Source organism: Rhopalosiphum maidis, chromosome 2 (assembly GCF_003676215.2).
Source record: "Rhopalosiphum maidis isolate BTI-1 chromosome 2, ASM367621v3, whole genome shotgun sequence".
Classification (NCBI taxonomy): Eukaryota; Metazoa; Arthropoda; class Insecta; order Hemiptera; family Aphididae; genus Rhopalosiphum; species Rhopalosiphum maidis.
The window spans coordinates 38,727,929-38,843,231 of record NC_040878.1 but is presented as its reverse complement, the minus strand read 5'-3'; the positions used below and the strand labels follow the sequence as shown (position 1 = coordinate 38,843,231).

The 115,303-nt window shown below is 26.5% G+C and overlaps 6 protein-coding genes across 15 annotated transcripts; 2 read left to right on the top strand and 4 right to left on the bottom strand.

Moving 5' to 3' along the window:
- Positions 1–34,028: 34,028 nt before the first annotated feature.
- LOC113554352 (dynamin) lies at positions 34,029–51,493 on the bottom strand. 9 transcript variants are annotated; one of them, XM_026958160.1, is made up of 19 exons: positions 50,861–51,493; positions 48,130–48,203; positions 47,436–47,585; positions 46,848–47,051; positions 45,392–45,584; positions 45,205–45,325; positions 45,058–45,146; positions 44,792–44,991; positions 44,581–44,726; positions 44,343–44,500; positions 44,102–44,267; positions 43,909–44,031; positions 43,565–43,684; positions 43,452–43,463; positions 43,173–43,379; positions 41,421–41,599; positions 41,140–41,355; positions 39,311–39,459; positions 36,858–38,902 (listed from the first exon to the last, which is right to left on the bottom strand). In XM_026958160.1, the coding sequence occupies exons 1-18, from the start codon at positions 51,022–51,024 to the stop codon at positions 39,348–39,350; spliced, it is 2,634 nt and encodes an 877-aa protein (XP_026813961.1). In that variant the 5' UTR covers positions 51,025–51,493; the 3' UTR covers positions 36,858–38,902; positions 39,311–39,347. The 9 variants fall into 9 exon arrangements, with proteins under 9 accessions (XP_026813956.1, XP_026813959.1, XP_026813961.1 ...); XM_026958155.1 differs by lacking the exons at positions 36,858–38,902; positions 46,848–47,051 and adding exons at positions 34,029–34,754; positions 46,329–46,532 and having other exon boundaries at positions 44,102–44,500; positions 50,861–51,024; XM_026958162.1 differs by lacking the exon at positions 43,452–43,463 and having other exon boundaries at positions 50,861–51,024.
- A 19,470-nt stretch (positions 51,494–70,963) lies between these two features.
- On the bottom strand, positions 70,964–75,565 carry LOC113552023 (serine/threonine-protein phosphatase 6 catalytic subunit). Its single transcript, XM_026954677.1, has 7 exons — positions 75,309–75,565; positions 75,153–75,248; positions 74,881–75,088; positions 72,889–72,968; positions 72,710–72,815; positions 72,457–72,618; positions 70,964–71,518 (listed from the first exon to the last, which is right to left on the bottom strand). Exons 1-7 carry the CDS (start codon positions 75,375–75,377, stop codon positions 71,328–71,330), a joined length of 912 nt encoding a protein of 303 aa, XP_026810478.1. The 5' UTR covers positions 75,378–75,565; the 3' UTR covers positions 70,964–71,327.
- A 2,972-nt stretch (positions 75,566–78,537) lies between these two features.
- LOC113554608 lies at positions 78,538–83,788 on the bottom strand (the record flags this gene model as incomplete). The annotated part of the gene is made up of 4 exons (XM_026958524.1): positions 83,574–83,788; positions 83,127–83,264; positions 81,865–82,193; positions 78,538–78,756 (listed from the first exon to the last, which is right to left on the bottom strand). Coding segments are annotated over exons 2-4 (675 nt in total), but the record flags the coding sequence as incomplete, so codon positions are not given.
- Positions 83,789–90,837: 7,049 nt separating this feature from the next.
- LOC113552115 (protein sel-1 homolog 1) lies at positions 90,838–94,444 on the bottom strand. Of its 2 annotated transcripts, XM_026954821.1 has the most exons (13): positions 94,052–94,444; positions 93,744–93,975; positions 93,443–93,680; positions 93,155–93,378; positions 92,896–93,091; positions 92,667–92,821; positions 92,469–92,594; positions 92,177–92,405; positions 91,969–92,117; positions 91,723–91,888; positions 91,358–91,608; positions 91,167–91,289; positions 90,942–91,091 (listed from the first exon to the last, which is right to left on the bottom strand). In XM_026954821.1, exons 2-13 carry the CDS (start codon positions 93,951–93,953, stop codon positions 90,942–90,944), a joined length of 2,217 nt encoding a protein of 738 aa, XP_026810622.1. In that variant the 5' UTR covers positions 93,954–93,975; positions 94,052–94,444. The 2 variants fall into 2 exon arrangements, with proteins under 2 accessions (XP_026810623.1, XP_026810622.1); XM_026954822.1 differs by lacking the exon at positions 94,052–94,444 and having other exon boundaries at positions 90,838–91,091; positions 93,744–93,953.
- Positions 94,445–98,485: 4,041 nt separating this feature from the next.
- On the top strand, positions 98,486–103,667 carry LOC113554718. Its single transcript, XM_026958680.1, has 3 exons — positions 98,486–98,731; positions 100,760–100,845; positions 103,592–103,667. Exons 1-3 carry the CDS (start codon positions 98,551–98,553, stop codon positions 103,625–103,627), a joined length of 303 nt encoding a protein of 100 aa, XP_026814481.1. The 5' UTR covers positions 98,486–98,550; the 3' UTR covers positions 103,628–103,667.
- A 3,681-nt stretch (positions 103,668–107,348) lies between these two features.
- LOC113551732 (nucleolin 2-like) lies at positions 107,349–111,140 on the top strand. The gene is made up of 5 exons (XM_026954159.1): positions 107,349–107,698; positions 109,476–109,565; positions 109,678–109,807; positions 109,909–110,111; positions 110,183–111,140. The coding sequence occupies exons 1-5, from the start codon at positions 107,657–107,659 to the stop codon at positions 110,252–110,254; spliced, it is 537 nt and encodes a 178-aa protein (XP_026809960.1). The 5' UTR covers positions 107,349–107,656; the 3' UTR covers positions 110,255–111,140.
- Positions 111,141–115,303: the final 4,163 nt, after the last annotated feature.

The following is a 115,303-nucleotide window of genomic DNA, read 5'->3' as shown; positions in this document are numbered from 1 at the left end:
AGTTCAGGCGTTTATATATAAAGTTAAAAATTAAATAGGTACTGTCTTAAAAATGTAGTATATTTTGTAACATTAAATTAATTATTTTCATAAATAAATTGACACAAAATATCTAATATTTTATAAGGTATAGGGAGAATTTTTTATACTATAGACAAAAGGTTAACATTTTAAAATTATAAATTATAATTATAATTTATAATAGATTGTAATTTAATGAATATATAATAATGGATATATAATATTTTTCATAAGTTAATTTGTAGTAAATTTTTGTATATATTAATTAATATTTAATGATATTAGTTTTTATTAAATAATATAAAAGTATATTAAATAACTTATAAATTTGAATTGTTTTTACAAGATTTAAATATTGATGATAGACATTTAAATAAGGCACATTACTATTATACTTATCTATAATGTTTCAGTCATACAGGTTTTTAACTTCTAAAAATATAACATTGAAAACAGTATCACAATAGGTATATAGACTAAATCGTTCAAAAATAATCGCAACGTGATATTTAAAATGTTAATATTTATAGCTTAAGAAGTTAATATTATACAATTTTCAACGGTATATTTAATCAATGTAAAATATATATAAAAGTACAAAACTTTCAATATTGCAATGTCAAATGTTGTTTGATTTTTATATCCAATTAAAGTGAATATAATTTAGACAGTCAAACTTTTATAAAATAATTTGTGAGTCTACTAATAATTATTACATTAAATTTAAAGAAAATGTTTCAAAACCTAAAAAGACCAGTAGAAACCTTAGTATTAAAAATATTGTATGAATATAACATGTTATTCGTCGTATTTGATATGAAAACGTTAAATGGAAAACATTATAACAAAAAATGTCAGACAGCCATTTAATGTGTTTCATGACTGCTGGAGACTAAAATTAATATTGTCAACTTCTGCGGGATATATATCTATTTTCGTATATTGCACGACGATATGCAACATTAAAGAAAATAGTTGTCGGGGCATTTCTTGGAGTTTTATTCTAAGCTAATTTAAAAAATATATATTTAACTAAATTTTTTTGAACTAATGGATTTTTATTTATTCAATTTAATTAGGTAGATGTTATTTGCATTGTATATTTTTATCATACTAGATACCTATTTAAGCATTTAGTTTTTAGTCTTTAGTTTAATAGGTCATATTATAGGTAGATCAATTTTTAAAGATATAATTTACAGTTCAGTCAAAAAAAAATATATTTTTATAATTACCATGCATTACACACCGAAAACAAATAATTTAATTCAAACTTTTGTATCAATCTTGAATCTACTAGTACAGTTCTAGAAGGTTGATTTTAATAATAAATATGAAGTTTTGAAGTTATAAAATATAATAATAACTAGTATAATATAGTAGTATCATACTAATAGCATAAAAGACTATCTTTGTATCAAATTTTAGAACACATTTACGAGTAGATTTGATACGCAATATACAAATAATATAATATTAAAATTCAACGAGTTCCATTTTGATATACAATTTCATTATTAAGTATGACATAAAAACTTTTATTTATGCTGTAATAATACTTTTAAACATTTCACTAAATATAATTCTAAATTTAAAAGTACCGATTCATCATAAACAAAACATTTTTGTTTTCTGATAAATATTTAAATTAAAAAATATTGGTTTTCCCGTCAAGCACACATTTTTTTTAAACCTAACCTATGCAGCTAGTTTGATCACTAAAAAAAGTAATAATAAATCAGTTTTAAATGGATATTATAATTTACGTTAAATGAATGATTTAAAAATAGAATACTTAGAGACTTTGCTGATTCTTATAAAAGGGTGTCTACAATTTCACATTTAATCCTATACCTCTCCAATGAGCAATGAGACATGCACTTTAATTAGAGTCCTTGCGGCCTTGTAAATTCCTTAAGCATTGCATACAGATTACAGAGTGAGATACGAGTATTTAAGCTTTTATATAAGGAAATAGATATTATTTTTATTATCAAATTCAATGACCAGCGTTCAGTCATTATCTACTATTTGATGTTGGTAATTTTTATTTTAACTACACTAATATGACTTATTTTTATTTGTTGTAACATATAATATTATTTTATAATATATAGCACTGAAACTAATGCTATAATTTTAAACTATGGAATGGAATAAATATGGACCTACTTAAATTTAATTCACAATTTATATAAAAATACTTCATGACTTTAAAAAAAATCATAATATATGAGTGTGGCTCTAAAAGTTTTAAGTCAAACTGATCCGCCCCATTTCACCATCAATATGACATATCAAAAATTAAAATATATGCATTAAGCATAGTGCTTAAATAGAAACCATAGAAGAGAGTCAACAATGTATATAAATATTACCTAGCTCATTAGACTACTTCGATCTTATACAACGGAATACTTGTGATAGAAGCCATATAACCGTACCTATTAAATTTTAAAATATTTATATAAATTTACAGTCTAACTGTCTAAGCTCGTCTAGAAATTTTTAAACACGGAATTTATCAAATAAATTTAGTATAACCCATAAATGTACTAAAATATATTTTACATTTCCGCTCCAAAAATAAGGTAATTATTGACGTATTTTTTTTTTAATTATTGATAAATATTTTATTTTATATGTAGAAATTGCATATTATAAAATATGACAACTGATAAAATTGTCTCTAGTTAAAATCTTACCCAATTATTTATTTAATTAATAAATTTAATTTGTTTTAATTCTTAGAAATCTTAAACGTGTGAAATATATAAAAAGACAAAAAAAGCTCGAAGTGAATGTTTGCGCTAGTGTGCGATTGAAGTGGGCACATATAATCGCAGCATAAATAGTATTTCTAATTAGCTCATGAATCAAAAAACAGATTTTATATATTGTACATAGATACAAATAAATCTCCGTGGTGACTGCGGGACTTGGACGATTGCCGTACAGCGTACGCCGCCGGAGAGGTGTCGCGGTCAATTATATTATAATCAAAATTTAATTGAACGTTATTAATAGTGGATTCCGATAAAAATCATTGAAGGCGGCATTTGGCTAAATTGTTGTTATTAGTGGGGCTGAAGGGAGTGTTAATATAAGAGAGCGCGTCCGACCGGCGTACCTGGGCGGCCGCCAGATTATCGTTCCGTGTAAACGCGTACATATTTGTTCGTAATTAATTCGATTGTCTTGTTTCCGTACCGTTATTATACAGATCATAAATTGTCATACATTATTGGAGAGATGACCATATTCATCAGTCAATTTTTGTGTGTTTCCATTTAATTGTACAGTACCTATCGGTTAAAAAATATAATATGATGTTTTCATTTTTAAATACTTATCGTTAATAATATTTAAACGTCTGAAACAAAATATTTATTTTTAAATGTGAATATAAATAATCCAATATAGTATATCAATATATCATATGAATATATGATAGTTAAATTTTTTGATAAGTAAAACATATACTCGTAATACAAATTAAAGAGTAACTCGTGATATTATCTTCATTGTATATATTTCATATGACATCTTCATAATAATATGTATATTGTATATATATATTTACCAAAATAAGTAAAATGCTAACAAAAATTTATAATTTTAGTTTGACGTATTATGTTTTTCGATCAGCGAATATTTAGAAAGTAAAATTAAAAATGTATAGTTTGCTGATTAAAAAAAGAATAATCACCATGAAAATGATTAACGATAAAATATGTTATGTCATAATAATATGTGGGTATGTAAAATCATATAAAAACAATTTTATTTATTTTAAAAAAGAACAAATAATTTTAAAAAAAGTATAAGATAGAAAACGAGTAACATTACACGTTCAAAAGGTTTGAAATTCATATATTATATGGAATAGGGCCGATAGGGGTACTTATAATAGGTACGGGGACAGCACCAGCTGTTGTCGCTGCTGCGCGACTATCTAATTTTATTCGTCGCCTCGATTAAATAATTTTCCTCCTCTCACTTATCCTCTCTCGCTCTCACTCTCTCTTTAGCATTATTTTGTTCACTGTGCTGTCTAGTTGTAGATCGTATCGGAATGATGACAATCGGAACGCGGTGCCAAAACGGTTTGCAGTTTGAGCGGTAAGCGAAAAATAATAATATATTGCCAAGCACCTCCTAATATCCTGCACATCATCGTCCATAATAATATTATTATTATTAATATTATTATAAAGTACCTCTTAGGAAGAAAACGATAATATTATGATCGGGATAAACATTAAACTTCCCTGCAGGTTGCTGCAGTACTTTGGTTGACAAGATTTACAAAACACGCTGCCGGTTAGTAGAAAATATTTATGATAAATTAAAATCGTCATTAGTATCACAATTAAGCTTTAAAAATATATAAATACATTAATATACTTGGGATATTTATGAGAGTTTATTTGTAAATGTATATCAATGATGATTGATGACATATTTACGACACAGAGCATATTACTTAAAAAACGCATTTGATAAAAGTCAATACAAGTACAATACAAAATTAAATTTATTATTACATAATAATTTAATTTAGTGTACCTCATCTTGCATCGAGTAGGTCACTGTATAATGGATGTGTTAAATTTGAATTCCGATTGAACACAACGTGTCAGCTTCTACATATTTCTAAGAATATTTACAATTTAACCATGTTACTATCAGTAGTATGGTATGTTATTATTTTGGCTAACACATCAAATTTATCACATCATTTTTAATTATAATTTGTTTTACTATTAAATTGTGTACCAAACGGTAGAAAAAAGTTAAAGGTATAAATAACTTAAATTTAATCAATATATTTTGAAAATCATAATGTGTATCGGTACAGAAATTTATAATTTAAATAATATTTAAATGTTTAAAATGTCTACAGTTATTCATTTTTTTTTTTTTTTACAACAAAATAACAAATACCATGTGCGAAGAATTGAATGTTTTATTTGTAAATATCATATATCATCATAGTTAGTAATACCAGTACATTTTATTGCTTCACTCAGAATTGCGTCTAGTAATTTTTTAGATGTTTACGTCACATTATGTGAGTAATATTTTTTGATAAGATTTATGCTAACTTTTTCTTTACCAAGAATATCTTATAGATTAATATATTACAAATACAAATTAATATAAACTGCAAAATAAAATTAAAAAAAAAAATTTTAATTGTTTTTCAGACGTACCACAGTTACACTTTAATCAGTTTAATCAAATCACGAATCGACCTCTCAAAGATCTACTCTCTACGTCCCTTACTACTAAACTACTTCACTGCGGCCCGACCCTTCCTCTTCAATCACGCGGGCCGTAAAATGTATTTTCACAAAATATCCACCACACGAGTATTTTGACGTATCCGGGTTTATATTTACGGTTGTGTTTATTCGACTGCCACTGAGTTCTGAACCCGCACAGAAATTCGTTGTAAAAATAGCTGTACTAACTTTCGGGACAAAATAATTTATCGCTCAGAACTGGCCCGTTGTTGATCAATTATACTTTGTTATGATTTTATTGTACATATTACGACCTTTTCAAGTTAGGTTAAGACTATAGTTAATAAAAATACCTCACTACTTAAAAAACTACAATAATTTGTTGAAAATAATGGCTTATGTATTTTATAATAAAAAATAATGTAATTTAAAAATAATATCTATGTAATAAGAGTCAAAACTATTCCAACCCTTGTAAAATCACTTTGCCCAGATCCCACATTCATCGAAAATTTACTGGACTGTCAAGACTTCTTCAATCTGTATACATATTTACAATCTAATCTAAACAAACTATTTAATACAAATAAACATCAACCTAAAGGCTAATATGTATTAATTATAAATATCACTAATTTTAAAACAAGTAATAAAAATTAAAAAGTAACAGACGCAATATCCATAGCTGATGTGATTACTTAAAAAAAAAAGAACAATATGAATTGAAAATTTAAAAAAATACAAATTATTCTATTTAAGTAAATTATGATGTATCTTTACTGGGTATTTTTACCGATTATCGATTTTGTATTGATAATTGCGACCTGCGGGTATAATTTGATCTATTCAAGACTATCAACATTTATTCATCAATTTTTTAATGATAAATAGTTAGTTAAATTTACAAGTATATTAATAAGTCTATGTATAATTTAAATATAAAATGTTATTTAATAAAAGATTTTATCTATCTTTTAAAGGTTTTAAAATTAAATACCTTCATGGCCAGAGTGAATAATGCAAAAATGCAATATTATAAGGGAAATCTAACTGAATAAGAAAACGTAACTTCATGTTAAGACTTGAAGAAAGGAGCCGCATCTGAGTTTCTTGCTTTCATTATGTGTAATTTTTAAATTGGCATGAAAACAATTATTACATAAAATTCGTAATAATATTTATAATCTAAATATAACATATAAAACTCCTAAATTTACTGCATAATTAATTATGATATATAATAATGTTAATAATATTGACTACTGACAAATGTTTTTAAAAATGTTACATCCTTCGTATTCTAGGTCAATCGATCAATACATACATGGTAAACATAATGCCCTGCGATTGCCAAAGTAATCTTAAATTTTCAAATAACTTTACCAAAATATTACGCTGAAATTAGCAGTACTAAAATACTAAACTAGAATGCATAATTAGACTTTTATCAATTAGTGTTCATGAAAACATGGGTTGGTAACACATTAAACCTATGTTGAATTGTTTTTAATGTTTTTTTTTTCCGATGGATTGTTCAAAACAATGAATCTTTTAAAACGTGTAGTACGGCCTTCTGAAGATAAAATGAATATTAAATAACTAAAAAGTAATTAATGATTGGTCGTACAAAGTATTTGATTTAACATCGTATATTGTAATACACTAATACCATATTAGAACTAATTCTTATTTTTCTGCGAGTGACTAAAACTGAAAATAAATAGGTACCTATGTACCTTAATGAAATTGTATATGGTGTAGAGGTAGACTGTAGATATCATAAAATCTCTTGTTAAATCGGTCCGTTGAATAACAAATTGTGTGTAAGCTATACATGAAATCGAATTTTAAACAAAATATTTTTGCGATATATTTTAAATATAGATAGCTGTGCCCTTGAATGCTACTACCTCACCATATTTAACGTAAATTGTTAAATGTCATTAAAAATTAAGTAGTGAAAAGTGTAAATAAATACATTAGAAACATATTGAAAAACACGCAAGTAATTTAATACTATTGGTAGGTATACTAATAACTTGTGGGTAAATGTGAATAGATTTACTAGATTTAACCCACAATTTACGCAAAAATAACTGTTTTCACACATGAAAATATAAAAAATATGTTTTTTGTTCAGGAAAAATTAAATCGTATGTAAAATCGATGTTACAAAATAGATTCAGTTTTCCAGCCACATTATAAATATATATAAATAAAAAGAGAATAAAATTAATGATAAGATATTAAAATATTATCATATTGATATTGATATTATATTTTAAAAGTAGTTGCTGCTAACTACAGACATAAATAGTTATAAAATATTAAATGCGCTTTCTATAGAATACAAATAAATAAAATATATTTAATAGTAGCCTATTTACTATAGATTATTTTTAATTTATTTACTAGGACTCTAACTCCCATAACTCCATAACATTAAAATCTTAATTACGTCTGTGCTACTTAATACTTACAGATACACAAGAATGATAGTTAATTGTTTTCATAAAATAAAATATTTTAAAATTTGGTTATTGTACATATTAAAATATTTCCAAATCTAAATGTATACTAATTGTATCATAATCGTATTTATGTACACTATGTGCATGCGTAACATTAAGTAATTTAAATTTAATTAAACGCATCGTGTACGCTTAATTTAATACCACAATGAGATATATAAAATAATAATTACAATTATAATAAAAAAACATTTATAATTTGTATTATTTTAAATTAAAAACCATAGACCTGTAAAATAATTTAACTACATACGTCAACACTTCACTGTCGTTAGCCAATCGTTTTAAAACTACATGATTCATTATCGTTAACAATCGCATAATGTATTTTGTATTATGTCAATAAATAATAATTTCAAATTCTATTTATATAATATTAATATGATAATGTGATATAATATAGTTTATGGAATATAATCGTAATGGGAATTTTGTTGACAGACAAAAAATATAATACATTTTAAAATAGTGTTTTTCATTTAGGCTCCAGTGTTGTTTCGTGTAGTACGTGTACTTATAGAGCTTTTTGTCATCCTGTAATTTATAAGGTAGAAAATTTTCTGAGTCTGTGATAAATAGCAAATAATAATAATAATAATAATATAAAATAATTCTGCAGCTAAAAATTATAATTTATATAAAGTTGTATAATATGAATATAAAATATTATATAAATGTGCCGAATTAATTTAATTTCGTTATAGTTCGTTTCCTTTCAAATTACCTTCAGTACAGAGTACACTTTCGGTTAAATAAAAACTATTTTTATATACAATACATTATGTATAGTTTGTATGAGTTATAGTAACTATATGATGAAATCCATGAATTACGAAGAAGGAAAAAATGTATACTTAATACTTAGTATGAAATGTTGGTGTGACTAATTGTTTGTGTTTTAATAATTTTACTTTCATATCGTTTATCCATTAATATGTGGTATTGAGTTTAATTTAGTTCAATATCCCGTTTATTTTATTGCTACCTATCTATATCTAGTAATAATGTCGTATGATTCAAAAGTACATTAATATGAAGTACAATAAAATAAAGTTATGAAATCACATCGAATAACGATTAATACGTTATAGGTAATATATTCTATCGTAATATTGTTTTACTCGACTTACAATCAATTTTAGTGTAATTGTGACCAACAGCGAAAAAAATAAAAAATATAATCATCAAAAAATAAAGAAATAAAAACTAATAAAAAAAAAAAAAAAAAAATAGAGACCAATAAAAGATAAAATTACTTCGTAAATTATAAATGTGACTCCACGGCGATTTAAACCGCAGAGTATTTTTCATACTTAAATATTTGATTCGACTATAAAATTTAGGATAAATACTAATAAGTAGTAACGTATACAATCTATATAATTATATCCGATAATGGTTATAAAGCTCATTCATAAATAAATAAATAATACTTATAAGACAGTCAAGATAGCAAAATTGTCAAAAAAATCTTGAAATTTTAATTTCGTTTTAATTAGGTTTAATAACTAGCACGCAGACGTCATCATAATATCTAAAAAATAAAAAAAAAATTACGTTAAAAAAACGTACAGAAGACTTTTTGAATTAAGAACCATTTAAATTATTTCAAAAGGTACTTACAAATACTATGCTATTACAGCTATTTTTTGTTTTTATGAAAAATAAATTTATCTAGGTACACACTTTTTACAGAAAAATCCTTTATGAATACGGCTGATAAATTTAACCTAAGAAATAAAATCATATCTACTACAAAGAATTTAAAATAAGAAGATGTCTCGTACCTCTGGGAATCTAATACAAGAGAAACCTTGCAATATGTATTTTATATACGTTTTATGATATATTGTGTATTATTGATCACCTTGATAAGCAAAGTACTTAACTTTTAGAAAACATAGATGTTGAGTTTATAATTCGATAAATCATATAGTGGACCGTCAAAAATCAATTAATGGGACTAACCTGGCGATAATACAACTAAAAAATGTTGTCTTGAAATATCATTAATACCAGTAACGCAAATATTGGAATATTTTGGAGGTTTTAACAAAGTTTATAACAACCTTTCCAATAATATTTTTTAAATTTAAGTTACAAATATTTGAGAAATTCAATATATTATATAATATCATCTAATATTTAATCAATTATTAATTGTACGGCTTTTTTTATTATTTGAATATTTTGTGTGAGTTATGAGCCTTATTATTAAAAATGTTTCTATTAGTAATACAATAGATTGAATTTATTTTAACCAAAAAAAAAACTCATGTATATAATAAGGATAATAATAATACAATTTTAGTCTAATAGTCGTGTATATTGGATAGTAAATATATATATGATATTGCAGCATAACGAAGAGTATCAAGTTTCTACAATTCATATTATTTGAATTCTAATAAAATAAATAATATCATTATTATTAATTTAAATCGACAATTTCATATAAATGTGAATATAATGGCATGAGGCAATTTAAATTGTATTGTCTAGCGAAAAAATGTATGCGGCAGCGGCATTATAACTATACTATAAAACATAATAGTTATTATGAATATTAGTTACGTTTTATTCAAGAAAAATTAGAAAATAAAAACTTATTCAAATGAAAATTTTTTACTGTACAGCTATACTAAAATTGTAACTGCATCATTGATTATTATTTTATTTTTCAATTTCATTGCGTTAATTAAGAGTTAAATTATATCTTTACTGAAACTCAACATTTTACAAAATTAAAATATTTTTTTTTAATTTTTATACCTGTAAATAAATAAACTATATGATACGAATTATAAATACCTATTTTAATTTCTTTCTTTCTTTCGGGTAGATATATTAAAAAATTTCAAAAAAATAAAATATTTTAACAATCATTATTATTACATGTACACTTTATATAGCGCTCGGTAGACTTTAATGCGTTTTTCGTGTTACTGTTTAAAATGTTGAATTTTTTCATCTACTTTATTTTATTCGTGACTTATTAAATTATTATTATTATTGGTTATATACTTTATATTTTTATATAATACCCATAAAAGAGCATTATATCAAACGAACACTATGTACTCGTATTTTTACTCAACAAATTTCAAATTCTAAGAATACCCTATTAAAATGCAAACAAAGAAACAAAACCTCGACGATGCTATTTACAGATTACAATAATATTACTGATCCGAAACTGCACGTATCGTTTTTAAAAGGAGTTCCTTGTAAAATACTTTGTTTATTTTCTTTAAAATGAATGACTCAGACTTAATAGTCAACAAACAACAATATTATAATTATATAGAGAAGACCGTTCTATATTAGTCTATAAAAATCAATGGTTCAATTAAAGATAACACGGCGTGTTATATAGGCAAATTAGGTAACAGATGTATGGAACTAATTGAAGAATTACTGATGTAAGAATTATTATTATTGGTGGTTATACAACGTAGTAGTGCGCGTCTTCAATTTTCTAACTGGTAATAGACACATTATTTTAAATTTTTAGAATAAGCATATTCTCTTAATAATAATAATAATTTTATTTTTCTTGCAAACAACAAAAAACAAAAGAAATAACAAATTAATACAAGCTGCAAACTCCCCTATAAGCGTAATGCTTGTGGTGGAGATTAAGAAGTTGAGTTCAGTATAATATAGATTATAGAGTATACTTAATTAAAATAAAAATAAAATACATTATATTATATTATAACTAAGAAAAAAGACATCATAAATATTTTTTTTTAAATAGAGAATAGTACAAAATATAAATACATAAATAGGATTATAGTGACTGAAATTTATAAAAATCTATTTTTTTTAAAAATGATTTAAACATATAAAAATTAAAAAAGTAATAAATATTAATTTTATATAATCTACAGATTTGAATAGTAACTGATATACAACATTTGAGACCAATATGATTTTTAAAATGTTGCACAGGTATATTAACATAATTCGATTAATTACATTTATTATTAAATAATATATTAATACACGTTATAAAGCATATACCTACCTTTAATAGTAAAATATAATAGTATGGACAACAATGATAACAATAAATATTATGTTGATTGATTTATCAAATAAATGCGATAGATAAACTGTTTAGTTTATATGTTTATATTAAAAATAAATCAATTGATAAAATATACGAATAATTCATGTTATTATAAAAACTAATAATAATAATAATAATTGTTTCATTTTGAAAAATAGATAGACATAACTTATATTACACTTTTATAAATATTAACAAATTTCGGCATTGTCACAATAACAGAGAACGTGTTTTGACTAAGCAATTGCCAATTACAATACATTTATAGTTCTATATTATAGTCATGTGGGGAAATAAGCCTATAATAATATTATCCACAATCGTCAAATGGTAGGTATAAGTTGTAATATTCGTGATGAAATGAAATTTTCCAACAAGAAAAACTATGAACTAAGTATCTATAAACAGAGGTTTTGAGAATGTGCTCATATTCTCATATGGCATAATAATAATTATCATTATCAGCATACAGTTACTAGTTACTACACAGATTCTTTTAAGCAAAGAAGATAAATCAAGTTAAGATGTTTATCATTTTAAAGATAGAAAAAACTCTGCAATACATAAGGTGTCGAGTATGTCACTATTATGGGGGTATGAAATTTGAATTCAATGATGTATTGTACATGAACAATTCTGAGCAGAGGCGGTCTGTCATTAATTATTCTACTAAGTACATATCGTGATATATTTTTTGATATATTATTTAGTTATTAAAGTAATTTATTTTACTTTTAGTATTACAATAGGTAGATATAATTTTTCCAAAAATATTGCATTTAGTGTATTATTATTATTTAATTAATATAAATTTAATAACATTCTTTTGTAAATACTACTATGAAACAGTAAAATTAAATAAAAAACTCATAGCAGGGTCGTATTTAGAGCAGAGCAAGAGGACATGGGCCAAGAGCGCAAATTTTAATACTACTTATGTAATAATTCGTTCTCTTAATATTTGAGAAATGTATATTTATTTTAATAACTTGCTACAGTAGATTAATCTTGCTATATTTTTATTGTATAAAAATGATTTATATTAAGTTTGTTGGAGTACAAAATAGGCTCATAATATAAATAGATAATAATATCTTAAAATAAATCAAAAATTTCATTCTGTTTAATAAAATGTAGAATAATATAATATAGGTACGTAAAATATTTAAGTTTCCACGAATAATATTTTTAAATTATGACCAAATAATTAACTTTTTCTCTTTCATTCAAAATAAGTTTTTGTCCAAAAAAACTACAAAATATAGTTTGCAATTTTTTGTGATTTGAACGAATTTCGTAAAAATTGTAACTTCAAGTGCATATAAAAAAAATTGTGCAAATGTATTTTGTTAATATTTGTATTCTAAAATAAGAATAATTTTTGTGGAATCTTGTATTAAAAATATGTTTTTAAATTTTAGGGGTATCAAAGCATTGAAAAAGTAACATTATATCTTATTTTGATGTAGTATAAATACAAAACATTATTGACTATTTATTATTATTTATTGTAAATTGTATACTGCAGTAATTGACTATTATGCAATATTAAAATATAATAATATTTTATAAATGTGCACGCCTAACACGATTTTTTCCCACAAGCCACTTCTGATTTTTTGTTGGATTTTTCAAAGTAAATTTTTTGAATATTTTAAAACAAGCACTTGAGTTTTTCGGAACTCTGGGCCACTGATTTAAACCATTTTCGCTCAGGATCGTTTTTCGTGTACAATAATGTATTATTGAATTCAAATTTTACAGACCTATAATAAGGACCTACTCAACACCTAATGTACAGTAGAGTGGTACTCGTTTACGTACATTTTTTTTTGTTTTTCATGAATATAAAAAATTTTCGATTTGACCTAATTTGACAAAATAGATTACATTTTCTATCCAAAATCGCCCTCGAAGTTGAAAATCGAATTTTTTTATGGGCAATTTATCGTATACATATGCACATTGTATTTATTATATAATAATAATAAAATTGTTATGTTTAGTGTTTACGTAAAATGTAGATATATAACACAAATATCATTTCATAATATTATGAAAATTGTTCATTAATGAATTATACGTCGGTATACAAATAATAATTTTAAACATTGTAATATTATTTCTCCTTCGGAATATAAAAAAAAAAGTAAAAAAAACCTTAAAAAATTATAACAATGAAAAATAATAAATAAATATATATATATTGTTTTTAAATACTATGTCATGTTGTTATGACTTCAAATAATTTTAAAATTGCATTAAATATTCATTAAAAATGTGCAGTTTAGTAATTAACAAATTTTCATGCATACTTTACCTTCCTAGTTAGTTGAACATATATTTACATAAAGTATATAAGTACCTATAGCTAATGTGTTGGTTATAAAATAGCAAAAAAATTCTCGTTATTATAATTTATACAGGATAAATGTAAAAAATGTAGAATCGCCGACTAAAATAAATGGATAAACTACTGCAATGTTTACAAATATAATTAATTTTAAATTTAAATAAAGTCTAATTCTCTTGTGGTCTTGGTTGAATATCGAGATCCAGACAACGTAGAGTCTATCTATATATTATAATATACTTAATGCACTAATGGCTATTCAACGATATGTTTATGTCTTTTTTCCTTCAACAATTCATTAAAGTTTTCTCCAAATAATAAAAAAAATATTCATTTTACAGGACGTAGGTGTATAAACCATAAACAATGTTTTGAGTAAACATCAATTGAATATTTAATACAAAGTTATACGAGTATAGTGTACATAAATAATGTGCCAGTACCAAAAGCTCCAACATGTAGATACTTTCCGTCTTAAGAGTTTATAAAATGTGTTTATTAATTAAAATGTCGATTAAGTGGCTATAAACAAACGTAAACTTTTAAATGTTTATAAGATCATAATTATTGTAAATTTTGAAAAAACAATCCGGTTAAGTCACTCTACTGTATAGTAGGTGTTGAGCATGTTCCGAACATTATTGTGTAGGTCACAGTAATGTATGTGTTAAATTTGAACTCTATGGTAAATGATTGCACACGCTAAACAATTCTGAATGGAGACGAATAGTCTCTTTATTTTTAAGAGTATTTTATTATATGGGTTATATCTATCGTCATTGTATATGCGGTTTTCTAATAATTACGATATATGATACGAGAATATATAAATTTAAAAAAAAAACAAGAAAAAACGTATTTCTTTATTTTTAACTCACAATTTTCACAATTTTAAATTATTTAAGCACGCAGTTGTACCTTGTACCATACAGTATATACAGTTAGTATAATTTCTATTTTAGTCAATGGAGTACAATATATAATATATGCTGCAGCTGCAAATAGTTATTTTAAAATATTTTATTACCTTTAATTTAGTAGTATAATAAGAATTATATTTTAGTAAAACAAGTTATTAATATAAGCCATTGAGCCAGGCCATGAATCGAGACCGCAAAATTATTATTGTAATATAAAACATCCCATCATATGTCTCTTCCACCAGGGTATCGGTATAAAGGAATGTATTTTACTGACGTTTTAGACGTGTACAAATGTTGTTTAATTTTAATAAAAGGTTTTCCGGGTTTACGTGTGTATTCATTTTTGTATATTTTTTCCTGATTAGTTACAATATCTTATATATATATATTTATTTAAAGCCGATCTGAAACAATTAATTACTGGACTCTAGGAATTAAAGAAAATAGTAAGTAATATTGTTATCGACTATTAGAAACCTAACTAAACTTAACACCATATGTAGATTTCAAGTAAATTAATTTACTTATTAGTATAATTATTATATTTAGGATATAACTTTATGTTATAATAATAATAATAATTTTTTTATTACATTGACAAAATTATATTACATTTATGGTTTTTATAATAATTTAGAATTTAAGCAGACAAATGTTCTAAGTTTTTTAAGGTACCAAAATTAAAAGAATTTATTTTTTTTTAGTTTGGCAGTATTGGTTGCAATAATTATATGATCTAACTATCTAAGTATCCCCAGAATGTATTTAAATGGTCTATTCATGTTGAATAGGGGCGCCAATGGTGGTATTATGGTCCCTTTTTATTTGGTTACCTCAAGCATTTAAAATGTCAAATACTTGTGTTTATTTAGAAACGTCACTCCAATTAAGTAATTCTTAGAAGAATTTAACATTTTAAAAAGATTTTAACTATAAGGTTATTGTAATAATTATCATAGAAAACTAGAAATTAAATTACCTTTATGACACAATCATAATTTAATAAATTACATAACATGAATATATGACAGATCTGAGTGACAATATGACATAAATGAAGATATTTAATGGAAATAAAAAATTGTGTTAGGTTAGGTTGGATTATGTTTAACAATTTTATAATGCAGTTTTAACTACGTATTATAATAAATAATGCTATACCCACTCATATTTGTGATATAATATAATATTTTATTTTGTTTTTTACTCCATTTGAATCAAACATTTCCAGGATAAGGACAAGTGTGGAATTTTGGCCTGAAGCTCTACAATTGCATATCATAAATTACTATAATTTGGCTCCTACAATTTACATTTTTAGTCAATTTTTGCAATATTGCCAACACTTTCTCTCTTTTAATAACATTCTTTCATCTCCTATTTAACACAGGGTGTCTTTTTTAACGTTTCATACTAGTAACTACAATTCAAATAATATTCGTTATTTTTTTTTTATACTTCGATTTAGAACTAAACAGCTGAGTATTTATTTAATATCAAACTTGTTGTTTAATAATTAATATTAGTTGATGTCTGATGACTGATGAAACAGAAAAATAATACATAGGTTTTGTCTATTTTTAGATTATTCTTTAAGAGTAGTGACTAATTATTACCTAAACTAAATACTTGTACAGCGTTTCCCATCATAAAAATACTTTTTTTGAGAACTTGAATAATACGTTGACGTTTGAAAATCTAAAGTGAAGGTGCTATTTAATAAATAAATAAACGAGTATATATATTTCGTTTTTTATCTTATTTAAACAAAAGAAAAATACGTTTTCAATGTCGTTATCTGAGATAAATAATTAAATAACTACCTAGATAAATTTATTTTGATACAATTTAATGGTATTAATGTAATATATCTATATTATAAATTTATAAATATTAATTATTTACTCAATCTTAAAATATTCAATTTTTACTTTGATATTAATAAAGGTTAAATTAAGTTAGGTTAGTTTTAGGTTATGATATATCATAACAACAAAAAATTGCAAATCCGTGATCGACACACTTCTTGCACACCTTTCGCGCTACCACAGTGAATATAATACAATACTAATTTAAACAATGCTATAAACAATATATTGAACTGTATAATATACTTACATGAATAAAATGATTTTTTATTTTTAAATGCTATTTAGGCTATTAATAAACGAGTTGTATGTTGTGAAATAAATTATAATAGTATTTTCAAGATTTTTGCTCATAATTACTTTTTGAGTTACACTTGAAAAACAGTAAAAATAAAAATAACTGTTTTGTAAGTTATTAAAAATTAACTTTTTTAAATCCTAATAAATTAATATTTTTATTAGAAATAGTAAGATATTTAATTTATATTGTTTTAGTTAATACATTAAATAATACACAAGTACACATCATGTCCAATTTTAAATCCTTATGATATATCAATATATATTATGTAACATATCTGGTACACTATTATAACGCTTAGTTTAATAGGTAATTAAAATAAAATAAATGCCAATCTATTTCTAGTTAAAAAGTTACTGTCTACTTATTTTTATTTAGGTATTTAAATAATGTATCTTTTATCTTTATCTAAAAATTTTAAAATTTATCTTTTTATAAAACTATTCATAACTGATGAAATACGATTTTAAGTTTTCATGAAATATAAAATGAAATTTACGAACATTACTTTAAAAGTATCATCCTGTATACGATAATATGATAGTACAATGCATATAGCTATATTGTATATACATATATTATTAATGCGAATATATTTCAAAAGCAGTCTTTTTTTATATGTAAAATAATTTCTAATTTTCAACTAAAACACTTTTAATCGTGTTGGTGGTAACGATGTGATGAAAAATAGCAGACATTATAACACCTATCATTACCCACAATTTAAATTTAAATTTGAATTTGGCTTGAAAATCGTGTTGGTTAAACGATTATTATATGTACTAGGTATCCCCATGGCCCATGCATTGCGTCACCCCCCACAAAATACAACCGTATTAAATTTGGTTGCCTAATGGCTAATGCTAACATACACCTATGGATGAATAATACTTTTGTTTTTCTGATCACAATATTCTCTTAAAAATCTTATAAAAATAAAAGTATTCCGTGATTTTTAAAAGGTTGAGAAACACTGTTTTGTGGATTGGGGCCATTGGGAATCTGCAGTAATTTTCCCATTATAATATTTAATAACTAGTCACTACACCAAATGTTAACGGCTCAGAATCATTTTCTGCTTTGGAATTCGATTGAAATATTTTAAAGTTGTTATCACTTAATTAACTTTTGGTCCGTCACTCCAGCACCCCAAGTTGTGAATTTTTACACCAACATTTCACAAGATTATGTGATCATTATATAACGAAATTTTACCAAAAAAAACTTTTTTTTGCAACTTATAAGGAAGTTCAGAATTCCAAACTTTAATTCCGGGTACTGGCGTGACGTCACCTCCAGCACCTCAGTACCCTTCAAAATAATTTTTTTCACTTGATATTTAAGTGAATGTAATCCAAAATTCGAAATTCCCAACTTAACTCAAATCCCATGGATACTATTTTTTTTTTATTAATCAATATCCTTATAAATATTAGATAAAGAATATATCAACCTACTCATTTAACCTTAATCTTGTGATGGAGTATAGAGATAACATTTGTACTGTGAATTTTACAGAAAAAAATGAATTTATCAAATTATACTATATATTTACATTACATATAGATTGACAGTACAGAGAAGTGAGAACTATAAGTAGGTGTATTCGAAATATATACATCACGATATTGAATGATTCTGTTATTCACAACTTTTAATTATTTTAATTAATAGTATATAAAACTCTCAATGAACAAAATAAAACTAACATCAATAATGCAATTTTGAGATTCCATTTCAAGTTACTTAGTAAGCTTTGGTTATTTATTGTGAGACTTGGTAAAATATTTAATAGAATACCATAATGAATAGTATAAAAAGCCATAGCTAGGTCTGTGGTAACAGCGATGATTGCTTTCAAACTATTATCCAATTGAATAATATAAAATTGCAAAATTAGTTAACTTAAAACAAAAATTAAAGTAGTAAAATTATTACTTCCCAAAAACTAAACAAAGTTGAATTTTGTGAATTTAAAATTATATATATATATATATATATAACCATAAATATATTGTATACACATAACATATTATAAATATCAATTCTACCTAAATTTAAGAAAAAAACTTTTACGTAAAAACTATCAAAATTCATAAACTAATATTAATATTGAAAAATATATTTTACACATTATGTAATATTATACACACGTACGAATATATAATATATCACGTCTATCACGATTTACGATGTTAATATCACTTTAAATGATTCTTATTTGATTAAAGTCAAAACAGGTATATGGAATATTGGGTTACATTTGGTTACAAAATTCGAATCAATCGAATAATTTTGAATTATACCTGTTTACACGCAAGACGTCACTATGATGACCAAACTGACTTAAAACTGTTTTAACAGGATTTGAGTTAAGTCAGGAGTCTTGAATTTTGGATTACAATTACTTAAAAAATGGTTACAAAATTATGGAAAATATCAAGTGAAAAAAATCATTTTGAAGGGTACCAAGGAGCTGGGGGGTAACGTCGTGACAGCACTCGGAATTAAAGTTTGGAATTCTAAACATCCTCGTAAGTTGCAAAAAAAGTTTTTGTGATAAAATTTCGTTATATAATGATTACATAATCTTGTAACTTTAGTGTAAAAATATACAACTTGGGGTGCTGGAGAGATGTACCTATTAACTTTTATATACTATGATTAATATGCTTGTATTATTCATTTGATATGATCATATTTTTATAAAAAACCGTTGTGTAATAAGTAATAATTAGTAAAAAAAAACTAATAAAATTAAAACTAATTAACTTCCCATAGATAAAAAAAATTATTGCTCAAATACTAATTATTATTCGAATATATTATGATGTATGTATTAAAATAAGTGAAAATTATGTTAAAAATGCAAAAAATAGTAACTTGGTTTAGAGATTGACGATTATAGGTTAAGTTAAAAATCATAATATTACATTTATCCGTATTATAACTTTGTTTTTTAACAGTTAGCATGTTCGGTGTAACCCATAGTTCTATTTTAATAAATAAAAATTAATATAATATAGGTATTTATATAGATTATGGAAATGCTATTTTTTTTTCAAGGCTTGTGAAAAATCGATGGTCAAAGACCATAGTAGATACGTATAATATACTCTGACTAAAAGTTAGTCCTCTGATATGTCATATTATGTAATACCTATAGAAATATAATAAAGTTATAAAAATGGTTTTCAAATAAATTTTGAGAATATCTTTGTTTTAGTTCGTGTTATTTACCATTTATACTATTTTAATGAAATCAGTACTTTAAACTGGTCCGTTCAGACTTCAGAGTTATAGAATATACTAGTCATAACTCTCCAAGGCATAAAAAAACATTAGTCCTGCGTTATGAAACCTCAGTCAAAATAAATATATCAAATAATAACATCAATAATATTTGATACTCGTAAGTCGTAATAGTTTATGAGTTAACACAAATTATGAGTGGAAACGTTCAAGCAATTGTGTACATCAGGTAGGCGTACGCCATTACAATATACGATCCTTATCGTGTGCAGCCTATATAGGTGATACAATATTATTACAATTTACAATCGTTATTCATCATCATTGTCTTCAACGACGATCACCTCAGTGATAGTTTGATGAAGATAATAATAACGTACTAATATAATAATATATTAAATAATATGATATTATAATTACGCCCAAACACCCATAGTTTTATAGGTACCTATAGGTACCTACATACATCACATGACGTGCCTTCTAATAATATTATTTCGTATATAGGTCTGACCCATTGACATTTTCACGATTGAGCGTCGGTGGACGGTTGTATTATATTATACACGCATTACCCGGTAACGCGATCATAGTTGACACGGTTTTTCGCGCCCGTTTATTTTTAAACGCCCGCGTTATTGGCAACGACCGGTACGCTGACAATTATATAGTGCGCCACGCTCGGCATATATGCGATATTACGATATATATGATGTAGTGCGATGCATTATGCCATAATACATGTTATAATACATAATTTTCATTATGTACAGGTTACAGGTGTATGTTAGATTATAAGTCACTTGTCGGTGAGTATTAAAAGTATTTTACCGGTAAAATTAATATGAACACGTAGTCTCTCCGAGTTTAAAAAAAAACGATCTATTTGGTCAAAGTGGATAGGGACACAATATACATCACAAACCGTGTTGAACAAGTAAGTTTTGATTTACAGTAATGCACAATTTTTAGATAAAAATCAAAAATATATTAATATTTTTTTTTAAATTACACGGTTTAGACAATTCAAACTATTCAAAATATTGAATTTTCAATTTTTGGTTTTCCTTTTTACCCCACCCACCTCTATCAATAAGCTTACTCGTACTTCGAAAGTTATACTTAAATACTACATATTACATATTAGATAATTGTTTAACTCCTTTAGTATAATCTTATAGACTATAATAATTACCAATTAGTATAATGTGAGATCAAACAATTTATAAGCTGAAGACAGCGGAACAAAATGCTAAAAATGCTTTTCAAATTTCTTAGATTATAATTTTTGAATAATTGATTTTTTGTGAAAAATCATATTAAAATATATACGTAAGTATAGTGATTTGTTACTTAGATTCCTATAAGTTCTAAGGGTTCTAACTTCTAAGATTATATGCGATAATTACTATGAACAGGCACGTACGCGAACAATGTGGCGACCCGTGACACACTGGCAAATATTACAATCGAAATATCGACTCGGAATAATGAGAAAAAAATCCCAAAATATCTATTATTTATAAATATATTACACATGGTGGGGAAAAAAAGTGTACCGTCAACCTTGACAAAAACCGTGTCATCGTTACATTATTATTAAAATTGGCTTAAATAGTACGCCCACTGTAACCAATAAACACAAAAATTGGGATAACCAAAGTTTTTGAATGCATATAAATTTGTGCATGGATTATTTTTTATGGCCGATTCACTCCTAAGCTCAACTGTATCTTTCATACCACGAGAACGCCCACGATTTATGACGTTAATGTGATAAAATATACCAGTGCTTTATTATGTTGTTCTAGATTTCAATCTTGCACCTATTACTTCAGTGCGATAACCTATCTGTATGTTATTATCTGCAAATCACGGTTTTGGTAGACGATTAAAACCTGTAAAAATAAGACTGTCCTTAAACTGTTTAAACAACGATTATTAATAACTACTAATAAATACATGTGAAATGCTATAAATTTAGTGTTGAAAATCTACTCAGCTACTACTAACGCCGTCGTTCTATAATATATGGTAGATATTCTATAATAATATGTGTACTCGCCAAGCAATATATTATATAATATTATTCAGACAACAATATTTAGAAAAAATACGGTTTATGGCTGTATCCTATCGTGTGCCTGAGATTTAGGCCGCCGCCGTCAACGCAAAGATCTATTGTTAGCTTCCGCGACGAGAGCCAAGAATGCGGCGGTGGAACGTTTCGATTGCCTTCCGGGCGGACACCATGGATGCAGGACGGCGCGGGGGCGCGTACGAGGACTTTTGCGTACGGCCCCACAAAATCTTCGACCCGATTTTTTGCACGTCCCACGATCATTAATGCCTACCCATTAGCTGTTTCATGGTTTCATCTACAATTCAAGGCTATTTGGCCTTTAAAAAATAATAAAAACAACTTCCCTAAAAACGCAAACATAAATATTCGACCTTTTTGCAGCAGCTAGTTATTGATTATTTAATTATCGTGTATTCGTATCGACAGTATATGCATAAAATATATTGTCACGATCACGTCATCTTATTTCTAAATTTAAGTTTCCTGTGCTCTTATCATATAGATTTCCACTGCTATAGTAAAGTGCAGTAAACTACTGTGTCCATCGACATTTTTTTTTGTCTCCGTATTAATTTATAGTCCATGCTTACCTTGTATTACTTTAGTCTTACTGTAGATCTATTAAAGGTGTTTGATTCGTATTTCTATTGTGGATAGCTGGATAGGTGTTATATATGTATTGCTTTAACTTTTAATTTTAATTTTAAAACCGCGCGAACCGATCGCTGTATCACATAAATAAAACAAACAACACAATTATAGTTTTCTTAAAATAAAAACTGATTTTTTTTTTTTGGCTCGCAGCTGCAGGTATTTCGAGTTTGCCACAGTCATCATCGCTGTCTGCGATACGCCACGTCGTATAATAATATATTATACACCCGTGGTTACTTGTTGTACCTATAAGGTAATGCACGAAAATTACAGGGACGAATTTTTTTCAAAATCCTCATAATGAAAACCCCCAAAATTCTATATTTTATTAGATTTTTTAATTTACTTATGTCACATAGATGGTCAGTATAAAATTTCCCTCTGTCCTAACAAAAATAATAAATAAATGTTTTTGTTAAAAACGCTTTTATTGTTATCATGACCACTGTCACATTTTCATAACACTCAATGTAGTAGCCATTAGATAATTATAAATATAATAAAACAGTTAATTTACATTTAATTTTATTAGAACCCAAGAGTTATTTTGGTACTATTACCAAAATAAATAATAATATAATATGTATATAAGTATTCAGCGGTATGTTTAGGGTGGAGGGTAGGTTAGGGGGCTAGCCCTCCCCACAAGTTTTGTCTAGTTATGTGCATTACTAAAGTATCACAAAATATTATTGACGAATGACAAAATATTTTAAAGTTGTTTTGAAAATTGAATAATGTAGGTATTGTTTTCTTTAGAACATGCTAAATGGGATGGCCATGTTATCAATCAATCGAAATAATCGAATATAAGTTATCAAGTATAGGACGAATTGACAGTACGATTAAGATGTCTTCCTTTTATATTGTGAGATTGAGGTTTTTAAATTTAGTTTTTTTTTTAATACATCTATAACAGTAGGTATACAAGTATACAAAATTAATTAAGCTGTTTTGAGATATTACACAATAAAATTAAAGGCTAAATTAGTTTCAAATTATTTATGCTTTATTCCTGTCATAGTTGTAACCAAATATTTAAGTAGCAACTCTAAGATCTTTTACAAGAAAATTACCACTTATAAGATATATTATAATCAAGTATGAATTTGTGATAAAACTATGAGATAATATTTGTGAAGAAAAAGTATTGCCAGGAATTAGGACACCAATCCCTCTCCTCATCAAAAAAGCTTAAAATATGTCACTTTAAGTTGTAAGCATTGCGCTCATATATAGTTAGGCTACTTAGGGTGACTAAAAAAAGAGGGGGTCAACTTTATATTTATATTATTTATTATAGGTATAATTATAATTTATAAATATTTGTATGATATAATATAAGTAATATAAATTTATTATTATTTACTATTATTTAACATATCAATGTTAATCATATAATGATATAAACATATACATAATCACTTATACCTATAAACTACAAGAAACCTTTAAATATATTAATGATATGAAGTCATATCGTCATACTATTAACTTACCTTAATTCATAATCCATGGCTTGTACTCCTAAGAAAACGGATAACATGTTTCGTCGGATCGGAAATAATGAAGTACGCTAACATTCAAGAGTCAATTCGCTAGGATTTCGACGCACTGCACTGCCGGTAACAACCGCAATTTTCTGTTGACTGATCGATGACATCTAAAAATGTGACGGTTACCCGATTAGGTTAGGTATACCAAATACTAATGACTAATGTACGTAGACCACAATCTTCAAATTTATACCACGGTCGAAATAATCGCCGGCGTCTATATAATAGTGTAGGTATACTGTGTATACAGTTTCGTATGCAGTTTTTTTCATAAATAAATCCTGGCACCTATATCATTCACCAACAATAATCTACCACGAGTAGAGGTGAACTCAATTTGTTGACACGATACGACAAACGATATAGCTGTGAAGTGTGAATCCGGTTTTAGGGGAAATTCGATGGCGGACAACGTTAAAAACGGACAAACGTTTGCAAAAATAGTGATCGTCATATTATATGATCCAGCGTTTTATCTGTTTAGTTCCAATAACTATAACCGTGGTCGAGCATGTTATACTTTCACCACCATAAAATTTTCCATTGAAGCCGGATTCACACTACACGACTACACCGTGTCGTGTCGTGTCGTGAAATGTTGCCATTCTCTGATTGGTCCAACCATGGGGTATGATGTGGTTAATACTACTATTTTTACGGTTTCAACTACGGTTACCACGAGGTATCCTCGTATACCGCGAAGTTGAATTTATCCAACTTTTCAATGTATGGTTACTGATTTTAATAGTGATAATAAATTATCACATATTATTATATTAAAAAAAAAATTAGACCAGGTTTTGATAGCAAATGAAGACAGAATTCATTCGTAGTATATAGTGGTAGTCCATGACACGGCGTAAGTCTTTATTACCTGTCCTAATCTCTACCTAAAGTTTAGGCTCTATATTGGTTATGCATCAGTCAAAAAAACCGATTTTATTTATAAATATATACCTACGGAACAGAACATGACTTGGTGTAATTAAAATCAGGGTTACCGAATTAACTATCAACTACAATTATATTATGTAGTTACAATTAGAAGGAAAAATCTTTGCACAATTTTGATAAATATGTACATCGTACACAGTATGAAAGTAATATTAATGAAATACTATTCAAGTATACATCAATACGTAACATTGATTTAGTACTACATTATATATTTTGAATTCGTACAATGTCATCGTTATGTATCATGTCTGATTTTATATTTTATTTTATAAGCAAGATTTGCCTTAAAACTTCGTCTTCAAAAGACTTCAACATTGAAACCAATAACATTCTACGTTGAGAACATTTTTTCTGTTGAATAGCATCTCTAAAATAATACACAGCCAATAATTTATTGGATAATATCCTATGAAATATGTACAGAGTATCCTTACTAATTATTATACCAAAACTTTAAAGCAAATTTTGGACTGTGAGTAATTTGAGTAACTATTGAAATGTGGATGTATTCAAAACAAGACATTTTTATTTGTAAGTTTTTTTTAAATATCATCAGTTTTCACTACGGTGTACCTACCTAATAATTTTTGTTTTGTATTCAATAATGTATATATACATTATACATATTTATAGTGAAAACTCCCCTAACCGACATCTCCTAATAGAAGACATTTTTTAAGGAACAGGGGCATTTTCACTAATTTTCAATGAAAAACCTCCGAATGATAACGAAAATCAATTTTTATCACACCAAATTAATTTAAATTTATATAAGTATGCATTCCCTTATTTTGTATTATTTTTTATATTTATTTAAGTATGTACCGATTGTTAAAATATTAAAATTATTATATCATTAAAATATAAAATAATATTATAACTAAATTGATCCTAGCTAATTTTTTTACTTTTACTGAGTGTTCGCTATTCAGAAATTTCATTGTATATTAATTAATGACTTTTTAATAATCTATTCATGGATTTATTACTATTATTACGAGTATATAATATTATGCAGTATATTATGGTTTTTTCAATTGTTTAACAATGATTTAAATAATTTAATAATATTATACAAATATATTAATTATTTATTTTGATTTTATTATTATTATATATTATGTCGAATGGAAAAAACGCATTAAAGTAAACGTCAACGCGATGTTGTTTCATGCTCGTGTATTCCATGCTTTTGTACGTTTGAGAGTATACAATTTTATAAATCATATATTTTAGATCACTCGCCCAAAAAAATAGAAAAAAAAACTTAGATAAATATAAATTTATTCTATCAGAAAAACCTGTGGCATATACAGAGTGCACTGCACACCATTGCCGAAGGGATATTATCGTTTTCACCACTTCGATCTGGAATTGGCAGTATTTACAATGATTTATGATATTTTATATACGAAAAATCCTTAACAATATATGCGAGTATCAATTGAAATATTATATTAATGATAACGATATTATAATAGTATAATAAATCATATGTTAATACTGCAATTTCCTTATCTCGCTATAGTAAAAAAATTTGCATCACCGCTAAGTACTCCACTACTCCATAGTTTGTGCTACAAAAAATATGCCGTTCTATGCATTATATAATTAATTTACATGATATTTAATTAAGATTACCTATGTCCTATAAGGTTATAAAATAAGACAAGATACCTACGTATAATAAATATTTTAATAATAATAAATTTGATTTTTTATTGGACTTCTTTGTTCTATAATGAATAGGGTTAGAGTTCCAACTTATTAGTCCCTTTCACTTAATTAACATTCAACACTTATAAATTATAATATAATAATGAAAATTGTCTATATCTACTGTCAAATATTTTGATATTATTATTTTTTCAATGACCATATCATATTTTTGTTTAATATTTATCAAATAAAGTTTTTTTTTACGTCTATAAATACTCAAATGCTCTGCAATAAAAATTACCACTAACCGAAATATAATATAGATGTTTGAGCGGCGACAACACTAACACCGTTCTCGTGGCTCATGGCGTTGATAAACAAAATTACTTACACCAAAATATTTTAGTTTTTTCGTTCCACACGCAAATTTTTTATGATCTCCAACTTCTTTGCACACATAAACGTCATGAATCGTCAGTATTTCACACCGTGGAAAGACCGCGGTTTCTGTCTATGCTTTTAATATAAAAAATTCAAATTTTTAAAATATATAAATCATCTGATTTATTTATCTAATTCATTTATATCTACTTTCAGACACGTAGCATCAAAGAAATACTATTTTATTGTCTATAGTTAGCAGTAGCGCTGAGCTTATTTAAAATCGTGCAGGTAACGAGTGATATACCATAAACAACAATATTAAATAATCCGAGAATTTTAGATAATTTTTAACTAGATTTCTAGTAAATCTTCTTTATTTTAGCCATCAGCATGATTTAAACTTTTTAAGTGTTGTTGTTAGGAAGATCTATATCATGATTAAGAATCGCAGTAATTGACTATTATGAAAATCAGTGAAATGTAAATTTCGTTTATTGAACAAAAATAATAATTGTTAATTTTCACCACAACTACCGGCATATAATTAAAAATGTCATTTGTTGTCAATTGATTTTACTCAAAAACATATATATAAGCTATACATTTTTATCAAAACATGCATGAATTGAAACGTATTTCTCCAGTTAAGATTTAGGACTCTCTCGCTCAAACGTTTTACTTTTATTTCTATATGATGATAATAATACTGATGAATTATCATAGTAAAGTATGGATCTATTTTTCAATTCATCGAAACTACATTTAACCTTGTCACAGTAAGATCGGACTAACATTTAAAGGAGCACGAGGTCTAGGATATGCGGTTGGGTTTCATAATTTCGTGGTTTTTTCTTCAGAAAAAATGCATTTAAAAAACAATATTTTACCTAATTAAAAAAAATGTACTTGATACTCCTTATTAAAATATATTATTGCATGTTTTTAATAATGATTTTTCTCTCAAAAACATAATAATAATACATAGTGACGAAATTATTGGCCGGGCGACTGAATCATAATTATAAGAACTAAATATATAGATAAAATTAGAACAGATTTATAGAGCATTTTATAAATAATTCAAACAACATAATATACGACCCAGTCTTGACTCTGTATAATTATGTTAACTATGATTTCCACGATTTATAATAACAACAACGATATATTTATTCATTAAATTATACTTTTTTATAACCTACCTCACTGAACTTAGTCCTTAGCTAATCAGCTTTCGGTTAAACAATTCATTATCAGTTAAGTATCAATACACTATTATTTTTTTAAATTTTTATAGTTTATAAAGATGTGTTGAAAATTTAAAACTTAAAGTTAGTTTTAATTTTAGATTCTGAGCGTTAATAGATATGGTTTTAAAATGAATTGTTTTTTTGTCTAAAGACACTTGTTTTTTCTTCTATTATAACTAATAGAAGAAAAAATGTTTCAATCATCAACTTTTCAAATGATTTTATAGCAAATATTTTGATCTAGTTGGTACTTTGGGGTATCAAATAAAGTGTTAGGCAGGAGTGGGACCATTCTCAGTACTCTCTAAAAAATAGGGGAATACTAACATAAAATTATAGGAAAAAGAATATTTATGTAAAAAGTACAATATTCCTCATAAGTTATTTGTAGAGTAATTAAAACATATATCAATGGAACAATTAATAATATATTATTGAGAGTTGAGACTATACTCGTCAAAAATACGAAAATGAGTTAATTATTTTATTGTTAAAAAATGAATTAGACCTATAAGTATTTTAGATTATATTTGAGTTATTATTTATTCGAACATCTACACCATTCTATGATACATCGGTATTGACTTAAATATAACTATATAGTATATTAAGTTAATATTAGTCTGTAATACACTATGAAATATAATAATATTATAATTGTTTTATTATATAAGCGGTTGTGTTTGGTAATAAATATTCAACGATTTCAATTTACTATTACAAATTACAATTTATTATTTATAAAAAAATAAATTATAAATATTCTATTTATTCTTAGAAATGTAGGTGATCGACAATTTCCGTTATAAATCTTTTTTCGCAGGTAGGGTACTGGGTACACAATGATTAAATTGTATTGAATCAAATTCAACATATTCATTACAGTGACCTCAATGACGAACTATACTCTACATTATTACTATACAGTAGAGCTTGAACGACTTCCTCAGTTTTTTTTTTAATTATTAAGTTAATTAATTTGTTTCTCATATATTTAAAAAAATAACTTTTATAACCTATATGATATACCAAGTTTGAGTTAATTATATGCATAAGTATAATAAGTAAGTTAAATCTTAATGAAATTAAATCATTCCAAAATATTTGTATTCGTTTAGATAGATATACTTTTATTTATTTAAAAACTAATTAAATCCATAATAACGTCTGAGACTTAATATCGGAAACTCTGGAAACGTACAATCATTATTATTTTAATTATAATTTATATTCATTATTAGTAGTTAGTGTTTATCATAAAATCTGAGTTAAATATGCATGTCTCATATAGTCATATGTACTATAAATAAAATAAAAACTCATTTTTCTATGGATGTAAGATATATAAATAAGGGATTTAGTACCTATAGGTAAAGGTACAATATTAAAATATGATAAAACAAATAGATATATAAATATAATACATAACTAAGTGTAAAATATAATAACATTTATAACACGGCTGTATACATTAAAAATATAATTGATCGGTTTAACTTTAGATTACCTACCTCTATTTGAGAAGAGTTATTCAGAGTCAATCGTCTTCCAGCTTCCAAACGCTAAAAAACAATCTTGTGGGCTGTGACTCATATACAACTCCGAACTAAGAAAAATATTAAAATTCATCTTTTATGCAATGTATCTTTGTTTTACTAAAAAAGAAATTTTTGAATGTTATTTTTTAACCAAGGTAATGCTACATTTGTTATCCATTAATTTATATTAAGTTAAAAAATATTATTTATTAATTAATTGGTAACTTTCAACTTAACTTTTTTTTATGTATTCCCTCAACGATTTCTGTATAAATAAATAATTTATTAGTAGTAAGTAATGTAGTTTGTTTGATGTTCTTAGATACCTAGTTATAATGATGATAATTTATCGAGTACCTAATACTGTAATGTTTTAAAACTATTTGATGTTAAATTATTTCCAAAAATCGAATATTAAGTCCTTATAATGATTAGTTTATAAGTCCCCTATATAAAAATTATAAAAGCTATCATGAGAAAAATAAAGCAAAGAGGCTAATTTAACAAACAAACGCCGTTGTCGGCGGACAGCGTGCAATTTTTGTATTACGTTTCTGTCTAAATTTAAACGCGATTTTGGCCACAAAAACGGATATCTCGTTTGGTTCACCACACACAAATGAGTGCATATTGTTACGCATCTTTTTTGTCGAAATATATCTTGTCCATCATCTAAAATATATTATATCCAGTTCTTGAATTGTAGTATTGATAGTGGGATAGAGGAAGGGGCATACTGTAGAGAAGGAAACTCCTTAACTATTTTTATATTTTAAGAGCACTTTTATTAATTATTTTCATAACAACAGGGTATAAAAAATGGTACCTAAATACGTTCTTTTTACAAACTAAAAAAATTATATTATATTATATTTTATACATAGGTACAATACATTATTTTGGAAAATTGTATTGAATAGGTATATGATATTCAAAATCAACTTTTTAAATTATACAATTAATTATTATTAAGATACTGTAAAAAGTTGTGAGAATATGATTTCATTTTAATTTAAACATAGTATAAGCTAATGCCTAATATATACTTAACTAATGTTTATTATTTTTTAAATGTGGACTTTTTTCCTACAAGTAAATTAAATCAATAATTTCTACAGACGTTAATTTTTTTTTTTCTAGTCTATTTCTGGGTTGAATAAATGATCACTAAACATTTAATGAATTAATAATGGTTTCTTAAACATGATTTAGTGGTCCGTGATTGGCCTATTCAATTATATTAAACGATTATAATATTTTCTTATTAATTAGATATGTATTGCTGTTCTACAAAAAAAAAACTACGTATTATTTATAAATATGTAAAATATATGAAATACTTTCAATTTCGTGTCCTTTGTTAGTATTATTTTAAAACTTTAATTATAAATAAAATATAAATATAGGTAATTACTAATTAGGTCTGATAGTATGAGTATAAAAATAAAGTTATATTACAATTACATTTTTTTGTTAATTTTTAGTTACCTATTACTTATTGCTACATGTTATTGTTTGGTCTCATTTTCTGGAACATTTAAAATTTTTTTTGAAACAACAATATACCGACTGGTTTACCTATATTTTTTTATTTATTTAATTAAAATATATAGATTTTTCTTACGCATCTTATAATATATTGGCAATTTTGGCCGAATATATTAGGTACCTAGGTATATATTATTACATAAGTACTAACCAGATACTTTTCACTTTTTTAAACTATTTTACAAATTGTTATTTTTATTCAATCGTAAGAAGTACATTATTGGTTAGTTATGTTTACATAATACATTCAAACTTAAAAGTAGGTAGGTACCTAACAAAAATATTTGATTGAACAGGTTAACCTATCTCTATCTATTATTGCTCTTATGTTTTGGCGTATTGCGCTATGATCTATATATTAATTATTTTATTGGTAAATAATAAAATAAATTATCTGATTTTAATTCATTTATAGCTAGATTTAAAATTAATTATTAGGTACCTCTGAGTGTAGCAAGGAAGGAAGGAAGGTAGAGTATAGTACAAATTGTAGGACAATTGTTATCATGTTAACCGTGTCTGTACGCGCAATAAACAAATAAACCTTATTTTTTTCAAGCAACTGATTAATTAACATTTTTTTATCAAAATAGTTGACGCGAGGTTGCTAGAATTATTTTAATGTTCCTGTTAAATGGGGGGCGTAAATAAAATTGACTTTTATCTTCTATAAAAAAAAAAAATATTATTTTAATATGACAAAATAAAGGCATCCTGCGGTGATAAAAGCACATGACATTAAATAATAATAAATAAATCAATTCGATGATGGAACCAAAGTTGAATCTTATTACTCTACGACTTGGAATACTTGGACTTAAGGACAATTTTTCGCATTCAGTGTAAAAAAAAATATTACTGCCATGTCGCGCGTCAGTAGCGTTTAACCATAGGTAGATAGGTACACGCATCTAAAATATATTATTATAACATCTCGGTCAAGACGTTATTATTTCAATTACTTTTTTTTATCATCTGAGGGTCATCGTTTTAGGACCAGCGTGCCGCACAAACGCACGTTTAATAATAACTCGACGCCAAACTATACTTAAAAACATCACGGACTAATCAAGTGTATAACCACTGTTACTTAGTGACCGCACAACAATGTATAGGTATGCATTTAGTATTTTAATCAAATTTTATAAACGTATAATAAATTGTTATGCGAATCGATAGGTTTGATAATACTGCGTTAATTTATCCAATCAGCTTAGTATTTAAGATTCAAAATACTGAGTTATAAAAATATTTGTATGGTTGAACGCAGTATAGAAGTTTAAATCTATTGCTATGACAGTATGTCGTGGTACCCTATATAGTAGTACTAGTATAGTGAATAGTGATATTATTAAAATTATAAAATTCTATAGTTAATCCAACCCAGCATTGTTTGAGACAAATTAAATACTCGTCGACTTCTTGAACACAGGTGCAAACGGCACAAATTTTCAACAAATATTTGGGTTGTTTTGACTAATTAAAAAACATGGACTTATAAAACTATTTTTTTTTTCTGTATAATAGTTACAATTATTTAATTTGTCATGAGCAACACCCTACAGAATTAACTAGTTGATAATATATTATAATATAAAATATTATATATACCTACTCGTTTACAACAGTTTCATTTTTGGTCAATTTTTAAGTAAATCAGTAAGTAAACATTGTATATGATAATATGCATCGATAACCAACTGTGCTTGGATGGCGAATGGGCAGAGCTCGAGGAATTCGGGGATTGAGTACAAAAAATAAAAAATAAATAATAATAAAAAAAACATTTATAACATAAATAAGTATATAACGGTAAAAAATGTTGACATACATAATATAATAATAAAAATGGTTCTTTACAGTATATATATTTAATATCAATATTAAAAGCAAAATATAAAAAGTATAAACTCTTCACGCACGTATATTATATAATAATGTATTAATGTTATATGTACACATATTTGTGTGTACGACACGACCGTCCCGAGTAGGTATATGAAAACCGTAGGTTAATAGCGCGTCTGTGTGTGTATACAGGTAAATAAATTGTAAAACCACACAAACGTCGTCGTCGTCAGATAATAAACATAAATATGTCATATGTGAGCATAATAATTATAATATAATAACATATAGGAGATTGTACAATATACGTAGGAACCGGAAATGGGAAATACGATTTCGTTCGTTATTGCCTTTTTTCTTTTTCACGACATATACATCACAATATAATCAATATATCATTGGTACAATATAATACGATATAACGCAGTCGCATCCTGCCTTCTCCGAGAAATAATAAAATTATATTATTATTGGAGGTGGTGTAGGGAGAAAATGAACAGGATATAAAAACAAAATAATAATAATAATAATAATAGTAATAATGATAATAATAATCAATATAGTTGTACACGTTGGTAACTCAACGACGAAAAGCCGAGGGGGGACGCAAATCGATGTACGAACAATAATTATTACATTATTAATTCCGTTGAAAGTGCAGTCGATTTTGCATACGCGGAGCGGCTACTAAATTAACAGGTCGCCTAAAAACAAAAATAATAATAAAGATAAATTGCATAAGACAAAACAAAACAATACGTGATTCAAAAACAAAAAAAATTAACAGAAATACGTTTAAGAGGTGGGAAACGGGAATAACAGCTAGTCGCGTACCTACGCTGAGTTTTACATTAGGCATCAGATATACCATCTAAGCAGCCATTTAAAAGTAGTGCTGTTGGTCATGATCACTGTAGAGCTCGGATTTCAATGTATTTACAGTTTTTTTTTTTTGTTTATTGCCTGAAAACGATGCTTTCCAAGCTAAAAATATGTTTCAAGTACTTACAATCTTTATACTATTCTTACGAATTATTTTTAGAAAATTTTTACTGTTATTATTATTATGTTTTATGACATTTAATTAACATTTTTTCCAGGTACCTAAATAATGATCGAGCAAAAAAAAAAAAAATGACATGTATTAAATATAAAATTGAATATTTTTTAGGCTGTTAACAGTATACCACATGGTTAATAATTTTAAAATAATACAAGTCTCAGATTTATCTTAATGATTGTATCGTAATACGACCTCCGGTCGATTACATACATGTAAGTATACATACGTCGATTTTATTAATTTATTAATTCAGAGCCAACTCATTTTTTTTATAGCTATATAAAATATTTGCTAAATAACAAATAATTATATTGCATTATCAAAAATTAAATTATTTGAATTGAATTCTTAGTTTTTATGTCATATAAATACATTTTTGATACATTAAAATCCATGATTTGCAATACTGTGGAGCCCCCCTGGTGGTCGGGATTGTCTCTCACTAAGAATCAAGAGACTAATTCCAATCTAATACGATACGCTCCACGACCATTAACTTGCTGATTCAACAACAGCGAGCACCACCACGCCGGCATCTTTAAGCAACAAATTTAGTTTTATTTTTATACAAGCAACATTTTAAAAATTCACTAATATTTTTAGTGCCAAAGTATATTTGATCTTATATGTACAAAATCTAATCAAAAAGCATAGAGACTACTGATAGTATTATTAGTTACTGCTTTGTAAATTATACTGTTGTTTATTGTATATAATTAGAAATAACCGAGGAATTTCCGAAAATTTCCAAAGGACTATTCGCTAGAGACACATTGTATGTCTGAATGGGTTCAAAAGTAACCAGCTACTTCAAAGAATATTAAACATAAATAACTGAATATAATAAATACATATTTTTTTAACAGTCGCTACTTATTGATTAGATCACGTAGGTACCTAAACCCAACACTTACGCCATCATTTGAGACTATGCGCAGTGCGATGCGCGACCCGAGGCGAATGCGATTATATTATACCCATTTATGTAGCGTGCAAAAAGCAAATAATGGTGTTAATATTAGAATAATAATAATTATTATTACTATTGTTATTGTAACGATGAGTAATAAACACGTCGTATGGGATGTTAGTAAGAAAGATGAAATGGAAAGAACAATGCAAATACCTCAAAATAAGATATATTAAGCACGATAGAGCTAAGATGAAATATTTCAAAAGCATGACCTTTGATAATGCGCAAAGAACTTCTTATTACACTATTTTTAACATTTTTTTTTAACGAATCAAAACAAAATTGTTTTCAATTGCATCTTAAATGTACCCCCTCCCCCTACCACTTTTTGAGTTAAAATTTAAATTTTATTATTTTTAAAGTAAAAAACATAGTTTACTAGTATCTTAAAAATGAGTTTTTAAAAAATAAGCGTAGTATTAGGTCTTTTATACATAAGAAAAATTCCAATCAAATTTAAGGTTATGCTTTCGAAATATTTAGTTATCTTTATCATTGAATACACTGTACAAAGGCACAGGCCATAGGTTACTGCGGTGAGTATAGGCCGAGAAGGTCCACTCCCAAAAATTGCAACAAGTCTTTTTGTATTTTTTTATCAGTTATTTTTAATAACAATATTGTATAATTAATTCAATTGTTTTTTAAAATAATATTGTTATATTCACAATAATTGGTGAATAAAAAAGCATTTTTTTTGTTTTCTGTGCTTGATTAATACATTTCACTACAATTTTTTTTTATATATAATATTGTATAATGCGCATAACATACAATTTTCTTTTTTTTTCGTTTATTGCTACAATCTGACAAGTTCGTCTAAGGTACATCATTTTTTTTTTTGCAAGTGTCTTGTACATATAATATTCAGAGATAACAATATTATTAATTTAAATTTAAATCGATGGTAAAGTAAATGGTTAATATTTAATGAGCGTTATTATTATTACATAATATTAAAGCCAATCATTTTGAGTTGGAACTAAAACACATTGTCATTCACTGTAATGTAATGCAATACCCAAAAACCACTTCGTTATTGCTATTAATGATATAATTAGGTACATTAAATACAATGGCGTTAAGTTAAATCACCATATCGATAACATAAGTCAAAATTTCTAAATATCAATGGTCTGCAACTAGTGAATTTTGAGTGAAATATTTAATTATGTATACGTTATAGGATTAAAAAAATTTTATTTTATTTTATTATTAAATGTTAGACCTATTGCCAGTAAATAAGGTACAAAACGATCTCAGCCGTCAAATTTTGGTTAGGTTTCGAAGTTGAGTTACTCGCAAGGTATCAGTACAGTACGATAAATTAATAACTCACGTCGAATTCGCAGTGTGACAGAAAATTGTGAATTTGACCTATAGTTCAATCACAATTGTTCAGTCTTGTTATGGTGTGAGAAATTTTAAAGAATTTATTTTAACAGCGTTTATTGAAAGACCGTATTAAAAAAAAATTATTATGGTGGTAAAATTATACAGAGAATAGGGAGTTTCCCTGAGGTATGAACATTATGTTATGTAAGCTACAAAATTGCATAAAAGCTGAAGTGAACGACTGTGGTTTTAGCTCAAACTCACAAAAATCGCTTATGATTATTTTAATATTCAAAAGCAATCAAATTACTAGAAACACAAAAAAACTATTTATGTCGTATTTCATCAAAAAAGTAATTGACTTAACAATACAATTATATCAGAATATATAACCTAAAAATGCCTATTCTGTAACATACACTTAATGATTATCTTATTATATAAAAGTTTCAAAGTCTTTTTTTTTGTCTAATACAATTGAAAAGACTTAACAATTTTTTTCAATAACGATGACATAAAATATGTTCAATATAAGTTTGTTTTAATTGTTTATTTTAAACAACATCCAATTATTGCTCTTTATAATACAATATACTAATATATTATAAATTAGTCACACTATGGATTTAGTGGTGCAAAGCCAAATATTGCAAATTAAGTAGGATATACTTAAGTTAGTTATATTAATTAGTAATATTCTCTCTTTATTTTAACTGAAAATATTTAGAAAAATTTAAGATAATTAATTTGCCACGTCTAAAAGTAATTTATCAACAAATAAATGTATAATATATCATTTCATTGAATAAAATTGTTTTTCACTATGTTCATTTCCATTCGTTATAACTTATTATAATTACACTAGTCTCTGTATTTAACATCAGGAACTCTGGTAACTAAATAATTAACAATATATTAATTAATTTTAAATAGCTTCATTTTTGTATACTGACAATAAAAATATAACCTTTTCGACTTTATAAAAATAAATGTCGCTCAATAATTAAAATAACTGATTACATAATACATATTACATACTTAAAATGTGATTGTTTATAGGGATTCATGTTAGAAAAAAAAACAACAGAAAACCCCTAATTGCGCTTAAAATTAAATAGATAAATTTAATAATGGAATGATAATAAATTATAATAATAACAATAACAGGACCTCTTTGTCTTAAAAATTATAAATAAATAACGAGGCCTTTGGTAATAATATTATTATCTTATATACATAACAAAAGAAAAAAAATCGAGTTTATGCGTAAACATTCAATTACTAAGAATCACATTTCATACGTACATCATATCTAGACTATATTTTAAACATTTTAAATGAATTAGCCTAAGAGGGATGGATATTAAAATCTATAGTAAATTTTTTTTAATTTTTAAATAAAAAAAGTTATGTCTTGTTTTTTGGGCATTCCCTGCTTCTTAAATAGAAGATAAATCAAGTTTAGACATTTTCTCCGCGTGCTGAAATTAAAGAACCAAAATAATCTTGGTATACATTTACTTTGTTTTTGAATTTCAGTTATTAAAATTACCAATAATATTATGTTTTTCACTTGTCTTCAAAAATAAATTGAGTAAACAAATGTCAGAAATTTATAATGCTTAAAAATATAGACTGAATATAATTTTAAACTATTTATTTTGTTCATAGTAAATATTAAGATAAGTAAATTTTATTTATAATAAAGTGATACTTAAACTAATCAGATCAAACAGATATAATAAAAAAGACAAAGAATCATTAATATTTTTGTTGTCTTTAGCTTGTAAGCTTTTGATATACCTTTCAATAAGCATTGCAAGACAAATGAAATACATATAACAAAAAATACACAACATTTAACATGAATACATTTTGTATAAACTCACCATGCCATGTATATATCTAGTAAGTGAAATATACAGCTTATTTGAAACGGTTGGCAAAAGCATTGGTAAGCTCATTGACAGCTACTTGTGCCACAGCTTGGCCGACAGCTTGCTGTACACGTTGCGGTATTTGCGGCATTGATCCTCGCCTATTATCGCCAATACCATCATAATAATATGAATATATAACTCGCGCATAGCCATTATTTTATAATACAGACATTTCTAATATAAGTTAAGATAATTATTTTTTATAAGATATAATAAAATGTTTGAATAAATATCAACAATCTATTTGTACCATAAACCCATTGGTATAACATTAATAAATTAGCATAAAACTGACACCAATATTATTACCAGCAAAAGCATTTGTTTCGATAAATTTTCATTATAATAAAATATATGTATGTATGTATATATATTATAAATAATTTTAACTGAATTATAAGTGTTGAATAATATGCTGATTGCTGAATTTAGTAACATTAATATAAGTGCGTTTAACTACGTCTAGTAAAAATAAAATGTTGTTGTTATTAGTTGGTTTATCTATAATATTTTATTATCCAGTTTTATACAGAGTCAAGAAAAATTTGAATTTCATACATTAAAAATGCAATTTAAATTTTATTAAAGATATATTCATATTATTATTTTATTTTTTATTTTCAAATTACAATATTCTAATGTTTTTTCAAATTATTATATTGAAAAGTTAATCATTTATTATTTAATTTTATCATATTTCAATTTTGGAAACATAATTGATTTTGATTTTTATACATTTTTAAATTGAAGCAAATTAATAACATTATTGACATAATAAAAATAGAGCAGTTATACTTTTTGATCTAAGGAAACTAGCTAAAAATTCTTTAATTTTTTCTTGACTATGTTACTAGAAAACATAATATAATGATAAGCTTATACACTAAATAATTTCTAACCAGATATCACTTCTTAAATTATTTTAATTATAATAAATTAATAACAATGTACATGGTCTAACATTTTTTTAATTATGAGCTAAAAAAATAAAATAGTAGACAATATACCTTAAAATAGTCGAATAATATTTTATATATGTAATCCACAATCACTACCAACGATAATTATTAAAGGGCGACTGTGTAAGTATTCCTAATATAGGAAATTATTATAAATTATAAAAATTAATACTTAAAAACTTACAAACTGTGAATTATTTAACAAATATTAGGTAACATTCCTAAGTAAATAACATCTAATTACCTAATTATACTGATGTGCTAACCTAGACAATGAGATTAACCAACATAACGAATACAAAACAAATATATATATATATATAAGTAAATAATTTTTGTAACAAAAAAATAATAAAAAATACTATTATAAATCAGTAATCACTCAAATTAAAAGAAATAAACAATGGACCAAATTTAGCTTACTCTGGCTTCAATTTAATGTGTATAGGTTAGTTGGTTATAAATATAGTGATTATTATTAATGTAGTTGCTGATTTAATCGGCCACTGAAGACATGCTCGACAATACATATTAACGGCGTCTGAAATGTAAAAAAAACCACACCGTCGCCGTTGCTGCCTTTTACACTAAATGTTAGTGACTCAAACTAACTACATGTTAGTGAGTACTATCATTAAGTACATAGCTAACTAGCTAATAATTGTTAGTAAAGCTAGTAGTTAGCTACGCACTAAATAATTACTAATTTTAATAAATGTATAATTAACAGAGCTATTTTATAATAGATTCAAGTTATGGGAGCTTCTATGAACTGTAATGATAAATGTTTAAAGCAATGAAATTCCCAAATTGACTTACGAAGGAATTAAAGGAGGAGGAAGTCCCTGGCCACCAGGCCTACCAGGTGGAGCAGGAGGTTGTCGTCCCTGCTCAGGCCCAGGTCTATTAGGTATTGCTGGAGCTGGTCTTCCCGAAGCTGGAGGTGGAGGAGGTGCTCTTGATGCAGCATTTGCAGGTGTTGGGTTAGAAGGTACACCTCTACGTCCAGCACCACCGGGACTTGGTGGAGACAACCTTAATAGTTAAATAAAAATTATAGTAAGAATTGTCACGTGCAAAAATAATATTTAAAAATCTACCTTGGGTTATCAAGACTAGATGCAAGCCAATCATTCTTGACTGGTGGTGGAACGGGTGTGGTAACAGTAGCCATTGAAACATCACCAATAATTCTCAATGCTTCTTTACATGCTTGATACATGCGCATCATTTCTTCACGTTTTACGGCTTCTTCTGCACTTTCTTCCATCATTTGAGACTAAAATACAAAATTAACATTCAGATTTATAGCCCTAAAATACCTTAATTATTAATTATAAATAATAAATATCTATAACTATTTATAACTATTTATAAATATAAATTTAGGAACTATTGAAAAAAATATTATAATTTTTAAGCAATTTTAATGACCTAAATAACTAAGAATTACATAAAAGTAAATATTTTTTAATTAAGTAGTTTGCAACTATAGAAAACAACTCACTCACATGTATTACGCATCATACAAATGCATAACAGAGCAAATTTGTGTTCAGTAGAATTCATTTGGAATTTTAAGCTAAGTAAATTGACCAATTATCAAACTTTAAGGAATGAATATAATATATACTATGCGTGGGTTTTTACATTTTTATTTTTCAGCTAATTATAAAATTTGTAAAATATTTTATATTTTTTAATTGTTATATTATATATGCTCAAATTTTAAATAAAACCTAACTTACAGACACAGGCAATGTTCTTATCTTTAAGTTAGATAATGATCAATTTACTCTACTACTACTACTAGCACTGGTCTTACTAAACATAATTCTGTAATGTAATATGTTTGTAAGATAGAGAAAAAAATTGTAGAAATGGTTCTTTTCATATTAATGATTGTCGTCAAATAACATATTCATGTTACCATCTTTGTTCTCAATCTAGTTTCCTTCCTAAGAATATTACAGACAACATACATAAAAAGTGGGAAAATAGATAACTACTCTGCTATACAGTAGGAGTCAAATGTAACTTATCATTGAATAGCTCAACATTTTATCATTTGTATTTGGTGAATATTCCAATTACCTACAATTATTCATTTTTGAGTTACGTTGAGAAATCAGTTTTTGTCAAAAACTGGTTTTGCATAAAAATGTCTATTTTTTTTATTTTTTCCAATAATAGTACCAACAACATTTAAAGGTACAATTTTATTTAAGAAACAACAGAAACCACCCTCGAAATTAAAATTTTTGAAAAATAAACAATATTTTTCTACTAAAAATTGTGTTCATATAAAAAAAGATATACATGCCATTGAACAATACACTAAATTCTCCCTTCAGAAACTAAAATAATTATTAGTACATGATTAACATTATTAATTACAAAATTTTTATCAATCAAATTAGATATATAATTTCTTACCTAAAATAATAACTATCAAAAAATTAAGTTTCTCAGATTTTAAAAACAACTTTATATTAAAAAGAACCAAATTTACATAAAACAATTTGTTTAATTAACAATTATAAATATATTTATGTATGTATGTTTTGGAACATTATAATGTTATACAACTAAATGTGAAAAAAAATCAAGCAACTGATTGAGGGTTAAACCGATACATTGTGCTATTTAGTAATTAAATGTTTTTGAAATAGTTATATGTCTGCATTTTTATTGTTCTAAAATATTGAAAATTTGAAATAACACAAAATAAGCTTTTATTTAGTCTTGGACACTGCTCAGTCACATTATCTAACAACAACTATACTATATAATATGCTATTTTTATATTTAATAGTTATAATATTCAAGAATATGCATTATACATAAATTACCTGATCACCAGATGCATATAGATGAGCTAATAGTTCTCCATTTATAAAATCTTTTGAGTTGTTTATGATCAAATGCATAATAATTTTAGGGACTAGATCACGACAAGATTTTGTAACAATTTTCATATATGAATCAACTAAATTTCTTATAGTCTCCACTTGTCTTTCCAAAACTGGATCCATAGATGTAGTTGATTCTGTACTGCTCTATAGAAGTAAAACGTTAAGTTGGTAAATATTTTATGAAATATTAATGAGAAATTAAAATGTGACACTAACCTCACGACCATCCTGATCGAAAGGCAAAAGAAAAATAATAAAAAAATAATTAATTATTAAAAAAAACTTAAAATGTACATATGATTATCAAATGTCAATTAACTAAAATTTACCTCATCACTGTTAGATACATCTGATGACTTTTCTGGATAAACACCTGCACGTAAAAATGATGCCTTCCAAGAATCTACATCATCTTGTGTTTCACAACTCAATTCAAGCTGTTTGTAGTCCTAAAAATATATATTTATGTAATTAAAAAAATGTTAAAACCAAATCTCCACTGATTTTTTGAAAAGAGTTAAATATAATATATGAATGTTAGTGTTTTTGATAAAACCATAATTATAATATATAATAAATTAAGTTAAACATAACTATGATATGAATTTTCAATTAAATTAAAAACCAGTGGAGAGTAGGCTTAATATTACACATAATTCAATTCAAAATTCACCTTGTAAACATTACGGCCTTCTGGATTAAATAGCGCAAATGTATGGCGACGTGACATAAAACCTTGTTCAACGTCTTTGATTTTCAATCCATCTAATGGTAACATATATTTCTTTTCTCTTTCCTTTAAAAGTAACATTTATATATTTTTATAAAATATCTAACTATAAATGTTATTAATTGATTGTAAATACCTCTTCATCTTTGAACCATGAGATGTTTTCAGACATTAAAACAAACCAATAATCCCTAGATCCTCCTTTCATAATGCCCAAATTATGTATACACATCCATCCTTTACGTATTACCTGATTGCCAAGCTTATGAGTTTTGTTAGAGTTATCAGATGACTGTTGTGCACTACAATACAATATTATAATACATAATAAATTAATAATTTTCATTATGGTTAAAATACAGTCAATTGTTACATACTTTGCGAATCCAATAAAATCTTCATGGTTTGTATTCATATAGGCTAGTTCACATTCAACCAATAAGATTAACTGTTCTTTACACATTTGTTCACGATTACGAATATATGATGTAATTATACGTTCTGTTTCTTCTCGTAAACGTGGATACCTGGACATCTTTAAAAACAAAAAATATAAATTTCTTAAAATAATTTTACACGAATCAAAAATGTATATAATATAATTAATGTTCATACCTTATCTGTACAAATTCTAACTACGTTAGATAATTCATTAACAACGAGATCAGTACATTTCAGTGATGGTTCTTTCAATCTAGCAATTTGTTTTTTCACAATAGCTTCAAATGCCATATCAGGTGTAAATAAGCCCACTCTTATACCTATAAAAATAAATGTACAAATTTATTTTTGAATGTTAAAAATTGTCTCTTAATGTATTACACACCATGAATGTTTCTGATGGCAAATGCTATTTCTCTCCTTAGTTCTTTTTCATCAATTTCCATTTTCACAATTTCAAATGGGAAACGTTCGTGGAACAAACGATTAATTTTAGCACCTCCAGATAGTTCATTGGTATTTATCTGAGCAGAACCAGAACCTTCAATTGTGCGTTCAAAATCAGATTGAAGTTGTTGAATCATTCTAAATTCATAGAAAATAATAATTTATAGTATATGATTAAATACTAAATGATTCTAAATGTCTTACTGTAACATTGCTTTGGTTTTAATGGCGGGATCATCTGGCCTAAAATATTTAAACTGTTCCACATCTTTTTCTAATGTAAGTAATTGTTTCTAAAAGTAACCATATAATAAATGAACATGAGCTTTATAAAAATAAAATAAAACTTACTTGTAATTTATCCCTAAGCCCTGGCAATGTATCTCTAATATGATTTGTGAGCTGTTGATTCAAAACTCTTTGCAAATAAGGTGTGCCAAGTCTGTCAGCCATGTGTCTATAAGCTGGGTGCCTAAACATCAAAATTATAATTTATTTAGATTATAATTTTAATCTGAATAAAAAATATTCAACTTACCCCAAAAAAAATTTTCTTTCTGCGCTCAAAGCAGCTTTTATATCTTTACGACCATCGATATCTTTCTGACTTCTGTTTACTACACCAATGTAACCACGTCTAAGAGGCAAAAGCTTATTCTCCAATATGTCTCTAGCATCAGTTCCTTCATCCATCAGATCCAATTTTGTTATGACACCAATAGTTCGCATACCTAAGGAAATAATATATGTCTTAATTATAAATAATACACAAATATAGCAGCAATGTGGAAATGTGCATAAAACTAATTTTAATAACATATTTAATTTAAAATTTAAAATATATATATACACAACATTTGATAATTAAACATGAACATGCTTCATTAAAATTAAAATAGGTAAATGGTTGCAATGGTTTGAAAATCATAGTGAATGTAAATTATTTATTGTTAACAAAAAATTAAAAATATGCATAAATCTAAGGTAAAAATAAAAAAAAATAGGATTTATTATTTTATACATAACATGCAGTTGCACTACCATACATGATACATTTCTAAATAATCACATATATAAGCATGTGATAATTTATAAAATCAATAAATATTTTAAAAATTGACATAGTGAATCTAACAGTGAATATTAATTCTTATTCCAATGTTAAAACAACTTAAAATTAAAATCATTTATTATTTTAAAACCATTAAGTATCAAAATAAAGTGTACAACCTGATAGAGAGTACAATACATATCAAAAACTCATCACAACAATATAGGAATAAAATGAAACAAATTTGATTGCTTTTATAATAATATTTTAAACGGGCTCATTTGATTTTTCTATGCCGTTCATAATTTTTCTTATAAATAATCAATTTACATTGATTATGTTGATATTGATATGGTAGGTACTGATTATTTAAGTTTATTAAAACATAATAAATAGGTAGACGAAAAAGCTTATCATTTCTTACCTTCAGGGTCCACTTCTTTAGAAATTTTTAATGCATCACTGTTGGCCAAATCCTGGTTAGCTGGCGTTACAGCCAAAATCAGGCAATTATCTCGTTTAACAAAAGTGAATAACATTGATCTTATTTGATGCTCTATGTCGGGAGGTTGGTCCCCAACAGGTACTTTTGTCATACCAGGCAAATCAACAAGGGTCAGGTTCAACACTAGAAAATAATACTAGCAAAACTACACAACAGCCACGAAAACCAATAATGCTGAAAATTGTAAAACTTGTTCCCTAGCCCTATACCTTGATTTTTAACCAATCATAAATAGCTATCTGTATATACTGTTTTAGTCTTCAGTTAGGAGTAAATCATTAGATCGGAAAACATTTCTCTTTAAGGTTTAAAGAAACAAAAAAAAAATTTAAGCAATGTACAAAGAACATTCTAAAGAAAACTAAAAAACGACAAAATTGCTAATAGCATGACTTGGTGCAATATTTTCGAGCAGACTACTGGCCGATTAACGTTTACCGTCTGGGTCAACTTGTTTTGCAATTTGTAAGGCATCTGAAGTAGCCAAATCGGCATTAGCTGGAGAAACAGCCAGTATAAGACAAGTTTCTTTTGTGATAAATTGGAACAGCATGTCTTTGATTTGTTGTTCAATGTCAGCTGGTTGATCACCCACTGGCACTTTTGTCAAACCAGGCAAGTCGATCATAGTGATGTTTAAAACTGTTTACAGACGTTATAAATAACAACCATAATAAAATGGAATGACTTTTAAACAAAATATTTAAATTAGTTTCAAAATTACTGAATAGAATTAACGGTTTTTAAATCATAATCAAAAAAATTAAATAATACTATTGTCTACTGGGTATCTTTTTTTTAAACACCAAATAATATAAAATCATTATATAAAGCATTGAGAAATTAAATAAATTTTATGAAATATTTAATCCATTGAAATTAAAGGTATAAATTTAAGGTCTATTTATTTATATATTTTTTATTTTTATATTACATAACAAAAAACAAAATATAATTTTTGTTAATTAATTAATTGAAAAACTTTTAATGATACAATAAGTAGGGTATTATATATTCTGTACTTACCATTAGGAGAATATACCCTCAAATTTATTGGTATGTTTGAAATTCCTTTATTAGATCCAGTCATGCGATCGGTTTCATTTTCTATTTCACGTCTAATTTCATCAAAATCTGCAAACTTTTTTCCTTTGCAATGAAGAAATTCTCCATATTCTATAAAAAGTAAAATTAAATTATAAAAATGAATAACCATAAGCACCCAATTAATAAGTACTTAGATTAAATTTTGGTTTTTATTTACTTGGTTTAATTACATTTTATAATAAAAATTGAATATCAGTTTAATTATGTTATATTTTTAGATTATTTAACAAATAAAAATAAATTTTCAAGCTATAATAAAGGTTAGAAATGAATATAATTGTTTTTATTAATGATGTCGAAAAATAAATGATTTTAATAAGTGGGATGCAATAAAAGTTAAATGGTACTTAAAAAGGTCATAATTTATTAAAAATGTATATGTTAAATAGACTCAAAGTTAAGATTGGTATTGACCTTAGGTACAAGTTTTCAAATTTGTTTTAATAAAAAAATATCTTTTCAATAGGTATATGATACTTATTGATAGCAAGAGAGGGTTATCTGATTGGTTTGACTAATATTAAAAAAGGAAAATTATTGCTTAAAACTTTGAATTCAATTATGCAGAATAAATCTTTACGATATTAAACATATAATATATAATATAACTTACCCAATGTACTATTAATCAATTGAAGAATAAGAGGACGACGAGTTACAATTCCAGAACCTCTTGGAAGAAAATCCCTAAAATTAAATAAGTATGTTTTAAATAAAATTGTATGTCAATGTAAATAATTTTCAAAAAATAAGAATAATCATTGTAATACTATGTATGTTAACATCTTGTACAAAAATAGTTATTAATAACCATTCAGTATATACCTAATTAAATAAGTAAATATACCCAGGATGGCAAAACTATGATATGCATATTGTATCTAATGATTTTTATTTTGTTATAGAATATATTTGATTATTGTGAATAGCGAAGAGCAGCTAACCATGATAAACGATATTATAAATAAAACTACGTTCGCGTTAGATTGGTCATACAAATTTTAGAAATGATTCTTAAAATATATTTTCTTGAAAAATGTTTGTTAATGGATCAATTAAACCTAAGAATGTAGTACCGAAATGTGTATCTTTGTCTTACTAACAAACAACATATCAAATTTAACATTCAGAAAAATCAGTTTTACTCTGCTCTATTTAATATTAGAATGAATTTACTTTCAGTAAATACAAGGGTAAAAACATATGAAATTTAAAATAGGTAACAGTAAAAAAAAACTATTGATCAAATTTTGGTTAAAAAATATTTGAAGCCATAGTTGTAATTGATGTCCACTAAGGCACATCAATTTTAAATATCTAACTAAGTTGGCTCTGAAGAATAATATGTAAAATAAGTTGTATTGATATCTAATTAAAATAATATTGTTTACATTATTTTATTTTTTATCAATACTCATAACTTTATGTATGTAGCTAATTTTTAAAATAATTTAACTAGATGCCTATATGCTTATTAGAAAGCGAATTGTTGAAATTAATTTTAAGTTACACATGAGTAAATATGGAACACCATATTAATTTATAAAATAAAAGAAAACCATTGAGCAAAATTTCTAGTTGTGAATCAGATCTATTACTAGATTTCACTTTAGTAAATAGGTAAAGTAGGTGGGGATGAATGAAATATACTTAAGTGATCACACATAGGTACAATAAGAAACCAACCTAAAAAATAATATAGGTACCTACCTACCATAATATTTAATGTATTTAGAAGTATAAAACATTGAATCCAATGGTTATTAAATTAAACATTTATTTTATAAAAAAAAATTTTACAACTAGGTAATGTCTTTAATTAAAAATTAAACATTTTAGAAAATAGGTGTAACCCAATTTAATGAAGTAACACATATCTATGAAAATTTTATGATAACTACTTTTGTTAATATTATTTAAAAATTAAAATCAACAAAAATCCATTTTAAAGTAAATCAACCATTATTCATAATATGCATTTTTATCTACCTAATCAATAAAATATATTTATGAAAATTGTTTTAATACATTTTCTATAAGTAGATGTGTTTATTGATGATTGAATGTATTTGACAGTGAATTTGATGTTATTTTTCAAACATAGCAGTTTTTTGTTAAAAATGATTAGTAAAAAATGTACATGTGTTTATCATCATGTCTCTTATAATCAATATCATTTTGTTGTTTTAAACCATTAACTGTTTAATTGTGTATTTGTACAAGAAAAAAAAATAGCATCTAAACTTTTAACTGCTTTATAATAAAACTATGTCATCTAAGTCTATATACCTTGAAAGTAGAAATTGATTAGAGTTATTACTGTTATTCAAGAGTTTAATAATTCTAATTAAAATCTCTTCAAATTCATTGTTTTATATAATAATTACAGATTAAGTTAAATTAATTGTCAATTATATAATTAAATGTACCTACTTAAATCAATGATTACAGAACACTATTATTCTGGTAATAGTAGGTACTCTAAAGGTTACGAACAAAATGAATAGATACAAAATTTTCATCTGTTTAGATTAGAAATGATCAATAATTACCTACAGTTATAGGCATTTTATTGTTATAGCCGTGGAATCTAGAGAAGTTTAAAATATATATGTTGCAATTAACAATGTTAAACATCAACTGATTAACTATCAATATGTAAAAGAATTCATACCCAACTGCCATAATATAATGTTCGTAAGTCATAACCATACACTGTAAAATGTACTTGATTTGAATATTAAATCAATAAGCACATGCTTATTTCATTTTACTAGGTATGCTACATTTGTATAACTAGCAGTTTTTATAAATTCAATTTTACTCTGTAATTCATCCAAATGATGAAATCACAATAGATAAGTAGGTCCTCATCATATGGCTATCAAATATGTTTATCCAACAAAGCTCATTTAATTTTAATGGACAAATAATCAGAAAAAAACCTATACATAGCTACAAAATTTAAGATAAATAGTGCAAATGATAATGTTGGAAATATTCTGCATGTACAATAAGAGTAAATATGAAACTGACATCGGCTATAGGTTCCATCATTTTAAACAGGGACGTTTGATATCGCTTGAAATAAAATGAGAAAACTGGTTTCGATTATTGTGCCACAGTAATGAGAAAATATTGGGCCATCATCGAACAAATGTGAAGGCATTCAATGTGAAACAAAATTATATCTATCAACAATTTTTTTTTTTACTTATTATTTAAGAAGATAATATTTCACACTGAACATGTTTGTGCATGAATTAGAATAATAGCGTTCTGGCGGTCGGGTATGGGTAAGTCGCGCATCGGCGAACCCAAGAAAAATATGTGTTTTGTTTTACCTTCCCACAAAGTTTTCCAGCACAGAACTTTTACCAGCGCTCTGACCACCGACCACCGCGATCTGGGGTAGGTCAAGCTGCATGTGCACGCCCAGCTGGGTGAACGCATCTTGGAGCTTGTTCACGATGGGTATCAACTGTTCCATACCCATATTGCCGGCCATCGTGGACAGCAGCGAAGAGCTAGTGCGAAAGAATGTGTCTCACCGAAGACGACAACGGTCCAACGTCGGATAAACGACGACGGACTATATAATTACACCTGCGACGATATCGCGGCGGTGACGACACACGCACAACACACAGTCACGTCTCACACCGTCCGCTGGACAATAAACGTCACCACTGGCAGCAGCAGAGGCAAAACATACGGACGGAAGCGATCGTTCGTACGGATACGGATGATTGTGCGTGTGCGCGCGCGCACCAGCATGTGTGTGAGTGAACTGCTGTGTATGTGTGCGTGCGGCGGCAAGTGGCAACGATTTGCAGTCAAACGTTCCGGCTCTTTCAGATTCCGACGAATGACACCGACCGGGTACGAGCGGTACAGAGCGCCACTGCCGGTCGACGAGTCGCTGTTCGGCGTCCGAGCGCGCCCGAATTCAAACGAACCTCATTGCGGTCCAAACGTTCCGAAATCCGAAACACTTCAAGCAGTTCAAGCACTCGAACAACCCTATCGATGACGATTATGCGTGGGTCCAGAACCTTGTGGTCGTCGGCCGTGGCGTGTACGGCCGGGTTGCGATTTGCAATACGAATAGCCTGATTTTCACCCGGCAAAATACCCTAGACTTGTATAGACAGTGTCCCCGAAAGTAAAACGTTTCGAAACGGGAAAAGAAACGCCGCCGAATCCGTTGGGTTTAGATATCGAAAACGGTCCTGCGCGGCGGCGGCCGTCGCCGAACAGCGGTCGTCACACCGGTGCGCGTTTGAACGGGTGGACGTGCGCGCCACGCCCCGCCGCCAGCCTACCAGCCGCGGTTCGACTCGTTGCCGCCGCGCCGACGAGGAGGAAAAAAAGCCCTCGCGTCGGGGACGCCACCGCACTAAGTTATACTTTACGCACGACGACGTCGACCCTTTATCGATTCCCTTTTCACTATTCCGCATTTCCGCGCGTGGTGCGTGCTATATACATGTCTTAATATCGGCAACGAAGAAAATTCTTGCCCCGCAATCGTTACATTATGATTATTATTTATTATGATAAATTAATAATAATTATTATTGTTGTTATTATTATTGTATCGCACTGCATTTATGTACGAGCGGTCAGACTATACGTGATTATAATGATATATCATGTAGATTTTTTATACGTCAAACGCCCACTAAATATAATACGAAATAGTCGGGATATCATATTATTATTTAATGTGTATACAAAATGTCGAATCTTCTCGCTTATCGAAAAATATGATTGATATATTGTAATATTGTATTTAACGAAGTCATATAATAAATTAATTAATATGAACGCAGACGCTACATGTGTGCGTCATATCGTTTTACCATATTATTATTGTTAAATCGTCATGAGCGTGCGGGTGGAGTATATTATACATTATTATAATTTATAATATTATTACGAGTTATTTGTTCAACGCCGCCAATAAAAAAATTAATACGCACGTAGACGTGTAAAAATATTTTATGTATGGATTTATTTAATATCTATGTGCGTGTGTATACCGTAGTTTTATCACTGTGGCCTGTGCCGTATAAATGTATAATGTACCCAATACCTACGCAGACCGACAGATTTGCACAACTGCACAAGTGTCCCCGCGGGGAGTGGTGCCTACTGACTATTCTATGCTAATACTAACGACCGACATAATATATATATATATATATATAATATAATGATATGATACTATATTTACGTGTGCGGTACACTTACAGAACTGTGCATGCATTACTGTTATAATATCGTCGTGTTCGGCAAGAAAAAGAAAAGCCGAATTTCATGAAATAATTGGTCGTTTAGATGTTTAATATTATAGTCTATAAATGTTTTTAGCACTAGGGAGGTATGTGGTCTATATTATACTGTCAGAGGTACGAACTGGATTTTACTCTGTATACTAACCCCTCTTCCACATCCTACAATCTTTGTTTTCGTGACAGCTAAAACGTAAAAAAAAATTAACCGTAGTCCTTCTTCTCGGGAAAAACTTAACACGGTGTAGCGGAAAAAAATTGGCTACATAAACATCCGTAACGAAATGAATTAATAATCGCCGTTATAATATAATATATAAACATATAGTCATATAGACTATAGTCCATATAATATAGGAGACGATTTTCATCGTATTCATTACCTATATCGCATCACAATCATAGACGTATTGAAGAGGGGAGCTTAAGCTTCCAGTGTAAATATTAGCCATTATTGAACAATGAATTAATTAATCATGTATGCTAAATAACAACAAATAACCATCACAACTCTTTATCTTGTAATGTTCTCATACAAATCGATGATTACACCACCACTTTTTTCGAATATTAAAAACGTGCGATAACTGCTAATAATCGTAAAAAGTAAAAACGATGACACCTCGATTTGTATGAGAATTTTTCAAAAAATACTATATTTAGGGTGTTTATTTTTTATTTAAAATAATATTCTAAAAATAATATGAATAAACCCAGATTTTGAAGAGAGAAAAGAACTTTCAAAAATCTTCATTGGGTCATCACAGTAGGTAAGTACGCATAGATATATTAGTGACCTCGTCCATTTCAGAAACACCATGTACCTATATACGGTCAGCTATGACTCAAGACAGTTTTTCATCCTTGGCAATACTAAATATTGAACGTGATAATTGAAATAATATTGATCTAAATAATATTTTAAATACATAATATATACTCCAAACAATAATAGACTATGGAATTATAGTCAGGAAAAATAAATGTCTTATTATCATCTAGATCAGCGGTTCTCAAACTTTTTTTTTCACGTACCACTTAGGTATATTATCAATCAGTCGCATACCACTAATGACTAAATATAGAATGATCCAAATTCCAAATTGTACAGTTAAATACATTAATACATTAATTTTAAATAATAAGGCAGTAAAATACTACAACTATAGTATAATTATTTTTTATTTATTAGTTTTTTTTTAAAATAAGATATGAATTAAATAATTGAATGGATTTATTATCCAAAAACGGCCCTCCGCGTACCACCATGTAGTCTTTCGCGTACCACTAGTGGTAGGTGTACTATCATAGTTTGAGAACTGCTGATCTAGATTATGTTATTATTTTTTTTTATTATTATTATTAATTGTTGTTATAAATTAATTTCATTAATTTACAATTGCATTATCAATAATTAGTTTAATTTTTAGTAGCTCTAGGAATGATATGAATATCTTTAACATTGATTGGGTTAGAGCCTATCACGAAATGGTTCGTTGAAATGTATAGTGATTAGTGGAGCTCCAGCTCTTCAATATTTTTCGATGTCCTATAAACAACACTAAGTCTAATTGGTGTAAAGTTTTATTTGAACATAGATTAAAGACAAATTTTTATGTAATCCAATGGCACCCAAACTATACTTTTTTAGAGTAGAAAAGTTTAAATTTACATCTACCTGCAGTAATAGGTATTTACCAACCTGTATATCCACGATATTCCGTTATGATGATCCTCGGTCAAATGCCATTATATTATATATATATATATATATATATATGTTGGGAGAGATTTTAGCTAAATACTATTTTTATCTTATCGATTATGGTTAAGTAAAACATAGCGTGTGTGTTGCTAAACTTCTTAGGTAGTCACCCATCTGGGAACTAGCAACTATCCGCTAGCTTAACACCAACGTCGTTATATTATAAATTACACTCGTGTAAACCTATCATTCAATGGAGGTTACCATGAAAAATATGTCTAGGAGAGGAAAAGCATTTTATACAACAAATAATATTTAGATGGGAGGTATCAATCAGTTTTTTCAACCACTACATTACTACAATATTTTGAGTGTGGAAGTGAGATGACAGTTTTGTATGACAACTTTATAAACGCGTGCGCGAACACCTCTGTTGTCCAAGTCCAGTGAAAAGAGTTTTATACGTAAATCCATTGGTATTATGTATGATTTGCAACTCTTCACAATAAAAAAAAATAAATTCATAATTATTATTTTTATTTTAATAATTGACTTATTAATCTATTTTGTATATGACAATTTTTTGATAACCCTAATTCTATCAAAAATATCCAGCTATGAGCCATTATAAAGTGTATTCTTTGATAGCTGGTGACTAGTTTATGAGTTTTGGTCCATAGTTTTCAATTAATATTCTTAATTCTTTACATTTGTATTAGTATAATGTTCTCTGTATTCATAATTTTGTTATCTTAATAGTTAATAAATGTATTGAATAATGCAATATCTAAAATATATATAGTTACCTTAGTACCTATCAGAGTTTAATTTTTATACTAGATCAATAAATCAAATTTACTGTACAGAAAGGCCGATTTAAGAAACCATAGTATAAATCATAGTATCATCTACCTAAAAAAGCACACATAACTACATATTAAATGATAAGCGCTTCTATGACCTGCAGTGTTCAGTGTGTACTGTACTACTGTCAACTGTCCACGACAAACCGTTGACTTAATATCAGCGATCCGCAATTGTCCGGCGAGTTTACTAAGTGTTCCTTCGGAGTTCGGATAACCACAATCCGACGAATAACAGTAGAGGCCATCCAATGAATAATTATCAAATGTTCCAACTGTGAATTCTCGAAGATCTCAGAGAACACTTTGATAAATATCATCGGAACTCAACCAATTGATTTCCGAGCTGACTGACTGACCAATATATACCCAAGTATAATAAATATGACCACTATACAGTACTTCTTTTGAAAATTGTCTTTTTTAAGACAGATTAATGATTATCTAAAAGTATCAAAATTTGAAGCCTAAAATAGTTTTTTTTTAATTTTTAGGCTAATTAATTTATCAGTTTATAAATTCCACCCGAATAACTTATTGATGTCTTTCACCCAAGCGATCAACGAGATTAAAACAACTACTTATTTGATCGGGCATTTCTAATATTTTTTATACTAAAGCCTTGTCTGTATTCTATATCCACTTACTCGTAATTCATCACTTTTATATAATATTAATGTCACACGATCTCGCTAACTACTGCATGGTAGACGGGTAACGAGATCAGTCATACACGCCAGTTGTCTATTTAAGTATTGTCAGCCGGATCGACTCCACTTATGGGACCACTGACTTAACTTATCTGTTACAAGAAATATCAAGAACATTTTAAAAATTATTTTAATTTTTAATGGTCTATGAAAATTGCTACAAAAATCTAAAATTGTATTTTTTGCATTTTATAAAAATTGATCAGCCCCCGAATAAATCTTGGATGCATCATTGTACAAAATACAAGCTTTTCATAGAATTATTTCGTTACAAAATATACCGGAAGAACATTACAATTAGAATATTAGATATTATTTAATCATATATTGTCCAGATTTTTTTATGAAATATACGATACAAATCGTATTAATACGGCAATACCTACCACGATACCTACATAATTATATAGCCATGTATAGGTATCTATATTAGTATTATATACATTATGTACTCTAATAAGTAATAGTCTATTACTTATTTTAGAAAAATATGAACATGCATTATATGCAAAATCCGGTCTTTAGTAATAAGGTAACAGATAAAAAAAACGTTTAATATATCACATAATATTATGCACATAATATAGTCATTTTATTTACGGCTTGAATCAAAACCAAAAATGAATAGTTTTAAAAAAATAATTTTTATAATTTTTGTTTTTAAGATCATTATGTAAATTTACGTCCAATTTATGAACTTTTTTTTAGTAATTAATATTAATACCTAACTACGACTATTTTTTTATTAGTCCTCCCTAAACAAAAAATTAATGGAAATATACCGGATTGTTTAATAGAATAATGAATAGGTATATTATAATAGTTGTCGCCAAAAATAAAAATATGACCATAATATTATATATATATATATATTAACTGTTTGTGTATATTTGATAAATTGTATAGGAGGTACCTATTTCATTTGTTGTGTAAATCCTAAGTAGGATCGTGAATTATAATAGAAGTGCTTGTAACTATAAAGACGCCATGATTTTATTATGTATATTGCAATATAATATAATAAATAAGCAAAATGTATTACTATTATAGTATTATATAAGTACCTATAGGTTAAATATGTACTGAGATAGTGAGATACTCATCCCTAAAATGACCCACCTGTACAAGTTATTAGTTTATTATAGTTATAACTTGTTGAATCCATATATATGTATTATAATTTATAACTATAAGGCAAATAAGTATTTTAAATTTTTAACAAGCATTTATTTATTGTTTTAAAGTTATTGACGTATTATAAGTTATAAGTAGGATACATAAAATGATTAATGTATTAGGTCTATTAGTTATTACCAATACGACGATATCTATTTGCACATGACAAAAAATTCGTTTGTCAGACAATTGTGGAGTCGCGACGAATGCAATGCCATTATTATTGTCTGGTACAAATGTACAATAGTCAATAGTAGGTACATCGTATACATTCTATACATATAGGAAAAACATAATATGCACATAACTAAAATCATATGTTGAAGTAAAATAAACAATTTTTACATTTTAGTTGGGTAACTTATGGTAAATGCATATTCAAATTTATCTATTCTTACAAATAAGAATTATTAGAATGTATATTGTATATTTTATAAGTTATAAAATATTCGAAAAATGCTTTTAAAGTAAAAAAGTGCTGAGAAAAAAAAAATGATGAAATCTTCTGATGATAGTTCTGAGCGGGCATTCGGAATCTATTTAGGTATTGTTCAAATAATCGACGATTTTATTAAAATTACAAGTCATATTTTTACTAAATAATTAAGAAAAATGGCGTTAAATCTCAACTTTCAAGGGAAATCATTAAGTAATTTTAATAATTTATTTAAAATATATTTATGGATAATTAGTTGATTGTTTTTAAAGCTTAAAGCTTGGATTGAATAAATATTTTGATATTAAGATATTGCTTATTTTTTCTCACTACAGATAGCACTACAGCAGTATTTCATATATTTTTTATTTTTGGTCTTCGTCAGGTAATAATAATGAAACTAGGTAATTTCAAACACACGATTAGGTGAATTGAATGTTTTTGTCAATTTATTATCCGTTCTTGGAGAAAAATACGTAGTATAGAGTCTAAATTTAGTTTTGAGTACTTTAATAGGTCTCGTTGTAGTTTCAATTTTGATACTTCCATATTAAACATTCTGCGAGACAAGGAGCAATAGACAATGTCCACAATGGTACATTTTATAGAGTATTGATGAACTTGGGAGTTTGAACCGTACCTACGTGCGAAACACGCGTGGTAGATAATGGAGAATGAAGAAACTTACGTGTACGGACTTATAAACAGATAACAGATAAATTCGGACTGTAAGTAAAAAATTGTTTGTATAAATATTTTAAAATAATTCAAAAATAAATTTAAAAATATTATATTATCTGCGCATAATTAAGTGCTTTTTCATTAATTATAATTGTTGTTGTATTTCTATGTATTATAATTATTTTTACCATAGATATTTATAGTATAAATGCGTGTATAAATAGGTACCATGTACTTACCACTAACTTTTATCCAACTTCAAAAATCTATGGGAAAGGGTTCTTGACACCCGCAGGTAAATGCATTTTAGCAAAAATATTGATCAACATATAAAAACGATAAAAAAATGTAAAAACTTTATAGTGGTATTAAAAAATGAATAAAAAGCGTTTTAAAAAGTAAAACAAATTTTAATGGTTACAAATGTATGTTTATATTTATTAACTATTTCAAATAACAAATAAAATTATCAAATATAATTAAGTAAACAAATAACTAAATCTTCATACGTAAATTAGGGATGGCATGCTTTTAAAAGTATTAAAAATGCATAATAGTACAAACCTAACTAACTATATCTAAGAGTATTTATAGTATAAACGTTTTGTTTTTAACTTTTTAAGCTTGTATGTATATATACTATAATATAACTTTATATGATTTTATTTGACTCGAAAGAAAAATGTATAATTTCTTTCATATAGGCTATCTTGTAGTACTGCTTGCTAAATCAAGGAAGTTAGTCGCATTTCATTGAAAACAATTGTGGACGTACAGTACAACTCAACATTACACAACTCTATCACTGCAGCAAATGCTTCATGCTATTTTATATGGCATGAGTTAATTATTTCTAAAAGAGGTGGTCATGAAATATGATGATATATAAGTACTTACATTTACTATCACTTGCCAATTACCATTGTCCATTTATCAATTTATCAAAAAAAGTATCACATTATCACATTGTATATAGAAACTGCTGTGCCGGACAGAATGAAAATGGTATTAATAGCTATTTGTATATTATGCATAATTCAGTAAAAATAATAGAGAGCTTAATGTATGATTCCAAGACATTTGAAGACAAGGGCCCCATTTGGGGGGCGCAACTAGGATATACTTTGGCTCCTCTATTTTTTTTCTAGTCTTATTGGCCTGGATTAAAATTTACGATGCGCCGACGGCGCACGGGCGATGACCTATGGCCCTATGAGTAAAAATTAAAATATATTATTTATTGTTATGAATACTATATATAATGCGTAGGTTCGTGTGTATAAAATATAAATATATAATACAATATTATTATGTATGTAAATACGTAATAAATAATAATGCATAATATTTATTATTTTTAGATTCTTATTAGATTATAACATGAACTAAACGTCTATGATCATTGATCAAAGCTATATTCAACTTTCCAGATAATGTTTTTTTCGTTAGTCGGTATAAATGCAGTATAACAAATTGTAGTATAAATATAGGTTTATCGTATATGTAAATATATAATAGGTACGTATCGGCGTATGTGGGTATTTCATTATACAATTATGCTTGTATTGCTTGTAAATTGTAATTCAGAATAATTCTATATTTCTAACATTTCTATGATGTCGTTACAGACTACCAACAGTTACACTTAATATAATATTATATCTTCAATGGGTGACAAACGATTAAGTGATTCAATGGTCATAGCAATAGAAAAAGAAGAAAATAACAAAACAGCTTTAGACGAAGCAGTAAATAGATTTTCTAAAATAAAAACTAGAAGGTATAAGCTAGAATAACATAATTAATTTAAAAAAACGACTAACGAATGTATTTTATATGGAATATTGTATTATTATTTATTATAAAATGTTAATAAATAAATATAATTTATTAATTTTATTTGGAATAAATTGCATTGATTAAATGTAAGTACCTATACTAAATATTTTTGGATCTATACCAAAGGCAAATAAATTATTAATGAATAATTTGAATTCATTAAAATATACCCTTCAAGAGTTACAAGCGACTTACACACAAACCATATCTGTATTGACTGTATCTACTATTTCGAAAAAGTGACCTGACGAAAAAAAAAATTGACCTGCTTAAATTTTGACACCCCTATTATAAAACTAAAATGGCGCCACCGTTTGAAGATAGGATACGATCCCGAGATCCGATCATGTTAGAATCGAATTAACTCGTAAGCCCAATAATAAGCTCATATAATTGGTTCAACTTATTCTTTTTAGGCAAAGTTCAATTTTCTGTAGGTATTTAAAACTAATCAAAATATACTTTTTGTTACAATAATTTATTCAACAAAAAATGAAATATAAATGTTAAATGTTTATAACTTAATCAACAATCACTTGTGGTTATGATTGTTATGAGTTATTAAATTTCAAATTTTTATTTCAATATAACCTATATATTCGTCATTTCGTCAATAATAGTTATGATGATAATTAATATAAAAACATATGATGTTGAATTGTCATAAAATAAATTGACCATGAACTAATAATTAGTTATAACAATAATTAACATTTAAACTATTGAAAAAATTAGACTATTAAGTATTATTGGAATATAATTTACAAATATTTAAATATTTATTCAAATCACAAGTCCAATAATGCTGCATATATACTTAGGACATAGGTATTATAGTGAGTAGTGACTAGTGACTACTGATTAAACTAACTATAGTAGTATAGTCTTAATAATTGTTATTGTACTAAAACCAACAAGTACTATTGTGTATTGAAAACTTCGCCATTGCTGTATTAAGTTTAATATATTATAAACACTAAATAAAATTTAAATAAATAATGTAGATTCTAAGCGGGTTAATGTATTGAATTTACAACGATGGATGATTTAATTTTGTATGTATTACACTCATAACCTTTTGGATCAATAAAAATGCTTTAGTTTCATTAATATAAAAATTACAAATTACAATATTTATGGTACATGCATATTGCATAAAGACATATTTATTTTTTATATCAATGTTAAAAATTAGATTTTTGAAATATTATACTCACACCTTATGTGTTTTACTCTTTTTTTATTTCACTTAACTCAATAAATTTTGTAATCTACATAAAAACAACGTAGAGCTTTTGAGCTTGCATTTAAAATTAAATTTGTTGTAGTTAATGCAACAAAACTAATTTTAAATATAATATTTTTAACAACTCTATATACATATAAGTATTCTATTTTTTATCTGATCGTTTTTATTTTTTATTTTTATTTTATTCTTACGTAGACACTTAATTTTAATAACAAACAGAGACCAGATTTAAAAAAAAAACACTTTTTTGTTTAATCTAAAATGCTTTAAATATTTTTAAAAAATAAATGACCTTATCTAATAGATTAACATCAAAAAACATAACACGAAATATACTTTGTGATGTAGGCCGATAAACTGTCTACACTCAGAATCGTTTTTTGAATGCAATAATATATACTGCATTTAATTTTAACACATTAATTACAGAGACTCACTCAATTGTGCAGCAGAGTAGTACCTACTTACCCATTTCTTTGATTCTGAATAGTAGGTGATGAAAGTATTGATTTTACAATGACATGCAATTATTTTTCTGTCTAGTCGTCACTTATTGGAGCAGTAAAAATTCTTCAATTTTCAACTTTGGTGATTTTTTCTGGTAGTAAATTGAACCTAATTGGTACTTTGAAGGAAGGGCCTTAAAACTTTCCATTACTTTCCTTAATAATCGAGAAAAACAAAACGCCGAATTTTTTACGCTAAACCAGTTTTAGACAAAATTGATTGATTTATTTTACTATAAATAATTCAAAAATGAAGTACAGTAGAAATTTAAAATTTTCTTTAAATTTGTATACTATAACTTATTAGTCATGAGCAAATCTCAATTTTTTTTTATTAATGTCAATAAAAAATTATTCATTGGTACAAAATTGTTAAAAATTTAATACAAGGTCTTACATAAGTTGTAAGTAACTATATAAAATTATTAAAATTACAAAATCACAATTTTTTTTTTTTACGTATTTAATGTTCAAATTTTTACAAAATTAGTTAAAATCACAAGAAATATAAAAAAATATTTTGTAGTAAAAATTTTAAAAAACCTTTAATTTTCAGAACTAAGATTTTAAAATGCAATATAATGTTTCTTTTACGTATTACATACTCAATTTAAAAAATCTGAAAACAAACGCAATTATTTTTATATATATTTGAAGTAATTCAAATTTGTACAAAATCACATACCTACTAAACGATAAATAACAATATTGATTATTATATTTTAATTTAAAAACATTCGTGGCCTTAAAACTTTTACGTATTTATTTATAAATTTTACAATATGCAATGCCATTTTCGAAGTATGTTAATTAGTTTGAACCTTTTCACACTATATTATGTTTACATTGTTACAAAACTTAGTATTTACAATAAATTATTATTAACTCAAAATTTAATAAAACTAATAAAATATGATATTAAACTATAAATATTAATTATTATCATAATCTCCAAATAATAATAATATAATAAATGCAATGTTTTCGGAAAACGGGAAAAAGTTATACCAATCAACCGTGATACTAAAAATAAAATAAATTACTTTAATAGCTATATAAAAAAAAAACATATCATGAAATGTACTTAGTGATATAAGCTGACAGACCATCCCACTTAGAATCGTTTTTCGTATACAATATGATGTATCATTGAATAAAAATTTAACACACTTACGGACTTACGTGTTACGTAGTTATATACCCGACACCCATTACGGTGATTCATATCCAATCGACACCTATGTACAACAGACCGGTACTCACTTTCCAATATTTTTATATTTAGTTATACATAGGTGTATAGTATATTATAAATTATAATAATAATAAAAATGAAAAAATGCATAGCAAAATTGGGCTACAACATTAACTTTTAGTTTCGTACTACTAGAAGAAGTTTAAAATGTGGATCGCAGTTATTCCAGATCATATTTAGTTTCAGTTGTTCAATATACCTGGAGTACCTAACTTACAGTTTTATCTAGTACATAGTCAAGAATTTCTAAGGGAGGGTTGCTATAGAAAATAATTGGAATAAAATAAATATAATATACTTGTCAATTTATATATATATATATATATATATGTAATAGGTACAATATATTTTTCAACATTTTATTATAGATACACCTGTTAAATTTAAGTAATAAAATATTATATTCCCATTTAGAAACGTTTTAATTCATATAAATAAATACTCGTAGTCCGGTGTTCTGGACTTATTCGGTAGTAGATAAATATAATTTTAACTTATTAAGTATTATAGTATTTATTAAATAAAAATTGTATAAAAGAAATAATATTTATATTTATATAATTTGGTTAATTACTGATTTATTGACTCCTTGGGTTCTTCTATAGCCTATAGGTGTAGAAATAATAAGGATATAGCCGATATAGGTATTTTACTTAAAATATTTTGTAAATTATAGTCATAAATCATAGTACAAACTGTAGCTTTGATAAAATAGTTGCTTATAGCTTATTATCTCCTTGACATAATAACTAATATTTTTTTACCTGTGATGAGTTATTTTTTAATTTTATGTATGAAACATTTATTATTTACGTTACATATTAGGTATTTGCACCAGAAACAATCATTTAAATGACTGACACATTTATAATATATTCAATATTAATTATTATTGTATACGTATAATTAAAATACCCGTGCTATATAGTACCTATTTTTTTATACTTATTAGCACATATTATGTAAAAAATTATTATTTTTTGTTCAAATATCCAATTTTATCAAACAGTGAACTTAAAATTTCTATAAAAACAACCATTCTTTCATAGTTTCAAAACATTTAAATTATTGTTATTCACAAATAACTTATTATGAATCCACTCGGAATGAATTAAAAAAAACTTATAGTATAAGTTAAAACAATATGTAAACAGCCGCTAATTAGAATATTTTTTTAAGGAAGATGATTCATCATTTTTGAATAATCAAAGAAATTTACAATAAATTAAGTAGTAGCGCGATTAACAACAAACTGAACAATCTTCAGTCTTGTGAATAAAATGTAAACCATTAACGGCATTAACTATAATTCAATGTTTTCAGTGATCGAAGTTCATTTTAACACGATAAATAAAATTATATAGACATATATTAGGTACTCCTATAATGCATTTTAGTAAAAATTATATATATATCATATAATGACATATTGTAATCATAATTTGCAGAAATAGTATGATAAGTTGGACAGAAACATTTAAGCACAGGTTCTAAGTGAAAACATTTGTGAAGTTCCATGTATATTGCACCACAATTCAAAAAAACTATGTTTTGCTGCACATACGTAGAAAATTATTTTTTAAAAATTTAAAATTTTGAAAAATAAAAGAAATATTTAGTCCTTATATGTATTACAACAAAAATCCAAATGAAATTCAGGTCATGCATTTGAAATAATTTATGTCACCTTTATCGTCGAACACCGTGTATCGTATTTACTATTTAGGTACAATTGCATATAGAGGACGGAAAATACCAGTAAAATCCATAGTCGACAATTATAAGTTCAAATAGCAGTTGTTTAAGCTTAACAATGACGTAGTTGATTACACATATTTATTTTCATTTTTGTAAACATATCTGTTTCAGTGCTTATTTAAAAAAATTTTTATGGAAAAACTAGGGCATTCTATCATTTCCATTGAATATAAATCAATGATCATCCATATTAAAACAGTCAACTATAATAAGTGTAACCTAACTCACATGCGTTATCTCCATTCAGCAAACAGCAAACGCGTGTCATAAGTAGTAAATTGAACATTCTGAATAATCCATTTAACTCTGTTATGTTTTATATTAGAGCAGTTAGTACCAGATCTAAGTCTCCGAGGACCGAAGTGCAACAATTAATAATCGAGTCTCATTAAAAAAATAAAATTGCAATTTATAACTTATTCTAACTCCTTAATGATATATTTTTTGGTGTTTAATAACATTAAAAAAAGTTAAGATGGATTAAAAAAATGAGGTACCTCAGAGGTGCTAAACAATTATCGGATATTAATGGAGAGAATTTGAGTTCCAGCTTGATGTTATTCGTGTAAACATGGAAAGTCATAATGGACTCACACCTATTATATGCGATTAAATACATTTTAAACATTATTCTTAAATTAAATATATCATATATTATGTTATTTACTATTATCATATACATTACCTACTCTAAACCTAAAAACTAAAAGCATATAAACATTCGATATCGGATGAATTATTTTAAATAGGTAACCATATATATATATATATTTAAGGTTTTCTATACGGACCTCTCCCGTTTATCGTATCACGAAAATAAATACTTAATAGGAATACGAAGTTAAATCTTAAAAGTAGCATTCCATTTCACGAATTATGGTACTTACATGGGCATAACTAGGATTTAATAGTTAGAGTCCTAGAAAACCAAAGTTAAAAATAACTTGCAGGCTATCTGTCAACTGAGGCTAAATATTAAAACCTTATATAGGGGGGCTAAATACAAATATAGAGTGGAAAATCTCCCCTAGACCCCCCTAGTTACGCCGATGGGTGCTTAATAATAATATGTGTATATTACCTATTTACGTATTTTAATAGTGATTGGTGAGCTATTGATCTATTTATCTTTTCTAATCTTCTCAAGTTATATTTACAATAACTATCATATAGTAATACTATATGATGAGCTAATTAATAATAATAAAACATATTAGTAGGTATTTTTACTATTTTATAAAATATTTTTTTTGCATACACATAAAATATATTATTATTGTGTGTGTTAGCAGTGCTTATAACTAGCTTTAGGTAGGCATCTTAATTCGTTGGTCACCCATTAATTAAAAATAATTAGACGTGTGAACCTAGCTGTTTATATAAGTATAGCAAACAAATATCGGATTACATAATATTGTTCGTACTAATTGTATCTGTACATATTGTCATGGGCGTTATTACTGTTTTCTAAAGGAAAAAGAGAAGAAATGTGTATGTATTTTCTTAGCCGTTGATTATACTTTATACTTATTAATTATAAATAAAATTACTTGTACGTAATATAAATAAATTATAGATTAAAATGTAATTGTTTTGACTTAAGGTAATGATTTATTTAACATTTCGGAAAAGTATGAGTAATTACATTAACTATTTGTATTTATTGCGTTATATTTGTATGCATCACAAATTATATAGACGATGTTTGCTATTTGATTTCTGGGAGTCTAAATATTACGTTACCTCTTACTAGTTTTACCTGTAAACACGCCAATGTATTAATCTACAAGAAAAATTAAACTTATATTATAGTTTACGTATTGTATTTTTTGTTGAACAAAGAATAATAACCCAAAATAGTTTGATGAGAATTAAAAAAAAAAATACCTTTAGGTAACCGTCGTATTGTTATTGTTACCTAACTGAAACTAATTTGTAATTCACATGACCTGAAGTAAGTAATAGCATAGGTATTAGGTATATAATACTATAAATAGCAATGTGGAGTCTTAGATGTTTAAATCCAATTAAGGAATAGTACTAGATTGTACTAATGATGCGAAACTGACCAACAAAATGTATGTAAAGATAAACTGTAGACTGAAAGGTAAATTATGTAAGCAATAATATTATTATAACGTTTCACAGTATCACTTTAATAATTAAATATCAACGGGGGCCCGGAGCCTCAAATAATATCGGGGCCCGGGGCTGCATCCCCCTAGCCCCTCCACTAAGTTCAGCTCTGGGCTCTTAACTATAAATGAGTAAAAAGATACCATATAGAACAGAAATAGCCGTTCAACCGTTGCGATTAAATAAAATTAAAATTGTTTAAAAAGTAAACAATATTATAGTAGCAAAAAGAATAAACGAAAAATCGAGTGAAAAACACAAATGACCCAGTTTAAATAATATTCGACCTTGAAGAATTGAAACCCTGTTTAATCAATAAACTGCGAGGTGGTTGATGGTTAGGTGTGGTGGTGAACTGATGCTTGCGCACCCATCGTTTACTCTCGGCCTGACCCACTTATCTCGCCATAATATCACTTATCGGCTACCTACTGGGCCATTTTTCCGAATGCAGTTCAAAAAAAAAAATCATTTACTCATTCAAGTGAATAAATATCCAAAAACTGAGGAAGTTGCTAAGAAACAATGCAGCTGTATTTCCTGTGTCAAAATTTAGTAGATTTCAACTGTATATATATATATATATATATACAGATGAGATACCTCATCATTGAGCAGATCATTGTAATTATAATGACTAACTAATGAGTTTAATTCGAATTCAGTCATAAAACAATGAATATGAAAAATGATTATACCTAAACAGAGTTCGTGTGTCAATCTCATTAAAATATTTTAAAATATTATACCTGTCATTATACGTCTATACCAACATAATTGTTAATAAACTTATAAAAGTCAATAACGCACATGGCATATCGTAGAACAGTGTGAATAGATGCGTAGTATAAACTATTTTGAAAACTTTATAACGTCTAGAAAATAATAATAATAATAGGTATATTACATTTTATGAAAATTGGAAGACCCTACAGACTACGCAGTTAACTATTTATTTTTAAATTAACAGATTTGTAAAAAACTGGTTGAGTAATATTTCCGTTTTTTCATAACATGGTTTCCATTTATTTATCCTTATCAACCTGATCATATTGAAAAGTACTTTTGCAATTATTTAATACCAACTAGATTCTATTACGAACCATCATAATTCAATCTCAAAGTTGAAGATTGATACAATTATAAATTTTACTACACTAAACAGTAATGACAAACATAGATAAACTCCATCGCGCATTGTAAATCCAAATGATTACGTTCAAAACTTAAAATTAAAACAATTAAAATAATTTCTAATTATTTTTTTCATAATATTACATGATAGAATGTATAGAATGATCCATAAGTACCTAAACCTTCTTCATTCTTTAATAATACATTTTTTATTCATAATCTGGTTTTGAGAATTTTTAATTTTACTATAAACCATAATTTTGATAACTTATAATTATCATACTTTTTATTAATGATGTTATACACTCTTAGAGTCTTAGTAACTAATAAGGCAAGGAGAAACTTCAAAATTTCAAATTCATTATCTTTTTTTTTTTGTAAATTGTTAAACAATTTTTTTTTGAATATCTAGTATCTAAGTTATTTAATTAAAGTACCAAAGATAAGTTATAAAATGTCGATACATTAATATAAATTGATATAATTTTAAATTTATCTTTTTAACTTAGTATTATGGATTATTTTCCTAAGTGACTAAGTACCTACATTAAGATTTTAAGTTTAAGAATATTGATGTTTAAATGTTTACTAAAATGAATTAAAATGTTTCACTTAAGAGGAAGATACACTTGTATATTGTGTTGGCCCAGTCTCACAAAATATATAAAACATAGTAAAAAAAGTGGGAAAGAACTGAGACGGCTACAGTCATGACTCATGAACAACATTTTTACCACATAAAAAAAGAGAACATTGACTGTAAAAAAACGTTTTTATCGATATCGGAAATACAAAAAAAATTGTTCAATTTTCAAAAACTCAAAAATAATAGATTTGAAACAACAAGAACTTATTTCGCATAAATGAAATCAAAAAAATAAAAATTCACAGATTATGTTTTCAACTATCTACATTGTATATTAATTATCAATTTGGAGTCTACTTTGGAAACTATCACTATAGCCTTAGTGATTTTATCTATCTATCCTAAACAGATTTTAATATGTTTGAATTTTAAGGCGGAGATAGCATAATACGGGTCGCGGGTGTAACTGTGTAACATCCACTAGCGGATTTGCGGCCCCTAAACAAGTGATTTTATGGTTCGGTTGGACGCATAATCTAATACAAATTTTTAAAACAGATATAGATTTTTAAGAACTTGGTATAATGGTATAGATCGGAGCAGGGTCAGATTGAGGGGAGGACTGAGTGGGCTGCAACCCAGGGGCCCCTACAATTTTATGATATTTAAATTAGGATGCAGAAAAAATATTTTATTTATATTTACACATACATAATTAAATAATATTGAACTTTATTTGGACATTTAAAAATTTTTATTTTACTAACTAATAATAGATATATAAAATAATAAATAATAAGGAAGTAAAAGATTGTTTTCCTAATGTTGAAATAGTTTTTCGAATTTATTTTGATTTTATGATTACAAACAGCTGTAGTGAAAGATAGTGATTCTCTATCTCTAATTTAAAACACATAAAAAATAGATTACATACTTCTATGGGCGGAGACAGGCTCAATCAACTAGCGATATGAAGCTCTAAGTTTGATATTTTAAGAAAACTTGATTTTCAAAACGTTATTGATAAGTTTGTAAAAATAAAATTAAGAAAAGTACCAGGCATTTAATTTTAATTACTTAACATTATTATTTTTATTATTTTTTATTTAATTACTTACACTAATATTGTGAATTATGATAATATTACTTATACTAGTTATACTCGATTTGATTGTTTTTATAATTATTTATTGTTAAATAAATAGTTAATTGGTACTACTACTAAATATGATAATAAATGTTATTTAATAAGTAAAAAAATTTAATTCCATTGTTTTTGTATAAGGAGCCCCCACAATGCATTCCGCCCAGGGGCCACCACATACCTAAATCCTCCCCTGGATCAAAATACATTCTTCATTTTTGTTGTTAATAATGTAAAAACGGTACAAATATTTGAAAAATTACAATTTTCTATGTACAAATTAATAAATAATACTTAATACATTGAATATGTTATAGAGAATTCAAATATTTTTTCAAAATTAAAATTGTAGTATTTATAGAAAGGGAATGGGTTATATTGTTGGTACCGTTAATTTTCTTTTATTCTGACAATCTGACGTGATATTAATATAATTTTATAAAAACGGAGAGAAAAACAATTAAAATAAAATTCTTTGACAATCAACCTATCATTTTTTGGAGTCAAGGAACTAAAACTGACTATTGTATTAAAAATCTGTTACAGATTATAATAAACCCTTAGCCTAATAATGAAAGACTATCTAAACTTAAAAATATAGTCAATTGCTATTTAGTGTTATATTTACTGAACAGGCCTCATCAATTCATTTAAGTAGTATGTAATTTGTCTTAACCTGATTTTATTAATCATATTTAAGTTTAAATCAATAAATTAATGTAGTATTTAAATATTAACTATAATCAATGTTATAAATACTAATAGAAATGAGATTAATTTTAGCTAAGAAATCAAAATTTCCATTTTTTTTTTTTAATTTGAAAATAATTTAATTTTGAAGTAATTTAAACAGTACAATAAATGGTTACAAATTATTTATTTTCAAAACATTAATAATAATCTTTAAACTATTAAAGGATGTAATATATTAAAATCTTAATTTCACAAATATATATTATATAAATTATACATATATTTTTTAATATCACCATAACATTATTTTATAATACCAATACACCAGGAATTGTGCTTTAAATGAGTATATCATGCAGCAAACTAGTGAGTAGTACTCATAATTCTAAAAAAATAATATGGAGTAAATAAGTTGGATAGGTATAAGGCAATAATTTTTGTGATAATTAAAATCAATGAAACACAATATTTTAAAAATAATTAATTTTAATGAGTTTTTGGAAAATAATTTTCTATAGGTATAGACAATTTGGCAAATAATGTTTGCTGATTTTTCAATAAAAATAAATTATACATAAACAATAAATTTTCAATTTTTAAAGAAATTTTATTTTAAAATTTGTATCCTTATTAGCTTTACTTATCACAAAAAGTAAGGGGTTGCAGCCTTATCTGGAATAACTCGTTGTTCATCAGGAACGGCATTAAACAATATTGGCTTGCGGTCATGAACAGTAGAAAATTCCATTATTGATGCAACATTACCACATCGATAACAGTAGTTAGGTGCTGACCATACAGTTACAAGTTTATCATTAAACATGTATTTAAATCCTGCAAAATAATGTTATTAAATACATTAAAATATATTTAATTAAACAAAATAAATAAATACAGTAGTGATATTAATAATTATAATGGTAGTCAAAATTGTATTAAATACATTTTTATATTACTCTGTTTAGTTTAATTTAAATTTTATAAAAATTGTAAACTGAAGTATACATTTTTCTTTGGGAGTAATATCCCCCAGTCACTCCCCTAAATTAAATACTGAGGTGTAAAATTAATATATAAAGTGTACATAAGAATAATTCTTTTATTAACATGAAATAAATAAAATATTGTAGTCATATAAAATTATAATATGTATTATAGATATTAGATTTTAATTAATAAAATAATAATTATTCACATTATACAATATTTATACTAAATTAGTTAGGTTAAGTTAATTTAGGTAACATTAGATTTGGAAAAAATATAGCAGTTATATATTGTAATAATATATCATATATCCTTATATATGATGGGAGTGAAATGACTAATATTTACTAGTACTACTTTATAGTGTAAATTATAAAATATGCATTCCTCATATTATAAATTTGTAAATAATATTAAATATTATTTTATATCATATAATATTGCAGTGGATATTTTATGTTATTCGTAAATTTGATGAAAAGAGTGCTAAGTGGTTAAAAAATATAACACCTTTCAGAATAGTTATTGAAATAGAATTTAAATATATCTTGTACATTATTTATGACTACAATGTCTGTTTACTTTGTACACTTGTGATAGTAATATTTAATATTATATAGTTATAATATTAGTTATACTAGTATACTAAACAAAATACACATAATCAACTCACAGAAGGTTTACTATTGTAATTAAACAGGAGAAGATATCCATTTTAGTCCAATACTAATATTCTGATATTCACTATAAATAAAATATGTGTTTAATTTATAAAAACTTAATACCTTCATTAACCAATTGATGTGCTCTACAAATCAGTTCTAATTGATTTTTTTCCATGAATTCTTCGGTCACTTTAGATCCAAATAACCAGCCTGCTCCACGTGGGCTAATTGTCCATTTTTCAATGTCTTCTGGATCAGACCACACTAAATCACAAAATGCACCTAAATAAAAAAACAGCAAATTTATAAAAATTATAAAAATTAAATTAAAAATGTATTATACATTTCCAATAATATATCATGTTTGGTTTACCTTTATAGGGAATTTCTTGATTGCGTTCAATTACTCTGATTTGATCTAATGTTGAAATATCTGGAGATAAACCACCATGTACGCAAAATACTTCTTCATCTATTAACTATCAAAATCACAAATTTAAGAAAAATTTAAAACTTGAAAGGGTTTAATTGTTTTGTAAAAATAAATCATACCGCTGCAACTGATAATAAATCAAAAACTTTACAACATTCTTTCCATACATTCGCATTTCCATACTTGTTCATACATTCATCTGAAAATTAAAATAATATTTGCCATTAGTTTTTATTTTTTAATAATTATTTTCTATATTAATAAACTTAACTATTTTAAAGTAAGATTTTTTATTTAAAATTATAATAGATTCTGGATTAATTATATATTATTATTAAACATGATTATTTTACTAATTGTATGTCTTTAACGCATATAAGAACTCAACCTAGAACTAGAACCAAAGTCCTTAGGTACATATTATGTATTCTCCCTATTATAAATAACCACCTTATCTGAAGCCAAGATGCAAATTCATAAAATACATTTAATTTGATACTCAGAAAAACTGAACACAATGCAAAAAATAAGTTTAACCATGGTAGCTTCTAAGTTAATCATAATCTATCAAGAAAATGTAGTGTAACACATATAGCTAGCATTGAGGAATAGAGATTTGCAACAGAGTACATGTATTGGCTTGTGTGTAACTACATACTCTCGGAAAACAGAGTATATAATATGGCCATTATGGGATTAAGTAAACGGAATCAGTGATGCGACTGTACCATACAGAACTTTGAAAATTCGGTGCCCCTGCTTACATCTAATTAATACATAAATAAATACCATATTTAATCTGCATATATTTTATTTGCAGTTATAACTTATAACATATAATAACATTAACTCAATATGTTAAAAATTATATTAAATTATAAATTAAAAAATATATAATGTATAGCAAAACAATTTTATTCATTGTGCTTGAACAGTTATAACATAACAAATCATGTATATTATAACAACTTAACTGTATAAATATAATATTAGCTAATATTCAGTCTCAAAACAAGTTCAGAAATACCTACATATTTTAAATAAACTTATAACAACACATTTACATAAATATGAAAATAATTATTTTATACTAAAATTAGAAGTATTAAAATCCATTTTATTATAGATTTGGTTTATTATGTATATGCATAATATATTTCCAAAATGTTCATTATTAGGGCTCGGATTTCAAAAAATATGATTCTTTTTTTATATGAAATAGAAATTTAATTTTTATACATAAATTTGTTTCATGTCATTCTGATTTCAAATAAGACAATTAATTTTTTTGCTTTTTTCAGCTTTTGTTATGTAAATACTTTTTATTGCTTTTTGCAATTATTCCAGTTGTGACATTTTAACATGTTTGTTGTGCTATAATAATAAAAAAATTAATTTAATTAACAATAAATGTAAAAAATATAATATAGACTAGTTGTTTAGAGAAATATAAAAAAAATTTTTTTAAATAAAAATGTACAGCAATCTTCAGTGAGAAATGTCTAGAATTAACCAAGACCTATAATAACCAAATGGGGATGCATCAAAGCAATACAGTATTATTGCAAATATTTTAATGAATTAAAAAGTGTAATTGAAGATTTTAAAGAAGAAACTCAATATGTTTAAGTAGTAAAAGAACTATTTCAAAATGTATCTTCAATAAAATCTTGTGTATATGATATATTTCAACAATTTAATATTATACTACATTATAATGTATAATTTTAGGTGAAACGTTGACAAAATGAATAAATATTGTCTAAGAAGCAGAAAAGAAGTTGAATGAAACTGCTAGCTAATGATTATATTGCAACTGCAATTTCAGGTAAATTAAATTGTGTTTTTTCAAAAATCATTAAAAATCTGGCTAAATATTTGGCCATTAATTCTTTTTTTATTTAAATTAATTTTTCAATGTTTGTTTATAATTTTTTTATCTAGTTTAAGTTAATTTTTAGTCATGTTTTTAAGTTTATTTTAAAAATAAATATGCTTTTTTGTTATTTATTGTGCTTTAAAATACAAGCCCTATTAATAAAAAAAAATGTAAAAACATGATGATAATAAGATAATAATATATATAATATAATTTAAATCTTAATAACTACCGTAAAATCCATAGACTTGTGTGATTTGTCTAGATTCATGGTTGCCTCGAAGTAATGTAATGCGATGTGGCCATTTTGCTTTAAGGGTTAAAAGTCTAGTCAAAGATTCCAGACTATAGTATCCACGGTCAACAAAATCACCCATAAACACATAATTGGTATCAGGAACTTGGCCTCCATTTCTAAACAATTCTTCTAAATCGTAGAACTAAAGAAAACAACAGACATTGTCAACAATGAGATCTCAACACTTGACATATTGCAATACTTACTTGTCCATGGATGTCTCCACAAACTGTTACCGGGGTGCTGACCGGTTGAATATTAGCTTCTTCGATCAACAAATCGCATACAATCTGACATAATTTCTAAACAAATAGACATATGAAATTACTAACAGTTTAAAATTTATTAAGGGAGATTCTTGCCTTTAAATCGTTTTCTGGCAAATATTTGCATTGTTTGGCGATCTCGAACCAGTTTTCCCACTCAGACATTTCAAGGTTTTAAAAATAATTCTAACACTGCTTGATTACATTAGTTGCCAATAATAAGAACCCGACAAGGGTATATAGAATAAATTATTTCAAAAAATGGGCCCGGTCCGTTAAATAATGCTCGAAAAAAATCAAAAAAACTAAATATTAAATAATAATAAAACAATTTTTAAGGAATTTTTATCATTTTTGTCTATTGCCCAATATCCTTATCTTGTTATTTTTACAGCGCGTACAGTGTTGACCGACACTAATTCATTTAAGTGCGGGCGATGTGATACCTAACCTATCTATAATATATATATATTATATTTTTATATATATTTTATTATTTATATTCTACTAAAAGCACCACGATGGCGCTAATCCGTGATGAATGTTGGATCACTCGACATTGATCAGTGCGGACACCAGACATGGATTCAGAGCAAACATCTAGGGGGGGGCAATAATTTTTTTATAACATAAATACAATTATATTATAATACAGATACTTTGTTCATAATTTTAACATTTTGTTATAATAGTAACCAGTAGGTATAAGTAATCAAATAATCAATGTAATAAATAAATTATTGATTATTTAAAATATAAAGCGACAGTATGAAAATATAAATTTAGATTTTAATAGAGAGAAATAATATGTCTGGCGGACCCCTAACTATCCACCCTAGATCCTTGGATCAATGGCATAATGTGGTATTGGTATTGTATGTGTTGACAATTATAAGATAATGAATTTGTGGAGGGCTCCAACTCCCACACCCACTCAATCAGTTTTCAAAAATACAATTCTAAACATACACAAGTTTTTCATATTTTAAATCTTAATAATTATTAGTATTACACACAAAATGTAAATCACCGTAAATTAGTACAACTAGCATAATGTATAAGTGCATAAAATAATAAATACAAAAAAAAATTTTACCTATAAACTAAATCAAATAATCAATTCTCCTACTTTTGGTAAGGAAATTTTCGACTTACTTTAACTTAATCATAAAATATAGATTTTTTTCAACTCTATTAATAACTTTTTTTCAATCAACATTATTAATATTAATTTGAAAATGATGAAAGGCGATTATGCTCTTGGGAATTTCTCGATGATCAGTTAAATTTATTAAACATATTATGTGATTTTTAGAGGCTTCATGGCAACTTTTTAAATGAAGAAAATTATTGAGATTGTTAAAATCGCGATTAGTCCAAACCAAACATTTTCTTCACGGGAAAAAATAACACAAGGCCAACAATATAATTTATTCGTTTTTTTACAACCCGATGATGGCGACAACCAGGGACGTAGCCAGAATTTTATTTCAGTGGAGGTCAAGTCAAAAAATAATAATAATAAGTAATTTTAACCATTCTTGTTAATTAAGCAAAAATTAAATTCGTAATGACTTACAGAATACTATATTATGTACATATTGTAAAAAATAACGCTTGCCAAAGTCAGAGATCGGCATGTAAACTTTCTTGATTTTAAATTTTTAAAAATGTATTTATTGTATGCAATATGTATGTATATTATATAATTTATTTTATTTGCATTCAATCTTCACAGCACTTATCCTAGCCAATGTGAATCTAACAAGACCCCAAATAACAAAATCCGTTCTCCTGTTTCGGTAGTCTACCATGCAAATGAAAATCTAGCAAAAAATACAACTACCTAATTTTTTAACTGTGGAAAATTAAATAATTTTTTTTTAAATTTTTAATCTCACATTTTGTATCTACTTGATAATCCCTTTTTAATGAGCTATCAACAAACTTTTTAGCTATAAAAGTTTTGGAGAAAACTTAAAAAATAGAAATTTTGGGACTGTTCACGCCGACGTTTTTGTGGATTCAAATCGTTATACCGCTTAGGAGTAATATCAGATTTCTCTCATTAATATTTTATGTTAAAGTTAGCTTAATTATTCACCTACTCATTACAACTGAGTTACATTTTTATAATTTTCCTATTTAACAAAAATTCAGACTTTTTTCATTTCAATTACCATACTTACTTGATTTAAAATCAAGAAAGTAAAATTTTATAAAAAATATTTTTGTAATTCAATAGGTGAAATATATAAATATAAAGTAATAATTATTGTATTATAATAAATAAAAATATCGTATAAATAGAAAAAATGTAAAACAAAATAAAATTTACCGTGCGTTTATATAAAAGTAGACAAATATTGACTGACGACAGACGAGTATGGTATTGTATATTTTTCGCTTTAAATTGTATACGTAATACGATTAGTATAACAATAAAAGATAAAATTTACAATCTAGTGAGTTGATAAAGGACAAAATCAAGATTATTTTATTACAAATCTTTCTTAACTTAGGTAGCCAGGTAGGTTCCTACAAATTAGTACTGTGTCATTTCTTATCAACACATGGTTATTATGGGGTTTTGTTTATACAAAGGTCTATTGTCTATGTATTTTGTATATTTATATATTTACCTCATACCCAACTATATGGTATACATATACGAGTACCTATATATATATATATATATATATATATATATGTGTGTGTGTGTGTGTGTGTGTGTGTGTGTGTGTGTGTGTGTGTGTGTGTGTGTATGATAACCGTATCATTTTGTAATTTTTTCCATAACATATAATTAGTTATTAGATTTACTAGTACAAAAAAAAAAAATAATTGTAAAACACTAGCATTTTTGTTCCATTAAGATTCTAAAAAAAATTTCATTGATGACAATTTTTTTTTTTTTTGGGGGGGGGGGTCCGGACCTCATGGACCCCCCCCATCTGGCTACGTCCCTGGTTCAGTGTCACTACTGACAACCATAAGCCAACTTCATTGTAAAATTCAAGACTATATAATTATTGTTTTAAAAGAAATATAAGTTACAAAATACAAGCATTGAAGTATAACATCTTTTATGTTACTAAATATTTTATAAATTTTTATATTAAGATGTAAAATGTTCTTTATATATGTATTAAGTATTATTTATAATGTATAATTTATCTAATAAATGTATTAACATTCTAAAAAATACAAAAATTAACACTGTAAAAATAAATAATTTTAAAAATATACATCTTAAAGATGCTTTAATAATATAAAAAGAATATATAAATACCTATTTAAAACATATGGATTACAATACATTTTTCTTAAAACGTTTATGAAAATTATTTATCATTTTTTTCATACGCAATAATTTTCTTTTGTGCTGACAATTAGGAATTGACGAATCATTATTAATATTTTTTTGATAAGCAGCATGGACGATGCATTTAGGGCGACCATTGGGGCCTTTTGAATTTAATTTTTTTTTGTTTAGCACAGTTTCATTTGAATTTTCGTTTTTGAGCTCCATGACGTTAACAAACTAAAATGCAAAATAAAATATTTGGCTTACATAATAAAATACTTATATACTGGTTATTTCAGTCTGGATGTAGTATGCAATTAAATAAATGTATTGTCATATTTATATACTACTAGTATATAAAAAAATGTGTCCATATGGGCATATGTTATCCGAACTTGGGATTGTGCTAAGTAGTCGCAAGTCCAAATTTGCACTATACAAACATTCCAATCGATCACTTTCCATATAATAACCTTCTCACTTTTGTGTCTATAACTTCACATTACATTTAAACTTTAAAAATTAATCAGTTGATCAAAACACAATTTTAAAATGTATTAACTTTGATTCTAAAACTCGACAGAACTTTAAAAATCAAATTATTGAAAACTTAATACAAAATCCTCATAAGTTCAGATAAATGATTTAAAAATTTAGAAAATATATAATGTTATGTAAAATTTTTTTTTTTAGACATTTCAAGTTCAAATTTTTACGAAATTCGGTAATTAATTGGAAAAATGGTGGGCAAATAGGTACCATTATTCTGCTGTACATTAGGTGTCAATTAAGTCACTTATTAAATGTTAAATTTGAATCCAATGAGATATATAATTAAATACAAAAAACGACTTTAAGATCTGACTGCAGTTTGTCAGCTTATAATTTATATATAACCAAATGTATTGTATGATATGATTTTTGATACAGCCATTTTATTAACTATTTGGATTACAGTAGGTTGATTTTATTTTTTCCAAAAACATTTTTATATTATTAAAATTTAGTTATTATATAAATTATAATTATTATAATAATTTATTATATATTTATCATTTATGCCATATTATATTATTGCAATTTGTTATTAAATTTTGAGTTATAACCATTTTGTCGTAAAATAATTTAAATAGGTTCATGGTATTATAAATATTAAAAAGATAGGGTTTAAAAAAATTCAATACATATAAAATTCATAATAAGGATACGTTTAAATTTTATGTCCGCGGGAATAATGTTTTTGAATCATAACAAATTAATTAACTTTGTTATTCATTGTTAAAATATGTAATTTCGTCCAAATTTGAACTTCAAATTTTAATAAAAAATAATTGTCTTGTACTTTTTAAGATATTTTAGTTCCAGTTATTGCATTACATATCACAAACATTGTACTCAATTGAAGATTTCATCACAAATATTTTACCACAGAACCAATTGTAACTCGTGCTATACAAAATATGTTAAATTATTAATTTTTTATGATTTTGTCAAAATTTGAACTTTATTATATGCATCTAAAAATTAATTTCAAATTAATTATTTTTAATATTTTTATACAGAATAATTTATGTAGGATAATGTATTAAATTTTTAAGAATTTTGACCCAGCAAATATTTTTATCGTAATATTTATAGATAAACAGAAGTTTTAAAAAATTAAAAAATTGAAGTGTCTATAAATAGTTTAAAAAATATGTAGGAAATACAAACATAAAAATGTTAGTGAAAATTTAAGTATCTAGGTACGGATTAATATTTTTGAGTTACAACAATATGTTGAGGAGTCCTTGTCTAACCTTGTTTGAGGAAAAATAATTAATTTACCATTTACCGATGAACATGCAATATTGTTAAATTTGAACTTCATACGCTCATGAAAAATTTATTTGACTTTTATATAAGTTTAATATCTTTTAAAGAATTTAGTAATAATTTTATAAATTTTAGGTATGAATATTAAAAACTTAATGCATTTTTAATTACAAAATAATTTGATTCATGATTTTGACAAAATGTTTTAAAAAATGTTATGGATTTACGGTAAAATTATGAAGATGCATTTATGAGGATTTTATTACATTTTTAAGCATTTTGACTAAGTCAAAAAATTTTATTGATATTTAAAAATAAAAATAAAATTGTCTGTAAATAGCTCAAAAAAAGTAAACATTTTTGAAAATTATAGAAGAAAATAATAAAAAAATAAAATAAAACTTTTAAACGAAAAAAAAAGTTTTTACGATTATTCATTTTTAAATTATAACAAAAAAATAATCAATGTTTTCAAAAACTGGGTTTTAAAAAAGTTATTATGTTATTATTCGAAAAATATTATTCTTAGGTATATTAAATTATTTTACCATAATGTATTAATTATTAACTATATTATGCAATAAAAGCTTATGATCATTGTCCATCAATCAGTTAGCTAATTCATTATAAAAGGAAATACAAAAATACTTCTAGCAAAGTCTGAAATACAAAAAAGTTTCATAATATAACTTTTTTATATGAAAATAGTATACAGTATGATTCTTTATCATTGAACACTCATTATTTAAAAAAGTGTTGACTTTTACAATTTTTATTTTTTTCAAAATTTTTAGTTTCATACTTTTCTAAAACTATATAACATTCTTGTATTTTCACCCTTAAATTTAACAATTAAATCACTATCAATTTTTGATTTTCAAATGGCAGCATATATTTTCAAATGTCATAAAACAGTAGGGCTTTTTTTATGAATTTTAACGTTCAAATTATTATTTTTCATTTAACTGTTAGCTACTCAAAGTTGGGTGGTTTGAGGTTTTTGGGTGTTCGTCCTACAGGTTATTACGGCTGTTAGGCGTTGGTAACTTATAGTCTATATAGATACAAAGTTCATCACTGTGTCGATAGCCAATAACGAGTTTATTACCATTGATTATAAATACTTATTATTAAATATGAGCATATGAAACATGAAGTATTAAATAAACCGAAGACCGCCCAACTTTGAAAAGTTTATTTCGCAAAAAAATTAACGGAAAATAATAATTTGAACGTTAAAATTCATAAAAAATATAGCCCTATTTAAACATAAATTGCGATTTGAAAATCAAAAGTTAATAGTGGTTTCACCATTATAAAAGTGTGAAAAAAATAAAAATCGTATACAGTTTGAGAAAAGCATGAAAAAAAAATGAAAAAAAGTCAAACAACTATTAATTGATAATAAAAAATGTCTTTCACTATATTCCATTATCTTATAGATATATATATATATTAGCCATTAGGTTAGTACATAATTAGTATTATTTTAGTACTAATTGTTAATTAAAAGGTAGTATTTATACTTACTGCACTTTCTTTAGTAAGTCTTCCTTCATTGTTGTTTGGTAATTTATACGACTTTTTTTCAATTAGTTGAATGGATTCTTCTTTTTTAATTTCTGTGTTTGTTTTTTTAGCCGTTTTTGTTAGGTTTTCTTGTATAGCATTAGTACAAGTTTTCATTTTATTTGTTGTTTTTTTATTTTTTTTTGTTTCAAATTTATTTTTAGCACTTATGAATTGGTTGTGTACTTTTAAAATTGGTATCTCTTTAGATTTATTTTGTTCATTATTAAATGTTTCTATTGTTTTTTCAACTAACTCTTGACATTTTACTTTATTTGTCTCTGTATCATCTAAAAGTAGTTATTAATTTATGAAAGGTTATCAAATAACATTTATTAAGCAAAATTATTATTCATATTCAAATATTTTTTTTAAATTACCTATATATTTAATTATTATAATAATATAGGATTATATAACATATAAGTACCTATTTAATAGTAGGGGCGGCTGCCCTCCCAAGCTCGTATTTATAAAAAATTGTATATTGTTAAAAAAAATTATAATCAAAAAACACGTTATACTTTCGACTATCATAGACACGTACAAGTATATAGATAGAGGTATGACGTTATGTACCTGATATCTATATTATGTATATTATAAAGAACCTATAAATAAATTAATATAAAATATACTATGATATTATTTTGTTATGTTTAAAAGATTAATTGCGTAGCACACATTTCTATAATATGGATTACAGAAATATTAAGAATAATAAGAAAAATTAAAAGTCATTGGAGCCGCCCCTGCTTATTAGGACATTCCAATGTCTGTCAAACACAAGTACAACAGTAAATTTATGTTCTGCAGAACTAGTATTGTCTTGTTGACTTTAATACTAAAGAGTAAAATGAATATTGTCAAAGGAAACCACTAAAGGATAGAAGATTAGCTGTTTTTGTAAGCTGGTTTTTTAGAATCATTATATTTTAAGCGAGTTATAAGAATTTTTTTAAACAGTAATATTTATATATTCACAAGTCATAAGTCATAATACTCATAATTTTCTTAAAAATAAAAATATTGTAAATAACTATATAATATGCAAATATGCTAAAACAGATCATTTTCTTATTTTTAAGTTTGGTAATTTCTTCATTTAATCTGATACTTAAGACGGAAATAACACATTCGGATGAGACGTTGTCTTAAACTTAATATTTTTAAATATAGATAATATAATATGAGTATTGAGTAATATGTAATATCTTTCTTACCTTTTGTATCGAAAATATTTGATATATTCCTGAGATAGTTATGTTTTGAATTTGATTTTTTTTTATTTTGCGAAATTGTACTTACAATGTTCGTGTTTGAAACCATTTCTGTTTTTTTATGCCTCATGACTTTAAAAACTAAAATGTGAAATAAAATATTAGAATTACATTAAAAATGTATAATATAAAAAATATAATACTTGAATAATGTCTAGTATAGTATACTATAACTAGTAAATAAATTTATCATATTTATTCTACTATTTATTGTATCTATAATTATATATACATCGTATATATAGGTATATTATAAATTAAGTCCAATAAACTTTTAAAGTTGTTAATAAGTTCGACACAATTTCAAAAATCTGATTATTATTTAATAAATATAAACAATTTTACTATACACATAAATTATATTAAATTTCTTGTTAATTTTATACTTACATACAAATATACGTATTTTAAACAATATAATTTTCTATATTATATTGTGCAGGAGTGCATAACGGTGCAGCTGGAACTCAGGAGAGCGAACAGCGAATGATTTAGATTATGGAACGTCGATCAGTGTCCGAAAGGTATGAAATGAAATAGCTAGGTTTTATTATTAAAATGTGATAGCTAAAAGTTTACTAAACTGCAAACATAAAAAGCTTATAATTTATACTTTATTATGAAGACAACGTATGGACGTACGAGCCGTATGAAACTATGAACAGTATATAAACAATATAATATAATAAACCCCACTATAAATTCTGAATCCCGATCAACTCTGATTGGTCGGCTCATTTAAATTTGTAACAGTTAGCGCTATTACTATAACAGTACCTAATAGTCATATATATAAGTATATATCAATCGCGCTGAAAATCACAGGTAGAGAAACAAAAATTATGGGATAGAAAAAAAGTATATTAATATACATAAATTTCGCCAGTTGATATTCGAATGTAATAATAATTGTTGTGTGAATTGTACCGATCGATTCCTAAAAATACATACTTTGTGTTTAATTATATTATAGTATATTAGAACTTACAAATAAACCGTATTGAACTATCGATCATTAATAATTTGGTAAATTAGTAATTTTGATTAAAGATTTTGATAAATACGAATCTGTTTTTACATGTAGGATACCATAGTTTTAGCGGCTGACATTGAATTGAGTCCCGCAAATACTTTTAGGTTATCGGAATTGAATTCGACCAATATTGTTAGGTTGTTCGAGTTGAATCCCTTCAGCCTATTATTGATATGGGAGTTTATAATAGGAGTTGCCAGATTGCGGCCCGAATTCAAGTAGTCGTATTTTATCCCAAATATAAGTATCCCGATTGCGCCCAAGCACACATTGGTTCACAAAATAGCTTATAATTAATAAAATAAAGTAATTTTTTTTAATTTTTAAATATTGTATTGGAGCCATTTGTATTTGAAATTATATATGAAATACAATTAATGTATTAATAAATAAATAGTCGAATATTAAAATAATAAATTGTTTACAATATAAAAAAAATATATAAAATACAATTGATTGAGTCCAAACAATAAATTAAATTTTTATTTTAACATCTGTTTGGCGTTCTTTCAAAATTTCCAAAAATTATGTACTTGGAAAGTGAATTTAATTTCGAATGGAAACTTTCACACACATCGTTGTGAAATACATACTGGAACTATAAGTAGCCCATATTTCAGGAGGAAAATTAGAATCATCATCAATATAAGTGTCTACTAAATAATCACAAAATGTTTGTATTTTAGCCATTGAATAGAAGCTAAATATATGGTTGCACCGAGAGGCGAGTATTGGTGATCGTGTGAATTGTGTATAATCAATAGTTATATATTAATATCAAAATACGTATCCAACGCAATCCAAATATTTATTTAATTTTGATAACCACTTAAATAGTATTTCCTACCTATTATGTACGTGCCGCAATCGGGATAGGTGAAAAGGTAAAAAGTTTACTTTGGGCCGCAATCAGGCGACGCCCTTTATAACTTGCACCACCCTCAGGTAGTCAAAAATAGATTTTGTAATTTGCACCACAATGATTATTTGTTCGATTATTGAATATTCAATTTTGAAATATTCGATTATTCCTTGATATCCTCGTTGACGTCAAGACTAGATGGACACAAATGATTTTTTTTTATATTCATAATTATTATACGATTTTGTATAAACTTACAACATTACGTGTATAAGCTCAGCTATTTTATAAATAAAAACTAAGCTAAATTTATATTAGGATATAATAACTTGTAAGTTGGTACTATCGAGATACTATCAAAAAATAATCGATTTTAATTTTGGTAGAAATTACAATTCCTATTTCTTACTACCTGAGAATGGTGCAAATTACACATGTTGTATATATTTTAGGTCAATTTTGGTGCAAATTGACTACAGCCATTGATATATATCGATTGCTTCTAAGTTATATTGTTATTAAAATAATAAATGTTTATAATTAAATAGTGGCTGGTAAAAATTTAAAAGATACAGATATTCCGTAAAAATTTTTCTTTTTCTAATGTTTCTTTATATGGTCTTTTTGCTTTGCTTCCAGTGGTGCCATCATGGAATTTTATATTCAATAGCATATCTATGATTCCTCAATTTTCCTTGTAGAGGAAAATATATATATATTTCTATCTAATAAATATCTAATATAGTAATATGCTTACTACTACTTTTTAATTTAAAATAATAGATGTATAAAAATACATTTACATACCTATACGGCTATACATACATATAACTATATAAGAAATAAATATAGTTAGTTAAAATTACTTTTTTTCAATTAACACATTCATTAAATATATAAACAGACATTTAATAGTTACTCAGCACACGTTCCAGGTACCCTGATAGATAATTCCCTATGGATTTGTCAAAGGATATGACTAGAAAGATATGTGTGTAATGTATAAGTATAGTATACATAGTTAAGTTAGATAATTGTCTATACTTTTATCATAATAATATTATACGACTCGTTTGATTAACAATTATTGTATAGAACTTATGATATTACCTCAGGTCAGTAACTTTTACCTTTCTATTTCCGAGTATGTAGTGTTTGTCGTTTGACAATACATTTAATTATTTCAAATAGAACTAATAAAGATTCATTTTTAAACCAATAATAGAAGTATATACTTGTATTCTATTTTCGTAAAGATAAACGAAAACTTTGAGGTCAAAGTCCGCGTGATTATATGTATAGTCAATAGTCATATCACTCATATCAGACATTATTATTTGCTACATTATCAATCTAACTAGTAATTACACTATTAATATTTTACGTTTTTGAATATCAGTCTTGTAAAATATATATTACATACTTGAATACTTCAAATTACTATACTACATGATTATTATTATATTATTATTATCATTATAAAAATCGTTCAAAATTGAATAATTATAATTCATAACTGGATAACTATTTCTACATTGACAAAGATAAAATATTTGAAAAACATCTCTTAATTTCTAAATAAAATCTTAGTAAACTGATTACACAGCTGAGTTTTAAGTTAGTTATTAGCTATAAGTTGCTAATTTATTGTTGGATTTTGGGATCATCTAGATTGACTCATCTTGATACAAGATAGTGGTATATTATAATTATGAATTTAAAAAATAATGATAAGCCAACGAATTTCAAATATTATTCTAACTTCTGAGCCAAAGTTAAATTTACTGTGTATAATATTATATAGTGCTTATATTAATTATTACTACTGTATTATTTATAATGTATATAATTTATAATATTAATATATAAGATGTTTAAAAAATATTAATTTGATCATCATTGTATTAAACACTTGCACATCAAATTCTGGAATAAATCATTTAAAGTGTTAGAAAATTAGGATGACAAAAATTTGCTGCTATCTGCTGGGATTCTGGGAAGCTCTCGTTATTTTTCGTGTCTGCAACTATATAACAGGTGATTCTTTTATCATGAACCACTCGTTATTTAAAAATCTATTAACGTTATGAACATTTTTCTTACATAATTTAAGTAAATAACATTTTTTTAAATATTTTTTATCACAGTTTTTTAAGTTTTTACTTTTTCTATGATAATATCGATAACAAAATAAAGAGCGCTCGTAAATCATCGCAATCATGTACTTTTTCTCGTGAATGTGTGATCAATATAGACGGTCTTTGAGGGGGGCTTGGCCCTCCCAAGTATTTTAATAGACCGCTCAAAAAATCGAATGTGATATGTTATACCTGTGTATAGAAAGAGGGTGTTGGATCACTTTACAATGGATTATTATAACCCCCTAAAAATTCAACTAAATGTTCGCCTATATGATAGTAATCATGACAAAATAGATCTATTTTGTCATGTGCGTGATCACTGACCAGTATTACATAGTACAATAGGAGTACCCATTCAACACAACACGTATAATCTACGTTTAAAATAACTAATAAGGATAATGTTGGTGTATATATATACGTAATTAATATTCGTATAATATACGTCAATAATACGTGTATTATTGGGGTATTAGTAATTGGTCGAACTTAAATCGAATTACGTGTAAGAATACGCGAATATATTAGGTTTAAAATACGTTGATGCATATTCGTATATTTTCCGTGGTAAAATTGCGTTTAATTAACGTCGATCATACGTGTATTTTTGGTTGGTTGAACTTAAATCGATTTACGTGTAGGAATACAAGAGTATATTAGGTTTATAATACATTAAATGTACATCTTTTGGATTTTAAATGAATATAGATAACTATACTAGTATATATGAAATAATGTAACATGTTCATCTTCAGTAATAAATAGCTACGGTATTAAGTTACTAACAGGCACGTATACAGTGGGACGCCGCTTATAAGGCTCACTTTGGGACTAGCACTAAATGAGTCTTATAACCGAATGAATCTTCTATAGGTGAAGAAGGAAAAAAAATTTTAATTACATATTTATGAATTTTATTTTATTAAATTGTTTGCTTCAATTTTAATCTACTTTAATATACAGAGTGTAACTCGTTTATTTGACAAATACAATTATACTGCAAATGTAATAATGTCAAATAGACGAGTTACATTCTGTATATTACATATCTCTTATTACTTATTAGTCTTATTACATACGATAATTGCGAAAAATGTGAAATGCGATAACATTTGTTGTACATACACATATTATAAAACATGAATCAAAATCAGAAATAACCCCAAAACAAATATGTAATTTTTGAAAACCAATTTATTTCTAAATTTTAACCAAAAATGTTTATTTTTTTTTAAAGAAATTTGAATCTTATAAATGAAGTGGTGAGTTTTATAACCGAATTTTATATAATGTATTTGGATACGTCCAGTCCGTTCCAGACAATTTTGAGTCTAATAAGCGACTGCGAAACTTATATCCGTGAGTCTTACAAGCGGCGTCCACTGTAATAGGAAAACAAAAATTGTTAATATTATTGTTGATAACGATGACGTAACTCTGCATTATTTTTTAAGTTATTATGTCATATTATGGTCTGTCTGTAGTTGGGGTGTATAGGGGTGCAACCGCAAACCCCCCAAATAACGCCCCTGATTATATATGTATATTGTACATAGATTATAAACGGACAAACGGTATAGGTATAGGTATATATTTGTATTACAACTACTGTATGATCAGACATGGACAACTGACGTATCATTTTTAACTGTCGTGGTGGCCCGTGCTACATTTAAAATTAATTTATAAAAATATAAAGAATTTTCTATATTTTATTTTATTATAATTATAAAACTGAAAAAATGCTTATTGTAAAACGTAGATATGAATTCTTTTATTGAATTTCTTTTCTATTAGGTATTGAACTATAAATGTCAATAGAAAATTTTATTGACACTTTTTTTTTTTTGCTTTCTAAAGAGCTGTTGTTATTGAATATAGATTACACATTACTGATTCAAAGTGTAAAAGTTATTAAGCATAGAAAGTCAGAAAAAAATGAAACAAAGAATAGAGATCAACTCGAATAAATTTCTCTAAAGGCAGTTAAATACACTGCCCTTCAGTCCTTCAAATCAAAGCCAAAAGATTAGCCAGATTAGGTTAGGTAAACAAGAATATTTAAGTCAAAAAATAAAGAAATACCTGAAGCCGCTTCAGAATATTATTTACAAAAGTTTGCAAATTAAAATATCATAAAAAATAGCCTAATATGACTTATTAAATAAGATTTTTTTTTTTTTAATTATAAATCTTTATTCTTTAAATTTATAATTTATAATTTTAACAAACCTTCATATTTTCTTACATAATGCAATTTGCATAATTTATGTTTTCTTACTTTCAATTCTAAAATTGAATGTATTTAAGTAGGTATTACATTCATTTTTAGTTTTTATTAAATCTATATTTTACATTAAGTATCTAAAATAGATGCCTAAATATAAGTTATTTTTATTTATTTATTTAGTGCATAATTGCATAATTACTATAATTCACTTTGTTATTTGCTAACGTTTGTCCATATTCATAAGTATAAGGTAACCCTTTTTTCTTTGAAAACCCAGTATTCACTAAGTATTTTTATTTTTTGAATAGCTATACCCATATTACAGAACCATCCCACGTTTGAGATACAAAAAAACTTAATAAATTTAATATTAGTTTAATATATAACAAAATATCATAACTCTTATGTGTACAAAATTTAAAGCATATTTACAAATACTAGATACAACATCGATTCAATACATTATAAAATACGTTCAAATTCAAGGAGGTAATTTAATTCAAGTAACACAATTTTTGACCAATAAAAGCTTTTGGTTGCAGAGTATGCAAAATTTTAGAATATTTTAATACCTACTTAATATCCATGACATATTGTATTTTATAAATTTAATATTAACTATTCATTAAAAATAATTTGCTAACATTGTAAATACAAGTGAATCGGCAATTTTTATTATTTAATTACACCATAGAAAAGTAAATATTATGTTTTATTGTTTATCCATGTTAGATGAAAAAAATGTATAGATTCTATTTTAGTATAAGTTCCTAAATTATTTTCATATAAACATAATTTTATTCATTTTCTCTTTAGTTAGGTTATAATATGTAATTTATAACCATATTATGCAGTATTTCAACTTTCTTCTACACTAAGTACAATTGTTTTTTTTTGTTTATGCTAATCACAAATTGTATAATAATAATGATTTAATGTTTCATTGCTGATAAGTATATTAAATTTATGGGAATAACTCAGTTTATAATTAAAGTATCATATAATATTATTAATATTCACAGAAAAGGAATGTAAAACTTTAAAGAATAAATAACACACAAATAATAATAATTCAGTCACCTCAAACAAAAATAATAATTTAAAATAATCGTTTTACAGCATACAAATATTTTAAACTCATTAAAATAGAAATAATAAAGAATTTTCAACAAATAAAATAAAATTAATAAATAATAATAATCACTATACAACCAAACTTGGCAAAATAATAACTTAGTATTGGGAATAATTAATAACATTTTATTAATTCTTCTGATATTAAACATTTTTTGTAAGAACTTAAACGTTATTATTATTAGTCTACCAAAATAATAGTTAAACACATAATTGCATTAGTTTTGTATTTAACATAGAACAAAAATATAATTAATACATATATTTTTATTTTAACAAGTACTGTACAGTCTTCCAAGATTTTTTTAATAATTATTATTTTGCATAAAAAAATGTAATAATATACATTATTGTATTTTCACACATTTTGTGGTTGCCTATTGGGTCTTCGCAAATAAATTATGTAGGAAAGTAATGCAAACAGTACAGCTATCAAATATAAATCCCAATTGAAACCCACTGGTTCAGCAACATCATTTGAAAGAACATTAATAAAATTTAGAAATTCCTGTAACATAAAGCATATTAAAATTAGTAACAATAAAGTTATAATAAAATTATATTAATTATATTAAATTCTTACAGTGTAATAATCGTTTACCATGTGAAATAGATTAAGTTTAGTTAAAGCTAAAAATACAGGCACTTTTGCATCTAGACTTGTTTCTGCGGCCATGTCATAACATCTTTTAGCCAAATGGATGTCCTGCAAAAAAAAAAAAAAAATATTAATAATAAAATGCTTATATTTTACTACAAATAACATGATTTTACTTGTTCCATTCCTAAGCCCATTTCGTGCATGTAACCTAAATTGAACATTGCCTGAGCATTGTGGTGTTGCTCAGATGCTTGTCGATAATGATTAGCAGCTAGCTCAAAGTCTATTTTAGTCCCAAGACCATAATAATGATAATCTCCTAGTTTCAATTGTGCCGCAGCATACCCTTGAGCAGCTGACCTACTCCAATACATCATTGCACGGACATAACGTTCTTTTTCAGTTTCCCAAATATTAACATCTCCTAAACGTCAAAAATAAGAATTTATCTAATATTTTTTTTTTCAATATAATATATTAAATTTATATCAAACTATTATATACAAAGAAAATATAATATAAAATAAATTAAGTTCACCTCTATCTAATATGAATCCAGTATTGCTTTGTGCCACTTCATACCCCATTTCAGCCAAAAAAGAGTATAAAACAAATGATTCTTCAAATTGATTTTCTTTATATGAATTGTAAGCATGCATTAAATATCCACCCCATTTACCACGTTCCGCAACATTTTTGAACAACTTAAAAAATAGAATATTCTCTTTTAAATTGTTTATTATTATTAAATTTAATAATTTGAATAACCAAATAATAAATATACCTCTAAAGCAGTTGTGCAGGAACGTAGCACACCAATACCAGATGCATGCATTTGTGCCATATTGAAGTAAGCCAATAGATTACCAGATTTAGATGCCAAACCAAAGTTTTTAACTGCCAATTTATAATCACGTTTTACACCTAATCCCTCTGTAATTAAATAAAAATTTCAATAGGTTATAAACAATTAAATTGAATACTTAACTTACTGTAATAGATGATTCCTACGTACAAATGCCCTTCAACCCAACCTTGTTCAGCAGCAAGGGTGAACCAATTTAAGGCTTCTGAATAATCCTGGGCTACATTGAGACCATGTAAATACATATAACCAAGACCACTCTGGCCAACTGGATTTTTCAATTTTGCCGCTTTATAAAAATATTCAAGAGCTTTTTCATAGTCTGGTTTAACGTCATCACGCTCTTCCAAAAATATCTATGAACAAAAATCTTATTAATATATGATTCCAGACTAAAATAATAAAAACAATATTTTTACCTTTCCAAGAAATCCATATGCAAGACCATTACCATTCTCAGCAGCTTTTTGAAAATAATAATAAGCAGTTTGTATATCGATTGGTACACCTCTACCACCTTGTAAGTATAACTGACCTAATCCAACCTATTAAAATCCCAACATTAATGTGTTAATACACAAACTCAGGTATATAATTTTATTGTTATTTAGTTGTACTTGTGCTTGAGCATCTCCTTTATTAGCTAACATTTTATAATAATCTAACAAATCAGAATCTACGATTCCACTATTATAATTTGGATTGTCCAGCTCCTCCATTAACTTTATACGTTGTACAAGGGGTCCACCAGATAAAGATAATTCATTTGCCACTAAAAGTTAAAATTAAAAGCAATTATTTAAAATACATTAAAATGTAATACGTATACTGTTATTACTTAATTACCATTGTTTGCAACTGCCCGATAGTATTCCAATGATTTTTCACAACTATATGCCACAGTGGCTCCAGCAAAATATCGATATCCCAATGCTAATTGAGCCAATACATTACCACCAACTGCAGCCATAACATAATGTACAAGTGCTTTTGGTTGACTTACAGGGAGGTGTAATCCAACAGCATACAAGAAACCCATACCCTAAAATAAATAAGAACAATATTACTAAGAACATTATTAATAAAAATTTAATCTAATAATTACTAAATGAGCATCTGGATTTCCTTTTTTTGATAGTTCATTGAATATTTCATATGCTTTGGGGATATCTTGAGTGTATTTCAGGCCAAATAATAGAGCAAAAGCAAATTTTGCTCTTGCTTCTTCATGGTCCAAAGTATGAGCTCTGTAGAAGTATTCATAGGCATCTAAATGATCTCCAAGGGTTGATTTCAATTTTTTCAAACCAGCCTGATATAATTGTTCCGCTAAAAATATTAAAGTATGCTGTTAATTACATTTACAAAATAAATAAATAAAAAAATAATCTACCTTCTTCTTCTCTAGATGAACTCGGAAGACTTTTAATTGGTTCCTTCCAATCAGTAATATCAATGTCATCATCAATATCATCATCACTTTTCATATGTTGAACACTAATGTCATCATTTGACATATCTGCCCAGTAGTTAAACAAACCAACTGTTGGAAATTTAACTAACTGTAAATTATCACCAGCATCTAGATCATCTGTTTTTAATTGTTCTTGAGACTGATCTGAAGGCTTTTCCTAAAATAATTTTCATAATTAGAAAAATGAAAATATTACAGTGGAATTAAATAAGTCTATTACCTTTGATAAATCGGGAGCATCAACAATTTTCATTGCAGCATTATTAATGAGCTGCAGCATTTGAGCGGTAGCATCATCATGTTCATCTATATCGTTGGTCCTTAAATCATAACTGTCATCTTCATCGTCTTGAGAATTGCTTTTCTCTCTTCCAACAACAGAAGCAATTACCATTACGAAAATGAACCATTGTAACAATCGTTCCTTCATTGATGGACCTAGCAACAATACACTAACAAACATATCGACTATAATTTACTGCATACGTTATAAAAATGTTCATATTCCAAATAAATTCTGATGCATACCATTTATGTCAAATAAATGCACAAACGACCAAATCCCTGATTGTTGCGCCGACACTACAGACTGTGATTGAAGCAGAGCAAACTAAATACTAATAGTAAATACTACGCAAATATCGAGAATTCAGTATGATAAAAAAATTGAATTCAAATTCATTACATCACCAATTACCAAATGGTAAAAACTTAAGTTATTCATAATTCATATCTGTATCATTGATAAGATATTCACTGACTATTATAATTTTAGTACGTTTACAATCAACTAGATGGGGAAATTATTAAAGTGATCGATTGGTACAAAACACTGTCTGACGAGTGATGATGTTCTGGATTTTTACCTAAATCATTTGGTAATGAAAATTACAAAGGTGCGTTGTAGTAAGTGACATAAATAAAACTTAATTAAAAAAAAAAAAAGAAGACTTATGTTTTCAACATTTCTATTTCTATACGCATTGACTGATTTGACTGTATTACTGTAATGCTAATGCACTACGTGGACGGGCGCTATAGGATTTGATAACAGTGATATTCCTACCTATTAAATATTTTCGTATTATTCGTATTTATCACCATAGCAAACACCACAGTATGACCGTGAATACAATTTCCCTAAAAAACAGTGAAATAGGATTTCAAAAATTTAAAAAAACCTGCTCCACATCTTAATTGTATTAGATTATTAATAAATACAAAAATAGCTATTTTATATTACTATATTATATTTTATTTGTACATAAGGATCGTGTTTTAACGAATTTGTCACATTTATAGAAAAAGAGTTGAAAACTAATAATTTAAATCAAATTAACATTTACATTCATGTAAATATTAACATTTCTTGTCCTCTATTCCTGGAGGCTGGAGTAAAGCTTTTGATCACTTTTAGGCGTGTGAAAGTGTTTATAAAGAAAATACACCTTATCAACCCACCTTATATTCAATTTTTTTTCACCTAGATAACTAACGTATTTTGGAAGAATTTCAACATTTTAATGCTAAACTGGTTGGTGCCTAGTGGTTACAACTATTCATCGTTACAGTATTACAGGCGCATAAAGCATAACAAAGTATTTAAATAAATAAATAGTAACATATTTCATTTTTGATAGAGCTTTTACAGTTATACCAATATTTTGAATATTGTGACTTTGACTTGAATCGTACAATACTAAAATATCCAAACAAACTATAGGTAAACAACGATATTTTATTATGCAAGCAATACAAGTAATAAATATGATAGGCATAAATTTCCAGTATAAACGAGTAGTATCTATAGTGGCGTCATTTGAGTTTTATAATAGGGATGCCAAAATTTAATCAGGCCAATTTTTTTTTTCGTCAGGTTACTTTTTTCAAAATAGATACAGTCAATATAGATATGGTTTATGTGTAAGTCGCTTGTATGGGGTTGAACTCTTGAAGGTTATATTTTAATGAATTCAAATTATTTATTAATAATTTATTTGCCTTTTGGTATAGATCCAAAAATATTTAGTATAGGTACTTACATTTAATCAATGCAATTTATTCCAAATAAAATTAATAAATTATATTTATGAACATATTATAATAAATAATAATACAATATTCCATACAAAATACATAAGTTTTTTTAATTAATTATGCTATTCCAGCTTATATAGAAGGTATACCTTCTAGTTTTTATTTTAAAAAATCTATCTACTACTTCGTCCAAATCTATTTTGTTAGCATCTTCTTTTTCTATTGCTATGACCATTAAATCACTTAATCGTTTGTCACCCATTGAAGATATAATATTATATAATATTATACTAAGTGTAACCGTAGGTAGTCTGTAACGACATCATAGAAATGTTAGAAATATAGAATAATTTTGAATGACAAGCATAATATTGTATGATGGAATACCCACATACGCCGATACGTACTAATTATATATTTATACTATATTTTATTATACCACATTTATAACCGACTAACGAAAAAAACATTATCTGGAAAGTTGGAAATAGCTTTAATCAAAATGTATTCCTTAATTTTATTTTCTTGCTTTTTACATTCCTGTGTTTTAAGCAATAAGCGGTACCATATAATATCTTTACTTTCCCGATTTTTATAAATTCTGACTTATTATTTTCTCGATTTTTATTTTTATTGGTTTTTATTTTCTTACGCAAAAATTTCCTGATTTTTATATTCCTACACAACATCTTTCCTGAATATAATCTTCCTAATCAAAATGTATTCTTTAATTTTATTTTCTTGCTTTTCACATTCCTATGTAATATTTTCCTGTGTTTTAAGCGGTACCATTTCCAACTACATTTCATTCCTGTGCATGATTTTTAATTTTCTCAAAATTATTTTTCCTGAATATAATATTCCGTATTTTATTATTCCATACAGCACCATTTCTTTATAAATATAAATATATTTGTCATTCCTACTTTTTATTTTACAAATATTTATTTTCCAGTGAAATATATTTTCTGATAATAACTTTCCTATTCATTATAATTCCTTATTATACCTTTCCTGTATTTATTATTCCTGGAAATTTTATTCCGGTGTATTATTTTCCTGTGTTATAGCCCACACTTTTATTGTGATTTTTGTTTAATTTTTACTAGCTTAGTAGTTTAATATTATTTTAATTTATGTGTACACAGTAGATCATAAATAGTTTATACTACTAACGTTCTACATAAAAATTTGTATATTTATTTTACATATCTTTATTTGTCACTCTTTTTTGTTCAAAGAAAAACCGTTTTATAAATATAAGATGTACATAATTTCTAGTAATATCATCCCTCAATATTTTTGACAAACAGTTATATGGATGGTACCTATACAACCTCTTCTCCATCGAGGAAATGATATGTTTGCCAATCCCCTCTCGACAAAATCCTTAATACGCCACTAATATTAAGATATTATCTATTTATACTATGATGAACCTATTTACACTGTTTTACGGTAAGTTGTTATTATCTAAAACGTTTATAACAATAATACTATAAATTACATTATTATAATAATAAAATAAATGTAAAGATTGTGAAAAAATTTAATCAACCTATATTGTATTATACTATTTATATTTTATAGTACTATAGATTACTTTATCTATTAGAAATCAAAAAATATAACATATAATATATACTTTGTGATGTAGTCTATATATGTGTATGTAGATAAACCGGTTAGAATTGTTTTTTGTATACAATTACAAACAATTACAATGCTATAACATTGAATTCAAATTTAACTTACATATCCATTACAGTAATCCACTCGACACCAATTATCCGCTATACCCTTTGTTCAATGTATTAATATATTCTTAATATCATATTTTAAAACAGAATATTTTTTGAAGATTTCAATATTTTAATTTAAATTTAATTTCAGGCGATAAACTATAATGTTTAATGAATTAGTTATAAGTTTTAACCACTGGTTAATATGCTTATAGGGATTCTGAATTTTTCTGGTGGGCCCTCCTTATTAAGATTTGATACGGAAACTCTCGACACTCTGACCTAAGTACTAACACATTATATATTTGGAGGCCCTTGAAAGCAATTCCCGTAACATAAAATACCCCTATCTGTTACTAGTTATAACAAAAATCTTCAATAAGTAATGGGCATACATTTTTTTGGATAACAAATTGAAATTAAAATATTCATTTAGAAATCGATTTTATGCATGGAAATTTTTAGGATATTTGTCTGCTAAGAGCAAAAGTATAGGTACTTTAATGATAAGGAAAATCATTGCATGATTAGTGTTTTTTCTTTCTTTATCTTTGTCAACATATTACCTAAATATTTTTACAACAGATTGCAGAATTTAAAAAAATTAAATTAAAAAAAATTTCGTAGTATCTATATTCTATACCATTTCAAAAAGTAAACAACTTATACATTTATAACGATACAAAATAGTAGATAATATAAATATCACAATATAATTTCTTTTAAAAAACATTGTTTTGTAAATTTTTAATGACTTAAAATTATGAAGGTAAAATAAATATTCCCAAAAACGTTAGTACCTACCTACTTTTAGAAATTATAAGTTAGTGTTTACTATACGAGTATAAATAATATTTTAGTCTGTAGTTAATTTAGCTTTTTTACACATAACACATACATATTTATATAGTACATTAATGTATACTTGTTATCAACATATGCCGTTGAATTATTTAGTACGATCGCGGTACAAATATCGATTTAATATTGTTATACGCGTATCTTGTAGGTACCTATATATTATTTGAGTGTATGCCGTTCGAACCACAATGATTGTTATACGCGTTTCGAATTCACTACACCGTTATTGTGTCTTAATGTGATACTTACATTATAATTTATAAGTACTTACATAAATTCCAACTACTCAAATCAATTACAAATTTTTAACTAAAAATCGTTTAATGTTTCTTCAGAGTTAATAAAAAATTCACAACAAAATTAATAATATTAAGTAATTAACAAATCATGAAAATACAAACAATCAAAATAGATTTTACTGCCATGCTATACGCTGGGATTTTATACACGGGTCTGGTTATTTCTGGATGGTTACTTATTCGTCTGACGATCGCTTGTTTCAAATTACCATCCATATTGAACGCTGCTGATGAATCCAAAAACAAGACGAAACGGACGTCGACTATAGGTATTTCGTATATTATATATTACTATATAATAACTAATAACTATATTACTATGTTTGGTGTGAATATATAAAATATTAAAAATACGTATAAATTTATATATATATATATATATACATAATACTATCTAGATAATAGATAGGTATCCTAATATCGTATAGACTATATAGGAATTTAGTCTATTTAGGTATAGGGTAAGATGGGTAAGTCTCACGAAAGTCATGCACCCTTGTGTAGCAATTACGGTAGGAAATATAACTTTGACAATATATACTAGTGACTGATAGCCTACCTCACAGAGATGAAAATATTTAAGGAACGCTAAAATAACAAATATAATACAGAAATAATTAAAGACCATTTTTTTTTTTACGTTATCAAAATTTGATGTGTAAATAATTAGGATTCATTGTTTTGAATATAATATTATAGTTAATAGTTATACTCTTTAATAGGAACCCCTATTGATATCAAAAGTGTAGAACTATCAATTATGATAAATAAAAATTACATGTAGCAAAAAATATTAAAATAATATTTAACTCATTATAAGCATATAATATTATTAGACATTTAATAAAAATATCAAATTATTTCCTCTTGAAGTATAATTTTTATTTTTCATTACTATAAACTAGATACTCATAAAATCCTTAATATTTAATAAAATTATTTTGGTATCATAGATTCTTACAATTTATTATTGGTAGTTACTTTTTTTTAGTTATAATATCGTTAAAAATTTAAAATATAGATAATCATTAATAATATATAGGACGTATATTATGTAAAAGGAACCTTTTTTTTAACTTTTTGGAAATAGTCAACAGCGGGAATTATATAGATAACTAGATTCAATAATATTATAAGCTAGGCGATGCTTTGTACTCTCTATACTAATGCGTTAGAATCAGTGGCGGCTCGTGCATATGTGCGATGGTGCGGTCGCACTCCCTACAGAAATTAACAGTTTATAGTACAAATATATTTACAAAATAAATAGGTACATATTTTAGTGCATACTGCATAGTATATTATACATTAATAAATTAACAATTAAATATATTTTTAATTATTATTAAAATTATTTTCATAATTTATTAGAATATCGTTACGAACTCGTGATGTTATTATACGGGTAAATATATAGTTATATAGGCCTATGCAATGCTGCAGCTTGTGCAACATTTTGAATCGTACATAAAAATACTGGTTTCCCGTATAAACTATAGGTATAATATTAATATACGAGTAATAATAATATTATCACGATGGTGCGGCGGCTATAGAAGCTTATGATGTGCAGTGAATTTTGTCGCTCAAATCGGACAGCAACAACGCGTGACGTGTTTAATTTTGTATTATTATTTTATCATTTTAATTTTTTGAGTGATGTATTATTGTTCTTAATTTTTTTCATCGCACTCCTGTACTAAACTACTACGAGCCACCACTGATTAGAATACATTTGAATATATTTATCATTCCCTAAACACAAGTATATCTAGTTTCGACTAATCTACTTATACAAATAAAAATATGTTTTTTAGGTATACAGGTATTGGTATACTTATAGGCTATTTATAACTATTATTAAGTGATGGTCACTTTTGCAGTAAACATCAATCATTAATTTGGTACGTTTTTCCTGCAACGTCTAGTGTAAAATCGGTATTTACTGTCTAGTATCTACATTAATAGTGTTGTGCTGTTTTACTGTCTGACGATGTAATGAAAACGTACCTTTACATAGTATATTAATATAATATAATTTAACAAGTAACAATGGGCGGATAGGCTATTTTTGGCCTACCGGGAAATTTTAAAAAAGGGCCCCCACATGAAAAAAAAGTCTAAAAAGGGCATTATTACCGAAATATGAAGGGAGGGGCCCACAGGGAAATAATCAGTTTCCCGGTAGGCCTATCCGCCCATGGACTGTTATGTACGATGTATCTTTAGTTGGTTTTTAAATAATATATTTTAAATTTGTGATTTACATAACCTACCGGCTACTGTTCTGAGCGAAGCAGTGAACGAAGACTTGAGTTCTGTTCAGTATTTCGATACTTTGACGCAACATACCTGCAATGACTTAAACATACTCAAACATTCGGTAATGCATTTATTATCAATTATTTTCTATTGTTTGATTCCGTTAAGTATTTTGTTGTACCTATGTATAATAATTTACCACGATATAATAGTATAACATAAAATTATAAACATTATAAATTCTATAGATTCGTCACTTATGAATAAAAACATCTGATATTTGTGGTATCGGGTATATTGTTTCTAGAGTCCTATATGTATGCACTAGATCTGTACACACTACACGCATGTTCGTGCGCTGATTTTAAAAGTAAGTAGGTAGTGCCCATACATTATTAACGGTCCTCTAATTTTATAAGTATTAAAATTATTAGATTTTTCTTTAATGTGCTTTTAATATACGTTAATAGAAAAATACAAATTGTATTTGCATACGTGATTTCAAATTGCACACATTATTTCCGAAAGAGTTAACTTTAATATTAAAAAAAAAAAATAATAATAATGTTATCAAAATAATCGGTGTTAAACGATTGAGAACGTTTTACTTTTTTAGTAACACGATTGAGAACGATTGTCGCAAATCAAAGAAATAATATTTTGTACCTTATATAAAAACGATCCAGAACGATTTTTTGAGCGATGTTGTCGTTTATATAATTTTAGCAAGCATCTTCCCACACATTAGTGATTTCTATTTTAAAGGAAACTCGAATATTAATCGTGATAATAATGAAATCAATCGAAAACAATATTATCAAAACCATGGCCAGTAATGACTATGATCGTATTATTTCTATATAATTAATTCTTACTAAAAGTTTAAATAAACTACTTCTTGCAGTATCTAAAATTAACTGAAAACAAGTACTTGAGAAAAAAATTTAAATTGTATCTTAAACTGACAAATAATTGATATTTGTATATTTTTTAAATGACAAAAATATCTATATCAAATTTTAATAATAATATATCATATTAAAATGTAATATCAAATATACTAATTTGTAGTGCTTGGAAAGTTCCTTTAAAAAAGGAACTCGTTCACGTTCGTTCCTCTTGTTAAAAAGTAACTAAATCCTTTACCGTTCCTGTCTTAAAGAAAGGAACTGGTTCCTTTCCTTGTTTCTTTTTAATGTGAAGTAAAATAAAATAAAAAAAACATAGATACATTTTTATACTATAACTGTTTTAATTTTAAACATAACACATTGTTATTTTATATTTAGTAATAGTTTTAACTTGTGTAAACATTATCAATAATTTCGTATACAGGTTTATTTTTATACCTCTTTATATTAATTACTAAATTTCAAAAGAAGCTATACATGTTTGTTAATTTAATTACTTTTATTTAAAAATAAATGAATCAAAAAAATCGTTCATTTTCTCTAAAAAGTGAATGAAATTCCAATACGTTCCTAAACATATAAAAAGAACTACGTTCCCGATAAGTTCCTTAAAATGGAGCGAAATCAAAGGAACGGATTCCTTTAAACGTGTTCTTTCCAAGCACTGTTAATTTGTATTTTTAATTTATGCGGTAACATTGCTTAAAAGTTAACAGGTAAAAACGTTCTCAATCGTATTATTAAAAAAGACGTACGATAAAGACCGTTCTCAATTTTGTTCTAGACAAAACAATATATTATCACAAGAAAACATTGAACAATTAGTTTCTCAAAACGCAATTACAATAAACTTACAACAATTTTTAGTATTTAATACTAGCCACTACGCGTCTATACTCTAAACAGTCTAAACTGTTTATACTCTTTTAATTATATGCAGTGTACACCAAGGTCGTAATTGGGGGTGGGTCCAAGGGGCCCGGACCGCCGGCCCCTCCCAAAATTTTTAAAAGTAGAAACATTTTAGTGGTGAATGTAATTAATTGACTATACAATTTCAGTATCTATACCAATAAAAAAATGTTGGACCCTTCCGGAATTTTTTTTCAGTTACGGTCTTGGTGTAACACAGTGAATTATTTTAATTTTTCAAATTCGCTTTAAAAATATAACCTAAAATCGACTTTTATAATTTAGATTTATTTATTATAATTAATATAAGGGCAATTTAATTGAGATATTGGGCGCTTTGGATCATATGAAATATCGTAGCCATGTCTGTAGGGAAAAGTCAACACGCTCTGTACGCACATCTATTACCTAGGCGGCTACAGGCATATATGAATATGTCGGGGATAATTAACGGCATGAAATAGTGTAACTTAAAAATCTATGGTATTTATATTATACAGTAACAATAATGCATACAAATGTATATTGTATAGTTTTATACTTGTGACTGCGGCAAGTAAATTAAATTTTTGTAAATTGTATTATAGACTACCAATATAGTGATTGTATTATTGTGGATATATTTGTCCATTATAATATGCATTTCTACAGGATCTTATTTGATGCATATTGAATGTTGGTTAATTGGACATTTCTTATAAGTTATAAATTAAAATATTATTTTTATTTTATTGCATTATTTAACGACTAACACCATTTATTGCATTTGCGGTAAGCGATCAGACTAATAAATTATGATTTATGAAAATAAAATAACGGGAAACATTTAAACAGCTTATAGTTTATAAATTATACATATAGGTACAATACAGTCATCAATATTGAAAGTTGTAATCTTGTAACTCTTCAAAAAAGAAATCAATAGGTATTAGTATTTGAATAAATACATGTTATATTATGTATACAATGTCTAAATACTACATGTTTTTCAATCATTCAAAATCTTTATCGTTTTGTTGTCAAGTAATAATTGCGATGTTAAAGGTAGTATATGCAGAGCCATTTTTATTTTGGAGTTGACTGAGTTAAGGTGGTGGATGTACCCTTTCATATAGAAGCGCTCGAAAAAATATAATTGGTGGGTAAATTATTCCCTACATGTAATAAACGTACAATTTTTAAATTGAAGAAAATATAATATAACACGATATATTGACATATTGTACATATTATGTTATTATGACAAATATATATATTGCCCATCGGCCCAACGATTAACTAATTTACAGTTATCTGATCAATGATTATTAATCAGTAATGATTGTTGGTTACCATTGGTCTTACAGTTTATTTCTAGCCTGCATGGCTGCTGCTACATTATCGATCGTTTATTCTTCTAGAGCTTGTCGTGATCGTGTAGTTATATAATTTGGTAATATAGTCTACAGCGTTGGGCGCGTAAAAATATATGTAGAATTGAGTATTGAATTTATGACTTTATATGAGAAGCATAAAAATGTTTCTCGAAGATTTTAGGAATAAGGAGTTTCAGACTATATACCTAACGCCAAAGAATTGTGTAAAGATAAAATATTAATTGAGTTAAAAAAAAATAAGTAGGTACTCTAAGAAAAAATTTACGAAACAATAATTATATACTGAAGGATCGGGCCTAAAAACGCAGAAAAAAAATTATATTTAGAATATTTTCTTCTAGTTATTGACAAACCATTCCTTCGATTAATGATAAATTTCAACGATTTGCCCGGGTGGCAGTTATAGTTGCGTCCCGCGGTAAAAACGTCTCCCGAATTATGGTCTACGTTTTTTGAGAGTACATACCAATTGTGTCCCAGGTTTTATTAATTAAACATTTTGGAAATATAAAATTATATAATCTTAACTTCATTTTCCTTCCCATTTTTCTTACAGTTTTAGGACTCAGCATCAATTAGTTGGTTAAAAATTTTGTTATTTTTTAAATTAATTATATAGTAAACACTAAACACTTATGTGATAGTTTTTAAGTTAAAAATATTATTTTGATTCTATTTAAAATTATACATCACTATGTAAACTGTAGACAGCTATATGTATAACTGTATAAGATATTTTTAATTAATATTATGGCATTGAAAAAAATGTATGTGATATAATTTTTATATATTCAAGCTTGTCAATTTGGTTTTCTTTTAACTGTTTGATAGTATTTCTAATATATTTGTGTATAATGACTGCTGACTGTCGTTATCATCGAACGGGGAATGATAATAATATTAAGATGTGGACAAAAATTAATCAGGCCACAATTTGGTTATGACGCAAAAAAACTCAGGCCACAATTAGGATTATGTATTTTTTCCTCTATATTTTTGGGACGTAACTAGTATGCAGCCAATAGCTCACTATATTATTACTTAATATGAAATAATTACATTAGTCACACATTCATTATAAATAGAAATAAAAGAGAACTTAAACTATCTAGAGTTTTCGTTTTTTAATAATTTATTATATTAAAAATTGTTTAGTCATGCCGAGAAAGTTATTTGAAGTATTTTGATCTATTGCATATAATAGATACAATTATTATTTACTTCGTGTGCAAATTTCGTATGTCTGTGTATTACTGTAAACTTCGGGGCTTTATGGTTTTGTCACACACAAAGCTATATTCCCAAATTCTATCATAATTTATTATAAAACATATAATAATGATATTAAGTTAATAATTATTATTAACTTTGAAATGTTTTTAGATTTAAGTTATATTTTAATCGTTCAATTTTCTTAAGATTTTGTTAAACTTTAACAAAACTAGGCAGTAGCTAGGTACACTTCTTTTTGTAATTATATTTTTTTAAATGTATATAATTTGTTTCTTTGAATTTCTTATAACAGTTACAACCAAAAATTTATAAATAGAATAATGTTTAATAATTTCCATTTTTCATGTGCCGTTGAAATTTGACTAACGTGTCAACTTTGGCACGCGTGTCGTAGATTTGTCATTCCCGCTTTATAGTGTATAGATGTTTCTTAAATTGATTTTGAATTCGATGGTGGACTGAGAATAGACATTCTTCATCTAACTGTATTTATAGTCTGTAATTGTAGATGTAATATACCATGAAACTATTCTTTATAGATTATACCACACAACCTAGCAATCTAATTACTATACTAAGTAATAAGTGATAAAGATATTTCACTGGTAACTTAAAATTATATTAAATTTAAATATATATTCATGAATGAAGACCAGATTTTTGTCCAGCTATAATTCCTAAAAAACGTGCAATTAAAATGCTGAAATGTACAAAATCAATTTTTATTAGGAATTATGTAACACATTTTTCATTATAAGCACTTCAAATTTTATTTTTATTTCTATTTAATTTTCTATAATATTATTATTTATTAGTTTGCATTACCTATTTAGTATTATAATAAAAAATTTAATTTAATTTAAATAAAATAGGTAATAATAAATTGATTTACAATATTTGATTAAAATACACTAATTATAATGTCCATCTCCAAGTTTTTTTTCTGTACAATTATATCTTTTGTCAGTTTGTCACCTAATATAGAAATATATGTTTTAATATTGTGCAAACTCGAGTTAACTATACGGCTGCTACGGATAGACTGTAAAATTGTATGAGTATATGTAATCGACAATTTTAATAGTAACATTTTTTCAATTATGCCGAATTATATCGATGTGTATGTGTATATAATTATATTATTAGGTTATAAAATATACAAGTCCAATACTTCATACAACAACATAATATAACAATAATAAAGTAGATATAGATGATAGATGTTATGATAGACTATGGAGCAAAAATATTTGTACGAAAGTACTAGTTAGTACATTTTTATAAAAAATAATAAATCAATAACATGCAATTTTGTGCAAAATTAACCTTCCTGTAAATCAATCTACAGCATCTTTTGATTTGGATTTGTAGATTGTTTCTATAGGATTTAAAACACCATTAAAAGATGCATTTGCGTGGGAATCTGGTCTCTATTCATTATAATGAAGTAAAAAAGTTAAATTTAAACATTTAATTGATATTACTATGCTTAGAATTTTTGATATTAAGAGGTCGTTCTGGTAGCGAAATTCGACCGTAAAAATATACTGTACTTCCCATTTTTTTCAGCGCTCGTTAGTCGTATAAACATGATTTATACATCAACATTAACTTGAACGGCCTCTTAACTACAATAAACTGCGAAATAATAGTTATAGTTGGATGATATGATAAAGGAATAATATTTATATTTTATTAGACGTTTGAATGTTTTCACACGAATTATATTTAAAATATTCGAAACCAATTATGGTGATTAATTCATTTTTTGAAGCTTAAAGCCCAATAAATCATTTAAATAAGCACTTTCATAATATGCCTTCAAAAAACGATGCCTCCAAGACAGTTTTAATATTTTATAATATAATTCTCTGAACTTAAAAACATTATCAATTGTATTCTGCAGTTGTTATGTTATACCACATCCGATGCAGCACGCAAGTCCCGGACCACAATAATAGATAGGTTTGTATTATAGGTATAAACTATAAAAGGTTCAAATGCAGGCCCCCTGGCCCCTGCCCCTTGGAGCAATAATATTATTATTATTATTTATGGCGGTAGTCGTATCGTTGACACCGGAGGGGGACCGAAGCGCCATCTCACGGTATGAACCGCAGCGTCCCGGTCGTCCACGCTCGTGGCCCGTCGGCTGACGTCGATGTCGTTCGCCGTCGCCACCGCCACCGCATTATTATTCGTTACAAAACTCAACACACTCGTGTCGTCTCGTATAAACAAACAACTGCAGCCGCAGCCTGTCTCACTGGCCACTCGTAAGTCGTAACTGTCCGTCCGCGTTCAGCACATCCACGTACGTCGCACGTTACAGTTTTTGTTTTTTAAACGTCAACGAATTTATCGCCGGTCCGCGTCCCGGTGTCAGTCGACCTACCGTAAACAATCGCCGTAGAGGTGCGTCTAACGAAGCGCGCCACCAGACCGGAGACGACGATCACGATATCGTAACTCAACCAGCGTCGTCACAATTACCGCCGCGATGTCCGAAGTGGCTGCCGAGAACAACGTACCTTCAGTTCAGGTAAAGTCTACTGCGCGTATTCCACTCGGACAATCTTTTTTTGCCGCCAAACGGCTGGCGCGCGCGCGCGCGCCATTATTGCGCGATTTTTCCGCCGTCCCGACGAGACGCGCGAAAATGCCAATCACCCCCCCTCGTCCCCCCGTGCATTAACCCCTGTAGACTAGATCGAGCGTTACGCCGCCACCGCCGTCCGATAAAAACCGTTTACCTCACCCCCTCCCACCCCTATCACAATCGACAGCCGTTTGTTATTTCGCCGCCATTATCGTCGGCGGGGTGTAAAAACTTGTCCCGTAGCTCGCGTGACTCCAGCCAGGCCGCCGGCAAGATGATCGTCTGACGGCGTGCCTAGCAAATCGTGTGCAAATATTTTTTGCTGTCACAGCGGTGATCGGACGGCGGTGCGATCTTGTTTGCGCGCGAGCGCTCACGCACGCGCATGTGTACCCGCCGCCGCCGCTAGATCCGTTCACCTCGACTCTGCCGCCGTCTTTTTCACTGGTAATAAAAAACGCGCGCGTCGGTTCCGACCGGCCGCCCATGGTGACGGGCCACTGGCAAAATAAGCGTATTTAATAATACGTTACCCGATTATTATTGTACGTGGTGCACCACTGTGCGTCGTTGGCGGCGCCGCTCGTTCGCGCCCATTTAATATGGGTCCCGCCAAAAACGTGTTTTTTTTTATCTCGAATGTTATCCCTCGTTTGACTTAATTTTTACAATTTTTTACTTTTCTTATCCGTTTTATTAGGTATGCTATAACTTCTAATATGTACGTAGTATGAGTTTTTAACTACCCTTCGTAATAGTGTGCTCTATTATTTATTAGACAACCTTTTTCAAGTGCTTAATGTTAAAGAATCGAGATCATTATATAACCTCAACACGATATTAGTCTAATGCTTAATAATATATATAAAAACGGAGGACATCATAATTCATTTAAACCACTGTGAATTGTTTGTTTTTAATAGGGTTATTATTCAATTTTAAAACAAATGGTAACTTGATAGATAAATTTTCAGATATAAATAGTAGAACTTAGAAATGTAAATGTAAATGTTAAAAAATTACTATTTTTTTAGAATGATTTTTGGTGTTTAAGAAATGTTCAAACTGATTTTGTATACGTTTTCAGGTTATGGATTATTATGTTTAACGGTTAAATATATTTTATAAGCTTTGTTTAGTACATTTCAATTGGTACTCATGTATATTTATTAATTATTTAAAAATATATATTTAAGTTCATTAAGTCATAAATAAAATCTAATATCGCGCGTAATACTAAGTTGGTTATGGCAGCGGTTCCCAAATTTTCTTAGCCTCAAAGCTTTTTTTTAAATAGAAATTTCTCAATGAGCCTCCAAAAAATATTTAACATTAATTTTAATTTGTCTGTGTTCTGTGTAAATGTATTGAAATATTACGAACGGAACCCTAGATAAGCCATTGTGGAGCACCAAGAGCTCTACAGAGCACAGTTTGGGTATCGCTGGCCTATGGAATATAAATACATATAATTCATTGCTTAAAGTATATTAATAAACAATGAATATTTTCTATTACAATATATTGCTTATTAGTGATAATTTTATGTATCTACCTAATACTTAGTTTTGTAATAATCATGTAACATTCTTATTGCCTTATTGATGTAATTGTAAAAGAATGATTTGGTTATTGATACTATAATTATTAATATACAATATACCAATAAATTATTAACTTTATCTTGGTTTTATTTATTTATTTATTTTTATTAATTTAGGAAGGTGAGAAGCGTGGACGTAAGAGAAATACAGGATCTCGTACTAGTGCTATAAATGCAACCTATGCTGAAGCTGAACTGATTACCAAGGTTTAAAAACATTATTTTTTATAGTTAACTTTGTTAACTTAAAAACATCTCATTAAATGCATAATTTAAGAGTATATTATACCTTTCTTATGTTTAAATACTTTGTGTTTAGGGATTGAATAATACTGATGATGTTGATGGAAGGAGAACGACCAGATCCTCTACACGAGGTTCAACTGCAGCATCGAAATTAAAAAATGAACCTCCAGCAAAAAAAGAGAAAAAAACACCAGCCGTTAAAGGTAATAAATAATAATTTATGATAAATATGGTTTAAACCTAAAATATATTTTGATTAAACAGGTTGCGTATTATAATTTTTAAATAAAAAATTCCTTTTTAGGCAAACGAGGAAGGCCAAAGGCAGTCACGAAAGAAGAGAGTGAAGAAGTAGTATCGGCTGAAGAAAATGGTATTGCTGATAATGATGTAGACTCTAAGGCTGATAAGGGTGGAAGTTCCACAGAAGAAGAAGTAGATTCAAAAACCGAAGATAAAATTGAAAATGGAAATTCATCAGCTGAAGAAGAGAAGAAAGTCGAAGAGGTATAGAACAACACTATATTTAATTGAATGATAAATATTCATAAATTATAATATATATAATGCATTTATAGACAAAGGAATCAACTGATGAATCTGATAAGCCTGCAGTAACAGAGGAAAAAAAAGAGTCCTCAAGCCCGTAAGATACGAATCAAAATGCTAAAATACTTTAGTGTTTAATAAGTTTAATGTTAAGCAAGATATTTAATACTTAAATTTATTCTGATAGTTATTATCATGATTTTGGTACAAGTTTATTTTAATTTAGTAACTACACTTTTTTTTTAACTAGCCTATCCTGGTGATAGGCATTGACTTAATTCTGGGCAATTGAATTTCATCCCATGTAATAAATATAGTTCTCAAACACTTCACGTAAAGAAAAAAAACATTACATACTGATTATGTTACCATTATATGTATTGCCAATATTGGCAAACTTCCTATCGCAGTTATTTTGTATTGGATTTAATCTGTCCGATTAATTTAAATAATTTGTAATTCACACTAATATTTACTTATCTTTTTTTGTAACAAAAAAAAAAAGAAAAAAAAAACTATTTAAAATATAATAGATATTTTGTTTAATATAATGTTGACTCAGATATATTATTAATATTATTATTTATTTCAATGAAAATTCAAATTTATATTTTTGTTTTTGTGAAGAGAAATGTAATTAAAGTTGTGCGGATGAAAAAAATTCTAAATATTTTGCATGCGTTCAATAAAAAAAATTATGAATTTTGTCATTTTAAATATCTATATATCTACTATACATATAAATATAGTACTTAGAGTGGTTTGTAGAGAAGCAATCAAATTGGTCGTAGGTATACGTATATATTTTTTTTAAACATACGACTAAACTTCTAACCTCCTTTTTCAATTCAGTTTAAATTGTTCTATAGACACTAGACATGTGAATTATTTCTAATTAGGTATAAATGAAGTATATATTTTATAGGTATTAATATGAACAATAAAATGCGTGATTTATTAAACAAAAATATATGCCGTCTACTATCATTATTAGAATATTTAATTTTTAAAATACTGTTCTTATTACATTTAAACTTCTATACATTTCTTTTATAGCGTTAAAAATGATATTTATATTAAACGTATCATTTTTATGATATATATTTATATTTATTATAATATATATAATATACATATATAGGATGTAAATTACTATTGTGAATAAGATAATATTATTTTAATATAAATATTATACTATTAAGTACACTAATGTATTTTTACGGCACAACAGCAATATAAAATTGAAAATATTATTGTATCAAAGTGGTCATTTTTTATTTTACCTATATATATATTATATTATATAAATTTCATTTTATTTTATTAAATTGTTTTTTTTCCTAACGAACATAAGTGATTGACGTTCAATTAATATTTGTAAATTTTTTGTGGTATGATTTTTTTTGTTTTTTAATTATTTTTTTTTTGAATAGAGCCAAGTATGTCTTCAGATGTTTATGTACGCACGGGAACTTTTAGTAAACCTTTTTCTGTACTTTAGTCGATAGTCTTATTGAAGTGAATAATTTTTATTTTTTATCAATTTTTTCAGCACTCATTTATGTTGGCTGTTTGGCTCTTGTTTCAATTATCTTTCTTGTTTAGGTTTAATTCTAGAAATGAAATGTAATTATATATATGTTTATATTTCAATATATACATATATAAATATAATATAATAAATACAATTTTAAGAATAAAACTCAAATTTTTTAATTATACATTATGTATCAACAACATTGATTTAAAGTTGTGATATTTTTTGAATACATCATATATTGATGATTAATAGTTGTGTATTGTTTGAAAAAAAATCGAAGTAATTGACAAATTGGTTTACAAATCAACAACCAAATTATCAAGTACTTGGTAGACAAAAAATGAAATCATGTCTGTATTCAGCTTTTAATTTTATTAATTTTATTTAACAAGGATAAAAGTTTATTTTAAGTATAAATTGATCAGTTTGGGTATAGCTTATGTTGTGTCAGAATTGTTCAATTTATTATTAAAATGTTAGCAAGGAAGTTATTTAGGATTTACAAGGACATATTATTAGTAAAAAACTTAAAATGTTGCTTGCTAAGTAACTATGAAGCTATAAGCTTGTTAATAGTAAAAAAACTTATACTTAGAATATCAGTTTTAATGTTAAAATGTTTTGGGTATCTACTAGCATGTGATCAATGTGCTATAAACATTTAACATTATTCGAGGTGATCCATGTAAAAATCTACTCATTATTTTGAAAAGTTAAAACTTCTAATAGGTAACCAGTTTTATAATTAAATAATAATAATATAATAAGTTAATTTCCACCAATAGACAATACAATATAGTAATATTAATTAGCATAAGCTTAATTTTAAAATTGACGGATCTCCTCAAAAGCCGATGTCTGTGTTAGAGGAGAGAGTTCTATAGATAATATTATGTGGTTAGAAACAAATTTTAACTGTAAGAATAATTATAACAGATTAACTTATTTGAACAATTAAATGAGAAAATAAAGTATTAATATAGTTTTTATACTTTGAACATTTTTTGGAATTATGTACATTTAAATCATGATCACAACAAAATTGTAAAAACTTGTAATTGCCCAAACACTTTTAATTTTTGGAACAATGACATTTGACTTAGATTTAAGTCTTGTAGAAAAATTATGACTTGGTACAGCAATGTCATCTTAAAAATTATACATTAATAAACTAATATTTTTAAGCTACAATGATTTTAAACTTAATTAAAAACTAAAATTTAATTGTTATTTCAAAACGCCAATTCTCAGATAAATTGACAGCTAAATCAATATTAATCCAATGCCGTACGTTTTACATATTTTTTAATTTAAAAGTTAAGAAAAACTAATCTATGTATTCAATTTTGACAAATCCATTTGTTTTAACGCGTCTCGTCATTACTGTATGCGTCTGCCTGCTAACCGGTGTTGATGAATGTAGAATACGCCTAATATTTAATATCTTATCAATATAAAGTTAAGGATAAAAACGGAATTTGATGAATAATGGAAGATCGGCGACGTAGAAAAATATCATCATCTGTGAAAAGGCGGTGAGAAAATGTCGATTTACATGGAGACGTATCACGTGTGTGGTGCCGCAGTGATATCGTTGTTAGTTGGGATGGATCGAATAATGTATGCGTTGAATGGATCGTGATACTTCAATGATTTGCGTGCGAATGCAGATCTGTAACCACCACTGAGAAAAATCAAGTGTAATAATAACCACGACGGGATAACGCGGCCCGGTTAGTGATCACTGTGATGATGGCGGAGACTGTATGGGGTGAGTATCTTGGAATAGAAAATATGTCAGCAGTGCCGACCCCCGCCAGTTTCCGGGTACGGTGCTGGCGCGAGACCGGATATAGACGTGATGTCTGACGGGGTGATAATCATATTAAACAGGACCCGCGCGGCATGGCTGTCCGTTGACCACCAGCTCTTTCACGCCTTGGAATTTCGTTGGCCTAGTCACGTCGCTGATGTTCCCCATTTCCGTAACGCTTCACTCGTGTATTCATCATTGTCAGAACATCTTACGCCATCGTGTCCGCTAGTCGTTCGTAACGCACGGATTAAACGCGCTAGCGACATTCTTTCGCAGCGAACCGTCATTTTTACACTATAATAATTAATAAAATGCTTTCGATTTATTTTACTTTTATTACGTTTCTGCTGTTTATTTTATTTATTTAAGAAAACAACACTGTCGAAGGTATAAGTACTTCTTTTTAAAGGCGTTTGAAGTTTAAATTTGCACGGAATTAAATATTGAAACGAAAAATACAACGATGTTACAGACTTATAGCTACTCTTAATTTGTCACGATTCAAAATCATTATTCGTGGGAACTCATCGAAGTAGGTTGACAATAAATACCTAATAACTATTATTCGTCTTCATATTATATTTTTTATTTAAAATTATTTTACACTTTATACTCTTTATAGTATATTGCTTTCAATATACGCGTAAACATTTCGCATTGTCCGGCGCACAGTATAGACAAAATAGGTACATTACTGCAATATTTAATATTGTCCAGATTACATTGTAATGTAATTGTTCACCAAAAGAATGCAGTTGTACATAAACGAAAATGTGTCATACCTCTAATGACTCTAATATCCCACCACGAATATTAAAAATACTACTCATTTGCACCATTCGTAAGCGCAAAATATCATATTCTCTTAGCAAACTGCCGAATATTGATATAAATGAAAATAAGACATGATACATGTATTCGATATAATAGTGTACACTACACTGTACACAGTAAAATTCGAGAATTAAAGAATAATGGATAATCTTAAAAAATATGTCTAAATTAAAACAAAATGTACTATAAGTTATCACATTACTTTCAAAGTACTATTGATGTACCTATTATTGAAAATTGTGAATAAACTATGAGTTACTTATTTTTTTTTTTATGATTAGGATCAGGAGTAGACGTATTCACATCTTAGTTCATAGCTCGTTTAGAGTATCTTGTATTTAAGTCAAGTTCATTCAAGTGCTAATTTTTTCAAAACAACTTTTTTATAGATCATTTTTATACAACATATGTCGAGTTAGGGGTGTACTGTCTGAAATGTATTTTAATCTCCGTGACTACAATACCATATTACTTAAATTTTATGACTTAGGCATCTTATAGCTTTGCGTCATTGTTAGTTTCTACTGTTGTAATTTATTTAAAATTTTTTAAAACAATACTAGTTCTTTTGTTTATAAAAAATAAAAAGGGCATTAATTCCTAATTCTAGTTGATAAGAATTAGGAACACATTAGCTGGCTAGTAATAAAAAAGTTGTACTCGTCGTTTGGAATGTACAGCATCGGACAAAACCCGAATTTAGTTCACTTACAATTTAGAGTCCAGATTTCAAACACTATACAAGAGAATTTATGAAATGGCTGCAGTCTACAAATCAACCAACATAAATGAAATCGAATTCACTGACTCACCACTCACTGTTATAATTAATAAATAACAGTAGTTGACGAACCGACGACGTACGTGTATATACAATTGTGTTCCTCACCTAAAGTCATGCCATGACAGTGATTCAAGGATTGGAAATACGAAAAAGAGGAGGAATGGAGTCTGACGATA

Excerpts from the sequence above, each read along its gene's own strand:
- LOC113552115 (XM_026954821.1), bottom strand. The coding sequence starts at position 93,953 with ATGAAGGAACGATTGTTACAATGGTTCATTTTCGTAATGGTAATTGCT. Across the intron at positions 93,379-93,442 it reads TTCATCTAGAGAAGAAGAAG|CGGAACAATTATATCAGGCT; the intron begins GTAGATTATTTT and ends TAATATTTTTAG. Across the intron at positions 91,092-91,166 it reads TGGTAAACGATTATTACACT|GAATTTCTAAATTTTATTAA; the intron begins GTAAGAATTTAA and ends TTTATGTTACAG.
- LOC113554718 (XM_026958680.1), top strand. The coding sequence starts at position 98,551 with ATGAAAATACAAACAATCAAAATAGATTTTACTGCCATGCTATACGCT. Across the intron at positions 98,732-100,759 it reads GAAACGGACGTCGACTATAG|CAGTGAACGAAGACTTGAGT; the intron begins GTATTTCGTATA and ends TTCTGAGCGAAG. Across the intron at positions 100,846-103,591 it reads TAAACATACTCAAACATTCG|GTAGTATATGCAGAGCCATT; the intron begins GTAATGCATTTA and ends GCGATGTTAAAG.
- LOC113551732 (XM_026954159.1), top strand. The coding sequence starts at position 107,657 with ATGTCCGAAGTGGCTGCCGAGAACAACGTACCTTCAGTTCAG. Across the intron at positions 107,699-109,475 it reads ACAACGTACCTTCAGTTCAG|GAAGGTGAGAAGCGTGGACG; the intron begins GTAAAGTCTACT and ends TTATTAATTTAG. Across the intron at positions 109,566-109,677 it reads AAGCTGAACTGATTACCAAG|GGATTGAATAATACTGATGA; the intron begins GTTTAAAAACAT and ends CTTTGTGTTTAG.
- LOC113554352 (XM_026958155.1), bottom strand. The coding sequence starts at position 51,024 with ATGGCCGGCAATATGGGTATGGAACAGTTGATACCCATCGTGAACAAG. Across the intron at positions 45,147-45,204 it reads GGCTTAGGGATAAATTACAA|AAACAATTACTTACATTAGA; the intron begins GTAAGTTTTATT and ends GGTTACTTTTAG. Across the intron at positions 41,600-43,172 it reads TATATGCATCTGGTGATCAG|TCTCAAATGATGGAAGAAAG; the intron begins GTAATTTATGTA and ends TTTGTATTTTAG.
- LOC113552023 (XM_026954677.1), bottom strand. The coding sequence starts at position 75,377 with ATGTCTGAGTGGGAAAACTGGTTCGAGATCGCCAAACAATGCAAATAT. Across the intron at positions 75,249-75,308 it reads TGCCAGAAAACGATTTAAAG|AAATTATGTCAGATTGTATG; the intron begins GCAAGAATCTCC and ends CTATTTGTTTAG. Across the intron at positions 72,816-72,888 it reads ATTTATTATCAGTTGCAGCG|TTAATAGATGAAGAAGTATT; the intron begins GTATGATTTATT and ends TGATTTTGATAG.